The sequence below is a fragment of the Pholcus phalangioides genome, unplaced genomic scaffold (genome assembly GCF_987345545.1).
Source record: "Pholcus phalangioides strain wild (caught in Gottingen) unplaced genomic scaffold, Ppha-v1.0 ptg000017l_1, whole genome shotgun sequence".
NCBI lineage: Eukaryota > Metazoa > Arthropoda > Arachnida > Araneae > Pholcidae > Pholcus > Pholcus phalangioides.
This window is the reverse complement of record NW_028301610.1, coordinates 65,949,521-66,093,699: the sequence shown is the minus strand read 5'-3', so window position 1 is coordinate 66,093,699 and position 144,179 is coordinate 65,949,521. Positions and strand designations below refer to the sequence as shown.

The window sequence follows — 144,179 nt, the reverse complement described above, 5'->3', positions numbered from 1 at the left end:
ACATCAGTCGTGTGGCCCCAGTTGCTTGGCACCATGGGAGCAGTCTCTGCCAGATGTCTCTCTTTCATTATCATTATACCCTATAGCCACCACAGCAGATGTCATATATCGACAGATATTCTTTAGGCACAGGGGTAGGTACAACGATTAGGGGTTAAAAGCGGACGAGACATATGCGGACATGTCGGAAATCGGGACATATGCGGACATTTTATGTTTACCAATAATCAAACGTTACTGGCGAGTAATTCTGGCGATTTTTAAGGTACGTTCTCTGGTCGCGATCGGGTCAAAATCGGACATTTTATGTTAACCGATAATTTAACACTTATTGGCGAATGATTCTGGCGATTTTTCGAGCTACATTTTCTAAATGTGTTGAATGAGGGGAGGGGGGAAGAATAAGTTCCTGGAAAGTTTGAAGAAGAATCAATATATGTCGGCTGCCGACCCCATGGGAGATGGTACTATGAAGAAGAATGAATTGACTGAGAGCTGGGAGGATTAGAGTCAATTGTCGCCTTGTTTTCTTCTGAGAAACGTCGTTTTCTAACATTGCCGTCCGTACCTCCAAATACGACTCTTATCCAGCCCATGGATAAAAAAGTAATTTTAAAACTTTGAGAAGGTTTAAATCAAAGGACTTTTAAGAAGGTGTTTTGCAATAATCTCTGCCTCAGAATTAACAATCGCTGACTTCTGCAAACATAATTTAATACACTAATACACTACATTCCCCTTAATTTTTATCCATGAAGCTTTGCAAAAAGTGACTTACACAGGGACGCCGTTATCAGACACGGGGCCATCTCAAAAATTTCGAGGCATCAAAAATGTTTAGGACACCCTTAGCCCCGATTTTATATATTTTGTGGGGGGGGGGGGGGAGATCATCAGCTATTATTTCAGAATATGCAGGAATGCTGAGAAATATCCTAACAAAAAATTTTACATACGCAATAAAATGTAAATAAAAAAAATTAATGATAATTCAGTACTTAAAGGTAATTTTAAAGTAATGAGAGGAAACAATATTCCAGAAACTGATGAAAATTTTAGAATTGAGGAATTAAAAATAACTAAGAAATGGATCCAACACCAATGAAAATTCAGAATTAATTAGAAAAATAATAGAATTGATTTTTTTTTAGAATGAACGGAAGAAAAAATTCTAGAATTGATGAAAATTCGGAATTAATGCAAGAAGTAATTTAAGAATTGATGGAAGCCTCCAATAAGTTACCGTGAGTGCGGGGCCCGGTGCAACCGCACATTCCGCACACCTCTAAGGGTGGCTCTAGACTTACAGAACCATAAATTCCGTTCGGGACCACAGAGTAATAATACTATTTATATCTTAAGTCTATGTTCGGGACGCATTATAGCCAGATTGCTTTTCAGGCAGAAATTTCGAGTGGTTTGACACGTAGACTGCTCAACACCAATTTTATTGCCAAAAATTTTTTAGTGATTTCAGGGTAATTTTGAGTGCTGATTCTATGTGTGAATCTGGCATTATTTTTTTTCAAACGCTCTAATTTTTAACATAAAGTGAAAACTAAATTTCACACTAACTAAAAGCACACAAATCGCATTTAAATCTGCGAGCGGAGTTTACATCACTAGAAAGCTTGAATCAATGGAATAAATCAATTTAATCATGAAAATCAATACATAAATCGGAAGATAAGTCAATACTGATGATACTAAGGACCGGACTTGGGCAAGTGTGAAGGTTGGCCGCAACCGGGGCGTTAAATGTTAGGGGCCGCAAAAACGCGATGAAAGAAAATACTTTGATTGCATTTTAATTTAAAAACTTCGTTTTCAACAAAGCGAATGCATTTAAACCTCACTACAACGATACTCAATGTAACGATAAATTACTCTATAACGATATTTTTTCAAGCCTTGTTTGAAAATGCCTATACTCTAATGTTAAATTGTTACCTCTCGACATAACGATATATAATCCCTACATAATCTACAACGACATTTTTTCTTGGTCTGCAGAGTCGTTGTATCGAGGTTTCGCTGTAGCTTAAAATTTTGTCTAAAATGTTTAAAATTCAGACATCGAACCCTATTCCTCTTGTCTAGGGTTTTCACAGAACCCCTTCCTCCAAGTCAACTAAAGGATGGAGGTGGATCTAGTGCTCCGGACGATGGGTTGCTAAATACTTCTTTTAAAATTTAAAAAATTACACAAGGCATACATAATGCATACTTGCCCGGCTGAAAGAGTATGAAGTTAAGGTCCTGGGTAGGCAATCGGTTCCATTTCCCCGACAGCTCTCCAACCTTTAAATGTCTGGAAACAGCGGACAATAACGTTTAAATTTATTGTCGAATAATTTTTTTCTATTACCATGAAATAGTAGTTTGATGTTCATTCTGCCTATGTAAACCTGGCGTGCTCCAGGGTGTTCATGGTTACTCAGGGATTAGGAAACTCCGTTTTCGAGGGCCACAAAATGCTTAAGCCCGTCCTTGATAATAAAATAAAATAATGCGTATTTGTAAATCAATAAATGCACATCTTTAAAAACACTCCACTCAATTATCAGATTTCAATATGCAGGCAATGCACGTCACACGAAATTTGTGGTACATTTATGTTCAGAATAAAAGTAAAACAATATATGTATGTATAATATACATACATATACATTATACATATCGTGCATACATTTATATATCGTATACGTTCACTACACGTACACGCACATTCCCGCATGTACCGATTCGTTGGGGGTTCCGCGGGGGGGAGGTGTGGTGTAGCAGTAGTAGGTAGGGCCTGCAAAAAATGGCTCAGGGATCCATGATGTTCTTAAGTCAGCCACGTCGTTGGGCAATTTGCCTGTCGTGGCGTTGTATTTGTATAATATATGGAATGAAAATAAGGGAATATATTTAGGATATCAGAATAGATCAATGCAGTAATGATATACTCTATAATGTTGCATTTTGTCCACTAAAATGAACACAAAATGATATTAAATTAATTCAAGGAGAAGCACTTGTATGATTTTCTTTTATGGGTTTTGAATGTCTTTCATAGGAGGATTCGGTAGAGTAATCAGCCATCATACGCGAGGCTCGAGCTTGCCTTGATACTTCTGTTCCATTACTTTCATATCTTGATGAAACCGCCTCTCTTGTCATTAAAATGACTCAGATTGTCTGTGAAATTGGACCAAGTAACTAAGAAGAAAATGCGCCTTTGTGCTCATATTAACAGCCCATTTTTCAAACGTTTGAAAATTTTTAAATTCAAATTACAAATTAATCGTATTTTACTGCAATTCTTCATCGTTCTCTGCTTTGTCAAAAAATTCTCAACAACCGATACGAAACATGATCAAACTGAAGATCGACCGGATTGGACGGACATTGATTAATATCCGTCTGAAAATTTCGAATCTTTAAGAAATTTATGAATTTGAGAACCATCAAAAATCCCTGCTCGCAGCTTTTCATTGTTCAGTCCAGGAAACGTTTTACAAATTAATTGGAAGCACTCGCCACTTTATTTATTGAGTACCTTTATCAAATTGCTTCACTAAGCCGAGTTTTATATGAAGTGTTGGGAGATGTATTTTGTTTATGAACCGCTGGCTCTCTAAAGATATTTTCTTTGTTGTCCCAGTAAGAGGTTCATCAGCTCAAGATCATGACAAATAACGAATGTCTGATGATGTGATATACGTAAATTTTGCGCATAAAATTTCGAAATTTCGCAAAAATAAATTTTTCTAAATCGGAGATTTTGCATTTATTCGCAAAAATGAACAAAACTAACGATACATTTTTCCTTCAGGTTTCATTTTGAAGCGAAGTAATAAAGTACTTAATTAAAAGCTAATATTTCAGTAGTCTCTCCATATCTCCTTCTTCAATAGTACTTCCCTCTGTGAGTAGTAACGGCGTTGTAGGTACATAATACAGTCGACTCTCGGTTTACGAAGTTAATTCGTTCCTGAGGTAGGTTGGCAAACCGAAACACATTTGCTCATAGGAATTAATGTAAAAATAGATTCATTCGTTTCTAAGACCCCGAAGATTCCTACTGTGTCAATTTTTACTTTTTCACGCTCAAGTGAATAACTCGAAACCTATTGAATCGGAATATAATCATACTGACATTAAAAACACTTTTTTCCAGAGAAAATCCAGACTTTACGAGAAAACGGGCATATATGCTATACATGGGCAGAGCTGTACCCATGTCTAGTCTGATTAATTTCATCTATTAATCTCAGTGTCAAAGCTCTCGAAATTTCTGCCTGCAAAGCAATCTGGCTACCTTGCGTTCCAAACCGAATTCATCTTATAAGTCACTTGCTGCCAAACATCATCAATAAGTTCTATGAGCAATGTGGAACATTAAAATGATGTTTCTAGAAATAGATAGTAGTAATTATATATGTGTCAGAGGTTATTGCAAAACGTGTTTCAAAAATTTCTTTGATGAAAACCGTCCCAAAATTTGAAATGACAAGCTGATCTATGAGCTGGATAAAAGGAGTCGAATTCGGAGGAATGTATTTGAAAAAATCGAAATGCGGCCGTACACTTCAATTTCTCCATTATCATTTCGAATTTAGTCAAATATTTTCCTGCTTGCGTGTTCGTAAACCGAATCAATTTTTGTTGTTGGTAAACCGAATTTAACGCAAACCGAGACGTTCGTAAACCGAAGGTTGACTGTGTCAGCATTCTTGCTATTAGCGGGACTACGAAGACTTTGAATAACTGCCTTTGCAAAGTAGGTAGTAGAATTTCATTATATTTAACATGTGCATGGCCATCAACAGAAGTCTTTTAGATGACTACTGAAAGTAGTATGATTCTATTTATCAATGACTTCATACCATGCCATAACATTGCAAAAAATATTATCTTGGAAAAGCTTCTTTCCAAAGTACAAAATTTGGGTGCAAAGTTGATGTAAGTGTTGTCACGGCGTCAGATAGGCCCAGCATAAAACCACTGTATATGCTGCAGAGGTTAATTTGTTGCGTCGAATATCGTGTAAAAAATAAATGTATTTATACTCTTCTGCTGCTGTCAAACTTTTTTCTGTCTTTTCGAAAAAAATGGCTGTGACTTTTGCGTTCATGAGAAAATTATCTTGATGCGCAAAACGTGCGCGAATGGATATATAGTAGTTTGGTCCTTTTATAAATAGTCAATAACATCCATAATTTTCGGATAGAACTCAGAAACGGAAGGCAACTGAACTCTTAATTCCCGAGTTAGAATTCAAAAGCATTTTCCTCAGCAAAATCACTACCTATTTTCGCTTAAAATTGTAAATCTTCGAAATTTTGAGGAAAAGTTATAAAAATCAAAATTTTCGTATTTATTCATCTACATCGGCTAATTTCACTTTTATCGCATTTATTCCGTAAATATGAAAATTACGCTTCCTTAATGATATGAATGCAATAATATTGAGAATAAGTTAGGAAAATAAATAAAAAAACACAAAAGTAAAAATTTGCCGCAAAAAATAGTGATTACAGACTGCATTGGAATGTTGAGAATATGTACTATCTCAAAACTAGTCATTTCGTCAAAACCAACACCAGTTTTGGAATCAGCAGCCCACTAAAACCTTTACCCTAAAACCGTTGAAGTTTCTTTGGTAAACTGATTTTTGTTTTGTTTTGAGCAGTGTTATAGAGGATATTTTAACACTTCTAACGAAATTAGACATTCCCTGTGTCTGCCCCAGTCTGGCTGTCTATCTCTGAGGGAATTCGCGCGTTTTTAGTTTATTCAAAGTTCTTTATGGCTTTCTTCAAAAACGCTATAAGCGGGATCCGAATTGGACAAAAACCGAGACTGTCATGTAAAGCCAACAGATCTATCCACCCTATTTTGTAGGTTAACTATCATTCTCCTTCGACGAAGAAAAAGTTTACCCTCCCCCCCCCCGCACTCATGAGAAAATCTTCCGTACACTACTGAATGGAATTCACTGCACACACAATGTACTTACAGTTCCCGTTTGAACTAGACTGGGACAGAAGGAGTCTTCTCCTGAACTGGGGTCTTCCGTGTACCTATAATAATTAGCTAAAATTTTTCACAAGCATCTTTATAGTTAATTTACTGTGCAATCAAACAAAAACTATAGCATTCATATATCTGCAAACCATGTCAGTTTCCCTTATAAAGATTTCATGGGTCTTCGCAGTCCTAATCTGTAACGAATTAAGTTATTGAATTAATAACAAAGCAGGGGAGATCCGAGTCAGTGCTGTGGGTTCTGAGCACCCATGGTAATTTTTGGCATGCATCCGACACCTGCAGAATCGACAGAAAGCAAATTTATTTGTTGAAAACAAAGATGAGTACCTACTGGTTCGAAACACTTCCGAAACTCCCGATCTTAGTCCTTGGTAATTTGAGGTAGTCTCGGTGCCATTCACCCCAGATTTTCGACCAGTGACCCCAGTAATTTTTCTCGAACGGTTGAATATAAGCAAATGGTGTCCGGCCTCCTCCTCCGGTCCATACTCCTCTGGAGCATTTGAAATAAATTTCTTAGTATATGTAGTTATTCGTGCTCTTTACCCATTTTCGGACAAGTGTAACTAATGATGGTTCATCAATAAGAGCTGCAATGTGAATCAAGTTATCAAGCATAATCAAGAACAATAAAAAAATCCTGGACCACAAAACGGGTAAGTTTATTTAAACGTGGGACGTATAGTATAACTAAAATTCAATGTCAATCATTTGAGTTTACAAACAATTTTATTTACAATTAAAAACACCAATTTTATTTATGATTGTGTTGAATTTTAAGAAAATACATATTCGGCCGCCGAGTATTCGGTTAATCGCTCAAATCACTATTCGTCCCATCCTTAATAAGACAGTAATAGAATTTCAATTCTGAATCAATTAAGCATGAAGATCGCATGTATCTACTTGATATCTATCATTTCGATTCATTATGCTCAACTCAAAGATTTTTTAATAGACCACCTATTATATGCAAATGCATAAATATTAAATAATACAGTGGATCCCGCCTATAACGTTTTCCAAAAAACTGTCATGGAAAACGTTGTAAGCGAGAACCGCTTTAAATGGGGAAATCTTAATGAGAATTACAGTCGATCCTGCTTATATAGTTTTCCCGCTTAGTACGACTTATTCTGGAGTTTCCAACTCACTAATTCGCTCTAAGATTTTCCATTAAAAGCATTTCCCCGCTTACAATGTTTTTGTGACAGGTTTTTTGAAAAAATGTTATAAGCGGGATCCACTGTACTTAGAGTTGAAACCGCAGAAATAAGTCGAACTAAGCGGGAACGTTAAAAACGGGATTGACTGTAATCGGAAAAAGTGTGTGTGTGCATAGTTTTATATCACTTCATTAGAATAAAATCTTTTTTTAATGTTTCTGTCGAACTAGTTCGCATGTTTTCTATATTATCATATTTCTATCCACGTGTGGCATTTGTGAGTTGCCGTGATTTTTATTGATTAAATTTAGTTCAGTTGATGTAGTTATTTTTCTTTTCCCACGATATATCTCGCATGTACGATCAATCGATATCGTTTATGTATATGATCGTATAAGTGCTCATTAACTTATGTATGATTTTACTAATTTTCCCTCTTATGAAACAATCAACTTCCATTGGTTTGACAATGCCGCAGTCCACGCACTGTGCTGATAATACTCAGGCGACATTAGTTGTAGAGACCCTTCCTAGAATAGAAATCCCTCGGGATAAGGACTTATGATCACCTCCGCGCCGAGCCCGATAATAATAATAATAGTTCTACTGAAGCTATATATTTATTATTATAGTGTTGGTTATGTCGGCGTTTTTTTTTTTTTACGTGTAGCAATCCATCACTTGTCAGTGGTTCAAAGAGGATGGGTTTTTTTTTACTTGTTCTGGCGACTGGTAGACGACTCACGTCTTTCATTGTTCAAATTTCATCAAAAGTTTCTCTGCATGTCTTTATAATGTCCATCAAAGAGAAAATCGCCACTTAGCAGCTTGGTGGAAAAATTAGGGATAAACCGCCAACATCGCCGGCTCGGCAAAATTTGTCCGATTTTGACCCGGCTTCTTGTTGTATCCATTTTGTCGCCATTTAACAGGTTGGAGAAACAAATGGGAGATACAGCGCCAACATCGAGGGCGCGGCAAAATTTGTCCGATTTTGACCCTATTTCCATGTTGTCCGCATATGTCCCGTCCGATTTTGACTCGCTACCGGTACAACAGGTACTTCCCCATATATACCGACGGCTCTAAGAGCCCCGGGCATGTCGGTTGTGCCTACATCTGCTGTGAGGAGATATCTTTCAAACTTCCCGACATATTTTCTATTTATTCGGCAGAGCTGTACGCAGTCCTTCAGGCTCTACGTCATATACGACGCAAACGCCACCGACGATGCATCATTTATAGAGACTCTCTCAGCGCATTACAAGCACTGTGTTCCTGTACGTTTCACACTCATCCATTCATTCATGCCATTTTTCATGAACTACATTACCTCACTCATCATGGTACCACAGTAAAATTTTACTGGGTACCAGGTCATGTAGGAATACCGGGCAACGAAAAAGCAGACAACGCAGCTCGAACAACAACTAACATTGATAATAGCCTTTTGATAACTGCCAGTGACCACTTCTAAATCCTCCGGGAAGTGATGCATCGCCGCTGGCAGGATCATTGTAACAATCAGATAAATAATAAACTTCATGCCATCAAACCCACACTTGGCTATGGCGTTCGAGCTGCAGAACTAACCGAAAGGAGGAAGTTCTGCTTGCCCGGTTACGCATAGGACACAGTCGCCTAACACAATCATATTTGTTATTAGGAGAGAGTCAACCAGAGTGCCCTCATTGTCAAAGTCCATTGACCATTGCCCATGCTTTTACTTGTTCACATCATCGTCATCATTTTACGACCGCTTTTGGTCAGAGTCATCTTTCACTTCATGAAATTTAAAATGACAATAGCGATGCATCTCGCATTTTTAAATTTATCAAAGCCATTGGTTTATACGACAAATTATAGTTTTTACAATTTATGTCATTGTTTTATGTTTCATGTTGCTTTTTTATCATGCACAGTTTTAGGTTTTTGACATGACAAAAGGACATTTTTCCTAATTTTATATTTGTTTTGGCGCAGTTTGACCAAATTGGTCCTTGCGCCAATAAATTTAAAATCCAATCCAATCTATAAAATTCTTTGCGCGCGGTAAGTTGTTTCACACAATTTGAATTGATGTGACGAGGGAGAAATATTTGCATTGTGACTACCAATGATTTGTGAGTATTGAATCGATCTGTTATACAAATACAACGTCACAACAGGCAAAATGCCCAACGAGGTGGCTGAGAAAAAGATGCCCATAAAAACATGGATGTCATATTTCAAAAATATAGCAACCCAATTAAAAATGCAAACAATGTATAATATTTTATCATGTATATATGATGCCCATAAAGAATAGTTATGGTTGTCTTATTCTAAGTATGGATAGCTTCTCGATTTAACCCCAACATGTTTATCGTATTTATTTTTAAACGTGTCAATTGGTATTCCATTCATTAACAACCCTATTAGAGAAAAATTCCCTGCGACACCATAACCTCGCATTGTCCCCTTGTAAAAACAGTCGATTGGCGGTGTACTAAAATTATGTTCATGGTCCATCCTATCCATCCCATTGAAAATTTTGAACACTTCGATCATATCTCCTCGACACCTGCGTTCATCCAATGTTAACATATTCAAGAAATGAAGTGTCTCTTCATAACTCAAGCCCTGTGTGCCAATAAGGACACGCGTAGCTCTTCTCTGCACCCCTTCAACCAAGTCTATGTCCCTCTGTAGGTATGGTGTCCAAATCTGCATTTGTACATGGTCGACAAAAGGTAGGAACAAGTTAATTTGGAAGTATTCTTCCAGAGTACTGCATGCAACATATCCCCTCTGGGGCACCTTGATTTCTCCGTCCACCTCAGAGATAAGCTTCGTTGTGTGAAAACTGCACAGAACTTTTCTGCCGCGTTATCCCTTAGTTGGTTCAGTGTGGCTAAAATCAGATCGACGTGCTCCAGTGCTGATTCCAAATCACAGTTCACAGCCCGCAAAGTTAGAGTAGATGAGATCAAATATGCAAAGAGCAATCACAAACTGACCATTGGTGACAGAGCATAAGAATAGATGGGCATTTTGGGCGGATTCATGGTTCCTCAATTCTTGCAAACTTTGTAGTGAGAGAACGATTGTATCGTACGTCTACGGAATCGTAATAAAGCGTCATGTTTACAAATCCAACTTCCCACATCGATATAGAAGTTTTTTGTTTCGAAGCAGGAATTAGTTCCTTGATGTTTCCCTTTAAAAGCTTGTTGTTTTTTGGAGAAGATCGAAAATATGTTCCAACTGATAGCACTGTGCCTATGCAATTTCGTATCGCTGGAATCATACAGGAATTGCTTAACGCTAGATTTAGGCAATGTGCTCCACAATGGACATACAATGAGGGAATATTCTTTTTTAAAGAAGGCTTGGGCTTCATGTAAATAACCGCTCATAGCTGCAGCACCATCGTACCCTTGTCCAACCAGATAAACGCAGTTTATGCCTAGACATTACAGGTTCTGTAGAATCAAACGTGAAAGACCATGGTCCGTAGCAGGCACAAAAAGGACAAAGTCTTCTCGTATTTTTTTTCCTCTTTAGCAAAATATCGCGCACATAGACTCAGTTGTTCTGTTCCAGAAATGTCAATGGTTTCTTCGGACAAAACCGAAAAATAGTACGGAAAATAAATTCGTCGCAGTATCTCTTGAAGGAATTTGGCACAGAGCTACATTATCTCGTTCTGGCTCATGGGGTTAATATACTGGGAATTCCTTGGCCCATGTTCTAGATGTTTCATTAAAACAGCGTCACCAGCATCCACACAGAAACGCAGAAGAGATCGAAAATTTACATCCTTTTCTTGTGTAACGTTTCCGGAGTCACATTTTCTTCGGAGGGCAATTTGTTGATGACCGCATAAGATCACCGTTTTGATGATAGATTTCAATGGTTTTTTTTTTTAATTGTCGAATTCAAGCATAAAAGGTACATATACAATTGAAGGAGTTATACCCAAGAAGCCAGGAAAGGCTCATATAGTACATAGACAAATCGACTAACTTAAAGTGTAAATGATACACAATAAAATAATTATAGGAAAGAAAAAAAAGGGGAGTGTTAAAACAAAATATATCATTAAACAGTGACAATCATGGTGGTTGTGCTTTGAGTAATTAACATGGAGGAAAAAATTACAAGGTAAAAAAGAAAAAGTGCTGAGGACGTGTAAGCTCTAGGTGGAGAGAAAAAATACAAAATAAATAAATATACATACATATATTGTAGAATTATGTATGCCATAATTAAAAAAAAAAAAGTTCAAAAGAGTGTTTTTCTATGTTAGTCTCAGATAAGAGATAGGATTTAATTAATTTTTTGTAGGTAGGCAGAGAGACATTTGTATCGAAATTTAAAGGAAATGAATTATAGAACTTTGGAATAATATATGTAAAGTGTTTACTAGCTATTGTTTTGTGAAGTAGTGGTAGAGTGTAAGTACTATTTATTCTTGAGGACGAGCGAGTGGTATTAACCGACTGACGGTCCTGCTGATTTTTGTGAATGAGCAATAGTGATTTGTAAAAAAGGGGCGTGGTAGCCCGGTCGATAAGAAGCTCGCCTAAAGTACCAAAGGATGTTTAGAGGTGTCGCGAGTTCGATACCCGGTTCGTCCTTGTCAGAAAACTTTCCTGACACAGGGGTACAACAAAAAAACGGCGAATTGACCGCAGCAAAGAATTGCTACCGCAGGGAGTCCCCCATCGAGAGGTTAGCGCACCAACCTCCCGATGAGTATAAAAAAACAAGCCTGCCGTTCGGAATCGGCGACAAATTGTAGGTCCCGGTCTAATTAGCCCTCGTGTGCAGAAAATGACCGTGGTGCGACAAAAATGATCAAATGATCAATGATTTGTAAAAATAGATGTTGAAGAGGTAATATTTGTAGGTGGTTATAAAGGGCTAATGTAGGCGAGTGATAATCATTAGTAATAAACCGTAAAATTCTATTTTGAATAGAAATGATTGATTGGTGTAAGATTAGTAAGGTAGTCGCTTCCTCAAGCAAGAAGACCGTACATTAGATGGGAATGGAAAAAAGCATAGTGAAGAGTGTTAATAAAAAGGTGTTAGTTGAATATTGTTTTAAGGTAATAGAATTTGTAAAGCATAAATCTTAGTTTATTTAATAAATATTTTACATGCGATTTCCATTTCATATCTTGGTCAATATGCAAACCTAAATATTTTATTGTACTGACTTGCTCTAGATCTTGACAAGTGCAAGAAAAATCATTGTTGCAGTTGATGTCATGGAAAATAATGCTTACGCCAGATTTGTTAGTGGTATTTAAAGAAAAATTTATAAACTCTTGGTTTTAGTAACGTTAATTTGGAGGTCGTTAGCGCAGAACCAATTTCTTACTTTTAGGAGATTACCAATCCTTCCAAAATATTGTTAATAATAATCAGAAGAAGAAAAGAGAAGAACCGCGTCATCCGAGAACGCAATTATTTCACCTTCAATATCAAGTTTACAAAAGTGGGCCGAGTACCGAGCCCCGAGGAATACCTTTTATTATTTCATGGGATCACTAATGCTTGTAATACATTTACAGATTGTGTTCTATTGTGTAAATAAGATTTCTAAAGATTAATTGCATTACCTCTGATACCGAGTTTTACAAATTTATGAAGAATTTCATGATTTACACTATCAAATGCTTTTTTTATATCTAGAAAAACTGCAACAGTCTTTCTTGTTGCATCAAAGTTATGTACAACAGAGGAAGTTAGTTTAAGGATGGCAGATTCAGTGTTTTTATTTGGGAGGAAACCATACTGATTTTCAGAATATAAATTATGATTAGGTAAAAATGAATGGTTTCAAAGATCTTGGAGATAGAAGACAGAATAGAGATTGGTCTAAAATGATTAAAATCATTTTTATCACCTGATTTAAATAATATAAAACAGTTGCAGATTTAAGTGAATCTGGGAAAACACCATTTACAATGCAATTGTTAATCAAGTCGGCCAGGAGCACAATAGTGTCACCCGGTAGACATTTTAGAATTAATTAGGTCAGTACTCGGAACTTAGTAAAGATCATAAGTAATTTATCTAACAATTTCATCAGGTGTAGTTGGGTAAAGAAAGATGGAATTGCTGTTATTAGAAATATAGTTTCTGAAATCAGATGTTGGGCGAGATAGAGGCGAAATGTTTATAAAATGTGCATTGAATTCATTTGCTATTCGAATCATATTAGTACCTGAAGGCAACGTGACAGGGTTTTTTTATTTGTTCCCAATATTTTATTAACAAATTTCCAACGTTTGAAAGGTGAATTGCACTTTAAGAACTGATTTTGAAAATAAGTACATTTGGCTAGTTTTATTTTCGATTTGACATGATGTAATACTACGGTAAGCTGTTTGTATCAGAATATCAAATAGATATCTTTAGATTTTAAGTAAAGTTTTTGTTTGGTCTTAATATAGAACTTGAGTTCTGGTGAAATCCAAGGTTTAAAAGCAGCTTGCTGTTGTGTAGGCTTAGTTGCGATTCATTTTGTAAAGCTGTTGATTATATTCTCGAGATAAATAAATTCATCAAACCGAGAATGGCCAAGATTACTCTTTAGCATAAATTTATAATTTTTATTATTTTTTTTATTAATAATTCAAAACAGCACACATAAATACATGGACACAAATATACAAAATAAAATAAAGACAACAGAACAAAAAAACAAAACATACACTATGCAGCTCTTAGGGACCCATTTGGTCCGTCCTAGAGCTTAATAAATATTATATATAATAAACGGCACACTCGATTAGAGTATGGGCAGCGCTTTGGCGTAATTTTTCGGCACGCTCCATCTCCGGGGACCTTCCGTCTGACCTCCAGGTCTTATCACCCCCCCCCCCCCCTATTCTTCGTGGGGGAATTTTCTTAGTGATGATAATGTTGCTTTTCTTTTACTTCTGTTGATGGTGCTTTCCATTAGTGTACAAATTATGCAGCTTCACTCTGGGGCTCAGATTAGAACCTTTTATAAACAAATATTTACAAGTTATTTATGAAATGATCCAAAAAACGCTCAATTCCCACCGTCTCAGTGCGATGACGTTATTTTTCCCTCTTTCCCATTTTTTTGTAGGAGATTAACTACCAAAAATAGAGACAAATACACACAAAAAACACACGTACACAAGTTTTCAATGTCAACGTTTTTATTGTTTCAGATAACAATATACATATTAGTAGCCGTAGGGTAGAGTCGAGAAATCAGGCAGAAGAACCCTCTTATCGTATACAAAGCCGTACTTTTTCTCCTCCGCTCTGGTTATGCCCGTCTTCTTTTCACCTCTCATGTTATTTTGTACTCGTCTCGAATGATGACCTTCGTGGTAAAATCCATAGATTGGACCAGCGCTTCCATTGAGTCATAGTTTAACTCTAGCGAGTTTTTGAAGTTTAGGGTGAAACCCCGAATTTTACAGAACGTCTTTCCATCAGACCTCCTATAGGCGTAGTTTTTGGCTCCACCTGTTATAATAAAATTAATGAGACTACATTTAAATTTAGAAAAAGATTTTTGTGAATGAAAAAACAATATTTTTGTTGATAAAAATAATTATAAACGACTAATGTATTGTAATACCTGACACAAATTCGGTGATGTGATGACCGTCGAGCTCATCTGTGAATTGGCCCAAGAAATCGCCCAATAATGGATCATTGGTCCCATTGCTAGCATAGATGATTCTGAAATTTAAAAAAAAAAAAAAAAAACATAAAAAAACGGTACCTAAAAATTAAAAAATATATGTGTGTATCATATTTTTATGTAGAAACTTACGAGTCGGTGTCAAAATACAGCAAAGCATCGCCTAGCTTCTCCATCTCGGAATACAACTTCAAACGGGCCCATGTTGTCGTGAAGGCAGCCAGAAAAACGTTGGTCCGGTCAGTCTGGGGTATAAAATCCGATTTGTACCGCCATTCTATTGCAGCTATATTGTCACTGGGGAGATACAAATCCTTGACCTGAAAAAAATAAATAATTTGGTCACAGATATCATTTTAAATATTAGTTTGACAAAATCAAGTATTAAATGAAATAACATTTTATGAATAATAGAGTAGTATGTAACAGTAGCATGCATAATAATTACCTCAATAGAGGGATCGTTCATCATCTTGTGAAAATCAGATGCTTTAGTCACGTATGACAGTTGTGTCTTGTTCTCCTGCATGCCCCAGCGACCCCAGAAGCTGGAAAAAAGCGATCATTGAGTATATATGAACGTTTAGTATATACGGTAATTAAAAATTGTTACAGATGGTTTTGAAATTTTTTACCTATTCAGACACAATTTAGCCACCTGACGTCGACCTGGATTGATTTGGATATTTCCAGGCTCCAATTTTATGCCTTCAACTTGGTCATACTGCTTCACGTATGAGTTTTTCTCCTCATTCGTGACACAGTTTGACGGCCAACCAGAGGACTCTTGTTTGATTTTGAGGAAGGCGTTGATGTATGGAGCAAAAAGACCCTCCCTAAATTCGTCGAAATGATAAACCTAGAAAAAACAATCCTAATTAAAAAACAAAAATAATCGCAGAAAACATCAAAAATAATTATGGATTAGAAAAAAAAATACCTCGTATATCCTTTTCACCACATATCCTTTTTCAATGGCCTTCTTGAGTTCCTCAGTCACCCAGGTGCCCGTGATGCATCTTTCCTCGTCGTTGTGATGGCATTCTTTTAAACGTGTTTCCACACACGAACGACACAGGGGAAAGGTCAATTTTCCACCGGATCTATAAAAAATGAAATATATGATGATAAAAATAATAAAAAATTTTATGAAAAAAATATGTTAGATTGGGAATACGTGAAGGTTACGTTATAAAAAAATTATAATAATACCTGTATGGGAGAACGGGCAGATATAAGCCCCTTGGTGGTAGTGCTTTGCACTTAATGATGCTAAAATATGAATTCAGCTGTCCAAAGTTCTCGGTAATTATCCGGGGATGTCCAATTGGATATCTACAATGAAAGAAAAAAACGTGTAAAAAAAAAGTAAAGGTAGCCATATTTGTTAAGTTATAAATTTTAAAGTACTCACTTGCAGTATTTGTTGACCCACGGGTACAAAGACGTGAAGTCGATGTATTTTGCGGTGCCTCGATAGAAGAGTTTGGTGGCATTGGTTCGTCCACCATAGAACGCATCCCCGGGTGCCAGCCTGTCGACAAAGTGAAAATCCACCAAGAAATTTTTCAGATCCCCGTTTGTTTTCTTCAGAGCATTGAAATCATGCTCCCACATGACTTCAAGATTGAAGCCGCCTTGACGGAACTTTTGTTCTTGCTCTAGTGTCTTCTTGTGGAGTTCCCACATATACGTATGAGTACAGGGGTTCACCATATCTTTCTCGAAGAGTGATATAAAGCATTTTCGCCAAGCTCACTCAGGGGGCTTAGATTTGGCGACGGCCAGTAAGGCGTTAACGCCCAAGAACTGTGATAACATATCTAATAAATAAGTTAGCTCTCTCTCTCTCTCTGCTGTAGAGAAAATATTCAATATATAATGCATTTAGGTCTGGTGGGAAGCCTTTACAGTCAACACCAGAATGCTTGTTTTTAATGCACGTGTGTGTATTTGTGTAATAATAATAATAAATAGCGTATTAAATCTATGTTTTTTTTAGAATGTTTTCGATGGTGAATCTAACAATCCAATGCCTGATAATATCAAATGGGAACGAAAAGTAGAGGTACTAATAATTTTATTTTACTTATTTATCACCATTTAAAAGATTCCCTCATAGTATTGACTAAAGATATACTACATTTTCTCTAGAATGCCGATATCAAAAAGTCGAAGTTCCCATAGGTCCTTGTGGTTTTAATGCCATCGCCAAGTTTGCCGAAATTCTAGATGTCCAGATATTCGTCAAGTCGTCAGAAGAATTTTATCGGGTAATTTTTATTACTAAAAAGTACTATTCAATGAACATTATATATATATATGTATGTTATATATTCATGAATTTTTTTTGAATAATTTCGTATTTATGTTTTTTAATGAAGGTGGTATACAAGACACCCAAGAAAGACAGAAAAATATTTTTGTTACTCAGTGATGGACACTATGACCTCATCATGTCACCTAAAGGATTCCACGGTTCCAATTTCTACTGTGTGGACTGCGACAAGGCCTACGACCATGTTCAGAAACACAAATGCACAGTCCGATGTAACACTTGCTTTGCCGATACATGTACGGTTGGGACATCTCAAACCTGCAAAGACTGCCACAGGAGATGTAGATCCGTTGACTGCTTTGCAAGACACAAGAGTCTTGGAGGCAAAAACACCACATACTGCCAGCAATTCTACGAATGCCCGACATGCAAGAACTTTCTTGTAGAAAAGGAGCGGTCTCGAGGCAAACACGTTTGTGGCGAGAAGTATTGCAGCAACTGCAAGAATTTCCATCATGACGAACGACACCTCTGCTCCCTCAAGAAGAAGAAGGTGAAAGCCCCCTCCGACAAGCTCGTCTTCTTCGATTTCGAGACGGATCAATCTTCAGGCGAGCACGTGATTAACTTTGCCGTGGCACAATATGCGGATGGCCAAGAGGCTGTCTTCAGCGGATATGACAGCATCAACGAATTTTGCGCCTGGCTCTTTCGCAAAGAACATAAGGGGTACACCGCTATCGCACACAACATGAAGGGGTTCGATGGTCAATTCCTGCTCAAGTAAGTTTTTTTTCAATATTTTGAAAATGTTTACATAAATAGCATGTTACTGTTTTATTATGCATGCATTTTGTAATTTTATAACACAAGTGTTATTTTTTCTTTACAGATATCTCCTAGAGCAAGGAGTCAAACCTTCTGTTGTCCCGTGTGGATCCAAAATAATGGCTTTGAGGCTGGACACTCTCAACATCCGAGTTATCGACAGCCTCAATTTTCTCCCTATGGCTTTGTCCAAACTGCCGAAAACTTTCGGTTTGGAAGAACTGAAGAAAGGGTACTTTCCTCATCTCTTCAACCGACCGGAAAACCAAGACTACAATGGACCCCTCCCTTCCATGAACTTCTTTAATCCGGAAGCTTTCACCGTCGAAACGAAGGCGAAATTCCACGAGTGGTACGAACAGAGGAAAAACGAGAGTTTCGTCTTCCAAGACGAAATGTACGAATACTGCAAGTAAGTTGTTTCTCTCCATATTGAGTATATTTTATTCGTTTAGATTATTTTTTCCATTCTTTTAACATTTCTACACTATGTTCTTAATTTTTAGGTCAGACGTTGATATTCTTCGTCGATGCTGCTTGCAGTTTCGTAAGGAGTTCTTGGAATTAACCGGCGTCGACCCATTCCAGTACCTCACCATTGCCTCGGCCTGTATGGCGACCTATAGGTCAAAATACATCGATGAAGGCACTATTGGGATGGTGCCCATTAATGGTTACGTCAACAATACCAATAGCAGTCGTCTTAGCATTGAATGGTTGTCCTACCTAGGGTTGAACATTCAAAATTCCAGAAACGGGACGGGAGAAAAAAGAGTGCTAGGTCTCAGCGTAGACGGGTTTTGCGAGGAAACAAACACCGTGTTTTTGTTTCATGGTAAGTAATATTAATTAATTTTATTACTTTGTTTGCTTTACTACATATGTTTCATTTTAATTATATATGCTTTGTTTATTTTCAGGGTGTTATTGGCACGGTTGTCCACAGTGCTTCGAGAAAGATATGGTGAACCCCTGTACTCATACGTATATGTGGGAACTCCACAAGAAGACACTAGAGCAAGAACAAAAGTTCCGTCAAGGCGGCTTCAATCTTGAAGTCATGTGGGAGCATGATTTCAATGCTCTGAAGAAAACAAACGGGGATCTGAAAAATTTCTTGGTGGATTTTCACTTTGTCGACAGGCTGGCACCCGGGGATGCGTTCTATGGTGGACGAACCAATGCCACCAAACTCTTCTATCGAGGCACCGCAAAATACATCGACTTCACGTCTTTGTACCCGTGGGTCAACAAATACTGCAAGTGAGTACTTTAAAATTTATAACTTAACAAATATGGCTACCTTTACTTTTTTTTTACACGTTTTTTTCTTTCATTGTAGATATCCAATTGGACATCCCCGGATAATTACCGAGAACTTTGGACAGCTGAATTCATATTTTAGCATCATTAAGTGCAAAGCACTACCACCAAGGGGCTTATATCTGCCCGTTCTCCCATACAGGTATTATTATAATTTTTTTATAACGTAACCTTCACGTATTCCCAATCTAACATATTTTTTTCATAAAATTTTTTATTATTTTTATCATCATATATTTCATTTTTTATAGATCCGGTGGAAAATTGACCTTTCCCCTGTGTCGTTCGTGTGTGGAAACACGTTTAAAAGAATGCCATCACAACGACGAGGAAAGATGCATCACGGGCACCTGGGTGACTGAGGAACTCAAGAAGGCCATTGAAAAAGGATATGTGGTGAAAAGGATATACGAGGTATTTTTTTTTCTAATCCATAATTATTTTTGATGTTTTCTGCGATTATTTTTGTTTTTTAATTAGGATTGTTTTTTCTAGGTTTATCATTTCGACGAATTTAGGGAGGGTCTTTTTGCTCCATACATCAACGCCTTCCTCAAAATCAAACAAGAGTCCTCTGGTTGGCCGTCAAACTGTGTCACGAATGAGGAGAAAAACTCATACGTGAAGCAGTATGACCAAGTTGAAGGCATAAAATTGGAGCCTGGAAATATCCAAATCAATCCAGGTCGACGTCAGGTGGCTAAATTGTGTCTGAATAGGTAAAAAATTTCAAAACCATCTATAACAATTTTTAATTACCGTATATACTAAACGTTCATATATACTCAATGATCGCTTTTTTCCAGCTTCTGGGGTCGCTGGGGCATGCAGGAGAACAAGACACAACTGTCATACGTGACTAAAGCATCTGATTTTCACAAGATGATGAACGATCCCTCTATTGAGGTAATTATTATACAAATACAAATACAACGCCACAACAGGCAAATGCCCAACGAGGTGGCTGATAAAAAGATGCCCATAAAAATATGGATGTCATATGTTTCAAAAATACAGCAACCCCATTAAAAATGCAATTAACACAAATTATAAACAATATATACACATGATAAAATATTATACAATGCCCATAAAGAATACTTATGGTTGTCTTATTCTAAGAATGGATAGCTTCTCGATTTACCCCAACATGTTTATCGTATTTCTTTTTAAACGTGTCAATTGCGTTACAATTTACTACCTCCGGGGGTAAGCTATTCCATTTATTAACAACCCTATTAGAGAAAAATTCCCTGCGACACCATAACCTTGCATTGTCCCTCACCAATCGATACTGGTGTCCCCTTGTAAAAGCAGTTGATTGGCGGTGTACTAAAAGTTCATGGTCCATCCTATCCATCCCATTGAAAATTTTGAAAACTTCGATCATATCTCCTCGACACCTGCGTTCATCCAATGTAAACATATTCAAAAAATGAAGTCTCTCTTCATAACTCAAGCCCTGTGTGCCAATAAGGACCCGCGTAGCTCTTCTCTGCACCCCTTCAATCAAGTCTATGTCCCTCTGTAGGTATGGTCTCCAAAACCTTACCGCATACTCCAGTCCAGGACGAACTAAGCCTCGAAAAAGCGGAAGAATGACTTTAGGAGAACGCATGAAGCTGCATAATTTGTACACTAATGGAAAGCACCATCAACAGAAGTAAAAGAAAAGCAACATTATCATCACTAAGAAAATTCCCCCACGAAGAATAGGGGGGGGGGGTGATAAGACCTGGAGGTCAGACGGAAGGTCCCCGGAGATGGAGCGTGCCAAAAAATTACGCCAAAGCGCTGCCCATACTACTACTATTCTAGATATTTCAAATTTTTCCTTGGTTACCTATTTATACTTTCAATAAACCTTTCAAAATTCGTTATAGAGTTTGAGAATGTGAAGATTTCTTTCTTGAGATGTTTATCTATATATATATAACCGCTGTGGTGGTCGAGTGGTTATAGTGATGGACTCGCGATGCGAGGATCCGGGTTCGAACCCCACAGTGGCGGTCGGCATGAAGTTGGTTTTCTGTGGTTCCCAACTTCAAGGCGCAAATGCGAGCCGATCTCCCCGTTAAAAAGTCTCGCCACAGAGAGCAACAGTCCTACAACGATAAATCATTCAATCATAACACTTCACTCATAGTTAGAAAAACTGGTGGCAGATGGCAGCACTACACATAACAAGCATTACAGAGAAACAAAAAGAACCTTCACGTCAGGTTTCACTACACGCACACGCACATTCCCGCATGTACCGATTCGTTGGGGGTTTCCTGGGGTGCATGTGTGGTGTAGGAGTAGTAGGTAGGGCCTCCAAAAAATGGATCGGGGATCCATGATGTTCTTAAGTCAGCCACCTCGTTGGGCAATTTGCCTGTTGTGGCGTTGTATTTGTATAAAATTGATTTTCTGTGTGTGTGTATGTTCTCTATACAAATCTACAATTTTAGATCGATCGTCACCAAATTTTGCATATATACCAAATGGGACCCGACTTGAACGATAGGCTACTTTAAAATTTCGTCAGACCAGGGCAAATGCCCCAAATGGGCAAAAAACTGTCCGGCAACAATGGTTTTTGGGCCTCAACAATCACTTTCCGAACGTTTACTTTGGTTACCGTGGTTCCCTAGCAATGCGTTTCAGACGTGTATATGCCTTTACAACGGTTTGTCACTTCTTTAATCCTGTTAGTATATGTATAATAGTTTATGCCTTTATAATGGTTTGCCACATTATCAATATACTCTCAGTAATGAGGCTTTTTGAACAGACGTCATAATCATCATCAGCATCGCTTTGAAAGTCAGGAAAAGGGTGATCCTCATAGAAATCAGTGCTAAAATTGTCGATTTTACTGTAGAAATGCGGAATTTAGTGGGATTTCCCGCCCCATCAATAATTTTAAAAATTGTATTGAATTCTCAATTTTTGAAATATCGAGTTCGCTTAGAGATATACAAAGCCCAGGAGATTAAAAATGAAGTAATTAGCCGGACCTACTTTTGAGTTAGACATTCATGCAATAACATTGATTTCAACTTTTTATTTATATCTTCTCAAGCATGAAAAATAATGTCTCCGTATTGTCTTTTGATATTCAACTGAATAAATTCATATAGTTTAGGATGTTTTACAATGAATTATGGGCCCGTAAAGTACATCGAAGAAATTCCACAGCTTCAATTAAGCGTTTTTGAAAGCTGAAACAGGCAGATAATTAACTTGAAGTTTGGGGGGGGGGATTGAAATACCTAGCGCCCCTTAAAAAAAGGAAAAAAATATATATTCGTTTCTATGTTTCTTTAAATCTAAATTTGTTTATTTCATGAAGTCGCTCAGGAAGTCGTCATATTGGTTAACTTAGACACGGTTTGCATGTCCCTCAAAGAAAGAGGGAGATATCACGTGATCCAAACAGCCTCATGGAAGAAAACCCGGGCAGCGCCGGGTATTATAGCTAGTTTATTCTAAGGTCTGATAATTTTTTTCCGAATTTGTTACAAATAGTTGGTCCTAGGTAATTTATACTTTTTTGAACAAGGTATTTGTTTGTTTTTGGAGTTATATACAAGAAGTTGTAAGCATGTGTGGTGTAGCAGTAGTAGGTAGGGCCTCCAAAATATGGCTCGGGGATCCATGATGTTCTTAAGTCAGCCACCTCGTTGGGCAATTTGCCTGTTGTGGCGTTGTATTTGTATTTGTATATATCAGAAAAAGTGTGGGGCCAAGTACTGTTCCCTGAGGTATTCCTTTTTTTATTTCAAGGTAATCACTTTTTTCATTTTCTATATAGACTGCCTGTATTCGTCCATAACAGTACATCTCGAACCACCGCAATAGTTCACCACGAATTCCGGCATTCTCCATCTTATGGAATAACAGAGATGGATCTACATTATCAAAAGCTCTTTTTAAATCGATAAAAACTGCTATTGAATAATTATTGTTGTTGAAGCTCTGGTTTAGATATTCATTCACTTTTGCGATTGCCATTTCAGTGCTTTTTCCTGTTTGAAAACCGTATTGATTCTCAGCAAAGAAGTTTATACGTTTCAAGTAACTAATCAATTTTGTTTTCATACTTTTCTCAACTATTTTTGAAAAAACCGGGAGTGCTGAAATAGGTCTATAATTTGCTAAAAGGTTTTTATCACCTTTTTTAAAAATTGGGTACACGATGGAAACTTTGAGCTCGGGATAGAAAATTCCTTTTATTAGTGAAGTATTTATTAGGTATAGTAACAAGTCATTATGATATCTGGCTATGATTTTGATCATTTTTACTGTTATACCATCATATCCTGTCGCTTTATGTTCATTTAGTTCTGAATTATCTTGTGTAAATCATTGTTTCCAATGCCAGATATCATCATTGAAGATATCGATGCATTGCTATCACAGTTTCGAGAAGCACTTATATTAGAATCCTCACTATCTAAGTTTCGATTTATAAAATCTGCATTAAAGTTTTCAGCCAATTGTTTGTGGTTTGTTGTATCTGGCAGGGTAATTTTCCTATTTTTATTCGTTATAGTTTGGTTTATAAATTGCCATTATTTACGAATATCATTGTTACAATTTAAAAACTTTTTCCTGTAGTATTCGTTTTTCACTATCTTGATCTCTTGTTTCAGAGCTTTTTCGAAATTTTTATATGTATCTTCATAATACTTAACATGGGGGTATTTTTTGTGTTTTTTGTAGAGTTTTTCTTTGATATTTATTTTATTTATTAAATGTTTATTGATCCAATTTTTATCACTTTTTCGTTTTATCGGTTTTTTTGTTTCCCATAGGTTTTTATTCAACTTAATAATGTCATGGAATCGTTTGTATTTATTACAAATATTATTATCTTCATATACGTTGTTAAGGTTTATATTTACCACAAATTCCTCAAATTTTTTATGATTTATTAATGTTTTATTTATTATTGGGGGAGTTTTGATCTCATTTTTCTTAGAAATGTATCCCAATATTGGAAAGTGATCAGTTATTTTGGTATTATACACAATAAATTTTTGATATGTATTCATTTTTGTTCTATAATAAACGTGATCTATACAAGTGCCCCCATCTCTAGATTCTCTGGTAATTTGATTTATTAATGGATTAAATCCGTTTATGCACATTGTATCTTTGTAGTAATTGACATCGGTGTTGTGAGCAAGAATATTTATATTACAGTCTCCAATGATTAACATGTTACTTTTTTTTCTGAGGAAGGTATTCAATTCTGAGTTGAACTCGCTTATGGTGAACAGATGTGATCTATAGATCAACATAATATCTAGTTTTATATTATCAATATATACATTTATGACTTCGGCCGTTTTGAATTTCACTAATTTTTCGATAGCACCAAGTTCATGTCTAACAAACATAATAACACCTCCAGATCTATTATAATCTCTAATAGATAATTATCTAAATAAGATGAAATGCCACTATAATCAACAGTTTTGCATTTTTTGTTAGAAAGATTGGGGGGTGGCTTTTTAGAATTATTTACAGTGTAAGATAGTTTACATAAAATAGGATAATGATCAGTTAAAAAAACAGATGAATGAATATTAGTTAGGCGGTTAGAGTTGCGTAGAAAAATGTGATCGATATAAGTATTAGATGAACGTCTTGTTATATGAGAGATTAGAGGTAAAAATCCATGATTTCTTAGTGTCAATATTAATATCTCCAATGAATAAGGTATCTTTATATCTAAATTTATGTAAAAATTGATTTAATTCATTGACAAAATAGTTGACTGTGAATGAATGAGATCTATAGAGACAAATTATATTTAAATTTAATGAAAGATGATGTAAAACAATTATCTCGCCTGACAGGAAGGATCCATAATTTAGTCTTGAAAATTAATGTGATTTATGAGTATATACCACACCACCACCAGAGTTGTTTTATTCTCTACAGCATGCAAATAAATCAAATCCACCTAGATTATATATATAGACCTCTTCATTCAAAATCCAAATCTCAGACAGCACAAGTACATCTATAGATAAACTTTCATGTTAATATGTTATTAATAAATCAAAAATTTTTTCTGATACTTCCGATAGTAAAATGTACAACATTAATATATCTCCTAGGTTGAGAATCGCTGTTCTGAGAATGGTTTAAGAAGTTACCGAACTCCTCCAGGGTACTAAGATAGTTGAAGTTTATTTTAATCTCGAATGAGATAATAGAAAAATATAATACAGAATAAGTACCCCGGACGGAAGCCCAGTAGTAGACAATGTATGCTCAATAGCACTACAAATTTGATAATGAATGACGATTAAAAATATGAATACAGGTTTTCTGTTTATTTCAATTTCGCGATTTAGGAAAAAAATTAAATTATCAAGAATTAAGTCATTCCCATTTATAGTACTAAGAGTAGTTTGATAGTACATTCTCGAATAACAACAATAACTATTGCATTCAGCAGGAAAGGATAAAGAATATGATCCACAAATAAAATGAAACGGTAAAAAATTGTAACATGACTGAATTGAACATTGCATAACGTATTAGGCACACTTTTGAAAATAGAGTATTGAATTTGAAATGAGAAGATAATAATTAAACCTAAACGTGGAAAATATGAATAAATCACAATTACTCTGACGAAAAAATCTGATAAAATAGTTACAGGTATTGAATATGTGCACCAAAATAAATAAATGATGAAGCTAGTAGTTTTATAACAGTACAATAATTCGGATATTGATGAATAGTTAATAATGTGATTATAGATATTGCATGTGTATGCAATTAGGGAAAAAATATAAAATATCAAAAGCAATTAAGCCATCAACACCTATAAATTGGATTGGATTTTCAATTTATTGGCGCAAGGACCAATTTGGCCAAACTGCGCCAAAACATGATATAAAAATAATGAAAATGTCCTTTTGTCATGTTAAAAAACTAAACTGTGCATGATAAAAAAACGAGCAGCAAAAAGTCTATAAAATGAGGGATTAAAAATGACACGGTGAAGTGGATGACGTGGCAAAGACTTCATTTTGATATAACATTTCAAGGAAAGTTGCTGGCGTCTTGATGTCAGCGATGGCTCGTTGCATTCGACATAGAGGCTCTCCATGGGAGACGTCCGGAAAGCTCCAGAACAAATCCGCAGGGCGAGATGGTGGACTGGGTCGAGCACACTCAGATAGCTCCGAGGTGACGACCCGTATATAATGGAGCCGTAGTCGAGCTTCGATCTTATTAGAGCTTTATATAAGTGAAGGAGCGACTTACGGTCTGCTCCCCACGATGTAGAAGAGATGACCTTCAAGAGGTTCACCGTCTTCATGCAACGAGCTCTTAATTGCGAGATTTGAGGTTTGAAAGTGAGTTTATTGTCAAATGTGATGCCGAGGAATTTAGTATTTTCTACTATTGGTATTTGATCAGGGGCGTCGGAAGTATTTTTGATCCGTGGGTGCTCACACTCGCATAAGCGGGGGGGGGGGGAATCCCAAACTTATCTTCGTCCCCCCCCCCCGCTTTGAAGGATCTCAAAAATTTAAAATGTATTTGTAAAAAATGTATATATAAAGTGAAAAAAATTAAAAATACTTTTTATTAAATTTTATAATTTTATTAACTCATAACAAAAGACTGGACAAATCTCAGGTGCCAGGTCACCATGGCGTCTAAAAAGTTGGAATTGGTGCCAAATATTTTTTATTTGAGATATATAAAGATAATATTTGAAGACGAAGGGCAGCAAAAAATTATAGGAAATTATGTTAGAGACCCCTTTGAATGCTAGCAGACACGCTAAGTCCTTGGACAAGTCAAAAAATGCACTAATTTGGACATTTTGTCGGAGAAAAAATTGCTTTATTCCTATTTTTTTTCTTTTTGATTTATAATACCTTTGTACTGTAAATAAATTACTCATGAATGCATTTCATGAGATGTTCCTAACAACGCCACATTAAAAATTTAAAAGAGATGTCAGCAAAATTGTAAGTTTAAGAGTACGTGATAAGGAGTTTCCTGCAGAACAATCTGGAAGAATTTTAAGAAAAGAGTAAAACCACTGTTATGGTTGTTTTTACTGCAGAACATTTCCTGTCAGCCGGGGGATGGCTTGTTGCAGAACAGAGCAAAACGTGTTCTCGATCGACCCGGCGCGGTGCCCTCTAGGTTTACACTAGTACACGAGAATGACTATCAAACTGTGCATTACTATAGAATGGTAATAAAAAGCTATTTGACAATAAATTTGGGCAATAGTACCCAACGCCCAATGAGAAAATTTGTATGAGTGGGCACGGGCACTTTAACTGCTCTATTATGGGCTGACATGGCTCCAGCCTGAAACGATTCTTATTTTTTTTCTCCTTCACCCTGTAAATTCACCATAGAGGAGGGCCCATGAAAAATTGCCCTAATGGTTCACCATAAACCACAGCCAAGAGGGCGCGGTAGCCCAGATCGATAAGATACTCGCCTAAAGTACCAAAGGTGTCGCGTATTCGATATACCCAGTTCGTCCTTTTCAGAAAACTTTCCAGACACAGGGGTACAACAGAAAAAATAACTACCGCAGGAAGTCCCCCATCGAAGGATTAGCGCACAATCTCTCGATGAGCATAAAAACAAGCCTGAAGTACGGAATCGGCAATAAATGGTAGGTCCCGGTCTAATTAGCCCTCGTTTGCAGAAAATGACCGTGGTGCGACAAAAATGATCATAGCCATGAAGCCATGTCTATAATATTCTATACGCAGGCCACCAAAACGAAAGGGCTTTCAAAGCTAGACGATCACTTCCCAGAGCCGCATTTAAATACTACGGCCGGGGCAAGCATGCATCCCCCCTTAATGTAGTTCTAAATACATCGTTGAAAGGAGAATTTAGCGCTCCTTCTGATCAAGCGCCCCGGACATAAAACCTGCGCGCTTTTTGGCTTTGGGGGGGGGGAAGTCAAAACTCTAGGCCTGTGGGTTCCCTGTATGGAAAGAATTTTAAGCCATTGCTCTATTAATAAGTCAAAATGTAACTTACTAAAATTATTACTTTTTATTCCGTTTTAAAGTATTTTTACTCCGTTTTGCGGCCCGAAAAATTTAGAGGCCTGGTGCGGCTGCACCTTTCGCACTTGCCTAAATCCAGCACTGATTTCAATCCCCGCATACTCCGCTGAAATGAAGTGGTTGAATAAAACCAACACCAATATATATATATAAGTTCTTTTATATTGTGAGTAAGTGGATGTATTGAGGAATTATTTAAATTAACATTATTCAAAAAGTAATATAATACACATGCAAACACACTCATCAGTGGCGGATTAAAGTCGGTCGAGGCTCCTGGCGTAAAAGAAAATATTAGGCTCTTTAAATTAGAGAAAAGTGTGAAATTTGGTTTTTTCTGGGTCCTTTTGAAGTCGAGGCGTCCGGTGCGCCCACTGTTACCCATACATAAAAAGAATTCTTTTCATCGTATAGTGCAGTTTTTTGTTAAAGATACTAAGGCCACAAAAGGCGAAGTGCCCAAAGTTGGCTTAAAAAATGCTCATAAAAAATATGGATGTCTAAAAATATGCAGCAAGATATCTCGCCTCCTTATAGTCCTCATATTTAAACATTAAACAGCTAAATTATTTTTGTGAAGTTGATTTCTCAACTGAACACTTTTCCGTATATTATATATCCCAATCCCTTAATTTTCACCCGCTAAAAAGCGTCAGAAAAACAACTTCCCTGGGCCCCAGCTCTAGCCCTGGGGCCCGGGACAGTTCTCGTCATTTTTTGCTTTTTCATGTTATAAATTAACTACAGAAGGGGCCCGTGAAAGGTCTAACCGAAGGCCCACAAAGGATCTCAGCCTGGGGGCCCCCGCTCCAGGATGTGGGGGCCATGGATATAGCATTTGTAGAGGTTTGGCGATTTCTGCTGTGCTGCTTAAAGGTTTAAGCATTGCTGTATCTTATTTACAGCAGGGCATTTTCATTAAACAAATTATCAGTGTTTTTTGCGTACGCGGGATAATACATACTGCATACATGTGACAAATATACACCGTATTTTTCCCTAAAAATTAATTTTAATGAAAATAACTGTAAATAAGATAACGATATAAATTTTTAGTTTTGTATAATTTTGGCTGAACCTCGCCACCTAAACATCTATAAGAGAATTTCATCATTACTTTTCAGACAATTATCATTCGTAGGCCTTCGTTAACTCATTTGAACTACAGTCGAATCCCCCTTTTAACGAATACCGTTATAGCGAAAATCTCGTTTTAACGAACACTTTTCTAATCCCTCTCCTAAGTTTACATATTACAATGCAAAAACCTGGGATTCCTTTATAACGAAATTTCATTATAAGGAAGTGATTTCTCCGGTCTCTTGGAGTTCGTTACAACGGGATTCGAATGTCTATACCTGGAAAACTTCGAAATCGATTCCTTAGAACAGTGGTTTCGAACCCGGTGCTTCGCAAAGCCCTTGGGGCTCCGTGTGAGCTTCCTAGGACCTCCACAACCACTCGAGAAAAATAAAATTAGTAAATTTGATAAATGAACAAAAAAAAGAAAGAATGGGTTCCTCATATAAATTATACGCTAAAAAGGGCTCCTTGAGTCAAATAGGGCTCCGCCATAGAAATTATACACTGAAAAGGGCTTCGCGAGTCAGAAAACGTTGAAAACCGATGTCTTATTAGAAATCCGGTTTTTGATTGTATTTTTTTTTGAATGAATACTTTTTTGACTGCTTCATGTGAGAAAGCTTAGTAAATAGTTATTTAATAGTAAAAATTTTCAACTGCAGTAGAACCTCGATTTTCCGGAATAATGTTGGAGAACAAGGTCACGGATATCTAAGAGCCATAGTTAAATATAACTAATCACAAAACAGTTCAAATAAAATATAATATTCATACTAGAGAATTGTCCGAACCACCGCGAATCAGTTGTTAATCACCGTTAAAATTTTTGTTGAGTTTATCAAATCGATCAATTCGATTAAAATTCAATAAACATTATCATCGAAATTTGTAAATTAAATCGGTTACTTTGACGAAACTGATTAGATGCCTTAAATTATGTTTTTGTACATAACATTTCAGATAAGTGATTCTGTTTAAAAATATTTTAATCAAATTTTGATCGAATTTCTCAACATTGGGAATACAGCACAAATTCATTCAACAAAAACGAATGGTGATTCAAAGTGAGCTTGATGATAGTTTTAGAAGATAAGACCAAAATTTGTTACCTTCACAGTGAAGAGCATTTTTCGTGTTCGGGTAGCATCAGCTCTCCTAGTAGGTCAGTGGCTCTAAAACTTGTCACCCGTGGCTCCCTTGTCCATTTCATAATTCAACTGCGCCCCTCCCCCCAGAATATAGTTCAGTATACTGTACATAGGATGTATATACAGTAAAACCTCTTTTTTAATAGCATGCTGCGCTTACGTTTTTGATACTGTCGTGAGCGTGACTCAGAAAAAAATCGAAAAATTTATCAAATGGTAAAAAACATACATGCAGATCCGCAACTAGATGTTTGGTCACCCGGGGCAAGTGCTCATTTTGGCACCCCCTTGTAATGTTGAAGAAGGGATTTGAGAATAAAATTTGCGCCCCCCTCTGGTCCAGCGCCCGGGGCACGAGACCCGCCCCTCCCCCAGTTGCAGCCCTACATACATGGTACTGCTTTTTCCGGCTGGAATCAATAAGTAAAGAACAATTCATCTCGAATTTTGAAGTGCCAAAAAATACATTATTTAGTTTGGTTTTTGAATTAATTTTCAAATTGTCAGAAAAACTATTAACCATAGTCTAAAAAATATATACATATAAAAGAACTTATAAAAATTAATTAATATAATTAACTCCAAAAACTAAATTTCATAACAAATAGAAAACGTATTACAGTATCTAAGGGGGTGCAGGAAGGTAAATCGTATTGCACTGGGGATGCAGAATGGAAAAAGGTCAAGAACCACACAGTGATATAGATATTTTATCCGTATAAAAGAATTACTTCAAAGCATAAATAATCATACAAATCAATATCTCCAGCTAAGTGCGACGCCCCTAGGAGCCAGGACGCACACTTTGAGAAACACTACAGTAGGCCATCCAAATCCCCTCTTTTAGATACTTCCAAAAATTGAACAATTTTTTTCAAATTTAATTTTTACCTTGAATTTTTTCTCTTGCAGACATTCCCTTACAATTTCTAAAGGAAACAAGCGACAGAAGATCGAAAGCAGTTTCGAAATCAGTAATCAACTTAAAATAACCTTTTCTTTTTTTTTTTAAAAAAAAAAGGACAAGATACTGAAAAGGGCCAGCATTTGATAATTATGTTCAACACATTAAAATGGTTTGTAATACTCGGGTACCCTAGTTTCTTAATCTATTCCAATATACAGTATTTGTCTATTCACTATATCTATCAAATATGTTCATGAAATTAATAAAATATATTTTATGGCAACAATTATTATTATAAAGCTACCAATATTACGTTTGTTATGAATGGTTAGCGTTTAAAAAATTCAGTAAATCAGCTGAATAAATGATTAAACAGTTTTGATTAATCCGTAAACATTTTTTAATGGGATTGCGATAGCCATCCTTCGAATGTTTCCGCTCGACTTGCGCAGTGGTAAAATGCTCGTCTTCCACTATGAAGGTTATTATCGAGGTCTATGGGTTCGAATCCGGGCATAGAACATCAGAAGCAAGTTCTTTACCTGGGGCGGCCACCGATGGATGGTGCCTTCATTTCCGACCCAACTCCACTGGCTGGAAATTGCCGTATGGCGATATATGACCGGAGTTGGTGTGCGGCGAAGTAGTAGCCATCAAAGCTGTATTAAAGAGCTTCATAATACATCCATTGATGTTTGTCGTAAAAGCTCAAGAACATCCGTATAACATGTGGTATCCAAAATGCCCCCAAAAATTTAAGAAAAATTGATAATGAAATATCACTTACCAAGATTAAATTGTTGTCGATACCGATATATATGATATGCTCACATTACAACAAATTGTGAAGGAACACTCTCAACGATGATAAAAAATAGATGACTGTCTGGATATGCCCTTCTCTTATAAATATACGCACCACTTCCTACGCAAAAATTTATCATACCTCCATACACGACCATTTGTGGGCTTTTACTTTTTGTTCACTTCAGTAGTGTGAGGTTGTTTGTCTCTTTCACGAACTATCCTTTTGGGAACAGCCATCCACATGTATTATGCCCTGTCTTTTATGGTGGGTCCTTGTCTGGACACCATAAAAACGTAAGTGTGCTGGAATTGCCTGGAGATGCGACAATCACCAGACAAACATTTAATTATCATGTGAAGTATGTACATGAAAAAAATGGTTCAGTTTGGGTGTCTGAAAGAAGTTTCTGGGAAGTTCTCACGCCTCCCCGGAAACATCAGAGGTTTCCAGGGAGGCGTGCGTACTACAGCCCATACAAACATCTACAAACATCTGGTTATCTAGTGTATATATACTCCGTATGTTGTACCCAAACGACAATCAATGTTGTCTCGCTCCGGGGCAGTCGTATTCCCAGCGACGTCCATGCTAAAATCCAATTTAAAACATCAATAGTCAAAGCACCACTGTATAAGAAAGCAACATTCATCTTGGGCGCATTACCAGAGGAGTGTACACAATCATTGAGGGCTGCTCAAGAAGAAATAAAGAAAATATAATAGAAAGCGATTAGCGCCCCGTCTACTAGGGAGGCAAGCGAATTACCCACCCATTCCAGACGAGTGGGGGGGGGGGGAGCTACTGCCTACTAAACAATAAATATCTGGTGTATCGACAGTTCCGCACGGTGCATTTCCGCGCATGGGGAATTTGGGGACGATTCCGCACAGCCCATTCCCGCACTTGCGAAAACAAAGGTCCTTCTTGTCTTTTTTTTTTCTGTTTTTATTCCTGTCTGTTCCTCTTTTCTTCCCTACCATAAATGGCCTGAAGTTATAAGGGGGTTGTATCCTCATGAAATTGTGCCACTGAAATAATCTTTGACTCGTGCTTTTTCAACTAATTTCTCATAATTTATATATATATATATAAATAAAAGAAAACAACCTTTAATAGGTGAATACATCATCATTGTACATGTTAAAATATATATTCACTTTATTTTTTACCGTAGATCAGAACAACAGAAGAATTCCAAATCACAACGTTTCCTTCTAAGACTTGCACAGTAGGCGCAGTAAAATATCTTACCTTTTTTCCTACGCAATGTACTACATGAAATTGATTCTTCAATAAATTCTTCAATATTCGTGAATAATTCCCCCCTTTCCCGTTCGAAGAGCCTTTATTCACTTACCGCAATATCCATAGCATGTTTTCAAATTTGACACATGGACACATTTCTCTTCAAATCGAGATGAGTTCTATTTGAACCTCTGAAACTGAAAATTTCACTGATATTTTAGGGGTTTTGATTTGTTTGCAAAATTTTTACAACAGACTCCGGTGGTGCCCTAGTCCAGCCGGTCCAGTAATCCGGCGTTTTTAGGAGTGGTTTCTTCCTGCACAGATGAGGAAATCATGTCACTGCATGTCTTTGCAAAGAATTTTATATTATTTAAAAATGGATTTTTTCAATTAACTTTCGGTATTCGGGCGATTTCGGTAGTCCTGCACACTCCGGTTTGATATATGTCGGATTAGCAAGAGTACTGTATTTCAATCCACAATATACAGTATATACAGGAAATATCTGCAAAAGTTTGAAATACATCCATTAACGAAACTTGAAAGGTTCGATAGTCGAAGACTTGATGCCGCGAGCACAAAGGATCGAGAACTCTTGAGCACCATGACGCTCGCGTGCAAAAGATTGTAGATGGCTGCTGTACAGACAGTGTCGCACGCTTGTCACCATCACGTTTGTTGTAGATTTATAGTATTTGCTAGTGACAAAGGCCGAAATGGTCTTCAAAGCTTCAAGAACTTTTTCGCAGATGGGACTTTTAAAAGTTGTAGTAAGCAGTTTTATCAGTTGTATACGATTCATGCAGACATAAGTAGGAATGATGAAGAAGTCACAATAGTTCCTATAGTTTTTGCTTTGCTTGAAAAAAAAACCGGAGGATTCTTATGCAAAACTATTTACTGTTTTAAAAGAAGCCAGATGGAATCCTCAGTCAGTGACTGTAGATTTTGAAATTGCATCAATAAAGGCTCTAGAAAGACTCTTCCCACTAACCAAAATTTTCGGATGCAATTTCCATTTCAACCAATGTCTATGGCGGCAAGTACAGTCCTTAGGGCTGGTAAATTATTACAAGAGCAATGATGAAGTAAGATTACATGTGCGTATGTGTGCAGCATTAGCACATCTACCATTGGAAGATGTAGATAACGGGTGTCTATCCATCCAGGAAAACTCTTCTACAAACCCAAGAGTTTTATGATTACTTTGTAAAAGAGTGGTTCGAAAATTTGGAGTTGAAAACAATATTTGGAATTGTAATAAAAAAAAGCACAGAAAAAACAACGTCTTGGAAGGATGGCATAAGAGATTCAAATCCATTATGGGTAAACCAAATCCAAAGATCAGAATGATGATTCTGGGTATGAAAGAGGAATCTAAATACAGTGACTTCTACATGAGTCGAGCAAAAGTGGATTTAGAGGGCAAAAAAGATGCGCAAGGTACGCTAAACTGGACAGACGTATTTCATCACATTCGGCTTAATTATGCAAGCACGAAAGATATCAAAAAATGTTTGGAGTCTCTAGCTTATATTGCAAAATTGGAGTAAACTTTTGCAACAGAAGTTTAGTATGTGTTTTAACATGTATAACCGGGAAATAAAAAAATATTCAAAGAAAAAATGATCACAATACTTCATAGCTAATTAGATTTTATTAACCATGTTTCTCTTTTTCACCCGAAATATTCTTCATGCCTTTTCATTATAGCACAGAATTATTTTTGAATTAATAAATGAAACTTATTGTATATATAAATTTTTTTTTTAATTATAAAATATAAAATAATTATAAAAATAAAAATTATTTTTATTTCTATAATAAAAAAACACAATATTTATATATATTGTGTTTTTTTTTCTCTTTCTTTCTTAATAAACTATATTTTCTACATAAAAAAAATATTTTGCAGGCAAATTCACGCGCGCGCGCGTTTATTATTTAATAATTATTTCTCATTTGGAGCTCCGCTTTTTTTTCCTGCATCATGTAAATGTGCTTTTGAAAAATTTTAAAACAAGGTTTTTTCAGACAAGAAAGTAAAAATTTTGCATTTTACACTATTTTCAATTATAATATTTATGTTGAGGATTCAAATTCATTTGAAACATTCAATCAATGTTCATCAATCAATGTTCAATGTTCATCAATGATCATCAATGTTCATTTTTCTGAACATTGTTCAGCGGTTGTCAAAAAAGCGAATAGAATGCTTGGTCTCATTTTCAAAAAAGTCTCTTCGCGTTCTCCTAAAGTCATTCTTCCGCTTTTTCGAGGCCTAGTTCGTCCTGGACTGGAGTATGCTGTAAGGTTTTGGAGACCATACCTACAGAGGGACATAGACTTGATTGAAGGGGTGCAGAGAAGAGCTACGCGTGTCCTTATTGGCACACAGGGCTTGAGTTATGAAGAGAGACTTCATTTTTTGAATATGTTTACATTGGATGAACGCAGGTGTCGAGGAGATATGATCGAAGTGTTCAAAATTTTCAATGGGATGGATAGGATGGACCATGAACTTTTAGTACACCGCCAATCAACTGCTTTTACAAGGGGACACCAGTATCGATTGGTGAGGGACAATGCAAGGTTATGGTGTCGCAGGGAATTTTTCTCTAATAGGGTTGTTAATAAATGGAATAGCTTACCCTCGGAGGTAGTAAATTGTAACACAATTGACACGTTTAAAAAGAAATACGATAAACATGTTGGGGTAAATCGAGAAGCTATCCATTCTTAGAATAAGACAACCATAAGTATTCTTTATGGGCATTGTATAATATTTTATCATGTGTATATATTGTTTATAATTTGTGTTAATTGCATTTTTAATGGGGTTGCTGTATTTTTGAAACATATGACATCCATATTTTTATGGGCATCTTTTTATCAGCCACCTCGTTGGGCATTTTGCCTGTTGTGGCGTTGTATTTGTATTTGTATTTTACACGCTAAATCAATAGGTGTGATAAATTTTAGGACGTACACCTCCGAACGATTTTTTCCAGAGGAAATGGGTGGAGGGACAAAACTGTTCATTTGAAGAAAGAAAAGGGTTTAAATATTTTGTAAACAATGATGATTCTTTATCAGCATAAATATTCAGATTTCAAATCGGTAAATTATTGATTTATTTTATGAGTTTATCCTGATGTCCTAAAATGTGTATTCAACATGACTGATGTCCAGTTAGACGAAAAACTATTTTAGGAAGATTTGTTTTTCATGTTTCCTATCTCTCTCTCCTGCCAACGACTGAGGCATCGTGTGGGCTGGATCAAAGAAAGCATAATAATTAACACACACGTGTACAACGTATTATATCTAATATTCATACACAGGTTAAGGTAAAAGTGAAAAATTCGGTAGTTAAACATACAAAGGCCACGACAGGCAAATTGCCCGAAGAGATGGCTGAAAACATTATGCCCATAAAAAATATGGATGTCAAATATAACTAAAATACCCTATATAAAAGCATATGTCACCAAAAAAAAAAAATAATAATACTGTATATAATACACTGCCCACATAAAAATATTATGGTTGTCTTATGGTATGAATAGCTTCTCGATCTATCCTACTATGTCTATTGTATTTCCTTTGTGTTAGAATTCGCAACCCCGGAGGCAAGCTATTCCATTGACAACCCTACTAGAGAAAAACTCCCTGTGTCACCACACAATCTGGAATTTTTCCTTAATAAACGATATTGCGTCCCCTTGCCGAAGCAGTTGACTGACGGAGTATTAATAACTCAAAATCCATCCTATCCATCCCAATGAAAATTTTATATAAACACTATATAAATACTCCCACCAACTGCGTTTCTCCAACGTAAACATATTCAAGAAATTAAGTCTTTTTTCATAGCTCAAGCCTTGTGTGCCAACAAGAGCACGCACAGTACTTCTCTGCACTCCATCAACCAAGTCTGTCTCTCTGTAGGTGTAGTGTCTAAAACCTTACGGCATACTCCAGTGCAGGACGAAATAAGACTCAGAAAAGCGAAGAATGACTCTAGGAGAACGCGAAGAGACCTTTTTGTAAAAGCAAATTCTGATCCATTATGCTTAACCATTTTGGTTAGTTTAATAGATTCTGTTCAAATACCAAGACTTCATCACATTTATCGGTGATTATGTATATTCCTCAGTTCGTAAGGTCGTATTGGTAAATACAATAAATCTTCAACGAATTAATTGAATTTACCAAAAATTATGCATTCGATCGGTAATGCTGGTTTTATTTGTACGTAATTATGTGTGTGAAGAAAATCTGTCGACACTTATTTTAATTTAATTTTCATGGAAAAATACGTGTCGTGGACGTATCGCAAACTAATAAACAGGTTAAATGAAAACAAGAGAAGTGATAATTTTTTTTACATTTATCAAATATACAGACTTCAATTAGGAATTATGGATAATCGCCGGTAAAATGATAAACACATTAAAATTCATTCAATTTACCGAGGCGATCAGTGATTATGCATAATCACAACTTTAGCAACTTCCCGTAACATTTATGGGTAAAAAATAGTTTGAAGTGAAACATTCCAAAAAAATTCGACTAAATCGAGTGATAAAAAAAAAATAGTTGAAGTAAATTACACCAATGTAATGTGGATACAGCCCCTATACAACTCCTGTCCACTTCAGGAAAGCAATAAAAGAAAGTAGGGGTTAGAAAGAAAAGAAAGAAGATACTTGGGAAGGGGCTTGATTGTGCGGAAATGTGTACAAAATCTCCCCTATGCGGAAATGCACCGTGCGGATCTGCCGCCAGACCAAATATCTACAGCCGGTCGTGGTTCGGCTATTCAGTTAAAAAAAAAGCGAAATGCCCCTTTTTACTAAAGCTGTTTCAAAACATCCCCAACTCAATGCTAAAATTGTGTTTGCTGCAGGCAGAGTGTTTAAGTAGATGTATATGTCCACAAAGCAATTTCTTTGTCGCCACTAGAACTACAAAGACAGTAAACAGAAAGGAAAGAAAAATTCCACATTTTTTTTTTTTCTTTTGCGGTGCCCCTTTTCTCTTGATGTCCTAAACACGTGTTTAGTTTGGTTTTTTCCTTGCTAAAAGGAGAAAACATACAAGAAGTTTTCCCTTTCAGTTTTTTTTAAAAATTGTATTGGATGCTTGGGAAAAAAATCAGAAATCTACATAGGAGATTTCTATTTCTGAATCTATAATTCTGTGGGTGCTCCGCCCCATCATACAAAGGACTGTGGGTGCTCGAGCACCCCCGGCTCCGACGCCACTGTATTTGATTATTGTTTAGGAACAATTGTGGGTCGTCATGAAGGTCTCGACGCCGACAAAAGTGCACAGCGAAAGTCTTGTCAGCGGAGAAAGAGAAGCCATTATCATGAGCCCACTTGCTGATCTTGTTGAGAGCGGTTTGTAATTGCCTCTCGGCTGACCTCATATTCACTGATTGGTAAGATATCAACAGATCACCCCCGTAGAGTGCGCCAGTGTCAGACAACGGGAGTTGGTTCAACACCCCGTTGAGTTTTAAAATGAGAAGAGTAACACTTAAAATACTACCTTGAGGTACACCTTGTTCTTGAATTTGGGGAGCTGATAATGTGCTTCCGATCCTTACCTGGAAGATGCGGCGAGCAAGAAAGTTCTTAATGAAAATAGGGAAGTTGCCCCGCAAGCCGCTATTATAGAGGTCGGAAAGAATTCCGTGTCTCCAAGTACGGTCGTAGGCCTTTTCTATGTCGAAAAATATGGCTAGCATATGCTCCTTCTTCACAAATGCTTGTCTTATTGATGTCTCAAGGCGCAACAGATTGCATGTTGTAGACCTGAACCGTCTAAAGCCGCTTTGATGTTTCGATAAAATATTGTTAACCTCAAGGTAGTGCATAAGGTGATAGTTGACCATGCGTTCCATGAGCTTACATAGACAACTGGTCAAAGCAATAGGTCGGTAACTATTAGGTTGCTGCGGATTTTTGCCAGGCTTCGGGAATGCAAGAACAATGGCTGCTCGCCAGGTGTCAGGAAATGAATGACTGACCCAGATCCGATTAAATAAAATGAGTAAATGTGACAGTGATTCTGGTGGGAGATGCCGAATCATGAATAGCATCGGGCCCTACAGCTGAATCAGGACTTCGCTGCAAGGCCGTCGTCAGTTCTTGAAGGGTGAACAATGGATTATACCCCATCCGGTGTAAAAGGCCGGAAGGTGTACGATGTACGTTCGGCTGATGATTTAATGGGATGAAACGATGGAGGATAGTACGCATCACTGGAAACAGCGGCGAAATGGGCGGCGATGGTGTCCGCAATATCCCTCACATCGCTAATGATAGTGCCATTGGTATTTAAAATGGTGAGAGGAATAGACTGATAATGACCATTGATTTTTCGGATCCGGCCCCAAATGATTTTGGATGAAGTTAATGAATTGATTCCCGTGGTAAACTTTTGCCAGGACTCACGTTGAGCCTGGCGCCTGGTTCTTCTCGTTATCGCCTTTGCTTTTAAAAATGCCAACTTGTTGTCATGGGTAGGGTACCGCTGAAACCTACTCCATGCTTTCTTTTGTGCTTTAATCGTAAGATTACATGGTGTCGTGGTTCCACCAAGGTTTAGGAAATATAGGAAGTTTCGAGGAGACTTTGGGTATTGTTTCATTTGCTGCAGAATTGATACAACTGGTCACAATGTCGACACAGTGGTCGACGTCAGGTTGCGAGACCATATCCATCGGGCGGCCACAAGCTTCCACCGAGGAGGTCCCTCAGGTATGCTATGGCGTCGATCAAGGCACTTAACCACTAGAGGAAAATGATTGCTCCCGTGGACGTCGGGATCAACCGACCAGCACCAGTTCGGCAAGAGTGAGGGTGAAAATAACGATAAATATATTGCAGTGAAACTGCCATCATTCATGATGGCGAGGTCCATGTCGTCTAACACCCGTTCAACCATTTCTCCACGAGGGGTGTTGCTGTTAGAACCCCATATCATGTTATGAGCATTGAAGTCTCCAAGAAGAAAAAATGGTGGTGGTAATTGATCAATCAGATCTTCTAGATCTCTCTGTAAGATCGTGTTATTTGGTGGCAAATAAATGGAACAGATGGTAACTCTTAGGCCTGTAGAGATTTCCACCGCGATGGCTTGCAGGTTCGTGCGCAACGTTAGAACGCGCGACGACACATGATGTGGAACCAGCAGAGCAACACCGCGGCAGGCTCTACTCCCGTCATCGTAATCAATACGGAACAGGGAATGTCGCCTGATGTTCCATCTCTCCGAGGGCTTCATAAAAGTTACCTGGAGTGCCACGCAAACAGGATGATATCGATTGATCAAATCCTTGAGATCTTCGTAATTGGATCTAAGACCACGAATGTTCCATTGAATTATGTCGTAAATTAAGTAGTAGTAGACGGTTCAAGGTCTTTAAATTTATTCCTGTCTAGTTTCTGGCGAGTACCACCAGATTCTGACGGATTATCGAGATCCATGTCACCAATTGACTTGTCATCAATTAGTGACACATTTTTGAGGGTGGGACATTTTATTGCTCTCTGTATTGCTTTTTTTGAATACCCAGTCTTTGTTTCTTTTTAGATTTGTTTCCAGAATTGATCTTGGGTTTAGTACCAGTAGATTTTTTGAATGTGTTTGCTGTTGCCTTTCCTGCCTCTTCTTCGGAGGTAGTGGACTGCAGCAGAGCAACAGCAGCCACAATTGCACGGTTGGTCAGATGATGATGTTTGAGTTGATGTGTCAACTATTGGTTCAGTCTGAGTCATGGGCCCCACATCCTAGGCTGGGATCTTTTACGGGCCCCCCTTTATGATGAATTTATAGCGTGAAAAAACAAAAAAATGATTAAAATCCTCACGGGCCCCAGGTCTGGAGCCTTGTCAGCCCACCCCTTGTGGGGGCCATGGTCTGAGTTGTTATAGATGCTTTGGTGACATTGTTAGTCTTATTAGCTGACGATGGATTTGTTACCATATTAGAGTATGATCTAGTACCTATTGGAGTTTGGATAGAAGTTATACGACGGCGTGCTTCGATATATGAGATGTTATTAAGGACCTTGATCTTCTGGATCTCTTTTTCTTCATTCCATTTCGGCCATTTCCTGTCAAATGCGGAGTGGTCACCACCGCAATTGACGCACTTACAAATACAATACAAATACAAATACAACGCCACAACAGGCAAATTGCCCAACGAGGTGGCTGACTTAAGAACATCATGGATCCCCGAGCCCCTACCTACTACTGCTACACCCCACATGCACCCCCCCCCCCCCGCGGAACCCCCCAACGAATCGGTAAATGCGGGAATGTGCGTGTACGTGTAGTGCAACCTGACGTATAGTTTGTTTCTGTGTAATGCTTGTTATGTGTAGTGCTGTCATCTGCCCCCAAGTTTTACTAACTATGAGTGAAGTGTTATGGTTGAATGATTTACCGTTGTAGGACTGTTGCTCTCTGTGGCGAGATTTTTTTAACGGGGAGATCGGCTCGCATTTGCGCCTTGAAGTTGGGAAACCACAGAAAACCAACTTCAGCCGACCACCACTGTGGGGTTCGAACCCGGATCCTCGCATCACGAGTCCGGCACTAAAAATGAATGGTGAATTAGTGCAGTTGTCCGAAATGTGGTCCTTCTCACAGCACTTTGCGCATGTGGGTTGACTACGGCACGCCGTTCGTGAGTGCCCGTATTTTTGGCAGTTGAAGCATCGAACAGAGTTAGGAATGTATGGTCGGATTTTGAGGTTATAATAACCTTTTTTGATATCTTTCGGCAACGTTGGTGATGAGAATGTGAGAATTATATTACGTGTTGGCAGATGTTACGCCTTGAGACGCCAGCTCTTGTGTTAGTTCTTCATCCATGTTAATTTAGTATCTGGAATGACACAACGTGGGATGGATTTTGACTGTTATTGGAATGTCTCCGAGAGATGTGAGCTTTTGAATGAGTTCGGCTTGTTTGGATGTGTTAGTTTCGATGAGAAGGTCTCCTGAACGAAGGGCCTTCACTGATTTTAAGGTACCTACTGTGCCACAGAGAGCTTTATCTATTAGAAATGGTGATACTTTGGCCAGCTGTTTCTCGGTATCCGAAGAGTGCAGAAAGAAAAATGAGACAGTTGATGAATTTGTTGCAGTTACAGTGACGTGTGTTTGGTTTGAAGCAGTTCTTTGACGTTTTGGTGCATTTTGATTTTTTCCCATTTTAAATGGGTGTTGTTCCACTCTCACCCCACCATGCAGCCCTACGAGGGGACGCGCGCACACAACCAATGAAGGTTAGTAGCAACGCCAGGTTAGGCGAGAGCTATACACCACCAAAGCAGGCAAGCAGACGCGTTCAAGATCCAAGATCGTCGTGAGGCAGCACCAACAAACCTCAACGACGTCCGGCAGGCCCGGCCCCTCTACCTACCCAGTAGTGTAACCCCTTCAGCCACCGAGGCGACCAGAGCCGATTGACCTGGACGGGGCTAATCCAAGCCTCCCGTTTCGGCTGAATACGAGGCCAAAGCTAGCGCATCAGGCTAACCAGGATCCCCATCTCCAGCCTTACGGGTCTCCACGCACGGCAAAGACAGCGTCCCGGATGGGGCATACACTAGAAGCAATGCCCCATCTGGGAGGACCCCGCCTGAGCGGGGCCCACAATGAGGGGTTGCACATAAAAGACAAGAACAGGACAAAACTAGACGCAAGACAAGTACTGTAAATGTGTAGAAATAAACATGTAATCTGGGCTATTGAAAGTGAATGATATGAGCACAAACAGCGATGACAATGACGTGTGATAGATTTGGCGTTACCCAGAGTGCACCACGAGGAGGCCTATCACATTACACTCCAAAGTATTTAGATATTTCATATTCAGGTAGATAATATACTTAAGCATATCATAGAATGGAACATTTATCATCAAGTAAAAATGAAATGAAATATAAGTGAAATTTTTTAATATGCATAAACAGTAGTATAAAAAATTACCACATTTTTGAGAATTATATTATATTAATAAAGTATTGAAAATTAAATGAGAGGGGCAAAGTTAAACATTAATGTGAAAAATATAAACCAATTATAAAATAAATATTTTTGTGATGAAAATTGAATAGTTAAAATTAGAGTTAGTTATTAAATTTATAGTTAATATTGTTATACAAGCAAAATCATTAGGAACGATAGTGGCAACATCGTAATGGAATTTATTAAATACCAGAGCGATCAGTATGATACGCATTAGTATCAAATTATCCATCGATAATATTTAAATCATCTAAATTATAGATTCTGATCACCCTGGTATTTTCGGCTTTACGTAAATAAATTCTGCCGTTTTTGCACCAACAAAAATTCGTAATCATTTTCACTCTTTAATTTTTTTGCAAAATATAGTACCTAGAAGAGTTGATCAACTTCGTTCACTAGTGTATTTTTGAAGGCCCGAATATATGTGCCTTCGTAGAAATCTAGATCAACTGTGGACTTCGTGAAAAACTCTCGCTTCTTGAAATTTGAATCTATGGCCTTCTTGCCAACAGCGAGCGGCGATGGTCGATTTTTCACATGCGTGTTCATTTAATCTTACTTTTATGGGTCTCCTTGTCTGTCCTATATAACCAAGAGAGCAATCACCACATGGAATGTAGTAAATGCCCCATTGTTTATTCTGCGGTATAGCATCTTTGGGGTCATGAAACCAAAGTTTTTAGTGGGCACATCTACGGTTGTTAGATTAAACTTTTTAAGAATCTGTTGATCTTCAGTGAGAGTATTGGATCGTAGGGTATGACTACACTTGCTTTGAGCGGTCTCTCTGTAATATTTTCTAGAGTGGTTCCTCGTGCCGGTTTCAAGAATTTTCTACTTATTTCGTCAACGATCTTGGTGTTGAACCCCCTGTCTATCGCAATTGCTCTGATGGTTTCAAGTTCATGGTCTAATGTGTTCCGATCTGAACAGATGTTAAATGCTCTCGCTACAAAAGTGCGAAAAGCCGAAAGTTTCTGTTGCATGGGCTGGCAAGATCTGAAATGAGGTGGTAATGAGACCGCGAAAGGCTTACGATAGACCGAGGTTTGGAACTGTGATTTCTGTTTCGTTACTAATACGTCCAAGAAAGAGAGTTCATTGTTAGTTTCAAATTCGGCTGTGAACTGAACATGGGGGTCTATGTCATTCATAACGAATAACAATTGTTCCAAGTCATCTTTAGAGCCGTCCCAAAGCACAAAAGTATCGTCCACGTATCTCCGATAAAATGAGAAGGGCAAAACGTTCAATAGCTTACTCTCAAAGGCTGCCGGCACACTACGGTTCGGCTGGCGCGGTTGATGTTATCAGCAACCGTGGAATTTTGCGTGAAACACACACTGCTGTTAGCAACCGGGGTTTTTTTATTTTTTAATGTCACGTGACATCTCGGGATTGGCTAAATTATTTTCGCCAAGCTGAAGTTGGCTCCAGCTAGCATGCAAATTCGTGCTCATAAGCTGCATTGCAGTAAAACCCCCTCTTAACGGATACTCTCTCTTTTACGGACAAATAATAATTTAGTTGTATAATATATAAAAGTATGAATTTCAAACCTCTTTTTAACGGTCACCCATTTTACATGGATTTAATTTTTTTGTCCTGTCCGTGTTCACAAAAAGGAGGGGTTTTACTGTATATACTAATAAAAATATTCATGTAATGAAATTGAAATTTAATTTTCTGTAACAATATTTGCCGTTTGAAATTAATTCAAAGTTGAAGAAAGACAACCTACAAGTTGACCCATTTTTGATGCTTTTACGATTCGTGACCAAATCGCACAAAGTTTTTTATATATCATGACTGGAATCATCATAATTTATTTAAATAACATATATTATGAAAAACTATTTAAATAACATATTTTTGTCATATAAAGCTGGTCTTTTTTCAACCGCGCTTATGATTTTTTCGGAATAACTATCGCTAGCCATTAACGAATCAGAATCTGCTTAAGACATGGTGGCACAAAAAAATTTCGTTGACACAGCTGACTAATGGAACTGGTAAATAAGAAATGAGATGGATAAAATATGATTAGTAATGTACTGCAACACTGTGCAAGCGCCCTCACGCGTTCCAATAATAATCGTAGCTGCGGCTTCAGATTGGCTTACTGATACCAAAACCTTTCTGAAGTGGACACCTCTACGGTTCCATTACAATTAAATTAAGCCGTTCGGTATTGCCGACATTCTGTGTTGTAGGATTATGACGGTGCCTTTCAAAGTTGTCCCATGTAGGAGATGTCCGAGTTGACAGGTTCCACGAAATTTGTTTTATGTTTCGCGAAGTCCCTTTTTTTAAAAGACCATTCGTTTTCCCAAGGGCGTGCATGGAAGGTTAGTCAATTGGGCTTAAATGGAAGTACAGTATCTAAATTTTATTACTTTTTCAAACAGGTCTATTGCCCTTAAAATAGATAATGGTTTTTCTTATAATTCTCAGAAATCCGGATGAAGGCAAACAAACTGAAAAACGGTTACCGACTGGTATACCCGTTTGGAAGACCTTGGCAGGGGTTCTTGAAACTTTTGCCACTCGCGGCTTCTTCGGCCTGCTCGTAAGAATAGCAAGGGCCATTCCAAAGCACTGCAGGGGTTCACGGCAATGCAAAGTCGTCGTGAAGTCCTTCCGAGCGATAATGCCGAACATTCCCAGAAAAAGCGACCCACACCTCGAGAACTTCTGTTTTGGGTTTGGGGTGTACATCAGAAAGAAGGGGGGGGGGGGGAAAGGGACTACTTTGCGAACTCAGCAAAGCTGTTCGTGGGACCAAGGCCATCTTAAAGCCACCCATATTCGCGTGACCCTGGGCTTCTTGTTCACATAGGGCCTACATGGCCAGCTGTAGTATAATGGTTTAGAGCAGGCATCTTCAACCTGTTGCTCGCGAGCACCACGGTGCTACCTGAAGCAACTGGAGTTCTCGAAGCTCCTGTCCAATAATTGCTTGCTAGAATTCGATCGACGTTTCAATCAAATTACCTCGTTAAAATTGCATTCGAGGATTAAAATCATCCTAATTTTTCATGCATACGTATGATCAAACTTGTAAGGGTGCTCTCCTTTCGATGATGGGTACAGCCAGTGCTCACAACTAGAAAAAGGTTGAGGACCTCCGGTTTAGAGTGTAAATAATTACATAATGGGTGATTACAGTTTAAGTTTTCGTACTTCGAGTAGTTTTTCCTCAAAAACTGCTTAACCGAGTACATCCAAATTTTCAGGATATCTCAATGAGACCATGGGGAGATTTATGAAGTAAAACAAATACAGTCTAACCCCGTTTTAACGAATACCGTTACAGTGAAAATCTCGTTCTAACGAAAACTTTTCTAACCTCCCACAACAGTTTACATAGGCACAACGGCAACAACCTGGAATTCCTTTACAAGGAAATTTCGTTGTAACGAAGTGATTTCTCCGGTCTCTTGGAAGTTTGCTATAATGAGATTAAGCTGCAGTTCAATTTTCGACTAACAAGTGAAACAGTGCCCTACCCGGGGTAGAAGGTCCTGGGGAAAGATGGGGGGGGGGGCAGCACGAGAAGGAAATACGGTACAAAGGGCCATTAGCTCACAAAAAAATTGGCAACCACTGGAACATGTGATATTTTCGTTTAATGTAATTTTTTTTTAAATTTATTCAATCACACATGATACAGTATAACGCTATATAATAATACTAAGAACATCCATCAACGGAGGATTAGTAAATTCGTTGTGATGAACACGAAGAACCGTGGTAACGAAAAACGTCATAAAAACTTCTTCGTTTATCATTTCTCCCGATCAGTTATCAGATGATTTTTTCCAGATGATGCGATGACAAGAAGGGAACGTAATGTCCTTATACGAAATTATTTACATGCTTCACACTAAATCCGTTTCCAGACACAGATTTATGGCTTCGCCACGTGCTGGCTATTCGAATTGCTCTGCCCCCATTCACGTTATAATTTAAAGTTCTTGACCACGAATTACTCAAATTTGCCGCCCCTCTGAACTTGCTACCCCGGCCCGCTTAACACCCTGTACATACGGCATCAGGGCCGCAACTAGAGAGGAGCAGGTGGGACTGGTGCCAGGGTCGTCTTAACAGTATTATGGGCCCCCCCGGGCCAAGTGGTTTTTAGGAGGCCCTACATGGTAAATCCTTGAAAATTTCAATCGGATCTCATTTTTGGGAGGCCCCTCTTCTCTTGAGGCACCCGGGCCGTGCTGGGGTGGGCCCATGCGTTCAGACGGCACTGACTGATGCCCCGAACTCCGAGCCAGACAGGAGCGCAAATGTTAACCCTTCATCTCTCCTTCAATATTAAAAGGGGGCGCCAAAATGCGTGCTTGCCCCGGCTGACCACGCATGTCGTTGTGGCCCTGTTCATCAGTATGTATGTTGCAAGGTTTAAGGTACATACAGGGCCGCAGCTGGATACTTTTTTAACTGGAGCTAGCAAGCTTTTGGCGTCCCCGTATAAGGAAAGGTTAGAAGGAGTGGTGTTAAAGGGGCAATTCGGCGCCCCCTCTAGTTCAGCACTCGATACAGTGGACCCGCTCTCCCTAGTTGCGACTTTGTGTGTGTATGTAAATTAAAAACTGCTCGAAAAGAACGGTAGGTGTGAAAATTGTTTTAGTGCACTCTTCGATATTACCCGCATACAACGTTTTGTCTAGATCAGCGGTTCTCAATCTGTTTTGACCCACGGAGTCCTTTCCAGTATATAATTTCTATGGCGGAGCCCCGTAGGCCTATTTTTTATTTATTCATCAAAGTTACTGATTTATTTTTATTCAAAAATATTAATAATTATTTTTTTCAAATTTACTGGTTCTTTTTTTTATTTTCCTCGAGGGCCGCGGAGCCCTTGGGAGTTCACACGGAGCACCGGTTGAGAACCGCTGGCCTAGATGGGTTTTTTTTCATTACAAAAACAACAGATAGACAGCCACATTTATATACGATACAAAAATAAATACCAAAAAGACAGAATAATGAAAGCAAAACACACAATGCAGCTCTTAGGGACATATTTCATCCCCGGTTCATACTTAGGCTTTTAATAAATGTTTCAAAAGTTTGATATGGAGAATTTGCAAATATAAAAATATATTCCTTCCGATGTCTGATTATTTTTACTTCTAATTTTTTATGAATTTATTATAAATGGTTGGGCCCCGTGGTAATTTGTAGTCTTTTGGATGAGGTAACTAATTGGTTTTTTGCTAAAACATACAATGTATGCTCATGTAGGAAAGCAAAAAAATTTCACTAGTTAGAAAAATTTAATTTTTTCTTCATTGGTTTTTTTTATTGTTATCAGTGCAAAAGCGCCAAACAAAGAATTAGTTTCCGTCGCATGGAACTTCACCATACAGTTCCTCGAATTTGTCTTCTCCTCACATTTTGTTATGGCAGCCTGAGAAGGAGAGCAATTCCTTTGTCCAGTGCATCCGAAATCCCATTACCCTCCTTGTCAAACCACTTAATAGACAATGGAAGAGAGCAACCGCAGGTCCAGCCAAACCGTCATCAGGGAGCTCAAGCCTTTGCAATACATGATGGCAGCTTTCCGGTTACCCCAACCGTCCCAAAAAATGTGGATTTTCTCGGTTGAAAAAACCGCGCTCAGCGGTTGCAGTTGTATCTGTGCGTTGACAGAATAAAACTATAGATGATGCCTTCCCCCCCAACCTCAACCGCGTGCAACCGCGCCGTAGTCAAGTCCCAGCCAAAGTCGTCCATATATATATCACACAAAATCGGCGAGATGGGATTGCCCATTGCTAGACCATCTGTCTGGGTGTAAAACTCGTCATCGAAACTGAAGGCTGTTTGTGAAATACATGTGAAGGTGAGATTGAAAATTTCTTCTATTTCGGGCTGTGAAAAATTGCGGGTTTTAAGTCGTCTTTCTAGACAACTGATACTACCACCTATGGGAATGTTAGTAAACATTGACACTACGTCGAAAGACACCATGTTGAGCTGTTTGGGTTCAACTGTACGTATTATTTGAGCGAAGCTAGATGAATTTCTAACTGTATTATTATTTGATTTAGTGACTGGAGAGAGAATTGGGACAAGGAATTTATCGAGCTTGTATGACGCTGTACTAATGTTAGAGACTACGGGACGGAGAGATAATGTTGGTTTGTGCACTTTGGGTAGGCCATAGATACGTGACGAAATGGCGTTTGATGGAATTACGCTCTTTTTTGCATGCTCGGAAGGCAGACACTCGTTTTTACCACTTCTTTCAATTTTCTCAAGTGAGAATCGGGTGGATCTTTAATTCTTTATAAGGACCACTCGAAATATGTGATGTCATTAACTCTGAGTATTGCTCTTTGGGCATTATCACAATTTGCCTCCCTTTATCTGCTCTAGATATTACGATATTGTCATTTTGCAATTGTTTGATGCTTCGACGTTCGTCCGGTGAGTAGCCTACTGAGACCTTGTTGTTGTTCTTTCGCTCATTATCCACCAAAATGTGGGATATGAGATGTCTCAGGGTGTCTTTTTGTTCAGGTAGAATCTTACTGAATGAAACTGACTTCTCTATAGGAGCAATGAAATTAATTGGGTTAAATTTAGGTTTGTCGCAGAAATTAATTCCCAGTTCCAAGGCTTTAGTTTGAATTTCTGTCAATTGGTTGCCAGTTAAATTAAATATTTTAGCTTTATTAACTAATGGGGGTGCAGACAAGGAAACACTATTAGATTTTAATTTGGAAAATTTCTCGTTGAGGGTGTCCTGATGACGTTTGGACTCCTTCACAGTTCGCCAGTATGAATTTTGCTCTAAGCTAGGGGATAATGGCGAAGAACTGTGAAAGCCCTCGCGTTGAGCTAATTCCAAATGAGACAAATACAAGCGTTCCTCGACGGAGGCTAGTGCACTCCTGAGATCTTGTGTGAGGCAACGAAGTATAATAAGTTTACTGCGATTAAGGCTTTTGTTTACATTTCATTAAATTCATTTCGAGCGGGAATTGTAAGAAAATTCGAATAGACCAATCGGATAGCACTATTCGGCAAGTGTCCAATCAGGACGCTGCATTAGTATCTCACGCAGGCTCACAGCTTCATTCTGACCACGACGTTTGAAGTGAACAGACGTACTTCTTCCGCTGAGTAACCGAGCGTTAAGATTTGGTATTCAACCCAAGTGGGAAACTCGGTCAGCGTGACTAGTGGTTAAATTGGTGTTGAAATGCATTAGGACTTTTTATTTTCGTGTATTTGCCTTATTCGTTAGTCTTCTTAAAATATAGTACCTGTTTTAGATACGGAGGCAGGTGTTTATTCAGATGTAGAAGGTTAGGGCGTAAGCGTTGATTGATCTCAGAGGAACAAAGGTTTTTTGTTACGTGTAGCTTCTAGACACACATCACAATTTTTTTTATTATTGAATAAAAAAAGTCGTTTGTTATTAATGTTTCTCTCTGCTTCTTTCAATGCTGAGTTGATTTGCAATTGTCTTATTGGCCTTCAGCGACTCTTAAAAAGCTGTCTGCATATTCACTAGATGCTTGGTGGTAACGAGTTTTGGTATGTTTTAGAAAATCCTCTCGAGTGTTCTTCCACCAGGGCACCAAGTCGCTGATGCTCTCCTTTGCCACAATTTTCACGGGAAAACACAACACACAGTTTACAAAATGCTCCTTGAAGATGTTTCGAATAAGCTAAATACTTGAATTGTTTGAACCAAGAGTATTGAAACTTTAATTTTCTTTTGCCAACTTGTTGTGGTGGAAATGAGTAATTTTCAGGTGGATTCCACCAATTTAGCAGTAACTTTTCTCGTGAAAAAATCATTCAATGATGAATCAATATAGTGTCCAATATCCCATTCAGCGGAAGCCTCGGAAGCTGCAACAGGTGAAATTTCAGGCTCATTTTTCAATTCGTTTGAAGGAATAGCTTCATTCAAAAACAGCGCATGATTGCTCTGCGCTGATGCACCATCAGGATCAAGCCGTGGTTTTTAAAATACTTTGTTATATCCATTTGAAAAATCAAGGAAAAACGTTAAATTCATGAATAGCAACAGAATCGAACTGACAGACGGTCTGCTGAAGAAACTCTAATATAATACTATAGTAACTATGAACCGAAGAGCTTTGAATTCTGATAGGACAGGATGAAAAAATACGTGATTTTACCGGCAATAGTCATTAGCCCACCCTGTTCTTTTCATTTGCATTTTGTCATATGGTTTCAATTATTGCTGGACACTTTTTCTCATTCCTCCTTGACGAGCACAAAATTTTAACGATAAAAAAGGAAAAAGCCGGGTATTGTCAAGATACGCTGTGCACTAGTGATCCCCTCTCTTAGGAGAGTGCGTGTGTTTTTTCGTAAGGGTGGCGGATGCAAATGTTCGAATTCATAATCAAAGATGACTACATAGTTGATACTATTGTTAGAAAGCAACTGGTGGCGCCCACACGAGAGCACGATGTCCACTACGATAGTTGTTAGTTTAATTTGTAACTTCCTTCCACCGAAAACTATTTACTCAATAAATGATCTATATATTCTGCAGATCGAACAAAGCGATCGGCATTGATAATGGCCTGTTTTGCTAAAGCGGTATCCTGAAATAGTGTTCCTCCAGGAATGGGGGGGGGGGAGGAGACAGAGAGTTTCTGCTTTAAATAGGGTGCGATGCCGAAATACATTGCCTCTGTCCCTAGGGTAGGGACTTAATGAATTTCAGTGAGCCTGCTGTTCAATCAGTGTTTCAAAATACGCTTTTTGGTTTGATTCCTTTCGTCGCGATCTGATGATAAGTATAGTTGTGGCAACAGCTATCCGACGCGATTTTTACTGTTCGAAACTGGTGGCTTCGAAAATAAAGAAGAAAGTCTTTCTTCCTGGTATCCGTAGTCTCCAATCCATTTTTTTTCAAAAAAATAAATTCAGCTGAAAAGGATATTTAAAACTAAGAAAAAGTCACAAACATTTCGGGGGGGGGGAATGGTCCCCCCCTGGTCCTCTTCGCCTACGCCCTTGAATGGACACAAGTGTTGGCACATGTGAGTGACCTCATCATGAATCCGCCAGTAGAAAACTTGTACTACGCACTAAAAAGGCCCCTCCAAGCTGAATTTGCTGAACGACGCTTGAAACGTCTTGCTGCTATCACCACTCGTTCTCGAGAAAACTGCTCAACTCGCCGACAAAATTCCCTAAGTGAACCCTTACCATGTGGATGCAGTTGAGAAACAGCAACAGCCGGATTCCTTCGCGCAACTTCGGGACGAGGTGGCTCAGTTAAGCCGTGAGTTGAAAAACGTCCTGCGTTCGCGTAGCAACTCTTGTGAACGTTCCTCACGTGCGCGCAGTCCGCAACTGCAATCGGAAAACTTCTGCTGGTACGGCAACAACGCCACAAAGTGCGTAACGCCATGCAAGTTTCAAAAAAGAGTCGGGCGAGGAGTAATTGCGACATGCTCCTTGCCACAGACAGAAGTTCCAAAATGCGATTCCTGATTGACACTGGATCCAATGTTTCCATTCTTCCACCATCGCTGCGACGCCACTATGAAGCTCTCTACTGCTAATAACTCAATGCTGACCGTGATTTTCACGTTGCTGAAGTTCACTCAATCAAACTCATCGTGACACCATCTACCACAGCCTTCTCAGCATGTTTCCCGACATCATCAAGCCACCATATCACCAGGACCACCTGTAAAACACTGTCGTGCATCATATCGAGACCGTTCGTCCACCTGTGCATGCCAAACCAAGACGCCTAGCTCCTGATTGATTGAAAATCTTGAAGCAAAAATTTAAGCAGATGCTTGACCTCCGCCATTTACGACCGTCTATCTAATAGCTGCTACGCATCACCTCTGCACTTGGTCCCAAAAAAGGACAGTGACAAATGACGTCCAGTTGGTGATTACCAAGATTTTAATGCACAGACTGTGAAGGACTGGTATAGTGTTCCAAATGTTCTGGACTTTACATCTGAATTGCATGGTAGTAAAATCTTTTCTCACATAGATCTCATCAGCGCCTATCTCACCTGATCCCTATACATCCTGAAGATGTCCATAAAAGTGCTATTATCACACCATTTGGGTTATTCGAGAGCACTCAAATGGCCTTTAAAACGTTGCAGTCACATTCCAAAGGTTTATTGACGAGGTCACTCGTGGACTTCCATTTGTATTCTTCTACGGAGTAGAAGGAACGTTTTTGATATCATAGGAAGTGATAACAACTGTGGAACTACTTGTAGATTAAATTAAGTGGTAATCACATTGATTATGGTGATCAACTCCGTGGAACTATTTTTTTCCCTAAGACCACACGTGTGCGGTGGCGGAGGAATATAGAGAAGTAGTGAAATAGGACATGGCGAGTTGCTTGGCAACTACATTGGGACTTGACTAGTGTTAAGCTAAGCAAAGTGAAATATAAACAAACATTTAATACGAAAATAAGTGTATCTCAGATATTTTGACCATAGGCTAAAAACGGTTCCCAAGAACTGGACTGAGTCTAGACCATATTGCAAGATTTTGCGGGACAATACGGGACGCGAACAACGGAAGGACACGGAGAGGGTGTGAGACGAGGGTTAGATTGCGTGGCAACCTTGCAATGACTTGACTGGACCCTCGTAAATTTTCATTGAAAACAAAAGTATCATAACCGTGAGGCTCATACTTAAAAGACTTGAACCACAGGTTAGGGACATTATAAAACGGCCGCTTATAGAACAAACGACTAAAGGCCACATTGCAAAAATTTGTGCGGAACATGAAGCTTAAGCTGAATGAAACTTTGAGAATCTAAGATTGTTGGTGCACAGGGTTACAAATGATAAGACACAGTAGTCCGATGGAGCAGTAGGAAATAGAGGACACACTGAATATCACAAGACATTGATAATTTGTACTTGGAAGCAGCTAGCATCATAGACGATATAAAGAGAATAGTTGAAAGAAGTAAAGAGATCGGGAAGCAAGAACTATTCAGTAAATTAAAAAAAGTACAAGATATTGCACACAAACAGCAAATGGACACGTGTCAACTACTGTTTGAGGTTAAAACGCTTCGTAAAATGGAGAAATAGAGGAAGGAAATTAAAGAAAAACTATTGATCGCTAAACCAGAAACGCTAAAAACATATAAAGCTGCAGTTATAGAAGGCACTGCAGGAGTAACAGAAAGGAGACGAGCAAGGAAGAGGACCAGAAGTAGATCTAGAGTTAAGAAACGATACACATAGTAACCATTGACCCGGTGGAGTCTACAAACCCAAATATAGTAAGACCCAACAAGACATACAGAGTAAGTTGATACTGGCCTCTAAACCGATTTCAATAAATAAATATTGGACCACTAACAAAGGTAAACTAGTTATAGAGACCAAAGAAGAAGAGGACGTGGATAAAATCATTGAAGAATTTCAAAAATTACATGAACTACAGGGAAAATATACAGGAAATAAGCCCAAAAAACAAAACGCACAGGTTATATTCTTTATAATATCGACGATTCAGTTACAGAACAGAATATAACAGAAGATTTGAAGTTAAAGAATGGATTAAAGGAAAGCGCCCAAATTGATGAGAGATTTATTCCCCAAAAAAGGGAAAGACTCAACAAATAACTGCATTCTTGAAGTGGATCCAAAGACGAAGAGTTTATGTCGGTTGGACATCAGCTATTTTCAGGGAATACCTTAAAGCAGTGGTTCTCAACCTTTTTTTGTCCATGGCCCCCTTTCAACCATTTCTCATTCCTGTGGCCCCCTTGCGAACATGAATAATTTTCTACTCCCCCACCCCCGTTTTCCTATTAGAAGATAGTTATTCAAAAATTGTCTGAAGTATAAATATTTTTGAATTTAATTTGATTAATTTTTAATTTATGAAAATAACGAAAAAGCAAAATAAACATAATAGAATACAGTAAAAATAGAGTAAATCCCTTGGGGTCACAATGGGGTGTCTGTATCATCGTAATGCTACTTTTTGTGAAGTTCATTGTTTTGTGTTTTTCTCAGTTTGATTTGTATGTTTTATGTGTTGTGTGAGTCCAATTAAAAAAATATATATTTTTAATCAATGTAAACTCTGCACTTGAAGAGGGCACAATGTCATCAAGTTACTGTGCTGGATGAAATTTTTATTATTTCCAAATTAGTTTTTTTTTGTGTAAAAGATTATGGTTTCATTGAGAAATGTCAGTTGTAGCTTCCAAAATATGAATTCTCATAATAATAAAAATCGCAAAAAGTGGTAGCAAGCAGTTTTATTAATTTTATTCTCTTCGTGCGGATAAAAGTAGTATATAATGAGGGAGTAGCCACACAAATGAATCACAATTGAAAAGTTCAACCTTTCACATCGTTTTCAACAATAATACATGTATCAAGGATATAGGTTCATGTTGTGGCCCTACTATGAATTTTAAAAAAAAAAAACTAAAATGTGTGTGAAGTTTTTTTTAAATATTTGTTTGAACCATTCATTGAAGAGAAATCATGTACACAGTGACAAAACGGTTTGTGTGAACATAATAATGATTTATTATCAGGATTTCAAGCCTATCGGAAAATATAAATAATCAGATTTTCAAATACGAAAATTATTAGTTTGTTGACTTCAATTTCGATTTTCGGTGAAAATCTGATATTTCGTTGGATGACAAAGACAAGCTACCTTCAGGTGGCTTTTTGGTTCATAATGTGACCGCTCTCTCGCAGGCGAATGAAGCAACGTGCGTGTTGGCTTAAACACAACACAATATTCCACATAACAGTCCGTACTATATTTAACATACAGGGCACATAGGTAACGGGGCATATGGCATTTTACTGGCGAACCATTGGTCCTAGAAGCATACTTCCAGTTGGAAAAAGTACCCGAATAATGTGCAGTACTCAGATATTTGATTCATGTTGCCAGGGGTTACAGAGTTATTAAAATAAAAATGTTAACTTTTTATGTGTACACCATGTGCCCCAAAACTCAATTGGAAAGCTGTTTTTCCTGGTCTCCGACAAAAAAATTCAACGTGTCTAAATTCAAATTTTCACTGAGATATTCCAAGAAAGTTGGAAAAAAACAGCATTAAATGAGGGGAAACCATTTTACCCGCATTGAATGCTGTTTTTTCCCAAATTTCTTCAAGTTTTTGAATTCGCATATTTCGGTGAATATTGCACTTAGAAACGTGAAATTATTTCAGTTGGCATCGGGAAAGACAGAGCAACAACTTCTTAATTGGGTTCTTTGGCACACAGGGACAGTATAAAGAGTTGTTTTTATTTTATTTTATAGCTATACAACCCCTTACAACATGAATAACATATCTGAGTTGGACACGTGATTTGGATACTTTTTCTAGTTGGGTATGTCTCTAAGATTAATGGCTCACCAGTAAAGTGTCATAGGCCCTGTTACACATGCAGCCTCCAAATACAGGTAAAAAAATAGCTTGAGACGAAATACAGTCGATTCTCATTGTAACAAATACCATTACAACGGGAAAAATATCGTTTTAACGAAAACTTTTCTAATCCCTCGGATAGGTTTACATAGGAACAATATAAAAATCTGGAATTCCTTTGTAACGAAATTTCGTTATTACGAAGTGATTTCTCGGGTCTCTTGGAGTTCCGGTCTAATGGGGTTTGTCCGAAGCGTATTAATAAAGGGTCTTTAATACGCTTTGGGTTTGGCTGTATTTTCTCCGAAAAAAATCTGACAGTAAAAATCTTTGCAGTAAAGTAATTGAACTTTGGCAATTTGATCTGAAAACAATCCTTTTTATAATGATTATGTCCTTTTTACTTTTATAAATTTAGGAAGGAAACAAAAGGAAGAAAGGGTGGGGAGAAAAAGAAAAATGTCCAAGATGGGCTCGGGTGTGCGTAAAGGCCTCGAAATTCCACTTGTGCGCAAGGGGATTCGTGCCTCACACTCAGTTTTATGACAAAATTTCACATTTATGAGACTTTTGACTACGGGCACGAGATTAATCTCTATATACATATATAGCTTTCAATATTAAAATATTTCATTTATATGAAGCACAATTTCACTTATTTGACATTTTCATTTTGATTCGAACTCCAAATCTTTGGCATTTAGACATCATTTCCAACTATCGAATCCAAGCAGTTTTTGCAGATTGTGAAAACGCGTCGCTGAATTGGTTTTGCATGCGTGTTATCAACATTAAAAACCATAAATTTTAGGTTGACAGATACAAAGAGACGCATTGAGCAGGTTATGGACATTTCAAAGTGAAGACTTACGTGAGAATTTATTGCACTTTTTTTTAGAAATCAGCAGATGCAGTGAGTCTCTAATAAACGGATTTAAATTGCTTTAAATGTAGTCATACGCCTTTTTAGAATTTTTTTTTCTAAATGTCCACAACATTGTTCTTGCAGGATAGGAAAATTGCATTGGAATTATTTAGGATGCTGCAGGCCAGTAGTAGGGCAGTTAAAAGGAAGCATTACAGTATCAATTAAAAAAACGTTAAAGGAGTGTCAATCTTGGAGGGAACTAGCTTCTCACTGTGCAGGTCTGGGTTCGAATCCCGGTTCGGGCATGGATGTCTACTAACCTAACACTAACAAATTCCCTGGACGAATCATGCTGATCCCTTGGGAATACGTGAAGATCACGTTATTATTATTATTTAAAAAAAAAAGAAGTCCCAATACAGGAGCGGCTCGAGCTTACCTGCCACCGGGTGCGAAGCCTCATGTGCCGCCCCTACTAGCGACCCTGCCAGGAGGCTGATAGGGATTCGATGAAGGGCACCTGGAGATAAACCTGATTTATTTTCAGAAGAAAGCTGCACATAATTGTTTACCATGCAAAACGTGTGTGACCATATGTCCTGCTTTCGAAGTAGAAAATTCGTTGTTTCTAGAATTATTTTACCATTCTTAATAAATGCCAGTAACTTAATCCCTGAAAGAGCACTTATTTGTGTGGGAAGTGAATTTTTTTATACTTGGAAAAAAATTGTTGCAAAATGGGAGAGAATTTTTGAAGAATCAACTCGATGTTTGCCGATTCAGCACTCATTATCTGGCGAGATTAGCGATCTGACACTCATTATTTGGCGAGATTGGCGATTTAACGCTCGTTATTTGGCGATATTGACGATTTAACACTCGTTATTCGACAACATTGGCGATTTAATGCTCGTTATTTGGCAACATTGGCGATATTCGGCAAAGTTTCTAAACTAACATTCGTAATTCAGCGGACATGCGCTTTTTACTTCCGGAATGAAAATTTTTTCACGAAACATCGGGATTTAACTCAATGACAATCGACTACGGTAATTTCTGCTGCTTCCAGTGACGACTTTTTTTTTAAACGGAAACACTCAAATTTGCACTTTAAAGCTGAAAGGCATTTCAAACCATCTTCAGTTCCACGATCACGGACAATATCGGGGTTTCGCGATGGAAAGCCCGATCAGGCCCGATAGTTTAAGTATAGTGGAATAAAACACGCTCTTCTCGTAAAGAAACGTTTCGTGGCTAGCAGGAACAAAAATTTTTTGGCGTCCTTTCCGATATTCCGGGCATACTGAAACGAAATTTGCTATTTGGCGCAGAAAAATGTGAAAATACGCTCTTGGAGCAGGATGGCGCAAGATATTAGTTTTGGCGCAGTGCGGCGCAATTGGCGCAGAGTTCCCACCCCTGGTGAGCCATCATCACTTATCCTGTGAAGATGATATTTAACGGGGTAATTTTTATTAAGAAAATTTTTTCAAAGGTGTTTCTGGTATGCCAGGGGCCGGACAAGTGAAAAACCAAAATTTTCCTTTGCCTTCATTTGACTATTGTGGATCAAATTCTGAGTGAGGGTATGGGCCCCTAGGCTGGGATCTTTCGCAGGCCCCCCTCCCAGTCAGATTTCTCACGGCCCCTTCTATAGTTAATTTATAGCCTGAAAAATTATGAGAATTATTTCGGGCTCTTGGGGGGGCCATGGGTGAGCAAACCAAAATGGCCCTTGTAATAGACTACAGGGGTGGCGTTTGGCCACGCGACCCATTGTGGCCACACGGGGCACCGCTTAAGAGGATGCTAAATCCGGGGTGAATGGATAAAAAAAAATTCAATTTGCCAAAAAAAAAAACCAAACTGTCGGCTCTGGAGGGGCGCAAAATCGGAAATGAAGGGTCGAAAAAATGTTTTGTTAGGAATTGTTTGGAAAAATTGCGAGGGAGGGGCATGACCTTCTAAGGGTAGGGCTGACAGGGCTCCAGCTTGAGGACCGGGACTAAACCCTTATAACCTTTCTTTTTTCACTCTATAAATTAACTGCAGAAGGGGCCCCGTGGAAAATCGGGCATGGGCCCCACGAAAGATTCCCTGACGCAGGAGGTAGGGGCTATGGAGGGAGCAATAGGTAGGAGGTGCAAAAAGTAAGTCCCACATGGGTACAGATTTTGTCTCGAGTCGCCCAGATAGCTAACATTCTTGTTTCTGGTATTACGACCAGAGGCCTTGTCTATTTTCTCAACGTTTTCGTGGTACAGTAGGACTCAAAAGCATGATGTCGTGAATTTTTACTGTGTTAAATTTTGTTGTCTTGAATAAAGTCTATGCTGCCGCACCCCTTGCACCCTCGCTTAAGCCGCCCCTGTCCCAATACATTATCACACAGCAATGTAGTTTTAAAAAATTTTAAATTTCGCGGGTATTTTTCCCCCATATATGATTTGATCTCTTGGAGTTCGTTATAACTGAATTCGACTTTATTTCTTTTCAGCAGAGGCAATGTACTGCACCCCCTTTCAAAATTCATAAAAAATCCCCCAGAGCAATCATTCTCTATTCGATTTTTATAAATATATTTTTCCCATCAGACCACTCAGTGCTGGCTGAAGATAGCTTTGTGCTAAACTAGATGGCCATCCGTCTGTAATTGCATAAAAACGATGGGTTTTCTACAAGCTTTCACTTTTCACCCGTCTACTTCTTGGATTACATTTACTACCAGCACTCAAAAGAATGTCAATAAATGGTTAACAACTCTTTGTCTGTTTTCTTTATGGCATCCCTCTTTGAATGAAAAGTCTGAACACACACAATTTTCTGTCTTTACAGTTATTCCATTTTGCTTAAACCTCTTCTATAGTTTGTGTCAGGGCCTACTGTCACCCCCAAGTCGTAAATCACCGAGATTACATGAACCACTTTTTTTATTTCCTTCTTCCTCATGTTAATGTTACTTGAATGGGGAAAAATTACGAGAAAGATATTCTATGCATTTTGTTTGAAATTAAATTTTTTTAGTCACTGACTAAAAAAAATTAATGTCACAAATTTCTTCGTGGCCCCCGTATCAGTAGCCGTGGCTCCCCTTTTGCAATATTTTCATCCGTGGCCCCCCTGGAATATCCTAGGGCCCCCTTGGGGCCATATGGCCCCCGGTTGAGAACCACTGCCTTAAAGTATCCCAGTGTTTTAGTTGCTGGTTGTATGGACACAGCAAAATACTGTAGTAACAAGAGAACATGTAAAGAGAGAACTGTGGTTCAGATGACCATAAAATCAATAATTGCATTGAAGAAGTAAAGTGCAAAAAATTGTGAATTTTCGAATCTAAAAAGTTTGACTAAATATGAAATATTCTACTCGGTGATGAACAAAAACTGCCCAATATACGAAAGAGAATTTAACAAATTTAGAGAAAAAATAAATTACCTAGATCAAAGGCCAAAATAACACTTTAGACCAAATAACACTTGAGACAGAAAAGGATCAATAATGACGCTAAGACTTGCACATTTGAACATCAATCACTCAAGACATGCCATGGCAGTTCTGCTAGAAAACATAAATAAAAGAAAATTGGACATTATTAGTGTTAATGACCCATATGTAAGAGAGAACGAACTAATTGGTTATTCATTGGACCAAAGAATAATAGCGTTCCACGAGGACCCAAGAGCTGCCATAGTGATTGAAAATAAGAATTTGTCAATAACTACAATAAATTATAATACAAGAAATGTCGTGGCGGTAAACGTGGAATATAACAATATAGAAACTATAATCATATCTGTCTATTGTGAGCCATCATGAGAGATCGATCATTACCTGAATGAACTACAACTATTGTATGTGAAATACGATAGCCATAGAATAGTGGTTTGTGGAGACTTTAATGCGAAATCAAGTGCAAGGGGCCCAGGAGGAACAGATCATAGAGGCATGATTCTGTTGGACCTTATATGGTCCAACAGAATCATACCGCTATGATCGAATACTTTGTATGAAATACAAATCATTTGTATTTTCATACAAATGATTTGGTAATAGCGAATTCGGCAGACCCCACTTTCGATTCCCATACATGAAAGTTGGATTGACGTAGTACTGACTAAAAATATAGACGAAGAAAATATATTACAATGGAGAGTGAGCCAATAAGTGATCATTCATTAATATTATTTGAAATTGCTTATGAATACACAGAGATATAGGGGGTGATTATAAAAAAACTATCCCGACATATGGGCCCCTAACTATCATACCATTCACAGAAACTGAATGAAATTTTGGCATAAGGTATTTTGATGTATGCGCTCAAGAATGATATGCAAAACAAAGTGTCACTCTAACAGTTACGGTTACAGAGAAAAAATTTCGAAAATATCAAATGGCAACACCAAGTTTTTTGTATTGGAATGTGATCTCCATTGTGAAAAACCCTAAATAGCGTTCGAACGGCAACTGTAGTATGAAAATCACCGGCGGTAGATAGGCTAAAAGTGAGGACAACCAATAAGGACAGAGAAGCAGCATAAAATAAAGCATTTTATTGTGTTTCACAAATTTTCCACATGACCTCTAATCAGGCTGGGATCTCAGCCGAAGAAACGGTGTGACGAATGAAACGAACATTAATGCTCTGGTGCACGGCAAAGTCCTTTTTACTTTTTCCTTGCCTAGCTCCGGGGATTTTCGTGCTACAGGTGCCATTCCAACGCTATTTAGTGTTTTTCAGTATGGAAATCGCATTCCAATACAAAAAACTTGGTGTTGCCATTTGATATTTTCGAAATTTTCTCACTGTAACCGTAACTGTTAGAGTGACACTGTTGTTTTCCATATCATTCTTGAGCGCATACATCAAAATACCTTATGCCAAAATTTCATTCAGTTTCTGTGAATGGTATGATAGTTAGGGGCCCATATGTCGGGATAGTTTTTTTATAATCACCCCGTATATATGCGTAATACACACATAAAAATTATTCAGTTGGTATACACCGAATTCACGTATAATCACATTTATTTTTCAATTGATAGTAGGAATATAGTTATATTTTTGAAAATTTTTTTCCCTTTATTTTAGAATGATTTATTATCTATTATTGTTGTAGTAGGGATTCAAGACAAGTTTATTGAGAATATGGATATTATTTGTATGATTAATTGCATGGTATAAGTTCATTACTTTTGGGGCGGTATATCTATAACTCTTTTGGAATAACGTTTTATTTGTTTTCGGCACTTGATATACAAATACAACGCCACAACAGGCAAAATGCCCAACCAGGTGGCTGAGAAAAAGATGCCCATAAAAATATGGATGTCATATATTTCAAAAATACAGCAACCCAATTAAAAATGCAATTAACAAATATTATAAACAATATTTACACGTGATAAATGTCATACAATGCCCATATAGAATACTTATGGTTAGCTTCTCGATTTACCCCAACATGTTTATCGTATTTCTTTTTAAACGTGTCAATTGTGTTACAATTTACTACCTCCGTGGGTAAGCTATTCCATTTATTAACAACCCTATTAGAGAAAAATTCCCTGCGACACCATAACCTTGCATTGTCCCTCACCAATCGATACTGGTGTCCCCTTGTAAAAGCAGTCGATTGGCGGTGTACTAAAAGTTCATGGTCCATCTTATCCATCCCATTGAAAATTTTGAACACTTCGATCATATCTCCTCAACAACTACGTTCATCCAATGTAAACATATTCAAAAAATGAAGTCTCTCTTCATAACTCAAGCCCCGTGTGCCAATAAGGACACGCGTAGCTCTTCTCTGCACCCCTTCAACCAATTCTATGTCCCTCTGTAGGTATGGTCTCCAAAACCTTACAGCATACTCCAGTCCAGGACGAACTAAGCCACGAAAAACCGGAAGAATGACTTTAGGAGAACGTGAAGAGACCTTTTTGAAAATGAGACCAAGCGTTCTATTCGCTTTTTTGACAACCGCTGAACAATGTTCAGAAAACCTAAGCGCTTGTCAATGAGAATTCCCAAATCGGTGACCCTGGTTGCATCCGGTATAGTGACACCATTCAACTCGTAAGAGAACCATGGGTTGTTCCAACCAAAATGAGCGACCATGCACTTATCAACGCTAAACGTCATGCTCCATTCATTTGCCCATGCTTCAATCCTGTTGAAGTTGGTCTGTAGCAACTCCCTATCGCTTTGATTCTCGATCACCCACATTAGCTTCACATCATCTGCGAATTTGCTAGTAATCCCATCGATACCCTGATCAAGTTTATCGATAAAAAGTGAAAAAAGTATGTGGCCAAGGACACTTCCTTGCGGAACTCCACTTGTGACGTCTGTGCAACCGGAGAATTCCCCGTTCACCATAACTCGTTGCGACCTATCTCTTAACCACGATTCTATCCAATTCAGCAAGTTGCCCCCAATTCCAATCTCGTGTAAATGCTTTAAGAGTTTACCATGTTGTACCCGATCGAATGCCTTCTGGAAATCAAGGTAAACAACATCTAGATTTTTGCTTTTACCCAAAGCCTTAGTCACGTGATCATAGAAGCAAAGGAGATTAGTTACACATAACTTCCCCTTCCTGAACCCTTGCTGATTATGCGACAATACATTATTCTCGTCTATCCACTTCACAAACTGCCTTTTGATGATAATTTACAACATTTTCGAGAGGGAGCTCGTCAAACTCACTGGACGATAATTGATTACAGCTTCTCTACTAACCTTCTTAAATATCGGAACAACATTAGCAAGTTTCCAATTCCTTGGGTTGATACGCTCAGCAACACTACTCCTGTATATCTGTGCGACTGGCCCCAACAATTAATTAGCACATTCCCTGAGGACCCCGGGATAGATATCATCTGATCCTGGTGCTTTGCTTGCACATACATTTCTTAGAAGATTTAGGACCTCCACGTCTTCTACTTGAATATCGTTGAGGGTTTTATTACCCCATGCAACACCCGTATATCGAATATCATTATCTCCATTAAAAATAGACGCGGAAAAAGTCATTGAAAGCACTACACATGCCTTCATTGCTCTCTACCCTAGAGCCTCCTATCGAGAGGGGGCCAACTGTCCCCTTAAATCCATTATTGACGTATCGAAAAAATGATTTTGGGTCAGAGCCAATGTTATCTGCCAACCTAGATTCAACTTCCTTTTTACTATCCCTTATCGCTTTCTTCAACAGTCTTCTTTTATCAGTAAACAATGATAGGTCAGTTCGTCCACTTTTATACTCTCTGAATGCTCTTTTCTTTTCAAGATAAAGGTTCCGCACGCTATCCGTGAACCATAGAGGGTGCGATGTACAAACATGCTTTTTTCGAACAAAGGGTATGACGCCGTTCAAAACAGAGGACAGCTTCGTACTAAATTCTTCCCATTGACTTACCACCCCTACTGATTCCAACCGGTCTTTGAAAATTTCCGCTAACCTCCCTCTCAAAACATCAAAGTTAGTTCTGCGAAAACAAGGAACCAATCTTTTGTTATCAACCTTACCAGAGGAAAAGTTAGTGAAATCTGACGATACGATGATCACTGGAAGAAAACTCTTCCCCCACCGAAACATGTTCAACTAGATCATTGTTTCGCAAAGTGGGCGATGGAATAGTCCAAGGGGGCGATAGAACCTACTGATTTAACATAGCATCCTATGGGTTTACTTGAGTTGGGGGGCGATGAAAGGAAAAAATTTCTGATGAAGGGGGCGATGGAACAAAAAGTTTGGGAGACTATGAACTAGATCCTCAGAACTAGTAAGAACTAAATCCAAGATAGCAGTACCCCTGGTGGCTTCTGATACATGCTGATACAAAAAATTTTCGAGCACCAACTTAAGAAAGTCTCTTTCATACTGATTTCCAGATGAAAGGTTCTCCCAATCAATACCTGGGTAATTGAAATCACCTAGTATGAGAACCCTCTTACGCTTACACATGTAGGAAATTTCATCATGCAATTTGGCGATGTAGTTTGGATCCCTATTCGGTGGATTGTAACAAACCCCAACAATAAGTTTATGACGTCTTTTGTTCTCAAGTTCAACCCATATGGTTTCAATATCACTTCTTGATCATTCCACATAAAGAACTTGATCATTCCACGCATGTTTTACTTCGCAACGACGTTGTCAAGAAACCGTTGGAGTGTCCATATGATGGCCTCTACGAAGTGGTCACAAGGCGAAGTAACACTGTCACCATCAGATGCAAAGAAAGAAACGTATGTGCAGAGCCGGATTAAAACGCTTGGAGGCCTTAAGCACCCCTATAAGTATATGATACCCAGTCGTGAATTTATCAATTGAAAATAAAACCCATAAAAAATATTAAATGAAATTTTATATTTCAGAAGTAAATATCTAAGGCAGAATATGATGTGAATATTTCTAAGCACACACTTCATTTATTTGAAAGATTCCCTATCCCGTTTTGGTTTTGACGATATCTTCAAAACAAAATGCTACGCAATACACTTGAAGCATCAAGCCCCTCTATTGTCCTGTAAATTTTTTGTTTGTGCTTGACATAATTCTGGCAACAAAGTTACATTACTGCAGCTTTTTCATTAAAATTTCGCTTAAGATTCAATATTTTCATTGGTTAAAAATTCTAAATGCTACATGTTATTTGTTATAATTTAGCAAGGGCGCGGTAGCCCAAGGTCGATAAGATACGCGCCTAAAGTACCAAAGGATGTTTAGAGGTGTCGCGAGTTCAAAACCCGGTTCGTTCTTGTCAGAAAACTTTCCTGACCCAGGGGTACAATAGAAACGGCGACATGACCGCAGAAAAAATTGCTACCGCAGGGAATCCCCCATCGAAGGGTTAGCGCACCAACCTCTTGATGAGTATAAAAAAAAATCCTGCCGTTCGGAATCGGCAATAAATTGTAGGTCCCGGTCTAATTAGCCCTCGTGTGCAGAAAATTACCGTGATGCTACAAAAATGATCATTGAAAGAAATGCAAGTCAATGTTACTATCACTATTTTTGAATTTGCCAAAATGTTGGTTTAGAAATTTTTCGTTTCATATTTTTCAGAATTGATCTTACCTTTTCCCATTAACTGCTTTTTAGAATTTCCCGAACCGGTTTCAGGAGGAACCTCTAAACTTTGGTATAGGCACAATATATATTATCCACAAGTACAGTAGTCTCGATAATCCAAGGTAAACGGGCCGAGACTACCTCAAATTACTGAAAACTCGGATTAATAGAAAAAAACTTTCGGAGGGGGAAGAACCTTCTTAATATTTATTTTATTTTAAATATGTCATACATAGTAGTTGTGTACTAAAAAATTAAGAAAATACAAGATCTATCCTTGGGTCACCGAGCTGGTTGGAACTTATCCTCCTTATATGATGAAATTCTTGTTTTCTTTGAAAACCTACGTATTCGTACTTATTCTTACCTTTTTAATTCTTGATTCACAGAATTCTTTGGATTAGGGCTGCCAAGATCCATGTCCTCTTTATAACAAGGGCTCCAGCACTGGGGACCTGATATGAAAATATTTTTTGTTAAAAAAAATATAAAAATTATATATACATTATAAATTTACTATAGAGGAACCTCCTGAAAAATTCTGGCCTGAGAACCCACCGTAGCATAAGGATCAAGGCCCCCCTTTAGTCATGGGCGAGTAATCTTCAAACTAATAGGCAATATTGGCATTCTCAGGGAAAATGAAACAAAAAACGTTCTTAGCGAAAAACAGTAAGGGTATTTTGAGCAGGAATTTGAAAAAATTCCATCGAACCTCGAATTTTCCGTAATCTACTGTACCTTATTTTTTGTTAATCACCATTATCGCGTACTTTTTCTTTCCGATACTTTTTGAGTTTGTTTGCAATCTAGATATCTGGTAGCAATTCTTTTGCTTGTGGATCAAACTACACAGTTGATCCTTCACTGTGGTGGTTGAGTGGTCATAGTGACGGACTCGCATCGTGAGGTACCAGGTTCAATCCCCACCGGCGGTTGGTTTTCCGAAGTTAACAGCTTTGAGGAACGAATGTGAGCCGATCTCACTGTTAAAAAATCACACCACATAGAGCAATAGGCCTACAATGATACAAATATTCAATCATTACACTTCACTTCTGAAATATAAATGGTAGCACTGAAAAATTGGACACAACACTAGATACGTACTCACAGTTCCTTCACAACTCACTAGGTAATAAATTGCCCATGGCAATAGACCTGAATTGTGCTCGGTTTGATAAAAAGAAAGTTGATCCATCCATATACGAGCATGCCTGTAGAATCTGCACGTTTTAAGTTCATGTCCTTGTTCTGTAGAACTTGGCTTACTTGGTGCCTTCTCAATGCATGGGACCAACCGGGAATGCCAAGAGGACAGAGTGACAATTATATCTGGTTACGATTTTCGAAAGTAAGTATGCAAATTTGAAGGCAGGTGTTTTTAGTTAGATGGGGGGACCTCGGAAAAATCATTTTGCCCGGGGGGGCTATCGAGAGCGTACACAGGATCGATCTTTCGAGGGCGCAGAGAATCTTTCCAGAGCAATTTGGAATTTCTAACCTTCAAAAAGCATTATAAATTAACAGATATTGATTAGGTAACATATATAAAAGGTATTTTCATTTGATATTTCAATTATTTTTATAAAAATAGTTTTAAATTTTTAATCGCCGTTTGAAAGATATGGGGGCCGCTACCTGCGTTCGCATCTGGAGTCTAAGACAATACTGTTAAGAATGTAACAGTAAAAATGAGTAACCACCAACGTTTAGATGATGGAATGATGTGGCGAATTGGGGGGGGGGGGCTAGAATCAGGCCAATCTCAAGTCCAGATTTGTAGAGAGTTCAAGTTAACGCCCAGCGTCGTGTGTAACTTATGGAAACAGTTCCAGGATACCGGATCCATCGAGAGAAAGCCTGGACAAGGTCGTCCAAGAGCCCCGACGGCCAGAGAAGATCGCCATTTGTCGATTATAGAGACGCGTAATAGGAGTGCTACAGCTTCTCAGCTCTCTCGTGACTTGTATGCAGCCACAGGAACACGCGTATCAAGGGTGACTGTTTCCAAAAGACTTCATGAGAGAGGGTTGTTTGCAAGAAGATCTGCTGTTTGCGTCCCGCTCACTTCTACGGACAGGAGAATCCGTTTATCATGGTGCAGAGAGCATAGAGATTGGAGTATGGATCAATGGGCGACCGTTCTCTTCACTGATAAGTTCCGGTTCAGCCTAAGCACCGATTCTCGCCGTACGTTCATATGGAGAGAACCAGGAACCCGCTACCTACCCTCCAATGTCCGCGAAATCGAACATTATGGCGGAGGAGGTTTAATGGTCTGGGCAGGCATCATGTTGGATGGCCGCACACCTCTCCATATCTTTGAAAGAGGCACTGTGACTGGTGTGAGGTATAGGGATGAGGTCTTGGAGCCCTATGTTCACCTTTTCAGGGGTGCAGTTGGCCCTGAGTTCATTTTAATGGACGATAACGCGAGGCCACATAGAGCTCTTATGCTCGACGATTTTCTAGAGAGTGAGGATATTCGCCGGATGGATTGGCCAGCCAGATCTCCAGACCTTAACCCTATAGAGCATGTCTGGGACGCTTTGGGAAGGGCAATTGCAACTCCCCTCCGGGAACCATCCAGGGAATGAAAACAGCGTTGCTGAACGAGTGGGACCAATTGCCACAGGAAATGATAAACTGCCTTATTTCAAGTATGAAATCACGCGGCGAGACCTGTATATCTGTAAGAGGGGACCATACCCCTATTAACCCATTTTTTTGTTTATTCTGCAACCGCTGTTTCATACCTTCTGACTCCAACGAGTGTTACGCACGATCATGCATGTGTATTACAATTATTGAATGGTTATTTGTTTTGTATTGTATCAATGTATGTACATATCAAATTTCATTAAAATCAGTACAGTAGTTCTAGAAATAATCGACCAAGTCTGCAAATTCTCTTAATTTCTTACACCAGTGTATTAGTGACAACACTGGTTTAATACACAAAAGGAAAGAAAAAAACTAAGTATTGTTCCAAATGATGGCGCACAAGGATTTTCTCATGCAGCCGTTCTAGCCAGAAGCCGATAAGAGTATACCAGTGTCTTTCTCAATTCAATTTCAGTCGTCTTCATACAGGGATTGCAGACAGTGAACATGTCGTAAAAAAAAATATGTTTGATTTCAACATTGTTCAGGGTCAAAATATTTTTGTTTAAATTTGCATTGTCTCTGAAATAACGCCTTCTATATGATGCATAGGTTGGGCAATCTAAAAATACGTGTTCCCGCGTTTCAAGTTGATTAAAATTACAAAAAATACAATTTTTTAATGGGCTAATGCAAATGGCTTGATTTTTGTTCAATCTGACTGTATGGTTGCCAAAACGCAATTGGACCAAAACTCTTTTAAACAAATTTGGCAATTATTTATTAGATAGTCCTAATATAGTACGAAGCTGTCATCTGTTTCGCACGACGTCATACCCTTTATTCGAAAAAAGCATGCTTGTACATCGCACCCTCTATGGTTCACGGATAGCGTGCGTAACCTTGATCTTGAAAAGAAAAGAGCATTCAGAGAGTATAAAAGCGGACGAGGTGACCTATCATTGTTTACTGATAAAAGAAGTGTGTTGAAGAAAGCGATAAGGGATAGTAAAAAGGAAGTTGAATCTAGGTTGGCAGATAAAGCCAGGCTCGACAAAGCCAGGACAGCACCGCGGGCTCGACTCCCCTCCCCTCAGCCCCACGAACCTCCTCCGTGGACTAGGCATGTGTAGTGCTTTCAATAATTTTTCGCATCGGTTTTTAATTAAGATAATGATATTCGATATACGGGTGTTGCATGGGGCAATAAAACCCTCAACGATATTCAAGTGGAAGACGCGTATGTCCTAAATCTTCTTCGAAATGTATGTGCAAGCAAAGCACCAGGACCAGATGACATCTATCCCAGGGTCCTCAGGGAATGTGCTGATGAATTGTTGGGGCCAGTCGCACAGATATACAGGAGTAGTGTTGCAGAGGGTATCGTCCCAAGGAATTGGAAACTTGCTGATGTTGTTTCCGATATTTAAGAAGTGTAGTAGAGAAGCGGTGTCCAATTATCATGCAGTGAGTTTGACGAGCTCCCTCTCGAAAATTTTGGAAATTATCATCAAAAGGCAGTTTGTGAAGTGGATAGACGAGAATAATGTATTGTCGGATAATCAGCAAGGGTTCAGGAAGGGGAAGTTATGTGTAACTAATCTCCTTTGCTTCTATGATCACGTGACTAAGGCTTTGGGTAAGAGCAAAAATGTCGACGTTGTTTACCTTGATTTCCAGAAGGCATTCGATCGGGTACAACATGGCAAACTCTTGAAGCCTTTACATGTGATTGGAATTGGGGGCAACTTGCTGAATTGGATAGAATCGTGGTTAAGAGATAGGTTGCAACGAGTTATGGTGAACGGGGAATTCTCCGGTTGCACAGACGTCACAAGTGGAGTTCCGCAAGGAAGTGTCCTTGGCCACATACTTTTTTCACTTTTTATCGATAAACTTGATCAGGGTATCGATGGGATTACTAGCAAATTCGCAGATGATGTGAAGTTAATGGTGGTAATCGGGAATGAAAGCGATAGGGAGTTGCTCCAGACCAACTTAAACAGGATTGAAGCATGGGCAAATGAATGGAGCATGACGTTTAGCGTAGATAAGCGCATGGTCGCTCATTTTGGTTCGAACGACCTAAAGTTCTCTTACGAGTTGAATGGTGTCACTATCCCGGATTCAACTAGGGTCACCGATTTGGGAATTCTCATTGACGAGCAACTTCGGTTTTCTGAACATTGTTCAGCGGTGCTCAAAAAAGCGAATAGAATGCTTGGTCTCATATTCAAAAAGGTCTCTTCGCGTTCTCCTAAAGTCATTCTTCCGCTTTTTCGAGGCTTAGTTCGTTCTGGACTGGGGTATGCTGTAAGATACCTACAGAGGGACATAGACTTGGTTGAAGGGGTGCAGAGAAGAGCTACGCGTGTCCTTATTGGCACACGGGGCTTGAGTTATGAAGAGAGACTTCATTTTTTCAGTATGTTTACATTGGATGAACGTCGGGAAGATATGATCGAAATGTTCAAAATTTTGAACGGGATGGATAGGATGGACCATGCATTATTAGTACACCGTAAATCGACTGCTTTTTCAAGGGGACGCCGGTATCGATTGGTAAAAAACAATTCTAGGGTATGGTGTCACATGGAATTTTTCTCTAATAGGGCTGTTAATAAATGGAATAGCTTACCCCCGGAGGTAGTAAATTGTAACACAATTGACACGTTTAAAAAGAAATACGATAAACATGTTGGGGTAAATCGAGAAGCTATCCATACTTAGAATAAGACAACCATAAGTATTTTTTTTTATCACGTGTATATATTGTTTATGATTTTTAGCAATTGCATTTTTAATTGGGTTGCTGTATTTTTGAAATATATGATATTTCAATTTAAGATGAAAGTTGTCCAAATTGGCATATGATCGGAAGATTGATCGTTACCAACCTCAAAATCAGTAACAAATTCTATAAAAAGGGGTTCTGAGACTAAAAATAAATCAATAATACTTGCTCCTGAATTACCAAAGTACGTAAAATTACCAGTTGTATCGGATGGCAGGGTTCCATTTAACAAAAATCAGATTATTGAGAACAGCGAAATCGTATAGAGCTCGACCTCTATTATTTGTTATTTTGTCCAAAGAAATGCGATCAATAGTGTCATCTGATTGCAATAATGGAAACTGGATCATACTGCCAACACGAGCATACATAATCAAAATTTATCGTAAAATTAGACAATACATCAAGAAATGAGAAAAATTCCTCATCGATTTCGCGATTTGGAGGGCTACGTTACAAGCTAAGTTAACTAAGTTACAAGCACACGTAATGCATTTGAAACAAGCCAGAGATAATTCGGTCAAATCGTGATCTATGCAAGAATTTATATTCATTCACGAAACCTTTCTTAAAGCCAAACAGATAACCTCCACTGGACCACCCAATCTTATTCCGTCTAACTGCACATTCTTGTAAGACTAGATAACCGTCAAACAGATTTTCTAATTTCATATTAGTAGTAACCCAAGTTTCACAGAGAAAGAAGAGTTCAAATTTTATTTTATTCCAAAATTCTGGAAACAATGATTTATTTAAAAGACCCGCGATATTTTAGGAAAGGAATTTGAAAGAACTAATGTGAAATTTCAATTTGTTTGAACTGAACTTACATTTATGCTTATCCGCACCAAGCTGCATGTGTTGAGTACTCTGACAGGCATGTTTACCTACCAGCGATAGACCAGATCCATTCTTAACATAATGTGTATTTTTCAGTGTCAAATAGTTATTTATATTTTCAGGAACGACAATAACGTCAAGTTCTATATTAGAAAAAGTTTTAGGATCGGCATATGTATGGGTGTATAGTTCATCTACAGCTTCGGTATTTTTTTAAACAGGAATCGAAGCACAGTCACGGCAATGGAGATGATCATCAAACATGCACTTCCCCCGATGGCGAGGAGTGAACACTCAGAAAACCCGAATTGATCTCAACCACTTCACACAAATCATGATCATACATATATATTTCTTGATTTCTGAATAACTTATTGTAGATCAATCTATATAATACACACTTTTACCAGAATTAACACTTTTTGCAAACTCGATAAGTTGTTTCTTGTGAGACTAGTACGAGCACTATAGTCCTCGTTCACGAAGATATCAGAAACTTTGAGCTTATTTTTATTCCTCAAAATCAGCATCTTTTGTCTATAATAGGTGAGTTTAGTTATAACGAACCGGGGTCTCTCGCCCTTATTAGCACCTAGTCCGTGAACGCGATCAAATTCGATGTTTGGTATAACTGCAAAATCTCGCTGTATATTTTTTTATTTCAGTTTCGAGCACTTTGGGAGTCTCATCCTCTCCCTCAGGGATGCCAGCAAAAATCAAGTTTTCTCTTCTATTACGATTTTCAGCGTCATCGATCTTTTCCATCAACTTTTTGTTCATCTGAAGTAGGTTTTCAAATTCCTTTCTTTCAACTGCTTCATTATTTCTGTGGTATTCAAGCTTCATCACTCGAGCTTCTGAGGTGTTTACAGATAATTCCATTCTCTCCAGCCTATCCTGCATATTCTCCGCTTTACAAATTCCGTAATTCTTCCATGCGCGATCTTGTATTCCTCCTAAGGTGTAGACACCTCAGCCAGTGAGTTAGCTTTACGTTTGTACTGAGAGCCAGAGATATATATACCCTCGGGGCCCATTCCGTAAATCAACGTGGAGGGCTCCGGACCCACAACGTGAGGGGTTGATGATGGGTTTTCAGCGTTCACAGGCTCTGGATTCACAATACATTCAGCGCATTTCCATCTAGCCCTTTCAGCCGCATCTGTCAATGCACTAGTATTTCCGACACACGATGGATGAAAACAATGCCAGCACTTTATACACTTGAGAGAGGTTCAGATTTCTTCGAGAAAAACATTTTACACCTCTTACGGTTCATTTTGCCACACAATTACAACAAGGAGAGAGAAAAGAGGGGAAAACTACAAAAAAAGGGGGGGGGGACGGGAATGCTAATACACAACAGTAATTTTATCAAGCCTAATCCACGGAGAAAGAAAGATTATAATAACATATAACAATGAAAATTCTATAACTTCCGAAATTTTAATTTTTTTTTAGATATTTTTTGCATAAAAAAAAATTTTTTTGATCGTCTGGGGAAGGTGGCACGAGCCCCCCCCCCCCCCCCCGCGTAAGTCTCTGATCGCAATATCCGTTAGGAAGTAGGGGACAGCGTTGATGAAATTTTGGGGAAGAATTTCTGAGAAGAGGAGGGGGCGAAGAGGGTCAAAAATGGCTAAAAATCTGCTGACGTAATACTTCAACGACCCCTAATGTGTGTCAAAATTAAAAACTATTTTTCCTACCCCTCCAGCACTCAATCTCTTCCCATAAGTGAAAGAAAGATGCTACCAGAACTTTTACATATTTGTTTACAGTTTCACTTTGTGTCTGAATGTATTTATTCTGAAAAATGCAGTATATATTAAAAAAAATAATTTTTTTCAGTGAAATTCACAGACCATGTGCACGTTTTGTTTAAAAAACTCAATGTTACTCTCAACGCATAAGATGTTAATTGAAATCTATTAATTGAATTAACTTGTTTACAGCTGCCTGTCAAATGTGAAGAGCAGCAGGCTTCTAACAAAAAAAAGAAATATCAGTAAGCATATTACTCTACAACTCTGTATGGTTTGTATGTTCAGGAATATGCCAACTGCCTCACTCCCCCACTAAATATTTAAAAATCCTTCAACTCACTTTTGACAACAAAAATAGTGGCAATACTGAGCTGACCATATTTTCTCGAGAAAAATACAGAAATACAGGACATTGAGAATAATCACCAGAAATAACGCCAAAAGTAAGCAAAGTCGTCAACTCATGCTAAAATCACAGAAAAGTCGCCGATTGAGGAAAATGAAGCACCACTTCTCTCTCAAATCGCAGTGAATTAAAAAAAATGACAAATGTGAAAGAAATATTTTTACTTGTAGTCGTAATTATAGTAATGAAATTTTTGAGTTGGGCAGATAACTTTAATCGTTCATTTGGAGAGCAAAATTGTAGTTGGATTCGATGAAAATACATGAAAAACAGGGACATTCTTGTAAAAAAAGTCGAGACAGCCAGAAAAACAAACTGGGACAGTTCCAGCTAATACGGGACGTATGGTCATATAAGCAATACGTGTAATATTCAGAGAAAATGTGAATATATATATCTTTCGAAGTAATGTCAAATCGTCAACTCGTAGTCATTGAGTTATGAAAATTATCGTGGCAACATTTTTGATTAAAATAACAAATTAAATAATTAAAGTAAAATCTTTTGAAAAAACGGGAAAAACCGGGACACTTTTGCAAAAAAGTCGAGATGGCCAGAAAAACAGAAGAAAGCGAGTTTCCTAATAAAACGAGACGTATGTTAATTACAATAATGGCAAAAATCAATTCCTGTTGTTTCGGCTGATTTCTAGTTGTTTTTGATGTTGATGAAGAATCTAGTTGGAAAAGTTTTTTCCACTGTTGGCAGCATTGGTCACAGTCGTCCATATTTACTTCTTTTAGACCCAAGTTTGGTTTGCGCTTTTATCAATTTAGATTTCGTTCAACATGTCGTGGAAGAAAAAACCTCTACCCACAAGACCAGTTATTCCAAATAATAGTATGATATTGGAAGATATAGAGGTCGCTAAGGATGATGACACAGTTTTCACAACTTTACCGCCGGAGTCAAATTATGTGGTTACTGGTAACATTTTCGCTATTTTATACATAGGTCCACCTGTTTCTCCACGTTTATTGTTTCAGTAAATCTTCCGTAAATATGATAATTTTTTTCTTCTCGATTGTAGGTGGGACCAAACTTGAAGCCTCTGAAAATGAGTCAGGGGAGAATATTTCTGTGGATAGCCCTCGAAAAGCCTATATAGCAGTGAGAGAACAACATTTTTATTATAGAATCAATGAAAATAACACAATTTTAAACTTGAATATAGTACAGTTTTAAAAATACTGATTCTCAGTAGCCCCGTTTACATGGGAAATAGAAAAGCGGGTTTAAAACCAGCTTCAAGAATTTTCACCAATTCCTGCTTTCCATTTCTTTCCTTACTAGGGAAATAAATTGTCAAGGGGAGAAGAACTCCCAATGCTACTACAATATTGTACATGTAAAATGAGGCTTATGTGCACAATAATTCTCTTTCCTCGTTTCTGTTAAAGTTATTTTGGAGCACTAAAACAATGCAAGAACAATGTTCTCAGCTTTTAACTCTTTAATGCCCAGATGGTAAGACCCGGGAAGTTCGTGAAAATACCTAGTTTTTTGTGTTCGAAATAGACTCGTCCAAATTTCAGCCACTTTCCCTCTCCCCACCCATTCTCCACGAGTTTCCTATTCATGCTACCCTCTGCATTGACGTCCATCCTTTCATTTCAATGGATTTTCGGGAGATAATTTGTCTATATATATATATATACGGAAAAAAAAACCCTTTCCCCATGGTATCTCTTTGTAAAATGCATTGAATACCCTTATCTTTTTCATTAATGAAAAGACTGGTATACATGTGTGTGAGTGCAAGGAGGTGTGATCCATATAGCTATATTGTGTGAGAGGGTCTACTGGTCAGTAAGCGCGTGTACAGCAGGAATATCGTCCCATTGTCCTACAAGTGGTCATCTATCACCCTTTTAACCTTAATATGATTTCGCCAATTACGTGCCAATGTTTGTTTTTTATAGATGTTGCGTGCACACACACACACACAAAATTTTTGATATTTAATTCAGTAAGACCGTAACTTTTGTGTTTTAGCTTTTTTTTGTTTGTATGATATATCAGAAACAAAAGGTAACCACAAATTATGTGATGATGTTTGTGGAATGTTTCCATGAATCCCGGTATAAAAATAAATTCTTTCGCAATTCAGTGAACGCAAATGGTGTTTACTGTTCCAAAGGCGCAGCGAGGGGACTTGGGGGGGGGGGTCTGGTCCCCCGAAATGTGAGAAAATGACCGAAAAAGGAAAAGTGATAGCAAATCGTTAAGCAAATCATCGTTCTATCACTTTGGTCCCCCCCCCCCCCGAAATGAAAGTGGTCCCCCCACCAAACGAAATTTCTGACTACGCCCCTGCACTGTTCACTCCAAAACTTCAGCAATTGCGATAGAGGTAATTTTTTGAGAAAAAGATCAATTTATATGAATATAGTGAGTCTCTTTTTGGATCACCCCTTTCAAAAGCAGGCTTTTGTTTTGTATTGATTCAAGTAATAAGCAGAAAAAAATGGGGGTGGGAAGAGTTGTATCGCTTTTGTTTACTTTTGATAGCACGGTGGGTTGGGGGGGGGAATTGAATAATGATTATTTCAGAGAAACCGACGCACCAAAATATGAAATTTGAAAAAAATAATTTTTGAATCCGAATTTAAGAAGATTGGATTCAACATTAGCTAAGGGTGGGACATAGGTACATTTTCATTCACTTGCAAAAAATCGAATTCTTCCGATAGAGCTAACAACAGTGACGTATTTACAGCGGGCTAAGCGGCCTAATCCCAGGGCACTAAGTTCGAATTTGATATTTTAGTGGTCAAGAACGATGTAATAACGTGAAAAGAGCGGCAACATTTAAATAGTTGGTCGGAGGACATACAGTAGCATCAAAAATTTCTGTTAACTAAGCTCATTCACACTCACAGATCGAGTTTCAATTGAACCATATTGCCACCTTTTTCGCCATATTATCATTTTCCTTGACTACGATATTGTTTTTTTATTTTATTTTTATATTCTATAGATCAGAGGGTTTGCAAACCACTGTAGTGGCTTCCCTGAGCTTCCACAATTTTCTTGTGCATTTTCTGAGCTTCTGTACAAAGCTATGGGGGGGGGGGGCTTATTGCGTATATAACAGCGATTGTTCTATCACTTTTACCCCACTTCTGAAATACTAGTTGCCGCCCCCCCCCCCCCCAACCAATTTTTTTTTTTTTTTGGCTACTGCCTGCCTGTCAGAAAAGTTTCATTTCCATCGATATGGTACTTGGAAAATTACTCCTTATTACAAAGCAATTTTAACAATTTGGTAGACACGCCGGGTCTATTTTTCCAGGAGGGCTTTCGAAGACTGAGAAATAAGGGGGTCAGTCAAGGGTAAATCAAGGAAGGCTCTTGAATATTAAACTTAGGAACATGGAATTTTTTTTGTTAGCATCAGGAGAGACAGAGAAACAACTTTCTAAGTGGGTGTTGGAGCACTCGAGGACTGTATAAAAAGGGGTTTTTTTTTTCATTTTTATAACTACACAACCCCTCGAAAAATGAATGACATCTGAGTACTACATTGTAAAATTTTTTGGAAATTTTTTCCAATTGAAAGCATACCTCTAGGATCAACGGTTCACCAGTAAATGTCATACCCCTCTGTTTGCTATGCACCCTATATATATTTTTCCAGATTCTAATAAATGCATGCCTGACAACCACATAATGCTTCTGGGTAACTAAGATTTCATGAGGGCGCGGTAGCCCAGGTCAATCATATACTCGCCTAAAGTACCAGAGGATGTTTAGAGGTATCGCGAGTTCGATACCCTGTTCGTCCTTGTCAGAAAACTTCCCTGACACAGGGGTACAACAGAAACATGACCCCGCAGAAAAAATTGCTACCGCTGGGAGTCCTGCATTGAGGGGTTAGCGCACCAACCTCTCGAGGAGTATAGAAAACAACCTTGCCGTTCGGAATCTGCAATAAATTTTAGGTCCCGGTCTAATTAGCCCTCGTGTGCAGAAAGAAATGATCAAGATTTTGTGAGATTCCTATATATACACGTCTTTGACACGTTCAAAAACAAATACGATGCTTATATAATAGGATGAATCGAGACACTATCCACCTTAGATAAGGCAACCATAATTTTTTATGGGGACAGTGTATTATATTTTACCATAATTGTCAGGTTTTTCTTTCGTTATATCTCACTTTTATGTTGGGTTACTGTATTTTAGATATCCTTATTTTTATGGGAAATTTTTTCAGCAATCTCATTGGGCATTTTGCTTGTTGTGGTGTTTTGTATGTAAAAGTTCGCCAGAACAAGAAATTTTGTACTCCCTTCCCCTGCAGATGTCAATGTATCTCTAACAAAAATACTCTCCCTCCCCTTCTGTATCTTCGAGCAAGGCTTTTAGGTTAAGATCTAAGAAATAATAATATACTGTACTAATATTGTAGGTTGAAAAAATTCTGGGATCTAGTGCTGAAGTTTGGTTTTTGGTTGAGCGGTATGGGTTTACTCATATAGGCTATATACACTGCTGGCCACCCAAATTGCAACACCAAGAAAGACAACAGATATCGCAACAATATTTATTTTGTACATAACATGTTGACCAAGCATCAAATGATTAAATTTATAGACTTCTGTGAAGTGTGGTTCCATGCCAAAATCAGTAGCCAGAGTAGCCGCCATTGTTGGAGATCACCGCTGCCACACGCCTCGGCATTGATTCAAAGAGACTTTGGATGTGTTCTTGGGGTACAGCAGACCAAGCAGCTTCCACGCGTTGCCAAAGTTGATCTGGTGTGGCAGCTGGGGATGTAATCTGGGTCAATCGTTGAGCAACCATGGACCACATGTTTTCTATCGGCGAAAGATCCGGAGAGCGAGCTGGCCAGGGAAGCAATTCAATCTGGCGATTGACGAAGAACCTTTGGACAATGCGTGCCACGTGTGGTCGCGCATTATCCTGTTGAAATATGGCTGTGGGCAAGCCCTGAAGGTAAGGAAGGACAACTGGCTCCAACACCTCGGAGATGTAGCGCTGGCTTTTTAAAGTACCGGCAATGCATACTAGAGGAGTGCGAGAGTGATATCCAATACCGCCCCATACCATAATACCCGGTGCAGGACCAGTGTGGCGGTGCATAACGCAGCTGTTCAGCATCCTCTCTCCACGGTGTCTCCAGACTCGAATCCGACCATCGTGGTGTTGCAGACAGAAGCGTGACTCGTCAGTAAAGACAATTTCATTCCATTGTGCCGTCCACATCCTTCTTTCATCGCACCATTGGCAGCGGAGACGTCTGTGGTTCTGCGTCAAGGGTAGACGAAGCAATGGACGTCTTGCAGACAGACCACTCTGCTGTAAACGGCGTCGAATGGTACGCGCAGACACTGGATGATGCGGTACAGACTGAATGTGCTGTGCTATGGTTCGTGATGTGGCTGAGCGATCCGTCACTGCCATACGCACAATACGCCTGTCATCACGTGAAGTGGTGCACTGAGGTGGATGCGATCGAACACGTCGGTTCATCGTACCCTCCTGCATCCAACGATCACATATCTGCATTACAGTTGTTTGGTTTCGTCCAACGCGACTACCAATTTCCCTGAAAGATAATCCACAATCTCGGTAGGCCACTATCCTTCCTCTGTCGAACTCGGATACTTGATCAAAAGATGATCGCGTTTTATACGAGGCATAATTGATAGTTTTTTTGAAAAATCCACAAGAAAAACACAATTGGCGTACTTCAAATCGTCGAAATCTCCAAGCCTTAAATAGCGCTTTGAAGTGGCGCCACAGGCGCGCGTGATGTGCGTCTGTGCTGAAATTCTAATCATTTGCGTATCTCACCTCCGCTAATGCATGTTGTAAATTTCATATTATTTGCATGCTTCCTTCAGGGTGTTGCATTTACGGTGGCCAGCAGTGTATATACTATTTATTATAAGAAAGGTTACTGTTGGTGGTGTTGTTGTTTCATTTTTATTCCCGTAAGTCATATTAAATTGGTGTTAAATATATTTTTAATGTGTGAAGGATATTAGCCAGGATGCCCATACCTGTTCGAGCCGCATGAGGTAGAGTCTGATTCATAATCACGTGGACAATAAAAAAAGTGATTTCAGGTTACCAGACGTTTCCTTCGTAGCAACTCATACCCCCCCCCCCCTTCTATGCCTACCGATTTCCCCTTTTTGAACAGATTGTTTTGAATTTGGTTCATGACCTACGAGCAAATGTGAACTAATGATTTTATTCATGAAGAAAACATTCTTTGCAAAAACAGATTTCACAAATCTCGCATTGCCATGAGCTTTCTTTTCTCCTTCCAGTTTCCGTGCGAATATTCAGTTCATTGCATCATGCACATGTCCTCTTCCTTCCATCAGTTTTTATTCTCTTATGCATATGGTTGTGGAATGCTGATGAAAAAACCGAACGCTTTCTCTTGCGGTCGCGAAATCCATCTGAGAGCTGATCTGCGAGATCTAACCTAAAACTCTTCAGTGTCTTCGGCTTAGCGATCAGTGGATAATTAGTGACTGAGTAAATTATGAAACCATTGTTTATGGCACTATCAAGTGCATAACGAAACATATACTGCCACCATTTTCTGGATTTTCTCTCTGTACAATAATATTTTCATCTCTGGTCTGTCAGGTCGACACCTCCCATGTACTTGTTGTATGTTGCAAAAGCTTTTGGACAATTTACTTGTATTACAGAAGCTCCTTGTCTTCTCTTCACATTCACTATCTTGTGTTTGTTGTTAGTTGAGAGAAGCGATATTTGCTTTTTGTCCATCCAAGTGCTGCAAAGAAGATTACCTGCCTCATTACACTGTTCCACGTGGCTCTCCCCCTTTTCTTTTAGCTCAAGTTTTTTCATAGATGGAGGCATAAATTTTCTTGTCGGCAAAGCGGTCCCGCACGCGTACTGTTGAATTTTCAGAAGGTCCTTCATCAGTGGCACACTTGTAAAAAATCTATCAAAATAAAGTTCACGATTTTTTCTTTCCAAATTCTTCATGAACTTTATAACCACGTCGTATCCAAGGCCTTTGCCGGATTTTTCTGTTCGACCATCCTTACCACAGTACAGTTCAAAATCATGAATGTATCCTAAATAAGACGAGCATAACATTCACACCTTGATTCCTCTTTTTGCTGACTTCAGAGGCATGTACTGTACTATTCCTAATCTGCCTTTGAATTTCACAGTTGCCTCATCTATAGAGACTTCTTTGTATAGGAAAAACTTTTCCCAAAAGTTTTTCTTTTCCCAAAAGTTTTTCTTCAGTACCGAAAAGAATGGCTCCAACTTAGAAATCTTGTCTCCCGTTTCTTTGGATACATCAGATAGGTGAAACAATCGCGAAATATCCTCGAACCTTTTTCTTGTCATAATAGATTTAACTTTTGCATTACCTAAGATGGGGTTGTCAGCCCAGTAATCGTGTAAGCATGGCAGCTTTACCAGCCCCATAATTACGATGATGGCTATGTAGGCCCATATTTCTTGCAAGGTGTGTATGGGTATCCATTCATCCCTATTTCCTCTCGATTCCACATAAGCATTGTTGTTCCTTCGAATGGTTTCACACATTTCTGTGGGGTGTAATGTGATAGGCCTCCTCGTGGTGCACTCTGGGTAACGCTAAATCTATCACACGTCATTGTCTTTGCATATTTGTGCTCATATCATTCACATTTCAATAGCCCAGATTACATGTTAATTTTCATACACCTTACAATACTTTGCGTCTGTCTGTCCTGTACATGTCCTTGTCTTTTGTGTCCAACCCCACATTGTGGGTCCCACTCAGGCAGGGAGGGGTCCTCCCGGATGGGGCATTGCTTCTGGCGATGCCCCATCTGGGACGCTGTCTACCTGCGTGTTTGCCGTGCGTGGAGACCCATAAGGCTGGAGATGGGGATCCTGGTTAGCCTGATGCGCTAGCTTTGGCCTCGGATTCAGCCGAAATGGGAGGCCTGGATTTGCCCCGTCTGGGTCAATCGGCTGGTCACCTCGGTGGCTGAAGGGGTTACACTACTGGGCAGGTAGAGGGGCGGGGCCTGCCGGACGTCGTTGAGGTTTGTTGGTGCTGCTTCACGACGATCTTGGATCTGGAACATGTCTGCTCGCCTGTTTCGGTGGTGTATAGTTGCCACTAACCTTCATCAGTTACGTGTGCACGTCCCCTTGTAGAGCTCCATGGTGGGCATGATCAGTAGGGGCCGAACACATTATCTCCAAAATGGGAAAAATACAAAATGCACCAAAACGTCAACGAATAGCTATGAGTGAAACAATTGCCACTGAACCTGCTCCTATCATCTCATTTTTCTTCCTGCATTCTTCTGACACCGATAAACAGCTGGCTAAGGTATCGCCATTCTTAATAGACAAAGCTCTCTATGGCACAGTAGGCACATTAAAATCAGTGAAGGCCCTTCATTCAGGAGACCTTCTGATTGAAACTAGCACTCCCAAACAATCCGAACTTATTCAAAAGCTCACATCTCTTGGAAACATTCCCATAACTGTTAAAAATCCATCCCACGTTGAATTATTCACGTGGTGTGATTTCGGATACTAACTTGATTAACACGGATGAAGAACTACTAACAGAAGAGCTGGCGTCTCAAGGCCGCAAAGATGTGGTCATATCATGAGCCGCAAAGATGGCAATCCAGCTCCATCACGTAACATAATCCTGACATTCTCATCACCAACATTGCCGAAAGATATCAAGATTGGCTATTACAGCCTCAAAATCCGGCCATATATTCCTAACCCCGTAAGATGCTTCAACTGCCAGAAATTCTGTCACTCACGAACGGCATGCCGAAATCAACCCACCTGCGCAAAGTGCGGTGAGAAGGACCACATTTCGGACAACTGCACTAATTCACCATTCAAGTGCGTCAATTGCGGTGGCGACCACCCCGCATATGACAGGAAATGTTTGAAATGGAATGAAGAAAAAGAGATCCAAAAAATCAAGGTCCTTAATAACATCTCATATATCGAAGCACGCCGTCGTATAACCTCTAACCAAACTCCAATAGGTACTAGATCATACTCTAATATTGTAACAAATCCATCGTCAGCTAATAAGACTAACACTGTCACCAAAGCATCTATAACAACTCAGACGATTGTCATCATACGTTGAAATGTTGCCAGAGCATTATTTAAGCCGAAGGGCATGACTTTGAACCTATACATGCCGGAATCCGTGATGAATGAAGTCTTGTCACGATCTTCGAGCTTGACCGGCACCTGCCAATAGCCAGAGGCTAGATCAAACGTAGAGACATACGCGGCATCGCCTATTCTTTGTAATATTTGTTCAATAGAAGGTAACGGATATCGATCTGGAGCGGTAATTTTGTTTACTTTCTTGTAATCGACCATGAATCTCCAGTCCCCCGTTTTCTTCTTGATCAGAAAACACGGAGAACTCCAGTCGGTGGAAGTCGCTTCTATGATGTCGTCCTCTAACATCTGTTTAACCTAGTCTTCCACCAACTGTTCCTTCCACCGGGGGAGTGGAAAGGGAGGTCGAAATACAGGATTACCTTGAGTACAAATTTTATGTTCAATGACCTGAGTTTTACCAGGCCTATCACGAAATAAGTCCTCAAATTTTGACAACCTTTTTTTTAATTCATTTTTTTGTTCAAAAGAAAATTCAGAATTTTTGAATAGTGCATTAAGTTTTTCCTTATCAATTTTGCCACGATAGTGTTGGAGACCGCCTTTCAATTCATTATGTTTGAAATCTACTATAATTTCTGCTGAGGTTAAAATATCCTTCCCGCTCAGAAACTCAAACGGAGCTCCAGTGAGCACTATCAACTCCGCGTCGACCACACTATTTAGTATCTCGACCCAAGCCCTGATGACTCCCACGGGTCGACAGAACTCACCGGAGGCCAGTTGAAAGTCCCTTCCAGAATAAGATATAATAGCATTCTCATTTCGAGAAACTTTACACGCTAAGTCTGAGCTGATTACAGAACTATCTGCACCAGTGTCGATGTTCGCTCGCACATAAGCATTATTCACCTTGACTACAGGTCTCAAAAATTTTTGACGAGAGGATTTATAGCCAGAAGACACACACCTCCCCAAACTCGTTTCCCTGTGCCTGTGCATTCAAGGGACAGTTTCGGCGGACGTGACCAACTTGGCGACAATTATAGCAGACTAAAGGACACATAACTCTAGTACGAGGGCCTGTTTCAAAATTTTGTTGATTACTACTGCGTAAGGTCTCACTGCGTTGTGGGGTGATTTGCAAGGCAGTATACTGATCTAAAAGTACAAACAAATTTTGTAAGGACTCGGGTCTCCTTACTTCCAAAAAATTTCTAATATGACTAGGTAATTGTTTAACTATAAGTTCTATTTTATCCACAACAAAAATGGATGGATCATAATTTTGAAATAAATCCAACTTGTATGACACAAAGTCCAAATAAGAGCCTTTTACATACATCTGAGAGAATAGGGCCTGCGCAATTTCCATGCGAGTGTGAAATGGTGAAAAAGTCTCAAGTAGTAATTTTTTTAACCCATTCCAAGGGTCTAAATCGTGAATTTTTCTCCATTCTTCAATTCCAATACTTTTCCACCACGATCTAGCCCTTCCCTCAAAAGCACTAGCGACAAGTTCCACTTTATTGGGAACATGATACAAAGAAAAATAAGTTTCACATTTATCCAAAAATATATTAATACCAGCATCCTGGCCATTAAAGGTTAAATTACCACTCCTTTGAAATGATGGAGGGACTAAAGAGTTATCTAAATTCAAGGGAACCGGAGCGGAAGATGCCAAACAAGTCCCACCTCTATTCACATTCAAACTTTCTGAATGGCCAACTTCTGGCTCAATCTGAACAAAATGACTATTAGAGTCACGATAATTAAAAGTCCCAGGCGTACTGGTGTACACATTCCTATCCATAATTTGAAATTTGATTTTTTAGTTACTTAAAAAAAAATTTTTTTTTTTTTGAAAAAATTCGTCGATCTCCAAAAATGTAACAAATTGCACACAATTATCAGATTACCAGATCCGAGGTCGAGCCCCCAAGATTATATGCGACAACCCAGCATAACTACCCAGGATTCTGATCTGGCGAAATCGGTGCAATCGATACACAAAGGAGAGAGACAAATGATTTCAAAGAAATTTCTAGTTTTTAACAAAAGTAAATTTATTAATTCTTTAACAATTAAATAGGTTAGGAATAACAGAATTATTTCTCAATTTTCATACCGTACACCAATGCAAGTCCGTTGTCTCATCAATCTAGTCCGACTGCAGGAGTTAGGCGATCTTTATCGGATCACACGTGCCTTGACGTCGTCGACCTTGGAGGAAGGTCACGATCCGAGATGAAACCTCACGTGGCGGGAAGAGCTGTAAACACAACGGCCGAGATGACGATCGGAAGCAATGATCGATGCGGAACCATTCATCGACCTTGTCGGAAGGTCCCGACCCGAGGCGGGAAGAGCTGCAAACTCGACGGCCGGAAATGACGATCGGAAACGATGCGAAACCATAAGACGGATGAACGATGACAGCAACCGGGAACGACAACGATTGACTAGAGATGTGGCATGATGGGTCCGGAACCAGCCGGCGATGTAATAGCAACAGAGGGACGAACTATTTCATACTTCAGATGACTCACCCAAAGGTGACCACCTTCACCTAAAGGCCCGTTTACACGACGCAAGCGCTTTAGTTGGTAACTTAATTTTTAGTTGCCAAGTACGATACAATGTATGCAGACGATAAGGGCCGTTTACACGGCTTTAGTTGGCAAGTGCAGAAGTGATTTAGTTGGTAAGTGAGATAAGAACGGTTCTATTTTTTCCGGTTAAGTAGACCTATGCGCATGCGCCAGTGGGCATGAACTGTCGCTCTGGAGGGGTCTTTTTGCTCTCTCACGGAGGGGTTTATTTTGATCTCAAGCGTGAACCTGTTCATACTCCGTCGTCTCCTGAAGTTTCGCTAGAATTCCGCGGAAATATTGGATGGTGAGGTGGCCAGAGGACACAAGCTTCAAGTTTGTTGAAAAATATCTTCGCCATGAATGTTTGTTGAACTATTGAAATGAAAATTACCTTAACAAACAAGCTAAAAATTATTCGATGTTGGAAAAAGCTATGGAATATTCTGTCGACGTGATGTCAGGAATTGAAAAAAATTGAAGATTCAAAACATATATCAGGTGGGGAGGATTAATATGTTAAAAACTGGAGAGAGGGGGGTTTCGAATATTTCTCTCGTCCAGAACGAATTTGCTGCCATCTGTTGTAAAAATACATGATCCAATATTTAACATAAAGATGTCATCTCTATAGATTAAATTAAAAAATAATAATGATTTCGAAAATTTGGAAATAATTTTTGTTTAATGAATTTTTATTATTTAATTTTTAACCCTTAGAATTTCCTACGAATGCCAAGAATCTTCTCCCGTATTTTCGGCTTCCATAATTCATAATTTATCTCCTCGTCAACTTCGATTAAAATATCATATAATCGATATTTACAACTTAGAGGAGAAATAGAGAAATCTTATATTTCTTCTCGATGACTTACATAAGTTTATAATATGTTGTGTATTCTTTTTTCGCCTGTGGTGTCATCTCTCGCCCCCCCTTACGTGGGTGGCAGAGGTGAAAAAAGGGGACAAGCAAACTGTTTCCCTTGCGTTACCTACTTCTTGCTCAGTGTGTTGCTCTCGCGCAAGTGAGAAAAAAGTTTCCCCTTTTTTATTGAATAAATTTATATTCTTTAAAAAAAAATCATATAATGTGGCTCTGATCACAGTATTCGTAAGTTCTACCTGATCATCTTCATCCATCGTTACGAAAGCTATGAGCTTTAAAAAAAGCACCTCTCTGAATGCCAGATAAATAAAAAATTATTACTATTATACTCCCGCGCGTTGCGTCTGTCTCTCTCCGTGGATTTGAGTAGACTGAAGCGTGCATGCGCTAACTGCGCTCACCTCCGCAAAAATTATCCAATGAGCGCCTACTTACAACTTATCGTGTGGACAGTTTCACGAAGAATCGGTAAGTTAAAATTAAGTTGCCCACTAAAGCGCTTGTCTCGTGTAAACGGGCCTTAAAGTGATGTATCTCGAGTTGAAAGGCGAGAACGAATGCCGGTTAATACGAAGTGGCGGCGGGAATTTATACCTATAAAAGGAAATACGGAACGATCCAACTCCTGGGACCGACCATCTCAGAAAAATACACATCAGAGCACAGCCAATAGGAAAATACAACATCTAATTTATATAAATAAATGACAATAGATTTTTTATAGGAACTTTTGCAAAAATAAGAATGGCAACAACAATAAATTAAAATGATGATGTGATCAAGATCACACATTTTACCGGACTATGAGCAATGAAAATATCACAGACTAATTGAATTAACCGTGCACGGTTATAAAAGGTAAGGTAACATAAATTCTATTAAAGATTATACAATTACAACTATATAAACATGTTTCAAAAATAAGAGAGAGGCAGGTTTGGCAAATTCCCCAAAGGTTCCCAACTATTGTTACATTCTCCCTCTGACCAAGAAAAGAAAAATTCAAAAACATTTGAATCTTTCGTACAATTGGAGATAAAGGAAAAGAAAGAAAAATTATATATATGTTGGCACAGACATCGTACACCACCACAGTGACAAACTCAAACCTTGTAAAATCATATACAAAAGTTAATATAATGTTACATTACAAAAGGTGTATAACGTGCAAATTTTTATTTTTTTATTCAGGAACTTTTATTCCCTATAGTACGACGAATATCCCCTTGTATAAATTTATTACCATTAAAACAAAAATTCTCATGAGTGAGCCCTTGGAGATCCCCGTATTTGAGCACCTCAACCATGCTCCTAAATTTAGTACCATCTGGGGCATAATAATAGACATCCGTCCGAGGTCCGATTCTCCTTTTGACCAATACTCTCTGCCAACCTTGACGAAGAGGAACAATGAGCTTTGAAAATCTAGTTCCCGATTGGCGTGAAGGAAGGACCTTAGGAACAGTTTCATCAACTGCGATATCTAATTGGATAACATTATTTGGAACTTGATTATCCTCAGAAACATTCAAAACATGCTCACTGTTATTAGGATTTTGATCATGAGAATCCTCAGCCACAGAGACCTCCAATGCCTGACAGGAATCATTCAATTTATTCTCATTTTCAATAAATTGTTTCAAATTACAAATATTAAATTTTCCTTTACAATTATTATCGAAGTCTCTAACCAGACATACTACAGGAGAGAGTTTTTTATAGATTTCATAAGGACCCTCCCACCTGGGCATTAGCTTACCCACGATATTATCCTGGGCTCTTGACCTGAAGTGAGTGCGAACCAAGACATGATCACCTACCGAAAACTCGTGCTGAAACCTTCTCTTGTCATAATAATATCTCTGACATCGTTGTTGTCTCCTCACCCTCTGATGGACTTGCTGAACCAACTCTTCGGGCACACTGGCCCTATCCCATATGGGGGTGTCCAAAGCCCAATCGAAGGGTAAGGCGACTTCTCGACCCAAAAATAACTTTGAAGGTGTCAGCCCGGTAGTCTCGGAGGGTGCGCTCCTTAATGCTAGACCAAAAAAAGCCAAGTTCTTGTCCCAGCGATGTGAGGGAAATTGCGGATACCATCGCTGCCTCCAGTGATGCGAACTATCCCCCATCATTTCATCCCATTAAATCAACGGCCGAACGTACATCGTGCACCTTCCGGCCTTTTACACCGGAGGGATACAATTAATTGTTCACCCTTCATGAACTGACGACGGCCTTGCAGCGAAGTTCTGACTCTGCTGTAGGGGCCGAATGTATTCATTATTCCATGATTCGATCTCTCATCTGAATCGCTCTCACATTTACTCATATCGTTTAATCGGATCTGGGTCAGTCATTCATTTCCTGACACCTGGCGAGCAGCCATAGTTCTTGCATTCCCAAAGCCTGGCAAAAATCCTCATCAACCTAACAGTTACAGACCTTTTTCTTTGACCAGTTGTCTATGTAAGCTCATGAAATGCATGGTCAACTATCGCCTTATGCACTACCTTGAGGTTAACAATATTTTATCGAAACATCAAAGCGGCTTTAGACGGTTCAGGTCTACAACATGCAATCAGTTACGCTTTGAGACATCAATAAGACAAGCATTTGGGAAGAGGGAGCATATGCTAGCCATATTTTTCGACATAGAAAAGGCCTACGACTATACTTGGAGACACAGAATTCTTTCCGACCTCTATAAATGCGGATTGCGGGGCAACTTCCCTATTTTTTCATTAAGAACTTTCATTTTCATTAAGAACTTTCTTGCTCGCCGCATCTTCCAGGTACGGATCGGAAGCACATTATCAGCTCCCCAAATTCAAGAACAAGGTGTACCTCAAGGTAGCATTTTAAGTGTAACACTTTTTATTTTAAGACTAAACGGGGTGTTGAACCAACTCCCGTTGTCTGTCACTGGCGCACTCTACGTGGATGATCTGTTGATATCGTATCAGTCAGTGAATATGAGGTCAGCCGAGAGACAATTGCAAGCCACTCTCAACAAGATCAGCAAGTGGGCTCATGATAACGGCTTCTCTTTCTCCGCCGACAAGACTGTCGCTGTGCACTTTTGTCGGCGTCGAGACCTTCATGATGACCCACAATTGTTCCTAAACAATAATCAAATACAAATAGTAGAAAATACTAAATTCCTCGGCATCACATTTGACAGTAAACTCACTTTCAAATTTCAAATTGTGCAACTAAGAGCTCGTTGCATGAAGACGATGAACCTCTTGAAGGTAATCTCGTCTACATCGTGGGAGCAGACCGTAAGTCGCTCCTCCACATATATAAGGCCCTTGTAAGATCGAAGCTCGACTACGGTTCCATTGTATACGGGTCAGCATCTCGGAGCTATCTGAGTGTGCTTGACCCAGTTCATCATCTCGCTCTCCACATTTGCTCTGGAGCTTTCCGGATGTCTCCTACGGAGAGTCTGTATGTTGAATGCAATGAGCCATCTCTTACAACAAGACGCCAACAACTTTCTTTGAAACATTATGTCAAAATGAAGTCTTTGCCAGATCATCCACTTCATAATGTCACTTTCAATCCGTCATTTCATAGACTTTTTGCTGCTCGCCCTTCATGTGTTCCATGCTATGGTCTTCGTATGAGGTCACTCATAGAAGAACTACAAATAAACATTAGTTGCGTGGCCCCAGTTGCTGGGCAACTGGCACCATGGGAACAGTTTCTGCCAGATGTCTCTCTATCATTATCATCATATCCTAGAGCCACCACAGCAGATGTCATATATCGATAGATATTCTTTAGGCACAGGGGTAGGTACAACAGGTGCTTCCCGATATATACCGACGGCTCCAAAGGCCCTGGGCATGTCGGTTGTGCCTATATCTTACGTCATATAAGACGCAAACGCCACAGACGATGCATCATTTATAGTGACTCTCTCAGCTTATTGCAAGCACTGTGTTCCGGCAGTTTTCACACTCATCCATTCATTCATGCCATTTTTCATGAATTGAATTACCTCATTCATCACGGTACCACAGTAAAATTTTACTGGGTACCAGGTCACGTTGGAATACCGGGCAACGAAAAAGCAGACACAGCAGCTCGAACAACAACTAACATTGACAACCTTTTGGTACCTGCCAGAGACCACTTGTCAATCCTCCGCCGCTGGCAGGATCATTGGAATAATCAGATAAATAATAAACTTCATGCCATCAAGCCCACACTTGGCCATTGGCGTTCGAGCTGCAGAACTAACTGAAAGGAGGACGTTCTGCTTGCCCGGTTACGCATAGGACACAGTCGCCTCACACAATCATATCTGTTATTACGGCAGATTCAACCAGAGTGCCCTCATTGTCAAAGTCCATTGACCATTGCTCATGCTTTTACTTGTTCGCATCATCGTCATCATTTTACGACCAGTTTTGGTCAGAATCATCTCTCAATTCATGGCATTTTATCTGACCATTGCGATGACCATCTCACATTTTTAAATTCATCGTTGCCATTGGTTTATATGACAAATTATAGTTTTACGTTTCACGTCGCTTTTTATCATGGACAGTTTTTTTGATATGACCAAAGAACAATTTTTATATTATCATTTGTTTTGGTGCAGTTTGACCAAATTGGTCCTACAAATTTAAAATCCAATCCAATAAACACATTTCTGTGGTGAAGAGAAGTTTGAAGTAATCCACTACTTTAGCACCAGTAGGAAGCTTGTGAGCTTGTCCTGAGATTCCTTCAAAATCATTCAATTCAAATTTGCTGGCATCCACATTTTCATTCCAGGAAGTGTTTTCGTTGTCCTCTTTGATTGGTTCATTTTCGGTTGTCGTAGTATCTAAAACAGATATATCAGCATTATTTTGATCAGATATGATGGATAGTTCAAAGTCATCCACATCACTGTCAGATGATTCCCCTGAAGAGCCGGTCTGAATCTTCTTGAAACAGAATACGACAAATTTCGTCATCAACAAGACTTTCTTTAGGCATTTTCAAAACGTGAAAATAGACAATGAGTATGACCGTACAGAAACACCAGATATCGAGATCACCGAAGTAGGGAAAAAACTGAGAACGACGAAACAACCAAAGAATTCACATTTTGATATAAACAGAATGAGAGGACTAAAGGTGCTACAAAGCAACAGGATAAATCGAAGTGATGGCCACTACCCAAATTCTTCTGCTATTGTTGTAAGCGTCCTTGTATTGAGGTAGTACATGCCAAGCCAATTTTTCTTGGAACAATACAGGTGAGGGGCCTATACAGGCACCCTTTTATATGTCTATTATTCACTTTGTGAAAGTGAATTCTTTAGTCAAGCGGAGCAGAGGCTTTAAATGTGAGGGACAATAAATGGTGTTTATCAACATCTGTTCTCATGTTCTTATCACTAATATTAAGCCCAGTAGGGTGCTGAAGTCACCCAGAACTTTTTGAAAGCACTAAATCTGCGGAAATAAAATGTAGTTTTACTGATTTTTATTTTACTTTTTTTGGGAGAAACTTCTTATTTTCTTGGTGTGCATATGTTTTGTTAAAAACACAAACACACACAAACAGCAAAAAAATAAAAAATGAAATTAAAAAAAAACAGAACACTCTAACTTTTTAGTATTGAAGAAATCATTTGAAATTCTACGAAAGTTAATGAACAATAAACATGCTCAAAAATCAATAATATTTATTTTTTTTATTTGACATTGATTCCTTCAGTTTCTAATAAGATCGAGATTATAATAGCTACATCTGAATTCACACATATATCAAGTAGACAAAAATTTCCTTTCGGGTGAAACAATATACCATGAGAAAACCAGACTAAGTTCTCTTATTATTTTGGGTCAAATTAAGTTGGTTTTCTCTTGGTATATCATAAAATGAGTTTTTCATAATTTTATTTTTTCGGGCATTTTTTTTATGTGGTCTATTCTAGTAGAGAACAATGCTCCGCGAACTCGCCGTAGCATCAAAAGGTCAATTTCAACACCATCCTCCCGAAAAAGGAGAAATGCATTTTTTTTAATAATTTGCATTACGTGAAAATTGAATTAATTACAATTTCACAGCACAAAATGTACCATTCATTGCAATGATAGTAAATTAAAATTAAAAATGATCCTGCGGACCCCTTGCAAAGTACTCACGACCCCCGCGGACCACAGATTGGGAAACACTGATCTTGACTATATAACATCATTAAACAAAAACCTACTTTTTTAATGACCTCCACATATTTATAAGAAAAGTCATGAAGATATCTATAATACGCTCGTACAATTTTGAATTTTCATTAGCTAAATTGTCTCAGCACCCTAGAATTGGTTCAGAAATCAAAAAATTTCTTTATAAAGCTCAATACGAGCACCCACAGCATATATGCCAACATTAGCATGAAACCTATAAAAAGTGGTGAATGTTGAGCTTTGCCATGGTGGTAGAGGCAAAATAATCATAGTTAAAAATTTTTAAAATTTTAATTTCATTTAAATATAACACATTTGGTACTGGAACTTAGGCGTTCAGGCCACATGAGCCCTTTTCCCCAAGCATCCTTCTGAAGTCGCAGAGTTCCTTAGTAATTTTTGCAATCCCATCATGCATGCACCGGTGTGGGTCGCATATACGAAGGTCTAGCAACCCTGGATGCCCCCACTCCTGTTTTCTTCGTATCAGAATTCCTACTGCTCTGTAAATTTTTCTACAATCTGAGTTTGCCTTCCTCTCGAACTCTCTCACATGCTTATACAAATTTATCGTTATGGTAAAGATTAGTGAGGAAGGATATGTAATTTTAAAAATAATTAAAATATATAGCGCTAGAAACTCAGACTTTTATTTTTTTAATATAAAAGACCTACACATATTTGAAAAATAAACTATTTCCGAAGTATTTTGAGTATCTTCTGTATCTTTATAGTTTAGTATTTTGAGTATCTTCTGTATCTTTATAGTTCAGTATTTTGAGTATCTTCTGTAGCTTCATAGTTTAGTGCAGCCGTCTATAAAAAGCATGGAGAACCCGTAGCAGTTACAAACATGTAGGTCATAGTTGCTAACATTTCAGATGTGTTGCTCTTCCCATCTCAAGCAAATATTTTTATTCGACTGGTTTTTATATTTTTTCGTGATGAAATTATAGTAAAAACAAATTCGCTATTTGTAATGATTGTAATTTCAGTTGCATTTTGAACTTGCAACAAGTGAAAAAGTTCTATGTATTTTGGTATAGGATCCAGTAAGGGCTTGGTAAACAAAGATAATTTGACTGTGGGAGATACTTGATTTGACATTTACCATGGCCTATTTTTAACTACAGTGAAACAAAATGTATAAATTTGTTTTTAGTAACTAGACTGAACATATTTCCCCGAGAAAAATATGGGAATTCAGGATCCCAAGTGTGTTATGGGAAATCACTAGTCAATTGGGATACTGCCAATTGTGTGTGACTGAATGAGCTGAAAATTTTGGAAATTAAGCACTACTGCAAATCACTGTGGATTGAAATGCAGTTCATGAAAAGAAACCTTAATAATCTATTAATTAAATTTTTTTTTTGAGTGTTAGTAACCCAAAATTTCTGTGGAAGAAATCCTTGTGCTCCTTCAAAGTCTGATTATTCGTACACACCCCTGATTTTTGCAGTGCAAAATAGTGACAACTGCATAGTGTGACAAAACTGTGAATATTCAAGGTAGAGTTTTTACAAGTTTTTTATAAATTTGGTTTTTTTCTTCCCCCAACAGTTTCAGAAAATTTTTTACAATTTGAACAGGCATTCTAATCTTTTATGATTTTTTAAAAAATGTGCGTTTGTGTGCAATCTTGTTGGAATGAAACAAATTTACACTGTATACAGACGCTGTCTCTTTGACTGCTGGTAGATAGCAGAAAAGTACCACAATTTTCGGTATGTAACCCACGGGGGGGGGGATGCTCAGAAACAGGAAAATTTGTTATATGGCCCCTCATTCAAGGACATAGATATCTCATTGCCTTATTCTTCAACACCCGCAGGTTATATCAATATAATATAGCAAAATGCTTCATTTGTACTTCAAAGTAAAACTACTTTTCAAGGTTACGTGATCATGATAAATAGTAGAAAGAGAAGGAGAAAAAGAAAAAAGTTGGGGAGAGGGTTTCTTTGTACTTTTTTTTTCTTGGAACTAGAAAGGAATGGGATGTGTGAACCAAATTTTTATGCATCCTTTTCGGAAATTTTTGGTATTTGATACACTATAGAGTGTCAGTGGCATCTCTGCCAGTGCTGCCCGAGATAGTAGAATTGCTTTGAACTTCTCGACAACTATTTTGTGTGTTTTCTAGAACAAAAATAACATAGCTACATAATAACTTGCTACATAATTGGAAATGAAACATTTTCTGAAATGAAACATAATTTCAATTCAGCATTTCCTTTAAAATTGTGATAGAGGATGTCTATATTTAAGACTAATAGGAAAAAAGAAAGGAAATTATAAAGTTCTGGAGAAACACCAATAGTGGCTTCGGATCTGTGAGATCCATGACAAAAAATTGATCATATAATCAGAAATGTATATTATATTGATCAGGAAAGAGCCTCCCTTAGGAGTGTGTGGTAGGTAAGGTCACATCGGGCCCAGCTCTCACAGTATAATTATTGGAGGCTTTCATCAATTCTTAAATTATTTCTTTCATTAATTCTGAATTTTCATCAATTGCAGAATTATTTCTTCCAATCATTTTTAATTCATCAGTTCCAAAAGTTTCAGGAATTGTTTCTCTCATTAGTTACCTTAAAATTACCTTAGGATTTTCATAAATTTTTTTGCCACCAACTATTAATGTAGAGCTGGTGGAGGCGACATTATCCCTAAACTTTGGAGTGAGTGATCATAAGGAAATTCGAACATGGATCTCTCAGATCCATCGCTATCATCAGAGTGTTAATGCAATGGAACTCTGTTTAGGGGCCGTTTACGTCAACAAATTTTTAGCCATTTTTGACCCTCTCCCCTTGTCAGCAAAAGTACGCAAAACTCTAATTCCCCTCCCCCCCTTGTCAGCAAACTTTCATCACCACTGCCCCCCTACCTCCTAACACATATTGGTGGGATCAGAAATGTACGCGAGAGGGGGCATAGGGGGGCTCGTGCGCCTTCCCCTCAGACACAAAAAAATAAATTTTTTTTAATGTAAAAAACATTAAAAAAAAAAAAAATTAAAATTTCGAAAGAAAATACCTTTATATGTTATTATAATCGATTTCTGTTAATTTCAATGCTATTTGAATGGTAAGAACTCAAAGTTCCTCTTTAATAAATTCATTGCGACCCACCCTTCTAGCCATATATGGTAAACCCTTGACCCATGGACCAAACGTGGCCCTGAAGGTTATCTGATGCGGCTTGCCCCCCCAAACCCAATTTTGTAAAATTGAACTAAGCACATTTACAGTTCGCTTAAATGACCCGTAGGACAATCTAAGAGCATTTAAGTGGTGGCCCATTTTTGGATCACTGAAATAGGCCCGTGGCACATTAAAAGATCACTTAAGTAACCTGCGACACAGTTCCAGAACACTTAAACGATCCGTCGCACGTTTAGAGATCCCTTAAGTGACATGTGACACAATTTTAGAGCCTTTACGCATCCCCCCCCAGTGCGGTTCAACATCACTCAAGTTGTAACGTACCATTACCGCCAAAAAAAAGATATTAATCAAAAAATCACTGAAACAAAGAGAGTAACATGCAGACAACATAACGTCTACCTGCAGTAGAACAGTGAACAAAAAAAAATTTATCTATTAAACCTTTTTCCTACAACACGATAAATGTCTCCCTGTTAAGACGTATGACCATCAAAACAAAAGTTGTCAGCCTCAAGATCTGCATCTTGTTGACTAAGGTACGAAATTTTGAACCATCAGGACCGTAATAATACACATCTATATGAAGTCCTATTTTTCTTTTTACCAACATTCATTGCCAACCACGTTGCAAGGGGACCACCAATTTAGAAAATCTGAGAGGATCATGGGAATGAGAGGTAACCCTAGTCTTAGGAAGATTCTAAGATGAGCGTTCTATTCTAAGACACAGATCTTTCCTGCTAAGATTCACTATTAGCAGAATGTCTGCTGAAACTCAAATTTTGACCACAATTATTAGCAATTGTACCATTACCCTGACTAGAATTATTTTTACTATCATTTGTTTGGTTAATTTCTTCCTGAGCATGGGAAATTTCTTGACTAGAATTTTGACTAACCTCTACACTCTCAGTGCTGACAACAAATACTTTAAGATCACAGGCATTATATTTACCAACTTTGATAATGTATTAAATAAACTATTGGAGAAATTTTTTTCTGTACAAGGAACGGGCCGTCCCATTTCGGTTTAAGTTTACCCATGACATTTCCTGGGGCACTAGACCTATTATGAGTTCGAACTAATATTTAGTCCCCAACATTAAACTCATGTTGGACTCTTTTATCATAATATCTTTGCCTTTGCTGTTGCTTCCTAACCCTCTCTTTGACTTGTTGAACCAAGGTTTTGGGAATATTGGTGAATTCCCAGATTGGAAGATCCAAAGCCCAATTGAAGGGCAAGGCAAGCTCACGACCAAGAAACAGCTTACAAAGAGAGACACCAGTGGTCTCTGAGGGGACAGAGTGAAGGGCTAAACCAAAAAAAAGATAAATTTTTATCCAAGGTACGATGGTTATATTTCTGATAACAAGAAATTTGTTTCAAGGTCTTGTTTATTCGTTCAGTCAAATTTGACTGGGCGATAAGGGGTAATATGTCTGATTTATTTTCAACACCCTACAGGTCTCTTTTACCAAATTTGAAATGAAGTTTTTTGGAAACTCAAACCCCTTGTACAATATTTGAACACAAACTTTTTGGCAATAACCGAGGCAGTTATCCTATGGAGGAGAAACACTTCTACGCATTTGGAATAATAGTCAACTATGACCAAAAGATACACATTTCATGACCAAAGATACACATACACTTAGCGTGTTGTTTATTTTTGGGTCATATTCTGCTGTGTTTTTGTTTTTTTTTAGCGCACGTTGGATTGCGAGATAAGTGTTTTTTTTTTAAATTATATTGCTCTCATTTTTTTTAAATTTTCGTTGTGTATTTTCGATCGACTTAAATTTATTTTTCTCGTTCGCATTTCATTTTCATTGTTTTTTCACCAGGTTTGTGTTTTCTCGCTTCTTTGATATAAATTCGTAGGTTTTTGGACGTTAGTGTTAGCAAACAGTGTATACTTTTTCCCGGGTACTCTCAATAACTTTGTTTTTCCTTCCATTTGGGCCTATTGTTGTAGTGTTAGTGATTTGAGATAGTTAGCTAATTCTAATAAGTATAAATTGTACTTCGTAGCTTAATACTTTTTTTTTCTATGTATATTTTACATTATTTTAATTTCCAGTTGACGTTTCTCATTTTCCTATTTTTAAGTATTATTATTATCTAGCTTTTGCAATAGTGTTAGTATGCCTCGACCTCGGCTAGTGTTGTGTAGAGCTTGCGACGGGAGGTTTCCTTGGTCTAGGGGTATAGTAGCTGATAGTTTCAATTGTAAAGGGTGCTTGGATAGGAAAACGCTGGAACTCTAGGTCGAAGCGTTACGGGAAAAAGTTAGGGTGCTAGAGGGCCCAGTTATAACCGAGCCTCTGGTCGTCGAGCTACCTTTTGATGAAGAAGCAATCTCCACAAACAACGACAGTTTAGAGGGCGAATGGGTGGTCATGGATAAGGTAGAGGGGGGGGGGGGATAGTGATAGGGGTTTAATCATCGGCGATTCTATGGTTAGGGAACTTGGGAACCGAGTGTGTAGGGATTTTCGGGGTTTCGAGCGCTGTCGTCTTCCTGGGGGAAAGATTGGCAACGTTTGAGACGTTTTTCATCGCCGAAAGTTGCCCTTGCGGGTGATTCTGTGGGTGGGAACAAATCAGGTAGGAGCGAATATAAGTGAGTCTCTGTCAGAGTACCGGGATTTACTATAATCCGCTAGGGAGGGGGGTTCAGATGTGGCAGTGATTCCAGTGCTGCCAAGGGGTAGTAGGGGATATAGGAGTAGGATCCACCAATTCAATATAGGCCTGAAGGACATTTGCTCCTCTCTTGGGGGTCATGTTCTTGGAGCTTCCCGCATTTACCGATAGCTGGCTTCGTTCGGATGGGATCAATCTAAATAAGAGGGGGGTCTGGGAGGTTTACGATAGTCTTAGGTCAGGTTTTTTACTCCCAGACCACGTAGTCGGGAATGCGGGTTAATTAATGATAATCACAACAGTACTGACGGGGAATTACCCACCTCTGACTTGGATGGCTTCTCGATTGACAACAAACCACCGGGCAAATTAAAATGTGTGTTAATAAATGCCAGGAGCTTGGGTAATAAGAAAGATTTTTTAGAAACTATGATAGTTGTGGAGGACTTGGATTTCATAGCCATTACAGAATCTTGGGCAAACGATGGGGATGAATCTTTCTTACACATCTCAGGATACAATACCTTTGTGAGATATAGATCTGATAGGAAAGGGGGTGGAGTGTTAATATACGTGAAATCATGTTTGAAGGCTAGATAGTGTAACGTGCAGAGAAGTGATATTGAATCTATATGGGTTGAGCTTGAGAACAAAAGACGTCATAAACTTATTGTTGGGGTTTGTTACAATCCACCGAATAGGGATCCAAACTACATTGCCAAATTTCATGATGAAATTTCCTACATGTGTAAGCGTAAGAGGGTTATCATACAAGGGGATTTCAATTACCCAGGTATTGATTGGGAGAACCTTTCATCTAGAGATCAGTATGAAAGAGACTTTGTTAAGTTGGTGCTCGAAAATTTTTTGTATCATCATGTATCAGAAGCCACTAGGCGTACTGCTATTTTGGATTTAGTTCTTACTAGTTCTGAGGATCTAGTTGAGCATGTTTTGGTGGGGGAAGAGTTTTCTTCGAGTGATCATCGTATTGTCAGATTTCACTTTCCTTGTGTAAGGTTGATAACAAAAGACTGGTTCCTTGTTTTCGGAGAACTAACTTTGATGTTTTGAGAGAAAGGTTTAGCGTTTTCAAAGACGGGTTGGAATCAGTAGGGGTGGTAAGTGAATGGGTAGAATTTAGTACGAAGCTGTCCTCTGTTTTGCACGACGTCATAGCCTTTGTTAGAAAAAAGCGTGTTTGTACATCACACCCTCTATGGTTCACGGATAGCGTGCGGAACCTTTATCTCGAAAAGAAAAGAGCATTCAGAGAGTATAAAAGTGGACGAAGTGACCTATCATTGTTTACTGATAAAAGAAGACTGTTGAGGAAAGCAATAAGGGATAGTAAAAAGGAAGTTGAATCTAGGTTGGCAGATAACATTGGCTCTGACCCAAAATCATTTTTTCGATACGTCAATAATGGATTTAAGGGGACAGTTGGCCCCCTCTCGATAGGAGGCTCTAGGGTAGAGAGCAATGAAGGCATGTGTAGTGCTTTCAATGACTTTTTCGCGTCTATTTTTAATGCAGATAATGATGTTCGATATACGGGTGTTGCATGGGGTAATAAAACCCTCAACGATATTCAAGTAGAAGACGTGGAGGTCCTAAATATTCTAAGAAATGTATGTGCAAGCAAAGCACCAGGACCAGATGATATCTATCCTCGGGGAATGTGCTAATTAATTGTTGGGGCCAGTCGCACAGATATACAGGAGTAGTGTTGCTGAGCGTATCAACCCAAGGAATTGGAAACTTGCTAATGTTGTTCCGATATTTAAGAAGGTTAGTAGAGAAGCTGTAATCAATTATCGTCCAGTGAGTTTGACGAGCTCCCTCTCGAAAATGTTGTAAATTATCATCAAAAGGCAGTTTGTGAAGTGGATAGACGAGAATAATGTATTGTCGGATAATCAGCATGGGTTCAAGAAGGGGAAGTCATGTGTAACTAACCTCCTTTGCTTCTATGATTACGTGACTAAGGCTTTGGGTAAGAGCAAAAATGTCGACGTTGTTTACCTTGATTTCCAGAAGGCATTAGATCGGGTCCGATATGGCAAACTCTTGAAGCGTTTACACGAGATTGGAATAGTGGGCAACTTGCTGAATTGGATAGAATCGTGGTTAAGAGATAGGTCGCAACGAGTTATTGTGAACGGGGAATTCTCTGGTTGGACAGACGTCACAAGTGGAGTTCCTCAGAGAAGTGTCCTTGGCCCCATACTTTTTTCACTTTTTATCGATAAACTCGATCAGGGTATTGATGGGATTACTAGCAAATTCGCAGATGATGTGAAGCTAATGGGGGTTATCGGGAATGAAAGCGATAGGGAGTTGCTCCAGTCCAACTTAAACAGGATTGCAGCATGAGCAAATGAATGGAGCATGACGTTTAGCGTAGATAAGTGCATGGCCGCTCATTTTGGTTCGAACAACCCACGGTTCTCTTACGAGTTGAATGGTGTCACTATCCCGGATTCAACTAGGGTCACCGATTTGGGAATTCTCATTGATGAGCACCTTCGGTTTTCTGAACATTGTTCAGCGGTGCTGAAAAAAGCGAATAGAATGTTTGGTCTCATTTTGAAAAAGGTCTCTTCGCGTTCTCCTAAAGTCATTCTTCCACTTTTTCGAGGCTTAGTTCATCCTGAACTGGAGTATGCTGTAAGGTTTTGGAGACCATACCTACAGAGGGACATAGACTTGGTTGAAGGGGTGCAGAGAAGAGCTACGCGTGTCCTTATTGGCACACAGGGCTTGAGTTATGAAGAGACACTTCATTTTTTGAATATGTTTACATTGGATGAACGCAGGTGTCGAGGAGATATGATCGAAGTGTTTAAAATTTTCAATGGGATGGACCATGCATTATTAGTACACCGCCAATCGACTGCTTTTACAAGGGGACACCAGTATCGATTGGTGGGGGAGAATGCAAGGCTATGGTGTCGCAGGGAATTTTTCTCTAATAGGGTTGTTAATAAATGGAATAGCTTACCCCCGGAGGTAGTAAATTGTAACACAATTGACACGTTTAAAAAGAAATACGATAAACATGTTGGGGTAAATCGAGAAGCTATCCATTCTTAGAATAAGACAACCATAAGTATTCTGTATTGAAGGCACTCTTGACAAAGCATCTGGAACCTGCATAGCAGAACCCTGATGATATTCAAATTGAAGAGTTTACTCCTGTACCTACCGTTCAGGTTCTTGGCGTCGAAAAACCAGACTACAGCCTTGTGGTCAGTCACAACTGGCACAGGTTCCCCAGAAAACCAACCTCTAAACTTATGGCAAGCCCTACTGCCAAATCTTCTTGTTCGGAAACAGAATAATTAAGTGTGCGACTAGCAAAAGCTAGAGGCCTTTCGCCCTTAGGTTCCACTTGCTGTAATACAGCGCCTATCCCAATACCTGAAGCATCAGTATATACACTGCTCAAAACAATTAGGAAGCAAGCAAAAAAGTGAAGAAAACCGCGCGAGACAGCCACGTATTGGCATACAATGGATAGTACACGCGTATCAATGCGCAATACAGAAAAAAGACGTAAAAAAATTTGGAATTAAGCTTTAATTCTTTGAAAATATGCAAAAAACAATGAAAAGATGATTTAGGGCAACAATTTGGTTACATGTAAACGATAAAAAAAAGTACTGTTTAGACATGATGCATGAGTTTTAATAGGGCGTGTGGTCTCCTCGAACAGCTAAGACTGCTGCACACCTGTGTGCCATGGATGCGATGAGGTTATCAATCAGACTTTGGGGAATACTGTTCCACTCCTCAAGAAGTGCAATCTGCAAGCCTCGGACAGTAGCAGGTGGCCTTGGTCGCGCAGCAATGCGTCGTCGATTCGATTCAGGTGAGGAGAGCACGCTGGCCATTCCATACGCTGTATTGTTTCAGCTTCAAGCATGTTCTCCAGCAGACGAGCTCTATGCGGTCGGGCATTATCATCCTGGAAAACAAAGGAATCTCCAATGGCTCCAGCGTAAGGGATGACATGAGGTCGCAGTATCTCGTCTGCATACCTTCGGGCTGTCAAAGTGCCATTCCGAATGATATGCAGGTCCGTACGTCCGCCTATGCTGATTCCACCCCATACCATCCAACCAGCTCGTCTGTATTGTGACCTTTCACGAACGAATGCGGGGTTATTTTGAGTGCCCCTGTCCCTCCATACCAGAACACGTCGGGTGTCACACTCCAGACTGAATCGGGACTCGTCTGTAAACAGCACTAGGCTCCAATCATGTTGCTCCCAATCTCGATGTTCAGCAGCCCATCTTATTCGGGCCTCACGGTGGCGTGGGGTCAACGGAATGCAGACCATTGGCCTACGTGCATAGAGCCCTCTCTCATGAAGCCGATTACGTACTGTTTGGCTGGACACCCTTCGTCCTGTTGCCAAGAGGAACCGTCTTTGCAGCTGCATAGCATTCTCTGTTCTGTTTCGACGGGCTGTTAACCGTACATACCGGTCATCAGTTGCTGTAGTGGCGCGTGGCCGACCTTGCCCTGGTCGACGTCTAACATTTCCTGTTTCTTGGAATCGATTCCACAGCCTTGCAACAACACTTCTGGCGACTCCAACAGCGTCCGCGACACTACGTTGTGTTTGCCCGGATTCCAGTCTGCCTATAACACGCTGCAACGTCCCTTATACAAATACAACGCCACAACATGTAAAATGCCCAACGAGGTGGCTGATAAAAAGATGCCCATAAAAATATGGATGATGAATGGGAGTTGCTTGCCCGGTTCGAAATATCCAGCAATAAAGTGGCAAACGACAAGTGGAAAATAATTAGAAACAAACTTTCGCATGAAATATTATTTATTCAATTAATTATATGGGGTAGTTAATTTTAACAATGGATTAGTTTATCTTGGAGCCCTCTATTTGACGTTAGCAGTAAAGATACTGGCTCACCAATTAGGTATGTCCTCACTGGTGCGTCTTCTTTCAGCAGCTTTCAACTTTCAATCTCGTTTTTTTTTTCTTTACCGCTGAACTCTATCGCATGCCTCAAGTGGCGTGTCTTTTTTCTGTCTTCACCTATACGGCTAAACCTTTCAATTCAGATGCCGATGCAACTGTCGCAGTGGATGCAATTTCCACATTTTAATGTGAAAATATGTGGGGGGAAAATTGCTCTATAAAAGACGGAATATATAGACGAAATCATTCTCAAAATTACTCAACTTCGGAATAAATTAAAAATTAAATCAAGTCGTTCGTCAACTTTACCCGAATATAGTCGAGTCAAAGAAATTAAGAAAACTGTATACGTCTATTTTGCCAAGTCGCAATCTAATACGTATTTAAATAATTTTTTTCGTTCAAAATTATAGTCAGCGCATTATTTTTCTCAAGTGTTTATTCATACATCAAAGCACTAAATCCGTGGTAATAGAAGTGAAAAACTTGAAATTTCCAAATTAAATAAATTTTCATAATAAAAAGTAGCAGAATATGATAGCCCAAGATGATCAGATTTAAAACATTTTCGCACACAATTCGAATATCAAAAAGGAAATTATTTAATATGTTGTTTCAAACAATGTTTAAACTTGAAATACCGTACTTTCGACAGTCAGTAACAGAAAATTTCCCTAGAAGAGAGTTTCTTGTACGCTCATCCCTAAACTCGGCGTGCTACTCGAAAGGTTGGTCCTGCGTACGCTTCTGGTTGCAGCTCTAATAATATTCATGAAAATAAAATCTGTATAAAACTGTACAGTTTTTGAGAAAATAGCGAAGATTATTACTGTGCTGAAGGGCACAGTCTGTTCCTCATAAATTCGGGCCCTGTGCAAACATTAATCTTTTCCCTCCCCCCCCACCCTTTTATATAACGTTCTTTGAAGCAACTTTTTTCCAGTCTCAAGCACAATGCTTGTTCCCATCATCAAAAAGGGTGTACCCTTATCAAGTTTGGCATACGACTGCTTGAAATCAGGATGATTTTAATCGTTGAATGTAATTTGTACAAAGTGTTCAAATTGGGACGTTAATCAAGTACTCGCAAACATGAAATCGGACACGAGCATCAAGCACTTTGAAAGCACCACAGTGCCCGCGAGCAGTAGGTTGAATATGTCTGCTACAGATTACAATTATGTAAAAAGTTTACATAATTACTCTCAAATTAAATTCCACGTTTGGAAATATTCTACGGAAAGGCAGGTTAAAAAAAATAAAGGAAAGAAAATCCAAATTTGTGGGCCTCCTAAAATTGCAAGGGCGAAGGGCACTTGCCCTCGTTTGCCCATGCAAGAAACAGGCACTGGTAAAGGGGTCTTGCATCCGGTAAGGGTGATCCTCCAACAGTTGACTAAGTATTATTCGTGTGCCTCCACGAAATGTTTAGAAAAATGTGGAGTCAAGAGTTTCAACAGCACGGTGGACCTTCGATGAAAGTGATATTCGGAGGGCGTACCAATTTATATACTTTGAAAAATCATACCATTAGATCTTATTATAAATAGCCCTCCAACACATCTGGTTAAAGTTCTAACGCCGTGTCTGGGTGGCCCCGCGAAGAGCTCGTGAATTATTTATAATTACACAGCAAACCTCCGTAACGCGAGCTCTTCGCCAAAACATGAAAAAGAAATCGACCAGCATTTTAACATGAAATTCTACCAAAAAATAATTTTCAAGACAATCATTTAATTTATAATTTTACAATTATAATTACCGTTAATTTAAATTTACCTTCAATAATATCACGTAATGCACTACGTGACCTGAAGCCTTCAAAAGTGTCAATGTTTTTTTTTTTGTTGACGTCAAAAATCGAGAAAAACCTTATGAAAACAACACTGAATCTTCACGAAAAGGAAAGGGAAATTGAACGAAAATCCAAACCTGGTGGAGCAGAAGGAAAAGGAATGCCTCTTAAAAAATGGCCGCCTTTCAACAAGTTTGAGTCACGCCTGAGTGATTTACGACACGCTTGATGACAGGTGTGCCAGTGGAAAGCGCATTGACGCAGAAAAGACGCACCAGTGTAGACATAGCTATTGATGATCAACAACAGTCAACCTGTGCAGCGATCGGACATCCGATGTTGTTAGCTTTTCCGTAAATACCAGAGGAGTTTTCTCAGTTGAGAACCGGAACACCTTGATCAGTTCCTGGGGGCCTCTCGGTTGAGGGCCGGACCACCTTGCTCAGCTCCGGGGGGGCCTCTTGGTTGAGGGCTGGACCACCTTGATCAGCTCCAGGGGGCCTCTCGGTTGAGGGCCGAACCACCTTGATCAGCTCCGGGGGCCTCTCGGTTGAGGGCCGGACCACCTCGATCAGCAATGAAGAATTTTGACTGAAGATTGTTTTATATTTTGATTCCGGACCTGCCGGAAAACGGATTCAAATAATGTAGATTATTGCATTTTAACAATTCAGCCTAAGGCCAATAGATACGGTAGTAAGACGGTGAACCGTCCTACTAGAGGGCTTCAGTTGAACAGAACAAGATTAGACGAACGCGGAATCAGCGCTGTTACAACGTACGGCCGGTATTTAAAGGAAAAACATCCGACCGCACGTGTCTGATCAAGCCAATCGGCTTCAAGGTCACCTCATTTGCATGCGATCGCAGGCGGACATCACGATCGGCCTTGATCGTCGCCATACGATCACAGCTGCAGACTAGTAACATTTGTGACAACAGATCACGTGACGGTGACTACGGACTTTTACGCCGGGGGATCATCGGCACGTTACAACGCCATGCCATGCCATGGATTCCGGTAAATCATGTTGTTGAGACATCAAGTCACCTTGTCTCAAAAAAAAATACTGCGCAATCGAATTTCACAGTTACGGCAGTAAAACAGACGTTTCTGCAACATCCCGATTTCTGCCCTTATCTCCTTTTTCTGGTTTTTGACGTCATGAACTTTGATATGCATATGAAGTTTTCTTCTTCCGTTTCCTGCTAGGCTTTAAATTATGGATGATTCATTTTATGTTACTTATCGGTATACATCTTTGCGTAATTTTGTTAAAACCACGTGCTCCCCTAATTGTTTTGAGCAGTGTATTTTATGTTTTCTGGTTGTCAACAGTCACACAACACAGGTCAAGGAATTTTTCACAATATCAAAGGCTTGTTGACTTATTTCTGTCCACTGAAATTCATTTTTCTTTCTTGTCAATTGATAGAGTGGGTAAGCTATATCACTGAAACAGGGAACAAATTGCCTATACCAACTACATAGGCCAAGAAAACGTTGTAGTTGTTTAACATTTGTAGGTATTTTGTAGTGTAAAATTACTTCTGTTTGACTAGGTTTAACATGCTACCCCTCACGAGACAAATTTAGACCCAAATACTCCAAATTATTTTTGTACTAATTAAATTTTTCTGGTTTTAACATTAAACCAGCTGTCTCGAGACAAGAAAAAACAATGTCTAAATTTTGCAAATGTTTTTCAAAACTAGGACTGTATACGACAATGTTGTCTAAGTAAAATTCTGTACGCCTCCCCTCCAAATGGCCAAGGACCAATGTCATCATATGTTGAAAGATTGCAGGAGCATTGTTTAGACCAAACGGCATGACCTTAAAACGGTACATACCGGGGTCCGTGACAAAAGTAGTTTTGTCACGATCCTGTAGTCTTACAGGAACCTGCCAATACCCTGAAGCCATATCAAACGTAGATATAAAGGCAGAATCGCCAATTCGTTGAAGTATTTGGTCAATGGATGGTAAAGGGTACCTATCAGGTGCTGTAATCTTGTTAACTTTTTATAATCTATGACAAAACGCTAGAAACCAGTTTTTTTCTTAATACAAGGCGAACTCCAACTGGTGGAAGCCGGTTCTATAATGTCATCTTCCAACATTTGTTTAACCTGTTCCTCCACCAGTTGTTTTTTCCACCTTGGTAAAGGAAATGGAGACCTAAATACAGGACTACCTTCTGTAATAATTTTATGTTCAATCAAGTGGGTTCTCCCAGGCTTGTCTCGAAAAAGATTTTCATATTTGGACAGTGATTCTGAACAAAAAAATCAGTCGTTTGACTTAAAGTCTCTGAAAGATTCGACCAATTTTTCTGTTTTTTCCCTATCAATATTTCCCTTGTATTGTTGAAGTCCTCCACTTAATTCATTATGTTTAAAGTCAACAATTAACTCTCACTTTGACAAAGCATCAACCCCCAGTAAAACCTCAACTCTGGCAAGCACTATCAAATCTGTGTCGACCGTACTATTTCGTACCTCGACCCGAGTTGTAATGACTCCAACAGGTTGACAGCACTTGCCCAAGGCCAACTGAAATCTACTTCCCACATAGGGTTTAATTTCATTTATATTTTTACGCATTTTTTGTGCTAACCCTAGGCTGATCACTGAATTGCCAGCCACTGTGTCTATTATAGCCCTCACAAATATCTCATTTATTTTGACAATTGGAAACAAAAATTCAAATTGAGAGGAGTTACAGGCACATCCCCTTCTTTTTATGTACCTGTAGGCTCGTTTTCCTGTTGAACCTGACGAGGTGGTGGACAATTACGAATTATGTGACCTTGTTGATTACAACCATGGCGACGGAGTCCGTGGAAAATATGGCCTTGATACACTTCGAACATTAGAATTTTGAAAAGGAACTCTTGGCAAATTTAAACTCTGAAAAGGTGTACCCTGAATTTTGAAGAGATTTATACTGATCCAACAAAACAAATCATTTTTGTAAGGTACTGGGTTGTCTCACCTCCAAGAAGGTTGTAACTCAAGGTGGAAGTTGTCTAACTATCAATTCAATTTTTTCAGTGATAGGTATAGATGAGTCATAAGATTTAAACAATTCAAGTTTATGCAGAATGAAATCTAAGAATGATCCCCAGAATAATTTTGTGAAAACAAGGCTTGTGCCAATTCCATTCATGTGTGATGTGCTGAAAATGTTTGCAACATCAATTTTCTGAAATTTTTCCAGGGATCTCTTTCAGTCATTTTTTGTAGCTCATCCTTACCTATATTTGACCACCATAACTGAGTCCTACCTTCAAACACTTACTACCACAATAATACTACACAATTTAACTTACATTTCTTTCCTTACAAAATTGAAATTGTGGTATCACATTTTCTCAAAAAGTTGCGAACATTGTCATTCTGCCCAGAAAAGATCAATCTTTCACTACTAGGACATGGTAGTCTAGTAAACAAATTACTAGAGTTGAGGGGAATCTCAGGTGAAAATACCTGCCATCTAACAAAAAATCAGGTTTAACCTGAATACAAATATTTCTATCCTGGGTAGACATAGGTGTACTTTCAAAGTACTGAGAATTCATAATATCAAAAAATAAAATTTTCTAGCAATATACGAAAAAGATTTAGTAAAATTATTTGCGTATGGGAAAGAGAAAAAAAAAGTTAATACATAAGTATAATATATATAAAAATCTCAAATCTAGATCGGGCTCAATCCGAACATTCAACCCGATCATCTAAAACCATTAATTTTTGTAAACGAAAAATTTCAATCTTGGATGTGCAATGCGATCGGAAAGTTCAACTCAAATTTGCATTATGATCACCAAAGAGTAAATTCAAATATTTGATGTAATCAAAAAAAAAACAAAATTTAAGTAGTGGAAATTCGAAATTGTCATCCGCAAAAAACAAGTTGGGATCGGTCAAGCCCCCAAATTATTGTAACGTACCGGCCGTCGTTACATCCCGTATTATATTTTTATCTTTCCTCAATAACAATGAAACAAGCAATATTTTTCCACTAATATTATTTATTAACACTAAAGTTTTTTTACACTTCTTAAAGGCTTAAACATAAACAAGTTTTTAACTTTGGTAAATATTGCACATAAGATAGATTAGGTCTCACCGATCTGTCAATCTGTTAGACGGAGTTCATTTCATCTACGCATCAGCGTCCAGTATCCCATGATGTCGAGTCTCGAGATGGTGTCTGCTCAGCATCCCGTGTGTTGGAGGTTCTATTACGGCATCAGCCCTGCTCTGCTGTCAAGGTCTCGCTTCTCCAGGTGACATTCGTGGTCTTAGATCCAATTACGAAGATCTCAAGGATTTGATCAATCGTTATCATCCTGTTTGCGAGGCAGTCCAGGAAACTTTTACGAAGCCCTTGGAGGCATGGAACATCAGGCGACATTCCCTGTTCTGTATTGATTACGATGACGGGAGTAGGGCTTGCCGCGGTGTTGCTCTGCTGGTTCCACATCACGTGTCATCGCGCCTTCTAACGTTACGTGTAACATTTTAATTTTATTTCCCGAATTCTATTTTTATCCTCAAGTTTTTTGACAGCACAAGGAAATAAAACAACAGAATTCAAATCAAGACATTTATTCAATTATTAAAGCTTAACACAGTTACAATATTAATTCAGAAATTTTCCAACGATATTAAAAAATTTAGTTTAACGTTAAATTAAAAATATAAACGTATCACAGAGACTTTTTCATATATTGCACTTATCTGGGGAAGGTCCGGAACTTCGGCATGTGGTTATAGGAGAGACACTAAGTCCGGTTTTGAAGTGGACGTCCGCTGAAACGAGACCTGTTAGAGGCCGATTCTCACTGGCCCTGAGATCGGTGAAGCCGGCTGGGAGCAGTGTTTCCCATTTCAAGGTGCACTGTTTCGAATTAGCACAACATCGGAACCAAGAGTCTGGCGATGCAACAGATGTGAATCTGTAGAAGAGACGATCGTCGGATGTCAATCCAGCGGGTGCTGAAGAGCTAGAGCTGCAGGAGATCGGGAAGCGATGAGGCAGATGTTGAGAACAGCCGTTATCGACACATCTATTTCACATAGTTGGCGATACCAACTAGACCAGGAACCCTGGGTAGAGACCTTTCCGACATCACCCGGTTAGCGTTAGAAGAACCAAGCCATTACTCTTATGTAAAGCTACTATTAAAAGTTCGGACCTGCCGAGACACAAATGCAAAATTAGATAAACATGATAGGATACGATTCCAAGCCTAAGGCTAGATGAGGCCACATTACATTAGACCTGACTAGAAGATTAGCACCACTGTGCTATAACATCGGAACACCGAACTCGTTAAACGAGTGAGGTGAAGAGAAATGCAACGAGATGTGATGAGATGTAATGCGATCGTTCAATAACCACAACCTGTATATATACACTAGTGGGGAACAAGTATTTTGGTCCACTTGGACCGCGGAAATACTCCGTCACATCATGAACACAAAAATCTCCGTCACATCACAACAATAAAATATTACGTCACAACAAAAAGAACATTGGCATAATTTGCATATAATTTCGAAATATTAGTATAAACATTAAATTACCGTTTGGCAACATGTCAGGCGAACTGGCCAGGTTCACCCAACACGACCAACGACAATTGGAAAAGTTTAACAACGGAGGTCCGCGGCCATCCGCCGGCAAACGAAATACCTATGTTAACACAAAACTCTGAACATACGAAGGAACACAACCTCCAATGAGACTAGGTGACATCTCTCCCGGGAGACACCAACAGATTAAGAATTAACAACAGGATAATAATGCTGAGAGATTAATTTAGGTGGGACATTAGCTGCCTGACCTGCAGTCTCATCCTCGTCAAGCAACTGGAAGACCCCACCCTCCATCCGAAAGACTAAGCGGACGAACTAGCCCATACCGGTACGCAAGCCGAGACCTTCGGTGGTTTCCGGTGGCTAAGCGGTCCCTGGGGCCTAAAAGTAAGTACTCTCTTGACATTAATTAAGGAAAACATGACCCGGAGGAGGTCATGTTACATACGCACGAACCTGCAAGCCATCACGGTGGAAATCTCTACAGGCCTAAGAGAATTAGCATCTGTTCTATTTATTTGCCACCAAATGACATCTTACAGAGAGATCTGATTGATCAATTACATCCACCATTTTTTCTTCTTGGAGATTTCAATGCACATAATATGATTTGGGGTTCTAACAGCAGCATCCCTCGTGGGAAAATGGTCGAACGACTGTTAGACTGCATGGACCTAGTCATCATGAATGATGCTAGTTTCATCAACTTCATCCAAAATTATTTACGGAAATCAGTGGTCATTATCAGTCTCACCCCATCACCATATTAAATACCAATGGCACTATCATCAGCGATGTAAAGAATATTGCGGACACCATCGCCGCCTATTTTGCCGCTGTTTCCAGTGATGTGAACTATCGAACTATCCCCCATCGTTTCATCCCATTAAATCATCGGCCGAACGCGATGCGTACACCTTCTGGCCTTTTACACCCTTCAGGAACTGACGACGGCCTTGCAGCGAAGTCCTGACTCAGCTGTAGGGCCCGATGCCACTGATTATTCCATGATTCGGCATCTCTCACCAGAATCACTGTCACATTTACTCATATTATTTAATCGGATCTGGGTCAGTTCGTAAAGAGGGAGCATATGATAGCCATATTTTTCGATATAGAAAAGGCCTACGACCGTACTTGGAGGCATGGAATTCTTTCCGACCTCTATAACTACGGCTTGCGGGGCAACTTGCCCATTTTCATTAAGAACTATCTGGCTCACCGCATCTTCCAGGTATGGATCGGAAGCACGTTGTCAGCTCCCCAAATTCAAGAACAAGGTGTATCTCAAGGTAGCATTTTAAGTGTTAAACTTTTTATTTTGCAGCTCAACGGGGTGTTAAACCAACTCCCATTGTCTGTCACTGGTGCACTATACGGGGATGATCTGTTAATATCATATCGATCAGTGAATATGAGGACAGCCGAGAGACAATTACAAACTCCACTCAACAAGATCAGCAAGCAGGCACATAATAATGGCTTCTCATTCTCTGCTGACAAAACTGTGGCTATGCACTTTTGTAGATTTCTTGACCTACATGATGCTCCAGAGATGATGTTCCTAAACAATAGTCAAATACCAATTGTAGAGGACACTAAATTCCTCTGCCTTACATTTGACAAAAAACTGACTTTCAAACTTTCAAACCTCATATTGCACAGTTAAGAGCTCATTGCATGAAGACGATGAACCTCTTGAAGGTCATCTCTTTGACATCGTGGGGAGCAGACTGTAAGTCGCTTCTTCACTTATATAAAGCTCTAATAAGATCGAACCTCGACTACGGCTCCATTGTATACAGGTCGGCACCTCGGAGCTATCTGAGTGTGCTCGACCCAGTCCACCATCTCGCCCTGCAGATTTGCTCTGGAGCTTTCTGGGCGTCTCCAATGGAGAGCCTGTATGTCGAATGCAACGAGCCATCACTGACATCAAGACGCCAGCAACTTTCCTTGAAATATTTTATCAAGATGAAGTCTTTTCCAGATCATCTACTTCATCGTGTCATTTTTAATCCCTCATTTCATAGACTTTTTGCTGCTTGCCCTTCATGTGTTCCGTCTTAGTCTTCGTATGAGGGCACTTGTGGAAGAATCAGAATTAGACATTAGTCGTGTGGCCCCAGTTGCTTTTCAACTGGAACCATGGGAGCAGTCTCTGCCAGATGTCTCTGTTTCATTATCCCCTAGAGCCACCACAGCAGATGCAATATATTGATAGATATTCTTTAGGCACAGGGGTAGGTACAATAGGTACTTCCCCATATATACCGACAGCTCTAAGAGCCTTGGGCATGTTGGTTGTGCCTACATCTGCTGTGAGGAGACATCCTTCAAACTTCACGACACATTCTCTATTTATTCTGCAGAACTGTTCTTCAGGCTCTATGTCATATACGATGCAAATGCCACCAACGATGCATCATTTATAACGACTCTCTCAGCGCATTGCAAGCACTGTGTTCCACCAGTTTTCACACTCATCCTTTCATTCATGCCATTTTTTATGAATTACATTATCACCTCATCCATCACGGTACCACAGTAAAATTTTACTGGGTACCAGGTCATGTAGGAATACCAGGCAACGAAAAAGCAGACACTGCAGCTCGAACAACAACTAACATGGACAATAGCCTTTTGGTTCCTGCCAGTGACCACTTCTCAATCCTCCGAGAAGTGATGCATCGCCGCTGGCAGCAGCACTGGAATAATCAAGTTAATAATAAATTGCATGCCATCAAGCACACACTTTCGAGCTGTAGAACTAACTGAAAGGAGGAAGTTCTGCTTGCCTGGTTGCGGATAGGACACAGTCGTATCACACAATCATATCTTTTATTACAACAGAGTCAGCCACAGTGCCCACATTGTCAAAGTCCATTGACCATTACTGATGCTTTCACGTGTTCATATCGTTGTCATCATTTTACGACCGCTTTTGGTCAAAGTCATCTTTCACTTCATGACATTTTAAATGACCATAGCGATGCATCTCACATTTTTAAATTCATTAAAGCCATTGGTTTTTATAACAAATTATAGATTTTTACAATTCATGTCATTGTTTTACTTTTCACGTTGCTTTTTATCATGCACAGTTTTAGTATCTTGACATGACTTGATGATTTTTCTTATTTTTATATAATCATTTGTTTTGGTGCAGTTTGACCATAAGTCCTCGTGCCAATAAGTCCAAAATCCAATCCAATTCAGTTGCATGTTTATGCGACCTACAAAAAAAAAAAAAAATTTAGGATTCTAATGGGAAAAATGAAACTTTTCCCAAAATTTGAAATTTCGACTCAAAATGAAATTGTGTATTTGAAGTTGCATAACAGATGAATAAAATATTTTAACATTAAAATATACAGGTTGTTCTGTTAATGGACAGACAAACTCAGAGGGTTGTTATTAGGCATCAAGAGGAACAAATATTGCAGTGGAACATGATGTCACAAACCATGTTGAGATGGTGAAAATCATGAAAAACACATGCAGGCTCTGAGTCTAGAGGAGGTGAATTTAACGCGCGGGACCCATTGCTTGGCCTCCACGTTCACTGGATCTCAATCTGTGTGACTTTCCTATGGGGTAATCTTAAATCACTTGTTTATACAACGCCTGTGGACACACTGGAGGATCTCGTAGCACAGATTGGCGTCGTTGTGGCAGACATCAACAGCATATCTGGCATCTTTGAGCACACGTCCGGGAATCATTTTTATGTTGTCGTAGACTGTGCAATGACACCAGCGGCTGCCACTTCCAAGAACTCTTCTAATAATTAATCAAATAAATCTTTTTGTCATTCCAGAACACCCTGTATAGAGAAGAATTGAGGCTAAACCTAAATTTCATGTAAATGTGAAAGTCATATAATGGGGTTTCTCTGTATAATAATGAAGCTTCCCTTGCAATGACATGTTCGCTTGGTTTATAAAATAGTAATTTGAATTTCACTGTATTCAATTGCTCATGGGCACAGTGCTGTCTTAAGAGCATCATGGGCCCCCGGGCCAAGTGGTTTTTCTGAGGCCCTACCTTGTAAATTCTAAAAAAATTCAACCTGATTTCAGTTTTGTGAGGCCCCTCTTCTCTGGTGCCCGGGTGGGCCCATGCGTTAAGACGGCGCTGCATGGGCATCCTTGACTCTAGTTATCAGTTTATAATTGATTGACCTTCACTGAATAGTTTAATGAATGCTACAGTTCTAAAATAACTCTACTAAACTACCTAATTAAACTAGTTTCTGTTCTTCATTTTGATAGTTCAATTTTCAGCTTTGTCCATCTCACATTATTTCTTTCATGATTCTTCATCATCACATAATTCTGCATTGGTTTTTTTTTCTCAGTTTTTTGAATAGAGATATATATTGAAAAAGTCTTATGTGTTCATTGCTGAATTTTTCAGATAAAGCAGTTTTCTGAAGCCTTTGAATCTCTTGAGAAACATTGTGAGCTTCTGGAGGTGAGAAAGCAACAGTTAGAAGATTTGAAGAGCTCTTTAATAGCTGATATTGAAAACATCAAAGACAAGCTTACAGAAGGAATCAGCTATTCTCGCAAGTCTTGAGAAGTATGCCGTAATATAATTTTCACTTTACATTGTAGTATACACAAACATATTCGTAATATAATGATCTAATTCAACAGCTACTTCTGTTTAGTAAGCAATTAACATGGAACTGCGCAAAAAAAAATTTGAGATTACTATTATTATGAAAGAAAATTATTTAAGTTGGAAAATGCAACTTAATAATAATTGTTTAATTTTGACTACATTTGCTGAAACTTTTATGGCAAATGTAGAACTTTCTGATTGCTATTCCTCATTGACTTTAAAATACTTGTGATTCTGAGAAGTACCATATTTCCATGCGTATAATACGGGGTGGCGCATAATCCTCATGCAAAATTTGAAGGAAAAAAAAAAACACCCCACGTATAATCTGTAAATCCAGGATTTAAAAATAAAAATTTAACTTGTGTTTCAATAATCAATCCATTGGTATGCTAATTAATGAAATTTATTTATGAAACACTAGCATTATTTACACACAAAACATAATTTACAGTTCAATGAAAAATCTTCAAATTCTGACTCATCAGGCTGATAACATCATTTTCTACAGATTGTCCTCAGTGGTAGATAATCCACATTTTTTAAAATGTTTAACAATCTGCGGATTATACGGAGGAAAATACGATAGAAAAAAAATGTCAATTGTCTCTGTACAAAATATACAGGGTGATTATAAAAAAACTATCCCGACATATGGGCCCCTAACTATCATACCATTCACAGAAACTGAATGAAATTTTGGCATAAGGTATTTTGAGGTATGCGCTCAAGAATGATATGGAAAACAACAGTGTCCCTCTAACAGTTACGGTTACAGTGAGAAAATTTCGAAAATATCAAATGGCAACCCCAAGTTTTTTGTATTGGAATGTGATCTCCATTGTGAAAAACCCTAAATAGCGTTCGAACGGCAACTGTAGCATGAAAATCACCGGCGGTAGATAGGCTAAAAGTGAGGACAACCAATAAGGACAGAGAAGCAGCATAAAATAAAGCATTTTATTGTGTTTCACAAATTTTCCACATGACCTTGTGGAGGACTAATCAGGCTGGGATCTCAGCCGAAGAAACGGTGTGACGAATGAAACGAACATTAATGCTCTGGTGCACGGCAAAGTCCTTTTTACTTTTTCCTTGCCTAGCTCCGCGGATTTTTGTGCTACAGGTGCCATTCCAACGCTATTTAGTGTTTTTCAGTATGGAGATCGCATTCCAATACAAAAAACTTGGGGTTGCCATTTGATATTTTCGAAATTTTCTCACTGTAACCGTAACTGTTAGAGTGACACTGTTGTTTTCCATATCATTCTTGAGCGCATACCTCAAAATACCTTATGCCAAAATTTCATTCAGTTTCTGTGAATGGTATGATAGTTAGGGCCCATATGTCGGGATAGTTTTTTTATAATCACCCCGTATATAAACAAATGAAAAACATCTAATTGGTGAAAACTTTAAACAATTCATATAATTAATCATTTCATAAATTTAAAGAAATGTTTTTTAAAATAAAGGAGATTAAACACTTAGTTTACAAAAATGTAGCAAATTTATGAGACAATTTATAAAATAACTATATATTGCACAATAAAAATTATGTAATAAATATATAAATAAATTTACAAAATTTAGTGAAAATACAATACTAAATAATTATGAAAAGTATAAATTATAGAGTAAGTTTTCATAAAACTGGATTGGCATGGGAAAGAAATTAAAGTAAATGGAGAATTTCTCAACCATTTATGTTTTGCAGATGACATTATTATTATCAGCAGTAATCCAGACAAACTAAAAGAAATGATACAAGAATTGGCAAAGGCAAGTAGTCAGGTGGGTTTGAAAATGAATCTGCAAAAGAATAAAGTTATGTTCAATTCCTTTGATTTGAAGATGATGATCCTGCTTAACAACGCAGAGATAGAAGTAGAAAGCTATGTATACCTCAGTGGTGTAGCCAGGTTTTGGTCAGTAGGGGGAGCGAAATTCAGAAAGCTGCCATTTTTTGTTCCTGATTTAGGTGCAAACATAAAATTATGCATTAGTAAAAAGAACTTGAATTTTTTTAATTTAAAAAAATCAAATTAAATTTATTTTGTTTTCAGTTGATGTTATTTTTCAAATCAAATTAATTACTTTTCAATTTTTTAATTAATTAAAAATATGCAAATTCTATTTTATGTTATGTGTATTTATACAAATGAAAACACCATAAACAACTGAGAAGTCGCCCTAAAAGTTGGTTGGAAAAAAAAAGGAGATTAAAATACACTTATAAAAAATGATATAAGAGAATAAAATAAAAAGAAAAATATATACTACTCTTTCTCCTTCAAAATTAATTTTAATTCATCCAAGATATTAAAGTACAGAAAAATCTTCATGCTTCCATTTAATCACTTACATCATGTTACTCTTTTCGTAAGCACATATCACATGTACACTACTACTACTTAATCGTGTACATACTTCCAAGACATTTCTTGTATGGAATTTCTAATGAATTGGTGCATGACGGAAAGTTCTTTCTTATATTATGCATGACCATAATGTATCTATGATGTCATAGTTATGCTTGGTTTGTGTTCCAGAAGGTTTGTCATCTGTTTTCCATATTAGAAGTAAAAACTGGCAGATGCCTGAAGTTTGTGTTATGCAAATACCATGGTGGGAAGCCTGCCTGCTCTCTGTGGGAAAAATTTTTAAATAAAAGATTAGTTAGCATTCATACCTCGAAACTGGAAAAATGCGGGAAAAAAACTCACTACAGTCAACAACTATTGTGCTGCTAGTAGGGCTCAAACTGGGATCATCGTGATATGAATCCATTATGAAGCCCATAAGATCACACAGTGGCTATCACATGCTACTAAATTGCAGATGCAAAAGCAGAAAGTGCCATGAATCAAGAAAGGTTTGGGAACCACTGCTTCAAATGAATTGGTGTGTGCCGGAAAATAAGTATCTGTCTATAATGTATTAAGGTATATCTGAGGTGTGTTTGAAATTCCACTGCTCATCTTCCGAAACCAAGTGAAAGTGGCAGGTGTATGAATAGATTTGTAACATGAGAGGCTCGCCAGTTGCCGATATTACGATGGGAATCCCACAGATCGCCAGCAGGAACTCCGTGGGGGATCATCGTCAAACTCAGTGCAATTTAAATTTAAATAGTAAATGTTTTGCAAAAATAATTATACATGAAAACGCAATATTTTCCCTTCATGCCATCAGTGGGCCATGGACCACTTTGCGGTCAATAATTTCAGGAGATTTTCAATGTGCAATAGGCTTAACATTATAGACCTTGGCCAGGTCTCAAATTTTTACATTTTGTGTGTTCCCAATTTCCATATGTTAAAGCTACGTAATAGTATTTTATTCCATATAAATATGCAAATAAGATGTTTGTTAAAAGGTTTGTTAATTTCAGTACCATTAATTCTGATTTGTTCTTGTGATTGTGGATGAAGAGTTTCTTCATATATGGCAGCAATGTGATGAGTATTGTCACATTTGATTTCTGCATTAGATTTCATCGAAGTCGATAGCTGAGGTGATTCGTCCGGCTTCGTTCCGTGTGAAGGGTTGTCCTCCTTCCATTGTCATGAGTTGATGATCTACTTTCTTACTGTGTTGCCGTCTGGGTAGTACGTTTCTCTTCCTATTGGTCGTCTCTCTAATCGTTCAGTCGTCTGCATGTGAAAGTATGAGGGGACGCCCTCTCATAGAGGATGGAACATTGCTGACAGATTTTGAGACGTGTTTGCGTCCTTCCTGGACTCGCTAGTGCAGATTCTTGCTGAACACATTCCATCGGGATGTGATTCGTACTCTTAGACCATTCCTCCATTATAGAAGTTGTGAGAACTCTCATAACAAAGTTTTGAAGGGTGCTCTGTCGGACCGATTCGGTGAGAACATATTAATAACATTGTGATATTTTCTACAGGATACCCTTCAGAACTTCATTATCAGAGTTCTCACAACTTCTGTAATGGAGAAACAGTCTAAAAGGGCCACCTCCCGATGGCACAAGTTCAGCAAGAATCTGCACTACCTAAGAATTAATGGTGCTGAAATTAACATAAACCTTTTCACAAAATCATCTTATTTCAATATTTATATGGAATAAAATACTATTACGTAGCTTTGACATATGGAAATTGGCAACACACAAAATGTAAACATTGGAAACCTGGCCAGGGTCTACAATGTTAAGCCTATTGCACATTGAAAAATCTCATGAAGTTATTGACCGCAAAGTGGTTCATAGCTCACTGACGGCATGAAGGTAAAATATTGCATTTTCATGTATGATTATTTTTGCAAAACATTTACAATTTAAATTTATATTTCACAATTCTTTTATCACAGATTGAAATAATTTTTGTTTGATGGTCTTCCGGCTTCCTTTGGAGAAACTGTTTAAAGGGTTTTTCAACTTCTGCTCAAAGTTGAGCAGGCAGTGTGCACAGTATATATTTATTTCTAGTGAAATAAATTCATGGGCTGTGTTTTATAACAAATCGGAGAAAAATGAAAATATATCAAGTGATTAATGGTACAGACTAGTGCAGGGGGTTCTCACTAGTCTGTGGTGCCCTTTTACCCTAATCAATACTTATCCGCAGCTCCCTAGGGTAATTTAATAAAGAAATTTGAAAAACCTTCTGGTTGCTCCGTGGTGCCTACAAAGGTTGGCAGTGCACAGTTTGAGAACCCCTGGACCAGGGAGTTCTTGGTTTTCCCCCTCATTGTTTGAACAGAGGACCTTCGGGTAAATGCTGACAAACCACATGATGGCAAAGTCAATATTAGTAAGCCCTCATATAAGTGCTAATTGAAAAACAATAAATAATCTTATCACCATCTTTTAAGAGCAGACTACATTTCGCAGGCACTTTTTTTCCCTGAAATAGTATATGTATGTATCTTCAGTTACTTTTAAACTTTCCACGTAATACATGGGCAATTTTAGGCCCGGTCTAGGTGTCTCAAGTGCAAAAGAACTTCATGTGAAGATGAGATCCAGTTAAAATTTTCAAGAGTAAACTTAAGCAGGAATTTCTAAACAGGTGGGGTCCTCTGATGCTCATAAGACGGCCTTGTGTAGACTACCAATGTGTTGTTGTGAGCAATAAAAAACATAACACCTGGAATTTTGTTTTAAAAAGCGATGTGTGTATATAGTCCATTTATATTATTTTATGTCAGAAGTATTCAACGGATTCTCAAAGTGTGCGTCACGCTCGTGGCTTACGCCAACTTTTTTTGAGGGGCATTACAGTGCATTGGTGTATTGATGCATGTTTATTCAGTTCTTTGAAGTGGTTCTTATTTACATTAGGCTAGGGGTTCTCAAGCTGTGTGGCGTGCCTCCAACCTTTGTCAGGGGTGCCACGGAGCGGTGATCCTGACAAAGATTTTTCAAACATATTTTTTGTTAAACAGCTCTAGGCAGCCAGCAGAGCTTGCAGATAAGCATTGAGTAAGGGAAAAGGGCACCTCAGGTGGAAAAAATTTGAGAACCCCTGCATTAGGCTATTCTGGGCAGCTGCGGATAAATTATGATAAAGTCGGGGGCCTCGGGTGCCAAAAGTTTAAGAAACACTGATCAATTGGGGGGGGGGAATATACGTGTTATGAGTTATACATATATATATAACAAACATGCAGGTCATAACTTTTTAAAGAGAATAATTTCTCTGATTCAACACACTACTGTATATGCGTAATGATGAGACAAAGTGATTCAAAGAAAAGAAACTACACCATGAAAAAAAATGATTCTGAGGAAGTCATATTTCAACACAAAATTATGCATATTATCAATGCATAATATAGTACAATATATTATCGTACAAATATCGATGACTAATTTCCTCTCTCATTCTCTTCATTTTAGAGCACTATTGACCCAAGATTATAGGTTTTTATTTTACCCACCTTTTTAAGAAAAACTTTTTGAGAACCCTCTTTGTGTTTTATCTGGGTTTTTTTTTAGGGCTCTAAAGCTCAGAGTAGTTTCCACCTTTTCCTAGTCAGACACTGCCCTATATACAAGCTAGTAGCTCTTGCCAACGCAGATAACATGGAATTTCTAGGCACTCTAAATCTAGCCAAGTCTCCTGTACCTAAGGTAGTATTTCTAGGATCTCAAACTCTACCTGAGGTGCCAAAAAAAAGGTGATACATCTTGAATCCTAGCCATTACTTCATAGGTTCAGTGGTCTCTCCACAATAGGTCCCCCGTGCTTAACTTCTTCAGAAGGCGTTTTAATCAAAGCTCTTGGTGGCTGAACACCATATCCTCAGAACTGAGGTGCCTATGAAAGGTATTTTTAGGAACTCTACCAATCTCAGCAAGAAGTGAGCCAGATTCTGTCCTTTAATAAAGGTGGGAACAGGCTGATCTGAACATGCTTCTAGATAAAGAGCTTGAGAGCAATTTTCAAAATGGTAATGAAAAAAATCTCCATTCTTTTTTTCCTTCTCTCAACTGACCCAATCACTGTGAAACTGCAAGAGGTGCATATATAAATGGAGATTTTTTCTTCTCACTCATCATTGAAGATAGAAAATGAAGTCAGTGAAGGTAGAAAATAAAAATTTGATCTTTTTTCTTAAAGTTTTTTAAACATCAAAATTCATTTAGGAGAATAGGTGCCAATATAGGCAAAATTTTGATTTTGGTCCCCCGGCTACGCCACTGGTATACCTGGGACAACAAATTACCATGGACAACAGAATCATTAATGAAATAAAAGATGAAATTAATGAAATAAAAGAATCGGGATCGGATGGAGCACTTTTGGCAAAAATTAATTTTGAAGAGCCACCTGTCATTATGCCTGAAAAGAAAAGTGTTTAAACAGTGTGTGCTACCAACACTGACATATGGAGCTGAAACATGGACACTCACAAGCAAGATGATACTAAAGCTACAGACAACACAAAGAAGGATGGAAAAATGTATGTCAATCATCACAAGGAGAGACAAAACAAATCGTTTGGATATGAAGCCACACAAAGGTATATGATATCATGGAAAGAATTAAACGTTTAAAATTGGCAACGCCGTCTTTGTTTACAAACACATACGTTTGAGAGCTCTCTATTTTTTGTGAATATTAGACGAATTTTAACAAGATATTGCATGATAGGGATTATATCTTGAAAAGTATGGTGTATTTAGTATTTTTTGTAGCCATGGAAATTATAAAATTTACGTAAATTTATCAAAATATATATAATGTAAACATAAAAAGCACATGTAACAAATTGACAACAAAACAACGATCATAGTGACATCTAGAGAGATATAGATGGCTTCTTTCTCAGCCAGAGATATCAAGGAAACAGTTATTTTCCGGATATTATGCTGAGGTGAGCTCGGAAAGAAAAGTCATCATGTCTCCGCCGGGACTCGAACCCAGGCCTCTTGCATACGCTTGCCCGGTATGCAAGAGGCCTGGGTTCGAGTCCCGGCGGAGACGTGATGACTTTTCTTTCCGAGCTCACCTCAGCATAATATCCGGAAAATAACAGTTTCCTTGATAGTGACATCTGTTAGTCAAAAAGTGAAATATAAAAAAAAAATCAGGAAGTAAGTATATATATATATATATATATATATATATATATATATGGAATGTGAGAACTGTAAAGGTGCCATTGTGGACAAGACTGAGGTATTTCAATGCAAAAAATGTGCTCTGATGCTACACCCGGTTTGTGTAGGAACAAGCGAGAGTGCTTTTAGAAGAATGGCTAAAATAAAAAAAGATGCTTATTTTATGCCCCAAGTGTGAAAGTGTTAATGCAGAGGGAATCGAAAAAATCAAAGCAGGCTTTGACGACAAACTGGAAAAAATCATTGAGACACTTCGACTGGAGATGAAAAATTATTTTACTGCTGCAATCGGAAAACTGGCAACAAAACAAAAGGAGCTGAACAAAGAAACAGTTGACATAACAAAGGCAATAACTTTTAATTCACAGTGTGTTGAGGATCTCGGGAAAAAGATATGTGAAATGAAATTATACATTGAATGTATTGATAAGGAAAATAAGGAAATTAAATCAGAAAATCGAAACCTAAAAAAAGAAGTGAAGGAGCTCAAAATCAGAATAAATGACATAGAAAACAAGAGTAGAAAAAACAACATTGAAATAAATGGAGTTCCAGAGATGCCTTCAGAGAATATCTTAGAAATTGTGAATGTAATAAAGCAAGAAATAGGGATACAAGAAAACACAGAAATAGAGAACCTGCATAGAGTACCCACAAGAAATGAAAATAAAAGCAAACCTATAATAATAAGATTTGCAAGTGAACACTCAAAAAAATTAGGGATACAAAAGGCAAAGTCTCAAGAATTGACAGCTGATACAATAAACCTCAACTTCGCATCCAACAGAATATATATAAATGAACATCTTTCACAGGAGAGCAAACGTTTGTTTTTCCTGATCAGAGAGTTTAAAAAGAGCAACGACTTCAAGTATGCTTGGGCAAAAGATGTAAAAATTTTCCTCCGGAGACTTGATATATATATATATATATGTGTGTGTGTGTGTCTAGAATCATAAGAATAAGGAAGACCTCAAAAAGTTGAGTGCTGATGAACAATGAAAATAATATAAGGGACTCTTACCAACAACAACCTACTCTGGAGGAAATATGTGAAGTAAATAATTTTTTTATTTATTCCTTAAAAAGCAGCAAGAACATTAATATGCTCATCTTGAATATACAAAGTTTAAAATCCAATTTTGATAATTTTCTGGTATTTTTGAGGTCGTTACCTCAACATATAGATATTATATGCCTAACAGAAATATGGTTAAAGGAAGAGGAATTATTCAATTATGACATTGTCAATTATGATTGTTTGAATGATTATCAAACATATTTTAACTGTAGAACATATAGCATCGGGGGGGGGGGGTCATTATGTATATTAATAAATTAAAAGCCTCAAAAAACCTTGCAATTTCATAACTGCTGAAAGCTTATGTATTAACCTGCCAGATTGTGATATTGATATCTTATTACTATATAGATCTCACTCATATACTATTTCACAGTTCAATGAGGAGTTGAAGGCCTTTATCTCAAAAACAAAAAAAAAGCATGTTAATCACTGGGGATTTAAACATTAATATATTAGAGAATAATAATGAGGTATCAAATTATCTTGACATAATGGCTGTAAATGGCTTCATTGCTTTACAGGAGTCAGTAACCAGAGAACTACATGAAGGAGGTACTTGCATTGATCATGTTTTTTATAGATCAAATAAAAATACTTTACAACAATTCTCTGTACTTAAACCCACGTTACTGATCACTATCCAATACTTGGTTACGTTGATTTTCAAAATCAAACGAGTATTAAAAATAATAAAGAATACTCCAAAACAAAAATAGATTATACTAAATTTTAAAAGATTGATCTCAAATGTATCCTTTGGAAATGTTTTCTCAGAAAAAGAAACAAACAAAAAAAAAAAAAAAAAAAATAGACAGTTTTCTGATATTATCTCACTTAATTCTAACCTCTGGACCAAAACACAACAATGTAAATGTAATAGAAAAAATGAGTGGATTACTAAAGATCTCATACTGAAGATAAATACTAAAGAAAAGTTATATAAAAAATATAGGAAATATCCCAACATACTTGCATATAAAAATGAATATAAGAATTATGATAAAATGTTAAAATTTCAAATAAAAAAAGCTAAACAAGAATATCTAAAAAACAAATTTATTGAATGCAATAGAGACAAACAAAAACAATGGAATTGCATAAATACTTTTATACTCAATAAAAATAACAGAAAACAAATACTCCCAATCCATTATGATCCTAAAAATTTAGCAAATGACTTTAATAAGGAATTCATTGATAGAAACTTGAATACCAATACTATAGGATACACACGTCAACATGAAAGTATATATAATATTGTAAACTCAATAGCAATTATAGATATTGATATACCTACTTTAAAAAAATTAATAAATTATTTAGATGATTTTAAAGCAATTGGTTATGATGGCTTAACATCGAAAATGCTAAAAATAATTTCATTCTATCACATTGAAGTATTAAAACATCTAATTGACTTGTCAATCAAAGAAAGTTACTTCTATGACGAAATGAAATATTCCCTTGTTTACACAATTTACAAAAAAGGAGATCCTAATAATATGAATAATTACAGACCAATTTCAGTTCTCCCGATTTTTTCTAAAGTAATAGAGAAACATATGAACAAACAAGTTGTAAATTTTCTAAATCATATTTTTTTTGCACCAAATCAGTATGGATTTCAACAGAAGAAAAATACAGAAATGGCAATAATCAAACTTTGTCAATACATGAATACAGGATACAATAATAATAAATATTCTATGATAATCTACCTGGATTTAAAAAAAGTGTTTGATAATATTGATCTAAATATATTAACACAAAAGTTGCATAAAGCTGGTGTTAGAGGAAGTTTTCTGGAATGGTTCAAAACTTATTATTGTAGAAGGCAACAGGCAGTCGTCATCAATAAGAAAATAAGTGAATACCTACAGGTTCAAAAGGGTGTCCCTCAGGGATCAGTTTTGGGCCCTACATTATTCTTGATTTATATTAATGACTTCTATTTGCTGAATCTATGGAAAACTTGTGTCATTCGCTGATGATACAGCTCTTTACGTGGAAGATGACAACTTTGAGAACCTTATAGAAAAAACAGAGACCTCAGATACATTAATCAATGGATGACCGAAAACTAACTCAAATTAAACGTAGTATCAATGCATTAAAACAAGAAACATAAACTCCAATTTCGAGATCTCCATTAAAATACACACTTGCCAACAACAAACACAACGGAACTGCAATTGCTATGAAATAGAAAGAGTGCACCAATATAAATACCTAGGAGTTATTATACAGGACGATTTAAAATGGAACTTGCAATGTGATAAATTAACTAATAAAATCCGATTTTATATAGTTTTACTTTATAAATTAAAATATTTAATAGATGGAGATTTCTTAAGAGACGTTTTTTATGCATGGATTTATTCAATTATAACCTATGGATTATGTGCCTGGGGTGGGGCTTACCTAACCAATATTACGAAATTAAATAACACCTACAACAAATCAAGCCATACATTGGACATTAGACAGCTATACATTTACAGACTTATAAATTTTGTGTTCAAAAACAATAACACTGGTTAAAGCAGAAAACAAACAGAACTTCGGCAAGAATCAAACATGAATTTGAAGTCCCAAAAACAAGTAAACACCTTTTTCAAAAATGTTTCTTGTTTACTGCTCCAAAAATAATGAATTCATTTCAGTGGACAGCTGATAATCGTAACAATAAATATGATGCTTTCATGTATGCAAAAAGCGTACAAAATTACGAAAATATATTTTAAGATTGTTTAATATTGTAATTGTTAAAATACAATATAAATAACGACATCAATATGAAATATTGGAATAATTTAATCACAGCTGAAATAAACATTTTTTATGATGTCATGGTACAAAAAATAAAAAATAAAATAAATAAAAAGGGTATATGTATGTGTATATATGTATATGTGTATCTCTATGAGCATGTACGTAGTCATGTGAGTATGTATGTGTGTATATATGAAGGTATTGTGGAACGAAAAGGAAAATTCATTTCATAGACTAATTATTTATACAAGAAATATAACTCGACAATTTCAGATCTCATAATTCAAATTTTTAGAGTGCATAAATTTTTGAAATATTCATATATTATTACATAACATTTATTAACATAACATACGGTACTTAGAAAATGGCGGCAAAATATAACAATTTAATCCATAGGGCTGCCTGGAAGGACGCTATGTTCCTTGCAGTCCAATATGACTATTTATTGTGTTAATGTGTTGTTCTGTCTTTTATATGTATTTTGTGTTTGTTTTTGCAAATAGAAAAAAAAATAAACAAATAAAAGGAAATGGGCTGGACATATTACAAGACAACAGATCAACCACAAGTATTCTGGATTGGTACCCCCGTAGGGTTAGATGTCTGAGAAGATGACCCCAAACAAGATGGATTGATAAGATACGAAAAGTGGCTGAAGTCAGCAGGATGGCATAAGTATCAGACAGAGTAAAATGGAAAAATTTAGAGGAGATCTTCATCCAGCAGTGGATTGAAAGCGGATTATGAAAATGAAATAATAAATTTACAAATAGTAAAATAATAAATCTACAAAATTTAGTGAAAATAAAATACTAAAATATTATCAAAATAAATATACAGGGTGAATCTGACCTATTCTGGCAACCAAAATATAGATGAACCCAAGGGGTCATGAAACACCCCTCCCACCCTGTCCTGTTTCAAACGGTGAGTTATGATGGTTAATCGATTATAGTAAAATATGTGTCAAGTCTAAAAAAACCTACATTTGTGAAGTTTCTAAGAGATCTACACTCAACTTAAGCACATATTTGCTTAATCTCTATTACAATCTCTCTATGCAATCTATATTGTAAGAAGAGCAGAAAAGAATTATCTGTATTTGCTAGTACTGTTTTGGCCAAAAATTGTTTTTGTAATCAAGTCATTTCTGTCATTTTGCTTTGGCTCGAGTCAATCTTATAGGATGCTGAAATAGTGCTATGAAGAAAAAAAAATTTTTTTAGGGATTTTTTTTACTTATTATGCTATGATTATGTTGTACTATTGTTTCTAATTTTTTCAGTGGGAGCCCTGATTAGGGCAGGGGTCCTCTGTAGTGGGAGGGGAGACTATGTATACATATACAGTCATATCCACTTATAATGGAGTTGGAAAAAACAGTGAATTTGATCGTTGCACGCGAACTTCAGTATATCCATACTGGCTTGGAAAATGGTACAATAAAGCAAAATGAAACATTATTTACAAGCACATGCCCATGTTTTAGTAATATAAATACTTTAAAAATAGATTAGATTGTATATATATTAAAAAAAAATTGAAATTTGATTGAAATTTTCCATAATTAAATACATGAACAAAAATATGGTAATTTATTTTTCTTTGATATGATTTTGGGCGTTGAATGTTTTGTGTTGAAAACATATTTACCTAATAAGCATGCCAAATGTGAAGTCTTCTCTTTTAGTAGGATTCTGGTCAGTGTGTGGAACCATACATTATTTCCTTCTTACTTTTTTTGAACAATGCAAGAGATGCCTCCGTATCAGTGTGAGGTTCTTCTCTGAATCTCTTCCTACAGTTGTTCAGATCACCATCGGATTCTTCAATTCTTCTTTGCTCTTCAAAATCGTGAATAATGAACTTTTGTCCATTTTGGCTTTAAGTCAACTGTATAGCTTTAATTTTGAAAGCTATAGAAAGTGGTTTGTGCTTGAGAATTCTGAAAATTTACTCGCACATGATAACATTACCACAACTAATGCTCGAAACTAGCTAATGAAAAGTTACAAACAGGGACGTTTAAAGTGTTAGACCCCTATGGGTGCTCGAATCGAGTTTTGCATAGGAAACTTTGATTTCTGAATCAATGCTGGGGCTGCTCTGATGCATGATAAAAAAATACTGTGGGGAGCACCCACAGCTTTCTGGCTCTGACACCACTGGTGGCAAATACAACAAAGGCATTTTGGAGGTTATTGGTCTTAAGAATAAAATATAACCTTTCTCTTTCTTCAAGCAAAATTGGACTCAATGAACAGTAAAAATAAGCTAAGATGATTTTACAATAAATGTCAAAAAAATGCACCAATAGAATGTCTTCCAGAAAAAAAAAAGCATTTTCCGCTGTAACTAAGCATTGTAGAAAGGTTAATTTTTAGATAAGAAATACAAAGAAATTCTCAAAAAAATTCTTGTTTAAAACCAGTTGAAAATTTGTTATAGGTGTGTACTTTGCTGAAATTGATGTTCGTCATAAGCAAAATAACACATATAAGCAATACGAAATTCATGGGACATGGAGAAAATTCATAATATCCATGTTTTTTATAACCGTATTCCGGCTGTATTAGGTTGTGTTACATACATCTCTGCTCATACTTGTGGTGCTTCAGTTCACAAATACATTTAATGTTTTTTTCTCACTGCAGCATACACCAAGCTGCATTTAATTATTAGTATTATATTAATATTATTATGCAAACAACACTAATACAAACTTTAACTATTTGTGATTAACTACCTAATAGATTTCCATTTGTATTGTGGCTCTAATAATTTAATTTGTTGTTCATTTAGAAGATTCATTTCATTTATTACATTAAAAGAAAGAACCTAAAAAAATAGTAGCAGAATAAAACATTTGCTTCAGAAGGCAGGATGTGACATCCTGATACGCATTCTGGAAGTCTATCACATCACCAAACTAATTATTAACCTACTTGCTATTTCTTATTTTTTATTGTTTTAAGTTAATTGTTTAACTGGTTTTATAAATGTCTAAATATCAAATTCATGTGAAATTCATGATTTCACTGTTCCAGGAAAAACCTTCATTTGGAACCATCTGGAATTTTTGAAAACAGGTGTAGCAGAATTGGCTGAAAAAAAAGCAGTCATAAGGAACTTGTTCATCACACTATTTATTGTATCACATGATTTTTGCATTTTCAGTTGACATTGTCATTACTTTTGATGAGGGTCAGAAATAAAATTTCACCTACAATATTGACTTTGAGCTAGTTATCTTGTGTTCTCTGTTAATTTTCCAATTTTTATTAGCAAAGTACATATTCCAGAAGTACAACATTTACAGATTCATAATTGGAACTGATATTAAACATTGCATAAATCACCAACATTAATTTGGAGAAAATGGATTATTTTTAATGGAAAGAAAGGGAGTGGTAAGTTGGAGAGCATGTGATGTGGGTGTGTGTGTAGAAAGAAAATAACCACCATAGCTATAAGGAAATTCCTGAACTATTTTAAAATCTATCCAAAAAAAAGCTCATATAATGATTACTAGGGTGAAACTTTGAATGCTTTATAAAAAATACTAAGAAACTAATTTATAAACAAACTAATTGTTAAAAAATTAGATTGTGTGCAGCAGTCCTATATAAACTCAAAAATATGCTAAAAACTTCCTAAAGGACACCTTTTATATACAGATTTATTCAATAATACGTGGATTGTATGCCTGGGGTAAGGCATATATGATACAAGGATTGAATAGCACTTGTAATAAAACAAGATCACTAATAACATGTACTAACTCTAGCAACAATAAAATTGAATGTCACACACATAAGACAAATCTATATATCTGTATGGTAAAGGGCATTGTCACAAAGGGGAAATTTAATAGGAGAGCCGTTTAAGAATTTTTTTTAGTATAGCTTTCTATGGAGCTTGCGTGTTTTATAAAGTGAATACCCCTTATTTATTGGACTTAATTGTCTTATACCTATGTGTAGTGCAACCAAAGTTCAGCAAATTAATAACATTATCCCAATATAAATGAAAATGGTTCCCCTTACCTTCAGCCAGTGCGTAACTAGGCAATTCAATTCTTGCATGAGTATAATTCAAACTTAGATATTGATAAAAAAAATTGTATACATAATATTGTGTGTGTGTGTGTGTGTGTGAGAGATTACATTAATAAGATGGAATGTTAATGTATAGGCGAAAGTTGCCAGTATTGGGCCACTTCGGACATTTTGCAAAATTACAGTCGAACTATTTTGCCAAAAGTTACCATATTGAGTAGGATGATAGATACAACATTTATAGGGAGAAAAGATGACACACTCTCCGCTGTCCATATGAGGCACAAAAGCCTGGATAACCAAGCGGAGGTCAAGTTCAAAAAGAAAATTCACATTCCTCTATGGGAAATTGAACTGTTCAACTCTCACTGTCCTGTGTAGTTTAATGGTAGAGCACTCGCCCAGACAGTGAGAGGTTGGTGGTTCGATTCCTTACAGAAGAATGTGAATTTTCTTTCCAAACATCATCTCCGCTTGGTTATTCAGGCTTTCGTACTTTGCACAACATTTATATTTGAAAATAGTTATATATTTTGTAAATCTACATGTTATTTTTAAATGAACCTAATGGTGGCAACACAGGTGTTGCCTTGATCGGACGTGTTTTTTAGGTAGTCCAATGTCTTCCGGATTTTTTGTGATAAAATACATATTTTAAATAATTTGATAGATTTTGAATCAAATTTATACGGTATCGAAATGTACTAGATGCCCTCAAAATAAATTATCATTGGAATATAAATATATGTGAAAATAGTGTGTATGATATCTATATACATTCGAAAGCATCGGATTCGAGTCCTACTTGTAAAATAGTGATTGTGTGCAGAGTGGAGAGCCATCAAAGATAGTAAACATGGCACAGATATGTCAAAGGTGCAGTGGAGTCATTTTTGATAGAGCTGAGGTTTTTGAGTGTTCCGGTACGTGTGAGAGCTTATTTAATCCGAAGTGTGTAAATGTGGCTGAGACAATCTTCAGGAAAATGCCTAAGGAAAAGAAAATGGGATGGAAATGTCAAGACTGCAGTTCAACACAGACCCACGACATCGATTATTTAAGTAAATTGTTCAGTGAATTTAGGGATGAGATCAGGATTATGCTAAATCAGCATTTAGAAAAAGTCAGTAGTGAATGCAAAGGGCTTACAAATGAAATTGTCGACCTTAAAAAATCAATAGATTTCAGCAACGGTTCTATAGAGGAACTCCAGAAGCAAACGAAATCCCAACAAGACCTGATCAAAGATCTAATAAATCAAAATCAACTCCTTGAACACAGTCAATGTGTACAAAAAGCTAAGATCGAAACATTGGAGATGCAGATTGAGGAGTTACAGCTACGATCTAGAGTGACAAACATCGAGATCTGCCAGACGAGAAAAATGAGGATATACACCAGTTGGTAGAAAAAATTGGCAGGAAACTGGGAATGTATTGTGAAGGCGACATTATCAAGATGCATAGAGTCCCTACAAGTGGTAGATGTAAAATCAGACCTGTTATTGTGAGATTTAAGAATATTTCTATCTGTGACAGGTGGCTATCAAAAAACAAACAGCGTAAAGGAATCTATGCAAGTGAAGTGAAAAATTTACAGAATCAAAAATCTTCATAAATGAACACTTGACTCGAAATGTAAAACATCTGCATTATCTTGCTAGACAGTTGAAATCGCACAATAAGTACGCATGGGTAAAGGACGGTAAGGTGTTTCTGCGACAAAGTGATGGGGAAAAAGTGTATAGAATAAAATTAACAACTGATTTGGACAAACTGCCAACCATAAAGAATGTTCCAAGATGAAATCGAGGAAAATGTGAGTGTTCCAGAGACTCCTTACCTCCTCCTCTTCCTCCTGTTCCAGAGACTCCTCCTTTTAACTGGTCTGACTTAGACAATTATTTTTTAAATACAAAATATGAGGGGTGTAATGTGATAGGCCTCCTCGTGGTGCACTCTGGGTAACGCCAAATCTATCACACGTCATTGTCATCGCTTTGTGTGCTCATATACTTCACCTTCAATAGCCCAAATTACATGTTTATTTCTACACATCTTGCAGTACATGTCTTGCGTCTCGTTTTGTCCTGTACATGTTTGTCTTCAGTGTCCAACCCCTCATTGTGGGCCCCGCTCCGGCGGGGAGGGGTCCTCCCGGATGGGGCATTGCTTCTTGCGTATGCTCCATCCGGGACGCTGTCTACCTGCGTGTTTGCCGTGCGTGGAGACCCGTAAGGCTGGAGATGGGGATCCTGGTTAGCCTGATGCGCTAGCTTTGGCCTCGGATTCAGCCGAAACGGGAGGCCTGGATTAGCCCCGTCCAGGTCAATCGGCTGTGGTCGTCTCGGTGGCTGAAGGGGTTACACTACTGGGCAGGTAGAGGGGCCGGGCCTGCCGGACGTCGTTGAGGTTTGTTGGTGCTGCTTCACGACGATCTTGGATCTTGAACGCGTCTGCTCGCCTGCTTTGGTGGTGTATAGCTCTCACCTAACCTGACGTTGCTACTAACCTTCACCGGTTACGTGGGCGCGTCCCCTCGTAGGGCTCCATGGTGGGCATGGTGGGTGAGAGTGGAACAATACCCATTCAAATATGGGAAAAACAAAAAATGCACCAAAACGTCAAAGAACTGCACTTAGTGAAACAATTGTCTCAGAAACCGCTTCTTCAAATCTGTCATCTGTCTCATTCTTCTTCTTGCATAGCTCTGATATCAATAAACAGCTGTCAAAAGTATCACCATTCCTGATTGATAAAGCTCTCTATGGCGCAGTTGGAACTCTGAAATCAGTGAAGGCTCTCCGTTCAGGAGACCTTCTCGTCGAAACTAACACTCCCAAACAAGCCGAACTCATTCAAAAGCTCACATCTCTCGGGGACATTCCCATAACAATCAAAATCCACCCCACGCTGAATTATTCACGTGGTGTCATCTCAGACCCTAACTTAATTAACATGGATGAAGATGAACTAACCCAGGAGCTAGCGTCTCAAGGCGAAACATCTGCCAAACATATCATGAGCCGCAAAGATGGCAATCTTGCTCCATCACGTAATATAATCCTGACATTTTCATCCCCAACATTGCCGAAAGATGTCAAAATCGGTTACTATAACCTCCATATCCGGCCATACATACCTAACCCTGTAAGATGTTTCAACTGCCAAAAATTCGGTCACTCACGAATGGCGTGCCGTGGTCAACCCACCTGCGCAAAGTGCGGTGAGAGGGACCACATTTCGGACAGCTGCACTAATTCACCATTCAAGTGCGTGAATTGCGGTGGCGACCACCCCGCATTTGACAGGAAATGTCCGAAATGGAATGAAGAAAAAGAGATCCAGAAGATCAAGGTTCTCAATAACATCTCATATATTGAAGCACGCCGTCGTGTAATCCCTAACCAAACTCCAATAGCTGGTACATCATACTCTAATATGGTAACAAATCCATCAACAGCTAATAAGACTAACAATGTCACGAAAGCATCTATAACAACTCAGACCGAACCCATAGCTGATACATCCACTCAAACATCATCTAACCAACCATGTAATAGTTGTGGCTGCTGTTGCTCTGCTGGAATACGGAAGGAGTCCACCACCTCCGAAGAAGCAGGAAAAGCAACAGCGAACACATTCAAAGTAACTACAGCTACTAAACCAAAATTCAATAGTGGAAATAAATCTAAAATTAAACTATTCAAGACCGGATATTCAAGAAAAGCCATTCAGAGAGCAAAGAAGAACCCTACATTACAAAACATGTCACTTCTTGATGACAAATCAATTGGTGACATGGATCTCGATAATCCTACAGAATCCGGTACTACTCGCCGGAAATTGGACCGAAATAAGTTCAAAGACCTTGAACCGTCTACATCTATTTGAAATTTATGGCCAACATTATTCAATGGAACATTCGTGGTCTTAGATCCAATTACGAAGATCTCAAGGATTTGATCAATCGCTATCATCCTGTTTGCGTGGCACTCCAGGAAACTTTTACGAAGCCCTCGGAGACATGGAACATCAGGCAACATTCCCTGTTTCGTATTGATTACGATGACGGGAGTAGGGCTTGCCGCGGTGTTGCTCTGCTGGTTCCACATCATGTGTCGTCGCGCGTTTTAACGCTGCGCACGAACCTGCAAGCCATCGCGGTGGAAATCTCTACAGGCCTAAGAATTACCATCTGTTCCATTTATTTGCCACCAAATGACACCATCTTACAGAGAGATCTAGAACAACTGATTGATCAATTACCACCACCATATTTTCTTCTTGGAGACTTCAATGCACATAACACAATATGGGGTTCTAACAGCAACACCCCTCGTGGGGAAATGGTTGAACGTCTATTAGACGACATGAACCTCGCCATCATGAATGATGGCAGTTTCACTCATTTCCATGCCCCGAACAATAGTTTCACTGCAATAGATTTATCGTTATGCTCACCTTCACTCTTGCCCAACTGGTCCTGGTCGGTTGATCCGGACCTCCACGGGAGCAATCATTTTCCTCTAGTGGTTAAGTGCCTTGATCGAAGCCATAGCATACCTGAGGGTCCTCCTCGGTGGAAGCTTGTGGCCGCCCGATGGGCAGACTTCACGGAGGATATGGTTTCGCAACCCGACGTCGACCATTGTGTCGACCTTGTGACCAGTTGTATCATCTCTGCAGCAAATGAAACAATACCTAAAGTCTCCTCGAAACTTCCTAAATTTCCTAAACCTTGGTGGAACCACGAATGTAGTCTTACGATTAAAGCACAAAAGAAAGCATGGAGTAGGTTCCGGCGGTATCCTACCCATGATAATAAGTTGGCATTTTTAAAAGCAAAGGCGATAGCAAGAAGAACCAGGCGCCAGGCTCAACGCGAGTCCTGGCAAAAGTTTACGACGGGAATCAATTCATCAACTTCATCCAAAATCATTTGGGACCGGATCCGAAAAATCAATGGTCATTATCAGTCTCATCCCATCACCATTTTAAATACCAATGGCACTATCATCAGCGATGAGAGGGATATTGCGGACACTATCGCCGCCCATTTCGCCGCTGTTTCCAGTGATGCGAACTATCCCCCATCGTTTCATCCCATTAAATCATCAGCCGAACGTACATCGTACACCTTCCGGCCTTTTACACCGGAGGGGTACAATTCATTGTTCACCCTTCATGAACTGACGACGGCCTTGCAGCGAAGTCCTGTCTCAGCTGTAGGGCCCGATGCCATTCATTATTCCATGATTCGGCATCTCTCACCAGAATCACTCTCACATTTACTCATATTATTTAATCGGATCTGGGTCAGTCATTCATTTCCTGACACCTGGCGAGCAGCCATTGTTCTTGCATTCCCGAAGCCTGGCAAAAATCCTCAGCAACCTAACAGTTACCGACCTATTGCTTTGACCAGTTGTCTATGTAAGCTCATGGAACGTATGGTCAACTATCGCCTTATGCACTACCTTGAGGTTAACAATATTTTATCTAAACATCAAAGCGGCTTTAGACGGTTCAGGTCCACAACATGCAATATGTTACGCCTTGAGACATCAATAAGACAAGCATTTGTGAAGAGGGAGCATATGCTAGCCATATTTTTCGATATAGAAAAGGCCTACGATCGTACTTGGAGGCACGGAATTCTCTCCGACCTCTATAATTGCGGCTTGCGGGGCAACTTGCCCATTTTCATTAAGAACTTTCTCGCTCGCCGCATCTTCCAGGTACGGATCGGAAGCACATTATCAGCTCCCCAAATTCAAGAACAAGGTGTACCTGAAGGTAGCATTTTAAGTGTTACACTTTTTATTTTAAGACTCAACGGGGTGTTGAACCAACTCCCGTTGTCTGTCACTGGCGCACTTTACGTGGATGATCTGTTGATATCATATCAATCAGTGAATATGAGGACAGCCGAGAGACAATTGCAAACCGCACTCAACAAGATCAGCAAGTGGGCACATAATAACGGCTTCTCATTCTCCGCTGACAAAACTGTCGCTATGCACTTTTGTCGGCGTCGAGACCTACATGATGACCCACAATTGTTTCTAAACAATAGTATAATACCAATAGTAGAAAATACAAAAGTCCTCGGCATCACATTCGATAAAAAACTTACTTTCAAACCTCATATTGCACAATTGAGAGCTCGTTGCATGAAGACGATGAACCTCTTGAAGGTCATCTCGTCTACATCATGGGGAGCAGACCGTAAGTCACTCATTCACTTGTATAAAGCTCTAATAAGATCAAAGCTTGACTACGGCTCCATTGTATACGGGTCAGCACCTCGGAGTTATCTGAGTGTGCTCGACCCAATTCATCATCTCGCTCTCCGCATTTGCTCTGGAGCTTTCCGAACTTCTCCCATGGAAAGCCTCTATGTCGAATGCAACGAGCCATCACTGACATCAAGACGCCAGCAACTTTCCTTGAAATATTATTTCAAAATGAAGTCTTTACCAGGTCATCCACTTCATCGTGTCATTTTTAATCCCTCATTTCATAGACTTTTTGCTGCTCGCCCTTCATGTGTTCCATCTTACGGTCTTCGTATGAGGGCACTTGTGGAAGAACTAGAATTAGACATCAGTCGTGTGGCCCCAGTTGCTTGGCAACTGGCACCATGGGAGCAGTCTCTGCCAGATGTCTCTCTTTCATTATCATTATACCCTAGAGCCACCACAGCAGATGTCATATATCGACAGATATTCTTTAGGCACAGGGGTAGGTACAACAGGTACTTTCCCATATATACCGACGGCTCCAAGAGCCCTGGCTATGTCGGTTGTGCCTACATCTGTTGTGAGGAGACATCTTTCAAACTTCCCGATACATTCTCTATTTATTCGGCAGAGCTGTACGCAATCCTTCAGGCTCTACGTCATATACGACGCAAACGCCACCGACGATGCATCATTTATAGTGACTCTCTTAGCGCATTACAAGCACTGTGTTCCTGTACGTTTCACACTCATCCATTCATTCATGCCATTTTTCATGAACTGCATTACCTCATTCATCATGGTACCACAGTGAAATTTTACTGGGTACCAGGTCATGTAGGAATACCGGGCAACGAAAAAGCAGACACCGCAGCTCGAACAACAACTACAATAACATTGACAATAACCTTTTGGTACCTGCCAGTGACCACTTCTCAATCCTCCGGGAAGTGATGCATCACCGCTGGCAGGATCATTGGAACCATCAGATAAATAATAAACTTCATGCCATCAAGCCCACACTTGGCCATTGGCGTTCGAGCTGCAGAACTAACAGAAAGGAGGAAGTTCTGCTTGCCCGGTTACGCATAGGACACAGTCGCCTCACACAATCATATTTATTATTACGAGAGAGTCAACCAGAGTGCCCTCATTGTCAAAGTCCATTAACCATTGCTCATGCTTTTACTTGTTCACATCATCGTCATCATTTTAGGACCGCTTTTGGTCATAGTCATCTTTCACTTCATGACATTTTAAATGACAATAGCGATGCATCTCGCATTTTTAAATTCATCAAAGCCATTGGTTTATATGACAAATTATAGTTTTTACGATTTATGTCATTGTTTTACGTTTCATGTTCCTTTTTATGTTTTAGTTTTTTGACATGACAAAAGGACATCTTTCTTATTTTTATGTCTTGCTTTGGCGCAGTTTGACCAAATTGGTCCTTGCGCCAATAAATTCAAAATCCAATCCAAACAAAATATGATGATTTGAAAATATTACATTTAAATATCCAAAGTATGTGTAGTAACTTTGATCAGCTCGTTGTTTATTTAAAAACTTTAAACTTTTCATTTGATTTGATTTTGTTATCCGAAATTTGGATCAAAGAAAATGAAGTTGATAATTACCATATTGAAGGATATTATGCACATAATAGATAGATGTCATGATTTTCATAAAAAATGATTTATATTTTTCATCTGTTTCCCAAAACATGGAAACAGCCGAGATTCTAAATATTTACCATAAACAGATGGATCTAGACATTATTTTAATTTATAGATCACATGAATATACCCCGATGCAACTTATAGAAAAATTGAGTAATATTATTGCTAATCAAAATAAAAAAAATATGATTGTAATAGGTGATGTTGATATTGATTTAATGAAAAATGACAATAATACAAATGAATATACAGGTTTAATGTCAGAACATGGGTTGCAACAATATATAAACAATCCTACCTGAAATAATTCGTGTATTGATCACATAATTATAAGAAATAAAAAAAATGAACTCGAAATATAAAACTGCTATTGTTAAAAGCTCGATCTCTGATCATTGGCCAATAGTCTTAAAAATTGATATAAATAGAGAAATTGGAAATAAAAATGAATTAAACGAACAAAATCTCAGTAAAAAAGTTAACTATTTCAAATTCAATATTTCCATGAAATCTTTGAGAATCTCAGATGAAATATATCAAGAAAAAAATGTAGACATCATCTATGAAGCATTTCTAGAATTAATAAACAAATATAAGGAACACTGGATGTGCGAAAGTGAAAATACTAAGAATAAACATAATTGGATGAATTCCGAAATAAAACAAATGATAAACTATAAAGGAAAACTATATAAAACTCATAGGCACGACATTAATAATGAACAGAAATACAGAGATTACAAAAAATTTAATACCTTGCTGAAACAAAAAATCAAATTCGTGAAAGAAAGATATTTTCAAAATGAATTTCTCTTAAATGTGACAAAAATAATAGAAAACAATGGAGACTAGTGAACATGATTGTTAAGGGACCTCAGCCACGGATTGTTTTACCAAAATCCCTAAATGATGCTAAATTGGCTGAGAATTTTAATGGTTTTTTCATCAACACAGTTGAAAACATTTCTTCTGATCTAGGTGAACATATGGATCATATTTCACACTCCGAAAGAGACTCAATGGTATTCAGCCCAATAAATGAAAAAAATTTACAAATAGTGATAAATAGTTTGGAAAATAATAAAGCATGTGGTTATGATGGCATTACTGCAAAGATGTTAAAAATAGAGTGAGAATTTAGAATGATATTTATACACTATCTTGTAAACACTTCCATATTAGAAGGGAAATTTGTGAAAAAATTCGAATACGCAATTGTAAAACCCATCTATTAGACCGGAAATAAAAATAACTTAACAAATTTTCGCCCCATTTCGATTTTGCCCATATTCTCAAAAGTAATCAAATCAGTTGTTAGAAATAAAATTGTCAATTTTCTGGACAAACAGTTATTTTTCGAATTCACAGTTTGGTTTCCGAAAAAATATTAATACAGAAATGGCCATTTTGAAATTCTCTGAATATATCTACACTGAAAATAATAAAAATAATAAAAACTTAGCCCTTTTCTTAGATATAAAGAAAGCGTTTGAAAGTATCGATCATGATATAATAATGAAAAAATTCTATAATGCAGGTTTAAGGGGGAAAATTTTTAACTGGTTAACGAGTTATCTTGAAAATAGAAAGCAAGCTGTTAAAATAAATAATATAATAAGTGATTATAAGATAATAAAAAAAGGAATTCCTCAGGGATCAATTTTAGGACCATTGGCATTTTTAGTATATTTAAACGACATTCATTCTTTGCAACTGCATGGGAAATTAGTTACATTTGCCGACGATGTTGTATTGAGCATATCAACTTCAAATGATCAAGTATTAAAGCAATATACAGAAGACGACTTAAATCGAATTCAATATATTGGCTCCATAGAAATAAACTTCAGTTAAATGTCTCGAAAACAAAATACATAAAATTTCAGCTTCGAAGAATTAGCATTTCATTTCAGTTCACGGAAAAGACTGAAACCTTCAAGTATTTAGGAATAACATTTAGTTGAGATTTGAAATGGAAAAATCATATAGATATTATCAACAATAGAATAAAATATTATAATATAAGAATGTATAATCTCCAAAATATTATTTCAGAAAACTTTTTAACAACTATTTACAATGCTTGGATCCTGTCCATCATTCATTATGGAATTTGTGTATGGGAAGGTGATTATGACTGTAATATCCAATTACTCACAAAACAATAAACACAAGCTTAAATATAATCAGGTCAAATACTCATCATCCATCAAATATCCAAATAAATGACTACAGATCAAATGTTCGTAAAACCTATGTTTATAGACTATTACTCTTTCTATTCAGAAATACAGATTGGTTCAAAATAAGACAAATTCAAAGAAATATCAGAAATAACGAGACCCAATTTCAAATAATTCTTCCTCCTAAAACTATAATAAAAAACAATTTATCTATTTAAGACCAAAAATTTACACCACCTTGGATTCACACGTAAAAAAATATAAAACTCTGATTAAAACATATGTGGAAAATACCAGTATCATAAATAGTATATAAAGTTTTAAGACAGACCATTAAACACATACATAAAAACCATGGGGCAATATGCATGTGTGTGTGTATGTGTGTGCATATACGTGTATATATTAAACAATGTGTTTGCCACGAGAAAACATTTCAGTGTTATTTTTATGGATCTGGCCTGGACAGACATAGGTCCCTTGGGAGATCACATCCTTGTATACAGTTTGTGTGTAGTTCATGTGTTGTGTTGTTTTTTGTTATGTTGTTATATGTAGTTTATTCATACAAATAAACCTTTACTCTCTAAAAAAAAAATTATATCATGAAAACCAAAAAAGTAAAATCGGTCCAATTTAGGAAACTAGTTTCTGAACTTGGATCACTAGCTCTCTAAGTTGAACCAGTAGTAGAAACACAAGTTTGGAATCGAAGTTCCAGAACATTGTTTTGATTAAGGTTCTTTTTTACAAACATTATGAATAATGTAAAATATTTAGGGGAAAAAACAACTGTAGCATAGAAAAAATGAAATTTGGTTCATACATATTTTAATACACACCTGATTATCACAAATAAGTAAACCAAAATTATGAAAAATATAAAAGATGAACAAAAATGAAATACATAGTATCAAAATTAAGGGTAAAAATATTTAAAATTGGAAGTTAAGAAAAATGAAATAATTTTTAAAGAAAATACAGGGTGGGCAAAAAGTCATATTAGGAACTTTAAAAATTCATAAAACCGGAAAAACAGAAAAAACGGTTTGCAGGGTTAGCATCGCTAGGTCACGGTAATTCTTTTTTAGATAGGGGAAAAATAACTGAAAAACAGCCGATAGGTGGCGCTGTATTTCTGACTTGTGTGCTGACGTACACAAGTCAAAGAAAAGATACGTAAATAACGAACAGAATGCAATTACTAACTACGAAGAGGTTTTTCGAAATTCCATAACTAAATGGGGTTCAAAGGTAATACAGAGAAATTACTCCAAGCTCGAACCGCTGGAGCTAAAAATTTGGTCAGAAGTTTTATTTCATGGCGTAAACACACACTAAAAAGGGACTTTTCGAAATTCGACCTCTAAAGGCGTCACGGGGGCTGGTTTCAAAGGTAAAACAGAAAACACGCCGAACCGAAACCACTGAAATTCATGATATTTAGTCAGATGTATTATTTCACACATATGCCACGAATACCTGAATTTTCC

At 38.1% G+C, this 144,179-nt stretch overlaps 2 protein-coding genes across 4 annotated transcripts; one reads left to right on the top strand and one right to left on the bottom strand.

Moving 5' to 3' along the window:
• Positions 1-14,529: 14,529 nt before the first annotated feature.
• Positions 14,530-15,418, bottom strand: LOC149074651 (uncharacterized). Its single transcript, XM_089247365.1, has 4 exons — positions 15,338-15,418; positions 15,022-15,209; positions 14,824-14,927; positions 14,530-14,708 (listed from the first exon to the last, which is right to left on the bottom strand). The coding sequence occupies exons 1-4, from the start codon at positions 15,416-15,418 to the stop codon at positions 14,530-14,532; spliced, it is 552 nt and encodes a 183-aa protein (XP_089103491.1).
• Positions 15,419-76,137: 60,719 nt separating this feature from the next.
• On the top strand, positions 76,138-131,754 carry LOC149074650 (uncharacterized). Of its 3 annotated transcripts, none has more exons than XM_089247086.1 (4): positions 76,138-76,363; positions 76,467-76,546; positions 116,854-117,018; positions 118,781-119,018. In XM_089247086.1, exons 1-3 carry the CDS (start codon positions 76,225-76,227, stop codon positions 117,013-117,015), a joined length of 381 nt encoding a protein of 126 aa, XP_089103212.1. In that variant the 5' UTR covers positions 76,138-76,224; the 3' UTR covers positions 117,016-117,018; positions 118,781-119,018. The 3 variants fall into 3 exon arrangements, with proteins under 3 accessions (XP_089103212.1, XP_089103211.1, XP_089103210.1); XM_089247084.1 differs by lacking the exon at positions 118,781-119,018 and adding an exon at positions 131,567-131,754 and having other exon boundaries at positions 76,140-76,363; XM_089247085.1 differs by lacking the exon at positions 118,781-119,018 and having other exon boundaries at positions 76,139-76,363; positions 116,854-117,019.
• The last annotated feature ends 12,425 nt before the right edge of the window (positions 131,755-144,179 follow it).

Excerpts from the sequence above, each read along its gene's own strand:
- LOC149074651 (XM_089247365.1), bottom strand. The coding sequence starts at position 15,418 with ATGCAGGAGAACAAGACACAACTGTCATACGTGACTAAAGCATCTGAT. Across the intron at positions 14,928-15,021 it reads CTGTATTTTGACACCGACTC|AATCATCTATGCTAGCAATG; the intron begins GTAAGTTTCTAC and ends TTTAAATTTCAG. Across the intron at positions 14,709-14,823 it reads CATCACCGAATTTGTGTCAG|GTGGAGCCAAAAACTACGCC; the intron begins GTATTACAATAC and ends TTATTATAACAG.
- LOC149074650 (XM_089247084.1), top strand. The coding sequence starts at position 76,225 with ATGTCGTGGAAGAAAAAACCTCTACCCACAAGACCAGTTATTCCAAAT. Across the intron at positions 76,364-76,466 it reads GTCAAATTATGTGGTTACTG|GTGGGACCAAACTTGAAGCC; the intron begins GTAACATTTTCG and ends TCTCGATTGTAG. Across the intron at positions 76,547-116,853 it reads CTCGAAAAGCCTATATAGCA|ATAAAGCAGTTTTCTGAAGC; the intron begins GTGAGAGAACAA and ends TGAATTTTTCAG.